The sequence below is a fragment of the Ictidomys tridecemlineatus genome, chromosome 1 (assembly GCF_052094955.1).
Source record: "Ictidomys tridecemlineatus isolate mIctTri1 chromosome 1, mIctTri1.hap1, whole genome shotgun sequence".
In the NCBI taxonomy this organism is placed as follows: domain Eukaryota; kingdom Metazoa; phylum Chordata; class Mammalia; order Rodentia; family Sciuridae; genus Ictidomys; species Ictidomys tridecemlineatus.
In genome coordinates, this window is record NC_135477.1 from 99,009,572 (window position 1) to 99,153,750 (window position 144,179).

The window sequence follows — 144,179 nt, forward strand, 5'->3', positions numbered from 1 at the left end:
GAGGAAAGTCAAAGAGCAGGACATCTATTCAATAGAATTATTGAAATGAATTTGAAGAGACATAAACTAGCATTTTTGGAGGATGTTTCTGTGGTTCTTCTACCAAACAGAATGTATGTATGTGTGTGTTTACAGATAAGATTTTACACATCGCTATCATCTAATTACCATTTACAGAGTGGTAAAATAGCTCAAAAGCAATGGTAAGTGTAGAAATCCCATGAAATCAGATAGCCTGAAAGGATGTGCTCTGAACAATGCAAGATTTTCCATTGAAGCACAGTCTTTGCCCTCCAGTCTCCATTCTTTTGATCAAGATAACCTCACAGTTTATCTCTAGCACAAAAGGAGGCTGGTCTCAGCAGGTTTGGTTTGATTCTTTACAGAAGTATAGCAAGTCTAGATTACCACACAGGCCTTTAAGAAGTTTGCAAGATAATCTAGCAGTATAATGAATAATTACAAAACTAGCTTCTTCTGCAAATTTTCATAAGGAATTTCAGATTAGAACTTTAAAGACCTCTATTATTTACTATTCCATGGAAGGAAGCCAAATTCAAGAAACTCTCCAAACCAGTTTTCATAGATAGTACCTGTTACAGTTCTGATACGAGTGTCCTCCAAAAGCTCATGGGACACAATGCTAGAAAGCTTAGATGTGAAATGATTGGGTGTAAAAGCCTTAACCTAATCAGTGCATTAATTCTCTGATAGGGATTCATTGAGTGGTAACTGTAGGTAGGTAGGATGTGGCTGGAGGAGATAGGTTGATGAAGGTATGCATTAGGGGTATATATTTTGTCCATGTAAGGGGGAGAGAGCGCTCTTGCATGCACACTTGCATTCTCTCTCTCTCTCTCTCTCTCTCTCTCTCTCTCTCTCTCTCTCTCTCTCTTCTCTCTTCCTCCCTCCCTCCTGGTGTGATGTCCTGAGCCATTTCATCCACCATGATGTTCTGACAAATCTTGGGCCCAAAGCAATGGCACTGGCCATCTATGGACTGAGAACTCTGACACTGTGAGTGACAAAAAAACTTTTCCTCCTCTAAAATCATTCTTGTCAGGTCTATGGTCACCACCACAAAAAAGCTGACTAAAGCAGTACCAATGAACTTGGGGAATCTTTCATTCTTGAGGCTTCCAAAATACCTTCATGTTACTGGTCTTACATTCCTCTAAGTCTGGGACCCTGTAAATGGGTACAGGCCAGCTTTCTTGAAAGGACTCTGAAGACACTGAATCCATAAGGAAAGTCATTCTTAGTTTCCTGAAAGTGGTTTGTAATATCTGACTAAAGCACCATTCTCAAATATTACATTACATGTAAGACTTTGTTTGTATCATGAATTTTTTCAACTATATCATGACCAAAAGGAGGAAAGATTCTTACTTAAACAATGGAAATAACTATAGTACCATGAAAAGTAAAAGACTCAATTGAAGTTTCTGAAGGTTGAGGTCAGGTGTGGTCAATAAGAATCAGATATTGGGCTGGGGATGTGGCTCAAGCGGTAGCGCGCTCGCCTGGCATGCGTGTGGCCCGGGTTCGATCCTCAGCACCACATACCAACAAAGATGTTGTGTCTGCCGAGAACTAAAAATAAATATTAAAAAAAAATTCTCTCTCTCTCTCACTCTCTCTTAAAAAAAAAAAATCAGATATTTTTAAATATTTTGTTTCTATTACAACAAGCAGTTTATTAAATTGCTGTGGGCTGTTAACAGCTTAAGAAAAAGAAAAGACTTCTTTATAAATGTAGGAAATAGAACATTAAGATAGCATCAATATTTTGTACCAATAATTATCATGAAATTTCCCTTATCATTACTTAAGTACTGTAGAAGTAATTTTGTTCCATTAGCTCTTGAGATAGTAATCTTAAGAAACCATCTGTTTGGCAACTAGAAGATTTTGGAATCTTGACTTGAAACACTGGTAAGCTCTGAAAGTTGCTTAAGCAATCCCATCAGAAGTTTATGCTCAAGGGTCTGTTCTTTGAAGTAACAGTGGTTTGAAGTAGCTGCTGTACTACCTTTCCATTGGGCTCTGAGATGATCCTTATTTCTTTTTCTTTTCTTTATATCAGGGATTGAATCAGGGGTGTTTTACCATTGAGCCACATCCCCAGGCCTTCCTATTTTTTATTTTTAGACAGGGTCTCCCTAAGTTGCATGGGACCTCACTTAATTGCTAAGGCTGGTCTGAAACTTGCAATCCTCCTGCCTCACCCTCCCAAATTGCTGGGATTATAAGTGTATACCACACCTGGCTTGATTCTTTTTTGTTAAAGACAAACTCTGATATGCAGTTAATTGTACCTCCAGGTTAGGAAAGTATCAGAGTAAAACAAAACCTTCCATGGATGACAGAGGCTTTAAATGGTTGTGGCTAATCTATTACTGAAAAATTTCCAACATAAAGTGTCTGATAGAAGCTCCTAATATTAGTGAAACTGATAATGAAATTTGGTTGTTTCTTTACTATGCAAAACAAAACAATAAAGTCAGTTTTTAAAGAGGCACAAATGTATTTAGGGACAGTGATTAATATTATTTTCAAAAAAGTTAGTGAATGTTATCTTTAATCCAAAATATGTAGATAAACATTCTTTTATAAAGGACAGAATCTTGAGACATATATAATCATCCTGAAGAATGATATACAAAGTATGTAAAAAAATATACCAAGAATATTAAGAAATTTAGTTTGTCTGGTATTGATCATGGACATCTGTATTTATATAAAACTCCATAATAAGTGCTAGTTTCAGATAATATTGTGGCAAGCGAACATTTTTTTAAATAACTAAAATTATGACTAATGATAATATAGTATGACCTGATATTATTAAGGAGAACACTCCCAGGCTTCTAGAAAATACAGATGTCAAAAGAATATATTTTAGTCATTTACAATAGTGTTTTACCTGAAGCTAACACTTACAATGGAAAACCAAAACATTGACAACTCTAGGAAATTCCCATGAAGCACATAAAAATTTAACCTAAGGAAAGTTGAATGTCTTCTCATTTGACAACTTTTCCCTTGTAACTCACTGACAGTAAAATCAAATGACCCTGAAGTTTACTGTGTTAACTTAGCTGTCCTTTGCTGTGGGAATGCCAATCTCTTTCTCTCTCGCTTTTCAGAGAAAAGTTGAATGGGTCTCCTTCATGATGCTCTCCCATCATGAGGTGGGTGGCCTATGCCACCACAGGCCCAAAGCTACAGGATCAACTGGTCATGGACTAAAATTTCCAAAACTGTGAGCCAAAATAAGCCTATCCTCTTCATAAGCTGATATGTTGGCTATTTCAGTAACAGAAAGTTAACTAACACAGGATACTCAGCTTTATCCTCCTACATAATAATCCTCTAGTCAGGGGCAGACCCCAGTTTTGTGGGGCCTAAAGATTATACAATTTGGAGGTTTTGAGAGACAGAATTTGAAAATAATGTATTTATACAAATTAAACAAAACATTTGAACTCATATTTTAGGCTCCTTCCAGGATTTTGGAAGGGGTCCTTGCAAGGGCAAGATCCTAAAAATATAGATTGCTTTACTTCATGATAAATCTAAATCAAAGTGCTAGGAATATAGCTCAGTTGGTAGAGTGCTTGCTTCACATGCACAAGATCCTGGGTTCCATCCTTAGCATCACACACACACACAGAGTCTAAATCAAATTCCCTGAGGTAGGGAAGAGGAAATTGCACACCAGTGAAGAGTTAGGAAGGAATCTGGAAGTCTAAATCAAACACAGAATTTGAATTAAATAAAACCCTTTACCCTCACCCCTAGAGTTGTCTAGTATCTCTTAAGTCTTTTAAGGGGGGTTGCCACTGTAAGATCACTTTCCCGGCCTAGTTTTAAGCTTTTTTGGGTTAGCCAAATCAGTTTTCGTTCACCCACCAGCTTTTAAGAATTCAAAATGTTGTCGCTGTTGTCTCCTTTACCATTCTTGCTTCTCTGAATTTATGCCATTAAAAAAAAAAAAAGGCTTTTCTGTCATTTGATTAAGAGTTTCACAAAAGAATAGAGGAAAAGGTGTGTATATTCAACCCCCCCCCTTTTTTTTTTTAACATTGGGCATTGAACTCAGGGGCTAACACACACTAGGTAAGCACTTTACTCCAGCAAGCTACACCCCCAGCCTTGTTGATCTTTGATACAGGGTCTCACTAAATTGCCCAGGCTAGTCTCAAACATGCAATCCTCCTGCCTCATCCTCCCCAGTAGCTGGGATTAAAAGCATGTGTCATCATGCCCAGCTCAGACTACCATTCTTATCACAAAGACCAAATATACCAAATATACTCCATTTACTCCCCCAAACCGGCTGGAGCAGTTCATAATGCCAGTAGTACAAAGTGAAATATCCACTTACCCTTACCAATATTCTGTATTGCCAAAACTTTCAAATCTAGTTAAATAATTTCATTATTTTAATTTATATTTCCCCAATTAATAGTGAAGTTCTGAATCATTTTATGTTTGCCCATTGTGTCTCCTCTTGTAAAATAATCTGTTCATATAATTTATCCATTTTTTTATAAGCAGGGAAGGAGATAAGAACATGCCACTTTGGCATGTAGATTACTTTGAGGTGAAGGTAATTGAAAAAAAAAGTAAATGCAGGAAGGCCTCTCTGATCTTTCCTTTTTGTTCCTAAAAGCACACATTTTCCAAGGAAAGAGGTGCCCTCCATCCCCATACCAGGAGAACATTCTTGTCACTGATATAAGGAGTCAATACTAAGTCAAATCTGTACAAACCTGCCATGATGGTTAATCTTGGTTGTCAACTTGTCTGAATTGACAGATGTCTGAAAAATTGATAAAGCAGTGTCTATGAGGGTGTTTCTGGAGATAAATGGCATGTGGGTTAGTGAACTAAGTGGAAGAAGACCCGCCCTGAATGTGGGCACCACAGGTTAATAGTCAGGGGACTTGAATGGACTGAAAATCAGAAGAAAATCAAAGATACATGCATTTGCAAACTTGATTCTTCTTGAGCTGGTGAAAGTTTTTTGGTGCTGCCACCATTGAAGGATACCACACTCCAGATTCTTAAGGCCTTTGAATACAGACTAGCACAAGTGACTCTCCAAGGAACTCCTAGTACTTCAGTCTTGGATTGGGACTGCATCATTGGTCCCTCTTGTTTTGAAGCTTCCAGCCTCTTGGACGAGGCAGTTACTGGCTAGTACCAGCTTTTTCCTTTTCTCCAACTCGCAGATGGCCACTATGAAACTTTGCAGCTTCTAATCATGTAAACCTCTTACATAATCAAATAAATTCCTCCTATAATTTTTATATAAATACTATTGGGTGATTTTCCTCTAAAAAACTTCATATGCCTACTAAACAACCCTTCTCTTCTCTTGTGTTTTCCCATGTATTTTCTATTCATTTTCCCACAATATACTTCCCATAGCTAAAATTCCCCTTTTTTTGTCTTATCACACCTTCACAATGTATTACTCTTTGATAAATGGTATATAAGCTCTCAGGCTTATTCTACTTCTGTGAGTTAATTTCTTATAAAAGAAAGCATCTGTATACATGGAAAAATGTTAACATCAAATAAAATTTGTATAATATTCTCTTATTAATCTTTCTTTTGTCAGTTTAATTCTCAGGTCCAGCCACAGAACCTAAGAGGGTAGAGTAAAGGTCTTAACTCCCTTAGAGCAGTTTACCTTTTTCTTACTGATTTGCAGGCATGCTTTATATTTGCTCTTTTCCTCCCTGTTATTCAAGTTGTAAATATTTTCTTCTAATTTCTCTTTCTCTCTTAACATTCCATGTGGCATCTAAATTCTAAAGCATTTTAAATGTTGTAATTGTTTTTGTTTCTATATAAAGCAGATATTTCCCACCCTACAGGATACATAATTTGAGTTTTTTTAATACATATGTAATTCTGTTTTTCACATTTAGAACTTTCATCTATCAGGAATTTATGTTTATGATGGTAAGAGCCTTTTTTTTACATCAACAATGGTAGTATTTACTATATAGTTAATCTTTTATCCATTGATTTGAAATGCCTTATTTAATTAAGAAATAAAGGTTTATATAAGTACTTTTCTGTTTCCAGGTTGTCTATTCATTCCCAGACTTTGACTCTTCATTCATCAAGAAATTTTCAAAATTGCATTTCATATAAGAAATGAAATAGCAATTTGTTAATGTCATAAAAATACCAATTGTAGATTGAAATAAATGTTCACTTTAATATTTATCACACAAATGTTTACTTACATTTATCTGAAAATTATAAGAGGACAATTTGTGCAGTACATTCATATTACTATCCATGTAAGAACAATACATATAATTATTTATTCAACTACATCAGGATAACACATGTGGTTTTCATTTAAGATTCTCATAGAGACATAATATAAGAAAAATGAATATCCTAAGATTATTAACAATATAAATAAAAATTATTTCTAAATGTCTTACATTTAACAACTTTGAATCATACTTACATTCTAATATTTCCCCAAATCATAAATTACAATAAGGGTCACTGTCAGGGTGAAAATATCTTATTTTAAAAGCTTTTTTTTAAATACGTTATTATGCTTCAATATCATCTGATTTATTCTTGGCACATGTGGCATCTTGGAAAAGTAAAAATATACTGCCAATTTTATGTGTTGTGCAGGTATAAAAGAAAGAACACAGTTCAGGGGTAGACAGACCTGTGTTCAATTACCAGCTTTGTCCTGTTGTGTGAAGCTGGTCAATTACCTCTTGGTGCTAGAACCAGGATTACATTAAATAATGCATATTTTAAATGGATAGCATGGATAATCAATGAATGATATCCTTTCCCTAATGTATTTCCATTTTATTCACACTGTAGCAACAGCAAAATACCACAGTCTTATGTTGTATTACAGTTTGAAATTTTTTTAAAAAAATTGGGAACTTAAAAAATAATATTAATGTGTTCTGAAAAATAACACTTTTAGTAAATAAGGAAATCCTTTGGGAAAAGTAAATATTTTCTAATAAAACTCAATGCCTACTGTACTCTGATTTTTTAAAAAATTCCTAAAATAAGATAAAAATGGTCAATGGTTAAGGACTTTTGGTTTTCTTTTGTGCTACTGATATAAAAATAATGGCTATATTTAAGGCTTATTAAGTGATTGTAGTTGCCCTGAACCAAATCTATATTCTTCGTGTTGTACTGTCAGTTGAAACAGACCTACTGCTTTGAACGACCATCAGAGAATTCTCATGATATTCTATATTTGAACCAATCTTGGTCTCTATCTGACTCTCTGGTTCATTTGGTGGCATTTGACAGTTCAGCTCATCTGCATTAAGGATGACTCTTATACACAATCACAAATCTCTTTTTCTAATGTTAAATACATGGTGCTTGGGAGAAATGGGATTCCTGAAAAGGAAATTTATATTGTCACAAGCATAGACTATTCTATATAGCAATGCTTATATCCCTATTCTTGTATCTTTTTATTTCCTACCCTAACCACCTGACAAATCTTCCTTCCAAATCTGACTCAAAAACCCTAACAGGAAATTTTCCTAACTAAACTTCACATTCCTCCCTTTATAAAGTCCCTTATGTTTATATGCAATTTATATAAACATAAATTTGTATATATTATTATTCATGTTTCATGTGCCTTCAATTTCCAGCTATAATGTCTCTGACTTTTGAAGATTCCACAGTGCTGTGAATGTATGTACATGACTCTGTTTATTTGTGTGTGTGTGTGTATGTGTGTGTGTGTGTGTGTGAATAAAAAGCTAAAAATTCTGGGTGTCTGCAGGGTAGAAAAAGTTACATAATTTGACAGAAAAAAAAACCTTCCTAATATTAAAAAGATCTGATTTCCAAAGCATCTTCAGCTTGGTTTTAGACATGTCAATAATAAAATAAAAATTTAGTGGAAAAAATGTTTAAAAAACCTTTAATACTCCAAAAGGCTTTTTAATAAATGATTATTAAGAGCACCAAATCAAAACATTTTACTGAATAGTGGTTTAACCTTTCCTATAACTTAGGAATGTAGACTTATTTTCATTGAAGACAAACAATACTGAACAGGAATAGGTGTTGTGAATCAGGATAAAAAAGGCCATTCATTCTAGATCAATATCTAATGGACATTTTGCAATTAATTTGAAAATCCTTCTGTGGTACAGACACATTATGTTAGGTAAAAGAATAGTTTATATCAAGATGTAATAGATCTCTGTAGTTGTTTTGATACTGTAAAATATGACAATACTGAAGTTGCTATTTAAGAAGAAAATTTTTGTTTATAATAGCTGTTAGTAATAAAATAGGATATAATAAAAATTATTCTCAATATGTGTATTTTCAAATTTTCCTGACAGTGTCCTTTTAAGAAATCTGACAATTTGTTATTAGATTACACACATTTGATTTTCACTTTTATGACTGAAAATATTACTTGCATAATAACAGACAACAATAAATAGTAGCTTTTTTACTGAAGTACTCTGCAATTGATATTTAAAGCTTTGCAATAAAACAAAATTCATTATAATTTTTCATAAGTTAAATTATATAGCATATAATGTATGCTACAATTACAAACAGAATAAATAAAATGAAAGAGGCTTAAATAATTCTAGACAATAACCATGGGATGTTTTGGCTGTCATTCTAAATGATTAGATTTTACATGTTTATATTGAATTCTAATGCATTTTGAACCCCAAAACCTTTATCTTAAAATAATATACTAAAAAAATCAAGTTTACCATGTAAACACAAGGCTTTAGATGCCTTTTTTCATGGTCACCTAGGAAATAAAATAAGAAAAATGGGCAAGGAAAGTTCTTTCTGGTGTTACAAAATGCCTCTTCATGTCCTTTTATATACTTACGGCATTTTTAGAGCACAAATTATGATACCTTTGGAAAATTATAAGCTTATTTAAGTGATAACTTACTTGGAAGAAAAAAAATTAAACTAAAACTTTCCTCTTTTTGGCTTATTCATTTTTAATCTTTTTCCCCCTCTAATATACAACAGTGGTATAAAAGCACTTTTGAAATGCACACTATTAACCATTTTAAACAGCACAAAATGAATTGGATTAATGTATATAGTTAATCAAAATAGATTATAGGCATAGATACTAGGGTGAGGTCCTTGAATTGGTTACACGCAGGGCTAAACTTGCAAGAGATCTCAGGGCAAAAGTAGATACTTTGTGACATATACCAGCTTTTGAAATATAGTTAGAAGCCAATCGAAAAAGCCTTTCAGCACCAAAGGTATTGAAATGCCCAGGGAGCACTTTCTCAACCAGACCTCTGTCCACTAATTCTATTAGACGTTCACAAGTTCCAACATAGTCACTTATCCTGCTGTATGGGAGCCAGTCAATCAGTGATCCATCATATACAACATCGCCACTGAAGAGAATCTTTCGGTCTTTGTCATGTAAGCAAATACTGCCTCTGGAGTGACCTGGCATGTGCATAACAGTGAGTTGTCTGTCACCAAGGTTGATCACATCCCCTACAAATGGAAACAGAATTTACAGATAAATATATTTGTACACTTGACTTCAAACATTTACAAAACACAAATACTTCAAGTGGTTTTAGGAAAATTGGGAAGGATAACACTCATTCTACTTTTGTTCCATACAAACTATATTTCTGAATGATGATTTAAAAATAAATGGTTAACATTTAATTACTGTTCGCTAGACCAGTATTTCCCCAAGTGAGTAATGTAGAACACTGCTTCTTGGAGTCATTATGATAAAGAAGATGATTCTGTGGTCAAATAATTTTGGAACTGTTGCTTCTAAGAAAATTAACCATCTCTCTTTTTTTTGTAAGGCTTTTAGAGTTTTTAATATACCAATGAATATTGTAGAAATACATAAGGTAAGTATAGGTGTACAATTTCTCAGACTTATTTGTTCATGAAACTTTTACATTTCAGAACAGCCCACAGTACCACTATTCTGTTGGCACAATTCATAAATGTTGTTCTAGTGATTTGTATTGTCCTTGTTGGTTTAACCTATGGGCATTAGGGCTAGAAGAATTGGTACATATGATGATGCCTTGGCTAATGCTATTGCTGTAATAAATTACCCTTTGTTTTTGACCCAGAAACCTCACGTCCTCTTTCAGAATCCATTAAACCATGGCAGGCTAACTTGCAAGTAGGATAAAATTTTAGACTCACTACAGTTATTCAGAGTGGGGAACAAATGGAGCTATATGGATACAAAATTGCTATTTCACTGGAATTAAACCAATACTTGTTAAGGTGTATAAACAAGTCAGGATGGTGCCTGGCAAATGTTAGAGTCTGTAAACAAGTCTAGATGGCGCCTGGCATTTTGCCAGAGGGAGTGGTTTGTGAAATAACGCCAAGTGTGAGATTCCTTATTGCTTGACTGCTGTATCTAGTTTATGTTAATTAAGATAATCTGTGTGGAATGTATATATACCCCTCTGGTCCTACAATAAACTGCTCCCACTCCTGCTGTATCAATCTACACAAGTTGTTCGTGTAAACCGCCCCCCCCCCCAGGTTATTTTGCCCAGCCAGCCGGGCTGTGGCAAATACTCACTTGAAGTAAATCATGATAAGGTAAAATGTTCATATTGTAATCTCTAGTGAAAACACTACAGAAAGAAAATTTCAAAAATATAGCTAAGAAGTCAGTAGAGGAATTAGATAGTGTAATAATCAGGATTGGTTAACAATAAAAGGAAACCATAAAGAAGAGATTAAGGGCTGGGGCTGTTGCTCAGTGGTAGAGTGCTTGCCTAGCATGTGTGAGGCCCTAGGTTCAATCTCAGCACCACATAAAAATAAATGAATTAAATACAGCTATTTAAATAAAAAAGAAGAGATTTTTTTTTAAAAAATGAGACATAACAAATAAAACAGACCTAAAACCCAGCTGTATCAATAATTTCATTAAGCATGAATGGGATAAACACTCTATAATTATGGTCAGAAATCATCAGATTGGGTTAAAAAGAAAGAGAAATATACAATTAACAAAAGAGGAACTAGAAAGCCAAAGACATAATCAGTTGAACAAGCTACACCACATGCATATTAATTCAAGTGGCTATATTAGTATAAGACAAAATAGATTTTTTAATCTTTATTTATTTATTTATATGTGGTGCTGAGGATCGGACCCAGGGCTTTGCACATGCTAGGTGAGTGCTCCACTGCTGAGCCACAACCCCAGCCCTGATAAAATACATTTTTAACATAAGAAATGCTACGGAGAACAAGTATATTTTTAAGAGGATATAAATCAGGTAAATACATTTTAAAAGAATAAATGTATATGCACATAAAACATAGAACAAAAATGCATGAAGGAAAATCTGACAGAACTGAAATAAGAATAAATGATTCAATAATCATACTTGGAGAGTTCAAAATTCCTCTCCCTGAGTAAAACATATAAAAAAAATAAATAGAAAATAGATAAGGATACAAAAGACCCAAACAACTCCCTTCAATTAACTTCACCTAATTGACATATATAAAATACTTCACTTCAACATAGTGAAGCACACACTATTTTCAATTGTACATGGAATAGTCACAAGGACATCAATGAAGTTTTGAAAAATTTAAAAGGAATAAACCATTTGAAGTTATGTTCTCTGACACATATAATTAAAATTATGAAAACTAGAAATAATGAACCTAATTTATATTTTTTTTTGTTTTTTGCAGTATTAGAAATTAAACTTAGATCTTAGTACATGCTAAAAGAACTCTAAACTGTAACACAAGCCCTTTTTATTTTTTATTTTGAAACAGGGTCTTGCTAAGTTGCCCAGGTTGGTCTGGAACTTGTGATCTCCTGCCTCAGTCTCCTAGGTAGCTGGGATCACATGTGTGCACCATGATACCCAGCCTATAATATATTTTGGATATAAAAAAGGTCATAATTAAAATAGAAATACCAAAGAATATGTGAAATATCCACATAAATTAAATATAATAATTCTACCAAATTTATGAAATAAAAAATTAGAAAATTAGAAAAAAATATGGATTGAACTAGGTAAAAATAAAACATTAAAATGTATGGAATATAGCTAAGCAGTATTTAGAAAAAAATTGCTTTAGATGCTTATCTTATAAGCAATAAATGCTTAAAATCAATAACCAAAGTAACTATCTTAGACATGAAAAGAAAGGCAAATCAGACATGAAGTATTAAGTAACAAATAATAAAGAGTGCAGCAAAAATAAATGAAATAGGAAACATATCACTACAGAAAAAAATAATGAAACCAATAATTTCATTCTATTCAAAGGGAGAGATATACTGTCACTATTACATTCAATATCATTAAGATGGTAGTTTAACCCATTTTTCCCATTGCTCAATAGTGTTTAAAATTCTGAGCCAATATGATAGCTACAAACCACAGGCAACTAATAGCTAGTAAAACAAAGAAATTAATTTTTTATTTTAAAATCTAAAATTTGTATTTAGATAGTCATATGGGCTTATAGCTACTATAATGCTCAGTACAGATTTAATACAATATCAACCAAAACATTCACATATTTGTTTGAACAGATTGAAAATCTGACTATAAATTTACATAAGATGCAAACAACTTACAATAACCAATACAATTATTATGAAATAGAAAAATAAAGTTGAAAGACTTCTAGGACCTAATTTCAAGATGTTCAATACACTACAGTAAGTAATATGTCAATAGCTAAATGACAGACTTTATTCTCACATACTCAGGCAAGAATGCAGATTCCAGAAGTAGACACCCAAAATAGGGTCAATAGAATTTTGACAAAGTTGAAGGCAATTCAACCCAAGGTAATGCAGTGGGTAAGAGGACAGTCTTCACTAAACTAAATTAGAATATTTTGGATATCTGTGAGCAAACAAGAGTGAACTTCTCAACTTTCCACCTCATGATATCACAAAAATTAACTCAAAAGAGTTAATTTGAGAGTTCATAGGAAAAGAAGGAAGACAAAAATTTTAGGAAAGGAAGACAAAAATTTTTGCAATCTTAGACTTATGGATATAGCCAACTAACGTGAATCATAAGCAAAAAATCACTAATTAGCCTTCATCTAAGTTATAAACTTCCTATTTAAATATTGCCATTAATAAAATGAAAAAGTAAGCCCATATACTGAGATAAAATTATATGTATATTTAATATATTTTACATATTATACACATATCAGTAGTATTGGGGATTTATGCCTCAATAATAAAAAACTCAATTCTCATCAGAATAGCTAAATACAAAAGAACTAACAAAGTCAAGCATTGGCAAGGATATGGAAAATTAGAACTTCCATAGGCTGTACCTAGGCATGTAAAATGGTATAAATACTTTGGAAAACAGTTTGGCACATTCTTAAAAAATTAACTTACATTTATCACATACAACTCAGGAATTCTATTTCTAGGTGTGTACCAAGGGAAATGAAAACATGTGTCCCACAGACAGATTTATACACAAACTCTCATGGCAACATCATTTATAATAGCCCAAAATTAGAAAAATTCAAATTTCATTCAACAGGTGCATAAATAAGTGAAGTTTTGTATCCTTACAGTAATAGAAAGAAATGAATTATGAATACATACAACAACATGGATGAATCTCTGAAACATCATGCAAAAAGCAAAGAGGAAAACACAAAGACTATGTATTACATAAGTGTATTTACTGAGAATTTTCAGAAAATCAAAACTATAGTGACACAAAATGATCATTAGGCCAGAGGTGAGAGCAGTTTCTGGTTTGATAGATCCAGGATAGTTTGGAAAGAAGCAAGAGGAAATTTTTTAAGGTGATGAAAGCATTTTCAAATGTGATTGTTCTTATGACTGTAAATGTACACATTTCCTAAAACTCATCAAACTATACACTAAAAATGGGAGCACTGGTGGTGGACTAAAATATTATTTATTATTATATATAATATATTATTTATATTTATTATATATAATGTTATTTGTATAATGTATTATAATTTGAATAATTATTATATAATTTATATGATTTATATTTACTTGTATATAATATATTATTAATTATTATATAATATTATTTATTAAACATTATTATTATTTGATTTTGAAGTTCCATTTGTAAAAAGTAAAGCTTTTAAAAAGGATATAATAAGTGGAAACAATTCAATTGCTCACCAACTGGTGAATGGGTAAATAAGATATTGCATACTCATAAACAAAAACATTACTTGGTAATAAAAGAAATGAAGTACTGATTCCTACTCTAATGTGGATAAACCCTGAAATCATTTAACCAAATGAAAGAAAGCAGGCACAAATGTCCACCCATTGTATGGTTCCATTTATATGAAATTTCCAGAACAGACAAGTCTGGTTTGGGGTTGGGGCTTAGAGATTTATTTGGGGGGGGGTAGAGAGATTCATGGGGGGCAGGCATGGGAGACAGTGGTGGCCAAATGGTATGGTGCTAATTCTGGGGGTAAGGAAAATGTTCTAAAATTGATTATGGTGACAGATGCATAACTCTGTCACTATATTTAAAGCCACTGAACTGTGTTAAATATGTGAATTGTACACAAATTATATCTAAATAAAGCTATTAAAAAGAGATAAAATAGAATTGATTGCAAAAAAATCAAGAATTCACTTTCTTCAAATTCATTTTCTAAATATGTTGAGTACTTCTGGCTTCTGCTTTGCAAGCCCATGGATTCATATTCTTTCTTCTATGAATTCCAGAGCAAAGGAATTCCTTGTTATTTGAATATCATTAGTATTAAAAAAAAAAAGAAAAGCTAAGCAAAAATAGGAACTAAAATTTTATAGTAAAAGTAGGAAAGTGGTTGAAATTTCATTTTTAAAAGTTACTAAATTTAATCTTAACAGTAAAGAGCCATTTTGGTAGTTCGCTAATCAATCTTGCCTAGCGTTCCAAGTAATATTAAATTTAATAATAATCTTGTAGTGATTTTTCTTTTCTTTCTTTTTTTTTGGTCATATAGAGGATCTTTTGGGCAAAATCATTCTAGCCTTCATTAACTTTCCAAAGGGTTTTTCTAAACACTTTAGATTTCTAATTATTTGATTTTGAAGTGACATTTGTGCCATTGTCTATATCACCTTGCCTTTCTTCTATTTTGAACTGATCTAGCTCTACAACAGTGCTTCTCAAAGCATTGTCTGAAGACCAGTAAGTCCAGCAGCCATAGTAGAGGTAGTAGTTTTCCATGTATTTTTCCTTCTTGTTCTTCTTTTCTTTTAAATGCATGATATAGTTTGAAAAGCAATTAAACCTCGATTTCTAGGATTTGACTGTGATGTCTGTTGGACATACACATTCTTAGCCCCAGTCCAGAGTTCTTAAATCAGTCTCCTAGAGAAGAGTCTCTGGAATCTGAATGCTGAACAAGAAACTTCCTTCATTATCAGGAAGCTGGGGAGCAATGAACTATACCAGTTGTTACCAAATGTTAAATGTGTGGCCAAATCATCGGTAGGAATTGTTAAACCACGAGCACTGGGTACTGGCCCCAGTTTCTGGTTTGATAGATGAAGAATCTGCACAAGTTATCAGATAGCAGCACTGAGGCTGTTCAGTTCATAACCGCACTTTGAGAACTACTAGTTAGCCAGCATTGCCTATTCATTGGTGACAACACCTGAAGAAGGATCAAGTGGAAGCAGTGTATCACCATAATTATACTATACAATTCTATGCGATGTAACTCCATAAAATAATCTCTCTCAAATTGTGCTATGCAGACCCACTTCATCAGCATCACCTGGGATTTATGTTAACAATAAGGTTTCCTTTGTCTCACACCAGTCCTATTGTATCTGAAGTTTATGGCATTAAGGTTGAGAAATTGCTGTTTTAAAATAAGCTCCTCAAATGGTTGTTTTGCAAACCGAATTCAAGGAACATGGCCATATCTAAAGACTTTTTGAAGAGATGATTCCAAAGTTATAGCCACAGGAATAAAGACTCTGAAATAAGTTTGGTTCTGATTATACTTACAAGGCAAGAGAGCAAGAAGCAAGGACCCCCATGTCTATCTGGGGTAGCTGAAATCTATTTCAGAATGCAAAAAAAAAAAAAAAAAAGCCTCATTTGCTGCTGCTTCTTCATCGTCTTCTCAGGTCCCAGTATCACTTTATGATGGTGATTTCATGGTGTTCTCTCTCAAGAGCTAGAGTGGCCTAGAAAATGTATCACATGTGTAACATGCACACTCCTTCCAACCCTCACTCTGATGCAGCTGTCCAGATCCCAGTCATATTACACATCTCTTGATGTCTCAAGTGACCATTCACATCATGGCATGTCATCCTTTGTCTTTTTTAATTTTACTTAAAAAATGTGTAAATATTTGAAATAAAATATTTAGGTCTTAAAATGTAAGAACATTTTTCCCCATTCTCTATTGACAATTTTGCTTTCAAAAGCAAACAATTTTAACAATTTAAGTCATTTCAACCAACTATTCCAGATATACTTATTACCAAATAATTATCCTCCATTTCTTGGCTTATCAATTACATATGCTGTACTAATTTCATGTATGTATTATGTTATGTTACCTCTTGATTTTCATTATGATATTGAAGGATTTTTAGTTTTTTATTCCTCATATTCAATATACCATATCATCTTTACATGTGTATGCATTTCTCACCTTCTCACCACACTCGGATGCACAAGAATTATAATTTGACTGCTCCAATATGGAGCTCTCTTTGCCTGGGGTACTGTCTTTGTCAGAGTATAATCCACTGTACCACCTTGATACTTTCTTGTGACAATCCTTTGTATTCAATTTACTGTTTACTCTACTAGATGTCTTCCTCTTTCTTGTTTTTCTCCCTTATTTTGAAGGGGCTTATCCTGGTGGCTTCAATATGTGGGAAATAATATTTTGAAAACTTGATTGATAATGGGAAAGATAAGAAAGTTCTAGGATGATAATCATTGTTCTTCAGATTTGTAGGCATTTTTTTTTCTTTTCTAGCTCCAAAGCCATTCTAATCTGAATAAATAATCCTTGTGTTTACATTTCTGGAAGCTCATAGAATCTTGTTTGATTCCAATATTCTGCAATATTATAGTAATGTGCTTTGGCTTGGATGTGTTTTTATTCATGGTACTGGAAATTCACATCTTTTAACTATGAAATATATTCTTGGATTACCTCTTTCTTTCCTATTTATTCTCCCTCACTTAATTTACTTTATCTCTACTTATACTATCCCAATATTGAATTTTCCAAACTGGACCTCTACTTATTTAGTCTTTTTCTCACCTCGTTTACATTTTGCCTAACTGCTCTTCTGTATGTTTTCAACTTTGTCTTCTGTATCTTCTACAAAGTAATTTCTGATGTATTAAATTTTAACTGCTCTTCTGTATGTTTTCAACTTTGTCTTCTGTATCTTCTACAAAGTAATTTCTGATGTATTAAATTTTAAGAGCTCTTTGTGGATGTTGTTCTGTTGTTTATAATAGTCGCTTGGATATCTGGTATGAACTAGCTCATCTTATCTCCCTAATGATACTGATAACAGTCCCCCACACGTTGCTTTATGCTGTTTGTTTTAATATTTGATCTCATGTTACAGAATTTTCTCAGATTTTTCATAATGCTTGTTGCCTATTTAAGAACAGGGAATAAAAATGCTGCTTGAAGCACAATAATGAGGGCTAGTGAACTATGCTTCATAGCAGAGAGAGCAGGTCAGAGATTACTTAAGAATTCCTCTTCATGGGCATCTTCCTCTAGGGGTCAAATTCTGAGATAAGATTTTCCTAATTTCCTACCCTGCAGGTAAAGGCCTGGTTCTTGGACTTCTGGGCATCCAGTAGAAAAACACACACTCTCTCTCTCTCTCTCTCTCTCTCTCTCTCTCTCTCTCACACACACACACACACACACACACACACACACACACACACACACTTTCTTATACCTTTTGTTTTTCACACTGAGTCCCTGAACTCAATAGAACTCAGCATCTATCAATCAAGAAAGTTCTCTATTTTACCATTCCCAGAGAATAGACTAACTGGATAAAGGTGGGGCATACACATAAGAAGGAAGGATTACAGAGTTTTAACAACTTAAAATTCTTACAACCAATTTTACCTTAGGATTCCCTTTGCCCCCACTGAGGTAACAACAACTGCTAATTTTTGAGCCTTTTAAGGCTTCTTTTGTGCAGACTGAATTGACTCTTGATTTTCCATTGCTGGCATGGTAAAAAAAAAACAAAAAACAATAAACTACTCAGTCACCACATCTACTTTCTAGCATCTAAAATAGTTCTCTTAGCCTATGTAGATTTATGCTTGAATCCAAAAATCATAATGTCTTACTAGCAGTACTAGTACAGCATTGGAAGGGAGCCAAATTAGATGTACCTTTCTGGAATCTGTATGTTGTATTTTTTATCTTCCCAAATAATTTTAGTTTACCTGAAACCACTCCTCTGAGATAATATCTGGTGACTCTGGGAAAATTGTCTAAACACATTCAGTGGAAACAAAAATGCCAGAACTTGAATCACATGAATATTGAAAAAAAAAATAGGCAACATGATGTCTGCCCATTCAAGATCTAGCACTATCTTCTCACAGGAAAATATCATTTCATTATTAATAAGGCAAGCTGTTTTTTCATCAAAGATAATGCACTGGATGACATGGCTGTTCTCTCCTTGTCCTCCTGTCCCTCATTTATAAGTCTGCTTTGGGGTTAGAGATTCAGTGCACAGATTTATGCTTCTCCATAAAAGGTGATCATCAATTCACTAAATGAAATGTAATAAATTATTTCAGCCACTTTGTGTTCTAACCAAAGTAATGAAGACTATATGCTGTTGAGTATGTACTGTGTATGTGTGTGTGCATCTGTACATGGTTTTTTAATATAAGTATTTTATATCTCCTTCTAGGTATCTGGATTATGTTAATAGCAAGTTAACAGGCCTCATCCTCTAGAAGAGACAGGAAATTAATATTCCTGAGAAGTGAGGAAATTAGATAGTACTTGAGAGGATGAAGCATCCTGCTCTTAATGAAAAACAACTTTTGATAACACAGTACCACCACCTTCAGAGTGTTTGTAAATATTAAGCTTTCTTTTCACACCTTCAAAGCTTTAAAGCACCACACAAGTGGCTAGAAGGCCCTTTGCAGCTCCAAAAATGGCAGGATTCTACCATCAATTGGGATTCAGGAAACCTGGGTTCCCATACAAGTTCCTTCCCCAAATGTCAAGGAGACCTCGGGAATGGTGTTCAGGTCTGTGTAGATCCTCTCTTCATCTATAAAACAATAATCCCTACTATTCTTTTGCCCTTGAGAGTCTGAATATCCATCAACTGCTTGGAAATGCTACCTCTAAAAGTATCAATTCTATCAAAGAAATATAATGATTAAAAGTATATTTAATATAAATACTTTTTTCATCTAAAATTGTCAGATAATGTAAGACTCTCACCTAACAGGTTTTGTTTTTTAAATACTCAGATTTAAAACATTAAGGAGACTTTTGGGAGGAGGATGAGACATAGACTTTTACAATTTTTTTAAATATCACAATGATCAAGATATCATCTGTAAGAAAAACTGATTTTTGTAAAACATTTTATTATCTGCTATATTGCTTGGTCTTATAGTTAGCTTCACTGTAGTGCAAAACTGGATATTCTTCATAAAGGCATGTTTCAATAGACTAAATTGACAATTAAAATGATTAGAAAGGAAAAAAGGGACTTTCACATTCTGCTTAGAATTACATAATTCTTGGTATGATTTATGGTATGTTCTTCATGCTTTGACCTATTGTGCCTTGGTTCAAATCATAGCTTTTATCACCATCTCGTTAGGCAAGACATTTAATCGAGGATTGGTTACCTCTTTTCAAATACGTAGTGAGGCTAAAATTCTTCTAAATAGAAGAGAAATATACCAAATATGCTGTTGTGGCTCATTAGCTCAATTATTTAAGTTCCTGTGTGGAAAGAGTAGGGCCCCTATCTTGTTTTATTCCATGAATTTCTCTCTGAAACCGCATCGTCTTTCATAACCAAAGATGACCAAGGCCATCTATTTATTAGTCCACATACTTCACCCCACAGGAAACAAAGCTTGTTAATCTTTCTCAGGCATCGCTTTCAAGCAGACCAGATATCTGACATTACATAAGCTAGACATATTCTATTTTATGTCTACTATCAAGCTTTTTCTCTAGTGAGGCAACATCAAGAAAAGAAACCAATCTGAAAGACAAAAATGAATGCGCAGATTGGAATCACTGCTCTGATGGTTTTCTAAGCCTACAGGTGGGAACTGTTCATACCAGGTGGTGACTGAACAAATTAAGTCAGCAGTTCTCAAAACACAAGTACTCTTCGTGAGGCGTCATTCCTTAAAAGTCTACTTGCTATAAAATCCTGGAAATGTCAGACGGGTTCTCAGGGGGAAAGAAAGGGAAATCCCTGGTCACCAGTCTCTGTAGTGTTACTACTGCAACAGACACAGGAAACTGACTAGGGGGTGGTGCCAGCTTTCAGTCGAGTACTCAGAATCACTACACTGTACCAGAGCTACTGTCTACTGACAGAGAAGGCTGCGATGGCCTCGGCACTGATGTAGTGGGCTTTTACCCTGGGAAGGGTAAGACAGAAGGGATGCTTCTGCGATGTACCCAAACAATCCCACTATGGCCACGTAATTTTGCAATACGCAGTACTCGGACAGTCTCTCCCCAATCCCCTCCCTTAACGCGAGCGCGTGCCCGTGGGGGCCTATTACCATCCTGCAGAATGAGGGTGGGCTGCACCGCCTGCACTCGGAACTGCCTGGCCCTCCAGCCGGGGCTGGGCGCCCGCACCACCTCGCTGTCGGAGAGCCAGGTCACGGTCTCAAAGTTGTCCCCGCGAGCGAGGGCCTCGGCCTCAGCATGGTGCACGGCCACCTGGTCGAACTGGTAAAGACCGCCGGAGTGGTCGAAGTGCACGTGGGTGGCCACAGCCAGAAGCGGCCGAGGCGCCGCATCCTCTTTGGCCCCGCAGTCCTGCAAGAGGCCGGAGGAATACAGGTACTCCGGGAGGCTGCGCAACCCCAGGCCGGTATCGATCACTACGTCCTGCTCGGAGCCACGCACCAGCCAGATATTGGCGCGGTTGCCGGACTCATAGAAGCGTTCTTGAATCCAGAAGATGCCATCGCCCAGAGATTTGTGGGCGTACCACTCGAGCGCCGACATGCTGGGCAGGGGTGCGGCTAGGCAGGGTGGGTGTAGGAGTGTGTGCCTCCTACAGGCTGTCCAGACACTGGGCGCTGCGGCTGTTTGAAGCCCTCTGCCCGCAGCCAAGGAGGAGGCGCAGAGCGAGGGGGCGGGGATGCGGGTGGCGCAGGGTGGGGGTGGGAAGGCAGGAGGACAAGCACAGACGCTGTTGGGAGAGTCTGCTCCAGCACCCTCCTGTTTGGTCCGCAGAGGGCAGAGGCTGCGCGCCCGCGCCCAGATGCGGGAATTATCGAAGCTCCAGCAGTCGCAGCAGCGGAAAACGTTAACGCAGGGGTCACTGCAGCGAACTGGACACCCAGAAGGCGACACTTTCTCCACCCTAGGGGTCTGACTGCACAGTCTTTGAGCAATGCGTGGGAAGTGCCGGGCTTGGCTCTCCGCTCCCTTACACCCCCGCCCACAGGTTGGCTGTGCTGCGCACTCGCAGCCGGCGCGGAAAGAGTCGGGCCAAGCCTGTTGGGTGTTGACTACGGCGCCTGCCAAGGGCTAAAAAGCTCTTTCCTAAGGGGCGGGGCCTATCTGGAATGGGCGGAGCTAGCTGTAGGCTCAGAACGCGCTCTGGGGCCGCGTGGAGAGCGGTGTGCGCTTCTCCAAGGTGGAACCTGCGGCACTCGAACGCTGGCGTCCGCTGCTCGCACCCCTTCCTTGCCGGCCGGCACTTTGGCGCACAGTTTTGCCCAAACCTCGAGAATAAGTGATCAGGTAACAGAGGAAGCTATCCAGGACTTGGGAAGGGAGGTAGAGAGTAGAGGGGAGTTAAAGAGGCACATGGAGAAGGTGGCAGGGGTTGGGGAGTGGGTCAGGGGCAAAAATTAATTAAAGCGCCTCTGGAATGAGGCGTTGGAAGATAGCTTTACCTTTTTTTCTCCTGGTCTTTTCATTCTTTTAAAGTCGTCCCTTCTAGATCTTACATAGATTTCTCATCCTGGAACTGTTCGCAGTGAGTTACAAGGGAATTTATGCTCTCACTGATAGGAGGAGACTGTTGCAGAACCGGTGCTTTATTTAGGCACTGGTCATTGCTGCATATTGCAGCTAAGGACAGATACTCGTTTATCTATTTTCTTAATTGTTGGCAACTTCTCTGTATCATGGGAAGGAAGGTTGTTAATATGATTTTTCTTTTAAAAAAATGAAATTCTATATACCATTCCATTTCGGAGAGGTTCGTTGTCCACTCTTGGAAGAGAGTAAAGAAAGTTGGTAGAAAAGCTCAATTAAGGAAAGGTGTAGTACCTTCTGAGGACGGGAAAAGTGGATAATGACTGGGTGTGGCCTCCTCAGCCACACAAATCAGCTCCTCTTACTAACTTCTGGTCCAGGTCCCTCCACCTTCCCCCCCCCCCACCCCTGCTGTTGAAACATCTACTTAGTCTGCAGAAATTCTCTTGAGAACTTGACTAACCTCCTTGCTTACACGGGAAAAAGTAATAAGAGACCCATGAGAGGCATTATAAAACATAATTATACAAACATTTATTGGGGCAACTAATAATAAGCCTGGGTGGAAAGAAAGGTGTACTGTCCTTCCCTACATTCCCAAAGTCTTTGGTGGGGGATGTGGCCTGAGTATTTTGCTAATCTAGGTAGAGGTTATCCAGTTACTCAGCTGGTGACTGAGCACAAGTCCCTGAGCTAGATGATGTGTGAACAGAATTTTGTGAAAAGATCATGATCTGGATTCTCAAGAATTTGAGGGAAAATATTATTTGTACATAAACCCTTGCAATGTAAGGCAGTATGTGATATGTATCACAGAAGAAGTAAAAATGAGGTGCTGTAAAGAAACAGAAGAAGGGACTGTTGAGGAGTGGGATTTGTGATGTCAGGGCCTTTTCAACAGAGAAATACAGTGCTCTCTGTAGTGAGGTATTCTTCCTCTAGACTGGAAGGGACCACTAGAGGTGAAATGGAACAAAATCTGTACTAGGATATGAGCTCAGCAGTAAGTCTATGCATAGTTATTTGACTTTTGCCAGACTCTGCTTAGCCATGGGCATAAAAAGGTGAATAAGTCTCTAAGGAGGCCTTCACATTTACAATCCCTCTGTATCCACTTCAGCCTAGATATTCTTTCATACTTCTGTGCATGGGCTCTTTCCCTCACTTTTGTCAGGTTTTTGTTCAAATATTAATGAATACGACAGAAGTTCTTCAGCTACCCTTTCCACAGTAGCATCCATGTTTCCTGCTTTACTTTTCTTCACCTACTTAGCACTTCCTGACATTTTCTAGGATTTTTTTTTTGCCATTTCCCATACTGGGCTATGAGCTCCATGAGAGCAAATATTTTATTGTGTTCACTACTATATTCCTAATACACAGAAGATGACTTGACACAGAGAATGTGCAATAAAGACATGGTGAATAGATATTGAGACTCTCCCTGGGAAGACAGACTAGGATCAACAATTACAACATGATTATAAAAAGGACGAAACAAGGAGGGTAGTACTTGGGAAGCCCAGTGAAAAGAGGGATAGGGTAGAGGAAATGGTCACAAGGTGTCATTTGCATGGTATCCTAAAAGATGCTAGGGCTTGTTGAGGTGGATGTGGTAGGAAAGGCACTCTAGGCAGAACACTGCATGCAAAAGCTGGCATAGCTAGTGTATGATGCATGTGGTAAGAGGCAGAAAGTTAGACTTCAAAGCTCTATTGATTAAGGAGAATGACATGACAATATTTGTATTCTAGAAAGATAACTGGAGAGTACATTGAAAGGGGGTGTCTGGCCATGGGAAGTTTATTTGTTATATTTTAGAGGTCTAGATGAGAGATGCTGAGGGCCTACAGTAAAGCAGAGGTGACAGAAAGGGAACAAAGAAGAGAGAATACACAGCAAGTAATCATCTACTATTAGATGAGATCAAAGGTGATAGGGCCAGAGCAGGAATGACCATCAGCCTCCTGACTGGAACAGTTTAGGAGGCATTCATGGGAAAGATACTGAGACCTAACTTTCACTGCTCTAGCGTCCATCTATTTGTATATTTATTCAACTATAACTACTATGTAAAGGAACTGTGTGGAAAATAGTGCATTTTAGTCACAGCCATAACTCATAAGATTTTAGAGATGGAACAATTTCAGAGATAACTCATTCTATGCCAAGAGGTGGTTTTTATAGTGACTAGAATGGAGTTTTATATTCAGCTCTTGGTTATTTGAACTGTACCCATTTTCAAACCTTTCAGAACAAATTCTGAGCAGGAATTTTCAGGAGCTATCCTGAAATGAAAGAATGCTGCTGATTTCACATTTTAAAATTGAGTCTGTTTTGCAGTTACTAATTCACTTCATTGATGAAAGACACTTCTGGGATTAAAAAGGTTTTCAACAAGCTTAGACATGTGCTTCAGGCAGCATAATATAGATTAAGGGGCAATGAAAAGGTTTCCTGAGGCTTTAACTTATTCCTGCCTTTGATAGAAATTAATTTTGTTTCCTTAGATTATCAGATAACCTTTTAGGACCTTACTTTCCTTGTCTACAAAATGGAAGTTTTAATCTGCCATCCTTTTTAATTTAGTTTACACATTGTAATATTCTAGGTTGCTTGAAAACCAGTGCCTAAACTCTGCCTTTAAGAGGTTCCGCTTTTATTGTTCTGGAGTGAAGCCCATGGCTGTTGTGTTTTGTTCTGTGAACTTTGAAGTTCAGGAAAATTTTAAACGGCTTGATAGTAAGCTGATTGAATTGTACTTCCATGGGAAGATTTTCTCATCAAATTATATAACATAAATAAATAGATTGGGAAGGCTTCACATTAATTGAGGAGAAATGTTGTATATAAATCATTATACTAAACAGTGAGGGATATAAAATCTCCACTCTTAATATAGTTGAAGAAACCAACAACAAAAAAACATGAACATTTCTCCTTTGGAAAAGGCCCATTTAGTATTCCCCCGCCCCAGAATTGAGGAGTCTATCAATATATATCACTTCAATTTTTAAAAACCCATTCATTTTAAAAGAAGATCTTGCTCAGATCAAGGTGAGATGAAATGACTTGTGGATGTTGAGGACCCAGTGTTTTCACCTTACGCTGGGTGTTAAGGTGAAAAGGGATGCATCCAGACAGGGAGGAAGGAGAGGCAGATTGCAGTGAAGAGACTGAGAGTCTAGATAGAATTACAGATTAGAGAGTCAGAAGGATAGATTGCAACCATCTTTAAAAAAATCCCTAAATACTTAGGGGCTTTGAATTTAATTCACTGGCCAAGAGGGAAGATGAAATGAGTAGCATAATCAAAGCTGTGCTATAGGATAAATAATGTGGATGAGTCAATTAAAAGAAACAGGTATACTACAAAGTTTGCAGTTAATCAGAAATGGGATGGGAAAGGGCTGAGCTGGATTATGGTAGAGAAATTACAAACAAAGAGACATTTTGAAGGAAACAAATAGGTGGTTGATGTATGGCTTACTTGCACTGTGCGTGGAATTCTCCATATTGGTTGAGTAATACCTCAAATTGGGCTACTTGAAGTAGAAGGGTTGAATAATGAGGAAATAGAGAAAGATGTTATAAACCCCTTCATTCAGCAAATTTGGCAGGATGAAAAAAAGGAACAAAGCAGTGGATGAAGCAATATAAAGGATTTTGAAGAGTTATCCTTAGGCCTTACCTGTGGAGCATTTCTTCCATGATTCAGTACCAGTATCCAGCGACTGCTACTCAAATCTGCAAGGGAAGAAAATGAATTAAACACCTGCAAGACTAGAAGCACTGACTCATGATGACCAAACTAAAAAGTTGTATTTGTAGCCAGAATGCGGTGTAATTACTAAGGGTGTCTCAAGAGCTAGGATTGGGTTTTCTGCCAATGGTAGAACATTGACTAATGATACCAATTTATACACCCAAATTTATACACTCAACTTATATACCCAAAGCTTGCTTGATAAAAGCAATGATAACTGATATACTTTATTTTTAGAGTGATTTTCCAAATTGTTTCCCAGGACCTCACTTCTGAAGATACCAGTTTACTAAATTTGAAAACCTGAGGATCCCCTAGCCTTCTGTATGTCCTCCAGTTAAATTCTCATGTTCTCAAATCCTCCAATTAATTCTCATGTTCAGACAAGTTTGGTAACCTTTACCTAGAATTGTTCTTAATCTTTAATTAATGGCAGATTCTGGACTGGAACGCAGCCCAGTGGTCTTGACCATGCCTGTTAGGTGACTACAGCTGTTTTTTATGGTGAAAGTGTGAACCCTCTGTTCACCAGTTTTGTATTTAAAAGACCTGATTTCTGCAGGCTCAGCATATGCTTTAGTGACTCAGCAATTGAAACAAGGCTATTTGGATATTTTTTCTCTTTAATGTGAACAGTTGGAATGACCTTGTTTATTAATATGAGTTTGCTGTATGAACTTTGTTTCAAGGTAACTAAATAGTGGATAAGGGAAATTAATCCTTGGTAGAATTATAACTAATAAAACAAGAAGAATAAGAAAAAGTTTATATCACCATATTGCTATTCATACTGGAGTAGTGGATCTAGGATCTAGTAGTGGATCTAGGGGCTGCTGAATTCATTAGGTGAAAATAGATGGCCACCTTATAGTACATGAAACACATCAATAGCATCTGACCCACTAACCACCTTAGTCATAACCAAAAAAGACTTCATGTGCAGCTTGGTGCAATGCAGTAGGAAAACTAAATGTCTCTTTTAAGTGTTCTTAAGGAAGAAAAAAAGACTCTGAGTAAGCATCTAGTCTACTGTTTATTGGAAATCCTGTGAATAGAGGAGTACATTAAGCCATATCTCTAGTATGCAATCTTTCAAATCTAGAATAAGGGAAGTTGTTGCTATTCGCAAATTGTAGTCTATAAACCAGCAACATTGATACCTCTGTGAGATTTTGGTTAAAATGCAAATTATCAGGGCAACTGAACGAGAATCCGCATTTTAACAAGACTCCTAAATAATTTGCTTGTATCAAGTTTGAGAAGCATCATACATGACAGTGACTTCATTTCTTCCATAAATAAATGGTAAGGATAAAAAGGGACAGAAACGGGCTTAGCGTAGATCTCTTGCCTAGCACATGCGAGGCTCTGGGTTCGATCCTCAGCACCACATAAAAGTAAATAAATAAAATAAAGTTATTGTGTCCAACTACAACTAAAAAATATTTCTTTTTTAAAAAAGGGACAGGAACTCTTAACTGTTGATAGGAAATTTAAAAGATGTGTTCATCAATTGTCATAGTGGATGTTTTGTATCTTGACTTATAATAACTATAAAAACATTTATTTGATAATAGGAAATTGAAATACTGATTGTATATAAGAGGATAATAAGGAATTATTATAAAATTTTACATGATATTATTTTAAAAGCCTTTACCTCAGAGAAGATGCATAATGAAGAGTTTTTAAAAATTTGATTCATGGGAATGGAAGAGTATGAAAATTAGTCATTATTAATTGTTGAAGTTGAATGATATGGTATATTAGTCATCTTTTTGTCATGGTGACTGAATACCTAAAAAAAAAAAAACAACAACTTTAAAGAAGGAAAATTTTATTTTGGCCCATGGTTTCATAGGTTTCAGTCCAGTGGCAACAAGTGATACCATTGATTCTGAGACTGTGGTAAGGCAGAGCATCCTAGCAGGAGGATGTGGTAGAGCATAGCTGCTTACCTTATGGAAGCTAAGAAGCAGGAAGAGAGAAGAAGAGCCTGGGGACAAGATATAGTTCCCAAGGGCACATCCCTAAGGACTCACTCCTTTCAACTAGATCCCACCTCCTACAGTCTCCACCATCTCCCAATAATCCATTCAGCTATAAATTCTTCAATGGATTATCCTTTGATGAGGTTAGAGCCTTTATAATCCAACCACTTCTCAAAAGCCTTATCTCTGAATATTGGATACCTTCAATACATGAGCCTTTGGGGGACATTTCAGATCCAAATTATAACAGGTAGGTACTTGGGAGTTTATTGCACTCTTTTTCCTACTTACATGTGTATTCATAGTATGGTAAAATTAAGTAAAAAGACATGGAGTTGTACTTTACAATGAGAATAGCAAAGATAAAATCATCTTTTAATATTCAAGCAATTATGAAGGAAAACTCTCAAATATGGAGGCATTAAGGATGAGTTTAGAAAATATACAATGGAAAATTATATCTGAAAATGTTCTCACTATCACATCCATCATATCAAACCAAATGCCATCCTACTTGAGTAATTCTCAGAAAAGAAGAAACAAGATTTCGTCAGAGAAGGATATTAAATATATGTCTTGATTTTGAGTAGTTGGACCCTTAAATATATGAGGATATTAAAAGTGCAGCTCATTGTGTTTATCAGCTTTTTCACTTCTGTGACCAGAAAGACCTGACAAGAACAATTAGAGGAGGCAAAGTTTATTTGGGGGCTCTTGGTATCAGAGGTCCAAGTTAATAGATGGCCGATTCCCTTCCCTGTGACTCAAGGAGAGGCAGCACATCATGGCGCAAGGGCGTGGCAGAGGAAAGTGGCTCAGGACATCACATCAGGAAGCAGAAAGGGATAGAGGAAGTTCTTACCATGGACAAACTATAAAACTCAAAGGCATGCCCCCTACCCCACCCAGGGACCCACCTTTGCCAGCCATATCCTACATGCCTACAGTTAACACTTAGTCTCTATTGAGGAATCAATGCACTGATTAGGTTAAGCCTTTTATAACCCTGTCATCTCTAAAGTTTCTGGCATTGTCTCACACATGAGCTTTTGGGGGACACCTCATATCTAAGGCTTAACACCTTGGTATTGCTGTTCCCTTGCAAATGTGTTAAAAAGTCAGGCATCACATTCTGAATTCTGTTAGATTTATAACAGTTATTTCACTTTTAGGCTCATTTCTTTAAATCTAGATAATCTGTATGATTTCAATTTCAAAGATGGAACCTATAAAGTAAGTGATCCTACAGGTATATTTTAACTTTGCTACTACTTAGTAGCTAAGACTTCCACCAGAGAAGTTTTCACATAGCAGTTTTCCTATGTATTAGAATTGCCTAGAAAAGTTTTGAAGCTATTCTTGCCCCAAGAGGTCATGATTTGATTGTTTCAGTTCAGTGATTCATGAACTTTAGTATGCATAAGAACTACCTAGAGAGTTTTTATTTGGGGGGGGGGGTACTGAGAATTGAACTCAGGGCACTCAACCACTGAGCCACATCACAAGCCCTATTTTGTATTTTATTTAGAGACAGGATCTCACCGAGTTGTTTAGCACCTCACTTTTGCTGAGGCTGGCTTTGAACTCAGGATCCTCTTGCCTCAGCCTCCAGAGCTGCTGGGATTACATGTGCACATCCCCATGCCCACTACTTAGAGGGTTTTTAAAAACACAGATGCAAACTTAAAACACCAAGTGTTTGTAACTTCTGATTTGCTGGGATTTTCATTCTAGCTTTGGCTTAACTCTCATGGTTTCATGCATTGCCCTCCCAGGAGCTACACTCAATGAGTCTGACCCTGGGACACATTGCCTGTCCTTATAGGCCTTCCTTTGAAATCTCGATTCAAGCCTCCATTATTCTTTCATTCCTTCATGCCTACAACACCAGCATCACATGGACAACACCAGGTATGCCACTAGCTCAAGCAGTAGTGGACTCCTTGGATCATAGCAGCAGTAGCCTCTGGGTGCCACGGCAACTGATAATGATGAAACTAGTTCTGGGAAAACAACTTTTTAGGTAGTCCTATGAGAGCATCCTGCCATCACTTCTCAAAACAAAGTCTTTCAAACAAGTTTTCACTTTTACCTACTCGAGCCTGGGATGAGTGGGACTTGCTGATTCCCAAGATGCCATCAAGGCCACTTTCCTGTTGTCTCCAGGCCAAGTACTTGATTTCTCTTCAGTGGCACTAATGTCTTCAGCAACCATAACTTCCTTGAACCAAATTTTACATGGGCTTTTCTAGCTAAAATGCAAGTTTTTCCAAATGTTTCTTCTCTGCTTTCTGCTTGTGATTACCACAGTAAACCTGGCTAAAAGTAGCCAGCAATACAAATGCTACTCTCTGAATTGAAATTTCTCCACCAGATAAACTAATTCATCACCTTTAAACCCAGCCTCACATAAAACCTCAGGATATGAAAAAAAATGTTGATATGTTCTTTATCAGAATGTACATGAATGGCCTCTAATCCAGTTCCCAGAAGAGTCCTTATTCCCCTCTGGAACCCCACGAGCCCATTCTTTATTGTCTCCATTCACATCAGTATTCTGGTCTTCTGAGCCCACACCAGCATCATCATTAAACTTGGCTTATAACACCGTAAGGCTTCTTTAGCCTGCATCTCTAAACATTTCCAAAATCCTCTCACTAACTATCTCTACAGATTTCTGAACCACATGGTCAGGATCGTCACAGCAATGATTAACCCCAGTTCTTGGTATCGATTTTGTTATTAGCTTTTCCTCACTGTGGCCCCAGACACCTGACAAGAACAATTTAGATGAGGAAAGATTAATCTTGGCTCATGATTTTGGAGGTTTCAATCCGTGATCGTCTGGAAGGCTCCATTACTTGAGACCTGAGTTGAGACAGAACATTATGGCAGAAGGGAATGGTGGAGGAAAGCTGCTCAGGTCATGGTAGCCACAAAGCAGAGAGTAGGTGGGCAGAGACAAGGATCCCAAGGCCATGCCCCCAGTACCCTACTTCCGCTAATCATGCCCCACTTGCCTATAGTTTCCATTCTCTTCAAGTGTCCATTCAACTCTCAGTGGATTAATCCATTGATGGGGTCAGAGCCAATCTCTTTCCCAAAGCCTCACTGGACATTGCTGCATTGGGGACCAAGCCTTTGATGCATGAGATTTGGGGGGACATTCCAGATCCATACCATAGAAATAGTCTTCAAGTGGATAGGATAAAAACAAGACAACCTTTCCTCATCAGCCCAAACTTTTCTTGTCTCCACTTTTTACATGTATCTGAGAATCTGTTGCCAAACCACAGAGACAGAATTGCATTGATGGGTTGTGCAGACCCAGGGTATGCACAGGACATTCAGGACTTGGGTGCTGGAATTGAGGCCATCATCATCTCACCTGAAAACTGTAACTGGACATGAAGGGTTCAGCCATCAGTTTTGCATATTTGTTTTTCTACAGATTTGCTAATTTTTTTTTTTAATCAGCCATACTATATAGGGGTGGAGTTCTGCTGCATTTTGCTTTAAAATGTTGGTTTGTTTCTTTCTTTTTTTTTTTCTTTTTTTTTGGTATGATCTGGTAAATCTTAACCATTAATTGTGTCTTTTAGCTTGCCATTCTTGTAGCATAACTAGTTCTGATGGCTGGGAATAAAGGAAGAGGTCGTGCTGCCTATACCTTTAATATTGAGGCTGTTGGATTTAGCAGAGGTGAAAAGTTACCTGATGTAGTGTTGAAACCACCTCCACTATTTCCTGTAAGTACCTTATAGCTGAATTCTCAATGTGTAATTTTTCATGTTTCAGAGAAAATTAAAATTCTGTTAGGGTTTGACTATATAATAGCATTAAGATATCCTCAAGTATAAGAAAGTAAAATAGTGTATTTTACTTACCTTTAATTTAGCTATTCATTTGTTCTTCCCTAAACCTTTTCTAATTTTCCAATTGCTTTTTGTTGTAGATGGACAAGATACCTTTATTTTATTTATTTATTTTTATGTGGTGCTGAGGATTGAACCCAGTGCCCATGCATGCTAGGCAAGTGCTCTACCGCTCAGCTACAACCCCAGTCCCCAGTTGCTTTGTTAAATCTTTTTTGTTTTTGTTTTCTGATACTGGGGATTGAACCCAAGGTACTTTGCCACCGAGTTAAAACCTTTTTTTTTCCCCCTTCACATTATTATTTTGAGACAGAATCTCACTAAGTTGCTAAGGGTCTTCCTAAGTTGTTGGCTGGCTTTGAACTTGTGATTTTCCTGCTTTAATCTCCCTAGTCACTGGGATTACAGACACACATCATCATGCCCAGTTTATGTTGCTTTTTTAAAATAATGAAAACAAGGGGCTGGGGATGCAGCTCAAGCGGTAGTGCGCTCACCTGGCATGTGTGGGGCGCTGGGTTCCATCCTCGGGACCACATAAAATAAAATAAAGATGTTGTGTCCACCGAAAACTAAAAAATAAATATTAAAAAATCCTCTCGCTAAAAATAAATAAATAAATAAATAAATAAATAAATGAATAAATAAAATAGTGAAAACAAAACTGTATATTTGTTTCTATCAATATGCTAAGTACTGTGTGAACCAAGAAAGAATTATTTTCTAATTTTTGTATCTTCTATTTTTATTATTGATGTAGTCTAATTATCAAAATAATATTTTAAAATGTCAGGTTAGGTTTTACAATGGTTTCCATTCTATGATGCTTTCATCTAATAATTTTCTTCATTTCTTGTATTTATAGAATGTAATTTTGCTCCTTAGTATACCATTTGTCCTTTTCTTCCCACTGAAATTTTCTTTTTGATGGTTGTGTTCGTTATTTTCCTGTTTTACTAAAGTCATTTTGAGTTTTGCTAGTTTCTCTAAATATGTATGTTAGTGTTCCTTTTAAATTTAGTGCTTATGTTGCAAGCTTAACTGGCTTCGTGTCTAGTGTTTTAACTTTATATCTAGCTTAAGATATAAGTTCACATTTCCAGATGTGCATGTGCTGTGGTTTAAAAGGTAGAATTCATAATTAACCACATGCCTTTTGCTTCATGAATCTTTTCCAATTTCTAGTGGAAAAATCCTTTATTAGAGGATTTATATGCTCACATAAGGAGTCTCTGCTTTTTGCTCTTGATATTTTGTCTTTTTGATAGTGAATATAGCCTAAATTCATTAGACAAATATCTTAGGAATATCTCAGGTATAGGCATAATGTCCCTTTAACAGGGGTTTCTTTTAAAACAAGCTCTTCTTAGCTGGGTATGATAGTGCATGCCTATTATCCCAGAGACTCAAGTCTCAGGCAGGAGAAACATAATAAATAAGTTTTCAAGGTTGGCCTGGGAAACACAGGGAGACCCTGTCTCAAAAAAAAAAAAAAAAATTAAAAGGAATGGAAATGTAGCTAATTGGTAGAGCATCTAGGGTCAATCCCCAGTACCTCAATCAGTCAAACAAACAAACAAGCTCTGTTCCATGTGTGAAGAGATTACTTCTAAATACAAGGAATGTTAGTACTTGATGGTGTTTTATACTCAGAGTAAACTTAAAATTCCTTGATGTTGGTTCAAAGGCTCTGCCTGTCTGGCTTTTCTCATATCTTTCCAACCCCCTCCTACCACTCTTTCTCATTCTGTTATCTCTTCTGGCCTTCTTGTTCTCTGATGTCTTTGTCCCTGCTGGTTCCCTGTATGGAATATCTGTTCTCCAATCTTTGCATGAATGGCTTGCTGATCTTATCCATATCTCTACTCTAATGTGACTTCTCCAAGAGGCCATGCATGCTTCCTCGTGTAGATCAACCATCTCTAACCTTCATGCACTCTTGTTATCTTTCCTCTAACTTCCTTCATGTATTTGTCATTTATCACTAACTGAAACTGTATCTCACCTCATTGTATTACTTGCTTATTGTGTGTTTCTTCCCTGGAATATAAATTCCATTTGGGCAGGGACTTTCACTACTTCCTCATTGTATCACCTATTTTCTAACCATGTCTGGTTTATATAGGTATTCATGAAATAGTTGTAGAATGAATGAATGAATGCATTCCAAATCAAACATATGTACTGTATCCTTATTCTTTGAAATAAAAAAAAATGTCTTTTCCATGTATGCTGGGAACTCACTTTTCAATGAATCTATATGTCTAATTATATATACCTATACATATATGTGCATGTGTGTCTATGTGTACGTGGAATATTTAAAAATCAAAATGTGTCTTCAAAGTCCTCTTTTGCCATTTACTCATTATATGGGCTTCAAAAGTATTTATTTCATCATTTTTTCATTGTACAAAAGGAAATACTTGTAATACTTTGAGAGAATGAGTGTTGAATTTTTGTATTATTATTATTTTTTTTTTTGGTAGTAGGGATAGAACTGATGGGTGCTTTACCATTGAGCTATGTCCCCACCCCTTTTTCTTTTTTATATTAAGACAGGGTCTCATTAAGTTGGCGAAGGGCCTTGCTAAATTGCCGAGGCTGGATTTGAACTTGAAATCATCCTGCCTCAGCCTCCCAAGTCACTGGAATTACAGGCATGCACCACCATACTCGACTGAATGTTGAATATTGAGATTATCCTGTTTATAATAACTACTTGTTAAATGATAATTGCTATTATTTATGTATGTATTCTTATGCTATTGCTTCCGACAATTACATCATCAATAGTTGAGATTAATAGAAACTAGAGCAGTTTCTCCCATATGGGTGCCTTGATTTTTAAGCTATGGAATCACTTTGTTTGATAGACAATATAACAAAATGATTTTCAGTGTAATTTTTAGGGTCAATTAAAAAAAATTATGCTCCTTTCATACCTCTAAAATAAGAATAAAGTAGGAATGGCTAAAAGATAAATAGATTATGGAAGCTCAACATCTTTTAATTGCAAAAGTTATTGCCTATAAAACACATACCTGTAAAATTAAATAAAATTGACATTCTCTAGAATGTAGATGAAAGAGATGTTAAATATTTAACTTACTAAAAACACCTTTGTTTCCTAATTAAAACAGGATACAGATTATAAACCAGTGCCACTGAAAACAGGAGAAGGGGAAGATTATATGCTGGCCTTGAAACAGGAATTGAGAGAAACAATGAAAAGAATGCCTTATTTTATTGAAACACCTGAAGAAAAACAAGGTGCGTATGAGTCTGTTTCATGTTGTGATTTAATGACTGGATAAACAATGTCTAAGTATAAAATATGTGATCATTTAATGCAAGTTTATTTGATTTGCTTGGAGATTAACAACCTCCTTTAAAAAATGTATGGTTGATTTGAAAGAAAAGATATTTTGTACATTTTTTTATTTTATTTATTTATTTTTTGATACTGGGTATTCAACCCAGGAGAGTTTAATTACTGAGCCACATCCCCAGCCCTTTTTATATTTTATTTTGACACAGGGTCTCACTGAATTACCTTAGGGCTTCACTAAGTTGCTGAGGCTGACTTTGAACTTTCGATCCTCCTGTGTCAGTGTCACTAGTATTACAGGCATGCGCACCACTACCTGGCTTGATATTTTAAAATACTTCTTATAATAGAAGTTATATATGTTCAGTGAAAATTATGAAAACTAAAAAACTTTTAAAAGGTGAAAATTACCCAGGGCCTATGTATATAGAACAACTATTAATATTTTATTGTATGTTCTATATTTTTTCTTTATAAAATTGTGTTACATACTTTCCTTCTGCTTTTTACCCAGTAACATTAGCATTTTCACATATCCTTTTTATTCTCAAAAAACTCAGGGTACAAGATTTTTTTTTCTTTTTGCTGTACTGGGGATTAAACTCAGGAACACTTTATCCCTGAGCTACACTCCTATCTCTTTATTATTTTGAGATATGGTACCTCTCAGTTGCTGAGACTGGCCTCAAACTTGTGATCCTTCTGCCTCAGCCTCCCAAGTAGCTGGGATCACAGGTGTGCACCACTGCACCTAGTGGAAAGTACAAGTTTTAGTAACTATTTGTTATTACATTGTGTAGATATAGCATTATTAATTGTAAATAATTCACTGTTGTTAGATATAAGGTTACTTACAGTTTTTTGCTCAGGTATATAATGCTATGATTACTATTGTTTTATGCATATCTCTAATTATTTAATATTTAGGTTAAAAATCGAAAATATGTATACATTACTAATGCTAAGGGCAGAGAGGAAAAGGCTCAACAGTTTCAGAATGGAGGTGGGAAGTAGTTTTAGAGAACATGAACCCACTCCTGAGTAGTTATTTAGCACAGTAGAACTATATTGATTTTCAGTTTCTGCCCTTACTTATCAAAATTAGAGAAATCAATACATCTTGAGTTCTTAAAACAACATCATTAAACCATGAGACACTCTTGTGATATCATCTCATTCCATTAGTATTGAAAATGCATTACATTTTTCTCTCTCTGAAAGACAGAATTGGCTAAGAGTCAAAAAGGAAGTCTTATGGTGATATGTGATCATAATAAGCAATGTTAGGCAAGATCACTTAATTTTCAAAACATATTGCTTGAAGTTACTTAATGGTTTGATAAGAAATATTTTTCCTCAAAACTACTTAACTTTTTTCTTTTATGATTATATTGCATGCTTTTGTCTCTGTTTAAAAATGAAATTAAAGCTCTCATTTTTTAGATTTAATAAAGATTAAATGAACTAAATAAATATTCTTACTAGAAAAAATGATAGGTCAGGGTATAATTTAGTTCTCTTGAAATTAGTCTTTTCTCTAGATTATGGGACAGATTTGCTTAATTTAATGTTGCCATTTAAGCACATGTCTCATTTAAAAAGGTATCAAATTCATTCAAGCATTTATGTGATTCTTTTAAACAGGGTTTAATTAAGAACATAATATAGTGTAGGAGTAGCTGGCTTGTAACCCTGGATCAAGGGGTACTTTTTTGTTGTTAACTATACAATAAAATATAAATCTATGTAGAATCATTTGCTTTCGTTTCTTTTAGGAGAAAACTTTTATAGAATTTTTAAATTGATACAAGTAAATTCTCCTTGAAATCCTCATGTTTACCTGTCATTCTTGATGTAATGTGTTTGAAAAATACTGATTCAAGGCCTAGGGGCCAGGGTTATATTTCAGTGGTATAGTGCTTGCCTAGCATGTGAGAGGCACTAGGTTTGTTTGTCAGCACTGCATATAAATAAGTAAAATAAAGGTTCATTGATAACTAAAAAAAATATTGATTGAAAATAAAGGTTTTTTAAATAAAATATAGACATTCATATATATGCTTTTACAATATACTTACTCATATGTATGTATCTAGGTTTATATATGTATATACACAGCAGTCCCCTCCTTACTGGTGTTGGGTATTTTTTAAGACCCCCAGTGGATGCCTAAAACCACAGAGAGTACCTAAACCTATATACAAACACTGGTACTATAATTGATAATGGATATGGCTACTAAGCGATTAATGGACAGGTAGCATATGGAGTATGGCTATCCTAGACAAAGCGGTGATTCATGTCCTAAGTGGGATGGAACTAGACTGCATGAGATTTCATCATGCTACTGAGCAAGGTATGCTTTAAAACATGATTTGTTTATTTCTGGAATTTTCCATTTAATATTTTCAGATCAGTTTGACGAAACCAATAACAGAAACCACAGGAGGCAAAACTATGTATGGTGGTGGTGGGGGGATTGCTGTATAAAAAACATATATAAAATACATACTATGGAATAAAAACGATTGTCCAGACAGAACAGAAGTACCCAATTCTCCAAGGGAACCATTTTCCAGATGAAGTGTTATATGATGGTACCTCCACCAGTCTTCCCCCTTTTATTTACCACCTGGGGGCATTAGGAAAGAGAGATTTATAGACTAATGTCGAGAACTAAGTCACTAGAGACTAGTACAAACAATTAGGGTGGGAAATTGCAAGACTTTCTGATAATTATTGGCTGATGGATCAGGGAATTGAGATCTTTCAAAGAACAGAGGGCATAGGCATAAAATAATAGTTCATATTGTGATATCTTTAAAAGTTATAGTATTTTCAGGGGAAATTATATAAATGAATAGTGTTTTCTTTGTGATAAAATTTATTATTTTTTATAATGGAAAAACACCAATCAATATTATTTTAATGAGTTTTAGTCACAAGAGTATAGAGATCATCTAGTCCAGTGCTTCTCAGCTCAGGTTCCTGAACTACATGGTCTGCAGACAAAGAGACAGGATCATGACTATAGTGATGGTTCTTTAAGCCATTTTAAGAACTTCAAAAGCTTAATTGAATTTTACGCTTACCTGCAGTAAGGCCACAAGGTCAATCATTGAATAAATAGGGTTTTGTTTATTTGTCAATGTATACCATCAGGGTCCATGAAAACCAGTTTAAATTTTTAAATTTCTTTTTTGAGTAATTGCTACTATTTGTGCTGATTGATATTCATAACTTTTATTCTTTCATAAAGGTTTTCCAAACAAAGAGAAATTTACCAAATAAATAAATAAATGAATAAAAAAGAAAAGAGAACTCATTTTATCTTTGACCCTATCAGCTCATTGAACCCTTTTACAAATTAAAAATAGACTGTGAACTCTGTGTGATCTTATTTTCCCCATATCTTGAAACAGATTGCTATTTCATCATCACAGTAATAATTCCATTGTCATTCATCAAGTATTCCACATTATGTTGGCGATTTAAAATTTTTAAAAATGGAATTCTGATGAAGTTACACAGAAGGATGGTGCAGTGTTGAAATAAATCATCATTATTATGCTGTCCTTCAGTTGTCCTATTGTCTGAAGTATTACATCATTGTTTTTTTTTCTTTTTCCTCTCTTCTTTTGCAGTGCTAGGTGTCAAACTCAGCATGCTAGTTTGACACTACTGAACTATTCTCAGAACTTTGTATTTTTTAATTATTGTGAGACAAGGTCTCACTAATTTGCCTAGGCTGACCTTGATCTTGAGATCCTCCTGCATCAGCCCACCCGAGTAGCTAGGATTATGGGAATATACCACTGTGCCCTTCTGTCACATCAGTTTTTAAGAAGATATAAAAGAAGTCTGTAGAGATCCCCATCTTTGCAGTTGTTTTGTCCTCTTTTAGTTTTGAATACAATTGAGAATTCAGAATTTTTCATTTTCTCTTCATAATGGCAAGAAGAAAACTGACAGAGGAAGATATTTCACAATTCTTAGATGAATCAGAAGTTGAATGCAAAGAGATATATGCCAGCTCTCTGGGCACTAATAATGATGGAGAAATTGATTATGTAACTAAAATCTCAGACGGTGAGTCTTCAGATGACTATATCTTAGATGAATTTTCTCAAATTCAAGAATCAATGAGTAAACAATACATCTTTAAGAATTAAAAATATGTTATCTGAAAAGGATCTCATCCCATAATATTTTATAATATGAATCTGAAACATCCTGTTTGCTAAAATATCTTGTGACATATTCTTTTCTTTTATGATATTTGCACATAAAATTTATTCAATGTTGTTTGTAACCAGACAAATGCTGAAGTCAAAGGCAAAACCAAAAATGATTAAGAAAAAATAGATTATGTAGAAATGAAACAGTTTATTGGGTTGATCATATTAATGATTTCAATGTTTTTTTTTTTTTTTTTTTTTTTTGGTACCAGGGATTGAACCCAGAGGCCCTTAACCACTGAGCCATATCCCTAACTCTTTTTTGTATCTATTTAGAGACAGGGTCTCCCTGAGTTTCTTAATTCTTCCATAAGTTGCTGAGACTGGCTTTGAACTCGCTTCAGCCTCCTGATTCTCTGGGAATACCGGCAGGTGCCATCACATCCGGTGGTGATTATAAGTTTAATAATGAGAATGTTTTTCAAATATGGAGCAAAGATGACTGAGCCATCCCTCTTCATTGGAAGTATGAGCTCTTGAAGTTTTTTAAAGTATTGCATTTGATTATGAAAGTATTAGAAAAATAATTGAAAGTTCAGGTATGCTAAGGCAGAATGTATTACAAATACATTTGTTCCCAGGCACAGTGGCTCACACCTGTAATCCCAGCGGCTTGGGAAGCTGAGGCAGGTGGACCATGAATTCAAAGCCAACCTCAGCAAAAGCAAGGCTCTAAGCAACTCAGTGAGACTCTGCCTCTAAATAAAATGTAAAACAGGGCTGGGGATGTGGCTCAGTGGCCAAGTGCTCTGAATTCAATCCCTGGTACCTCCCCACCCCCGCAAAAAAAAAAAAAAAAAAGCGAGAGAGAGAGAGAGAGAGAGAGAGAGAGAGAGAGAGAGAGAGAGAGAGAGAGAAAAGAAATACATTTGTAATCTGGAATCATTTAGATGATGCAAATGTCAGGAGAAAACCATGAGTAATGATAAGTTTAAACTCATTAAAGATATATTTGAGGACTGGGGTTGTGGATTAGTGGTAGAGCATGTGTAAGGCACTGAGTTCTAGCCTTAGCACCACTTAAAAAAAATAAATGAAATAAAGGTATTGTTCATCTACAACTAAAAAAATTTTTTTTAAAAGATATATTTGAGGGGCAGGATTGTGGTTCAGTGGCAGAGTGCTTGCCTCGCAAGTATGAGGCACTGGGTTTGATCCTCAGCACCACATAAAAATAAATAAGGCAAAATAAAGGCATTGTGTCCATCTACAACTAAAAAATATATTTTTAAACAAAGATATTTGAGATCTACAATCAGTATATTACAAAATATATACATTGTAGGTTTTTGTATAAACAGCTGATACAATCAATCAACTGTATTCAAAGAAAGTTGTCCATTTGGAGTAAATTTACCTACAAAACCAGTAAAACATAAAATATAAATTTGGATTTATTTTACTTAATTTCTTAGTAAAACTTCCAGTAAAAAAATAATATCTTTATTGAAATATAATTCACACAGGGAAAATTTACTTTTCAAAGTATTCAATGTAATCATTTTTGGTGTAGACAAAAAGTTATATGCAACCAACACCACTATCTAATGTTTAGAACCTTTTTAATCTATCATCCTGAAAAGAAACCCGATGCCCATTAGTAGACATTCTCCATTCTCCCCTACCTTCAGACTATAGCTACCACTAATCTGCTTTCTGTCTTTAGGAATGTGTCTGTTCTAGACAGATCATACAAATAGAATGATATATTATGTGTCCTTTTGTGACTGGCTTCTTTCCCATAGAATAATATCTTCAAGGTTCACCATAGTAGAGTATGTATTGGTGTTTCCCTCCTTCTTTTTTTTTTTTTTTTGGTACTGGGAATTGAACCAGGCGCTTAATCACTGAGCCACATCCACAACCCCTTTTACTTTTTTATTTTGAGACAGGGTCTCACTAAGTTGCTTAGGGCATTGTTAAGTTGTTGAGGCTTGCCTCGAACTTGTGATCCTCCTGCCTCAGCCTCCCAATTCACTGGAATTGCACCGGCCCCTTCCTTTTCATGGCTAAATACTATCCCATGAATGGCTATACCACATTTTGCTTATCCATTACCACTGGATGGGCAGTTGGGTCAGTGACTCTTTGGGGCTATATACTGCTGTGAGCATTCATGTACATATTTTGCGAGGGTATTTGTTTTTATTTCTGTTGGGTATATATTTAGGATCAAATGATAACTATATTTAGCATTTTGAGGAACTGTCAAACTTTTTTCTAAAGTGGCTATACCATTTTACGTTTCCATCAACAGAAATTCTTCAATTTCTTCACCACCTTGTCCTCATGTTGTCTTTTTTATAGCCATCCTTCTAGCCATCTTTGTGGACATAAAGTGTATCTCATTGTGCTTTTGATATTAATTTTCCAGCTGACATGTTAAGCAGAATGTCATGTGTTCTTTGTTCTGTAATACATTTTCTTTGGGGAAATTTATGCATATTTTTTGACCCTTAAATTGGGTTCCAATAGTTGGTTTTCATAATTTCTTTAATTTTCTGTAAATTTGGAAGTAACTTAAAAATATTGAAAAAATGTTAAAGAAAAAACCTCCATTGGACCCAAGTGATGAATGGCTAAAACAATTTTTCTTAAGATACTATTTAAATTTTTTCAACATATAGAATCTGTTTTGCAGAAAATTCTAAAAAAGAAATAATTGTAATGCATAACCCCCTCATTTCTGTTGACCTCTTTTTATGAGTGAGAACTTTGAGGGCAGGATTAAACATTTAATCTGAAGTAAGTTAAGTACCTAAAGAAGCCTGCTCTGTCTGGTTGTCTCTGTTTGTTCTTAGTTATCTTTCTCTTAATACAAGGTACAATTAACAAGTAGTTTGTTAATTGTACATAATTGTACTACTTGGGAGCATTTTCTAGAAGAAATTTAGATCCTTGATTTAGTCCTTGATTTTTAAATTTCCATTCTTTCGAGCTATTGTATGATGGTGTAGGAAACTCCCAAAGATAAAATAAGAGATGTTATCAGATGTTTGCAACTATTTTAGAAGAATGGCTTAAGTTTTTGATATTTCTAATGGATTTTTTTTTTGTTCTTCTTTTTTCCCCTAGATATTGAAAGGTATAGTAAAAGATATATGAAGGTATACAAAGAAGAGTGGAAACCAGGTATTATAAAACAGATGATCTTAAAATACTTTTTTGAGGATAAGTTTTCTATTTCACCATAGGAAAACAGTCTGATTCATTTTCTGTAACTCATTTGTAATGTAAATCTTTTGGAAACCAAGAGGAAAAGATTTTGATACCATAACAATACATTCTTATAAAAATAGGACTTGCTAAAGCCTTTTGGGTTTTCTAGATTCAGAAGCCACAGTCACAATTTTAATTTGCAAAGAACACTTACTTCTTTGCTCTTGAATGATTTTAAAGCTTTTGAGGACAGAGTAAAAAACTAGTTTTAAGGATATTTTAAATCGAGCCCATGGATCTTCCTTTCCTTCAGGCAGACATAGGCTAGTTTTAGTTGCTAGCATGCCTTTTCATTAGAACCATAACTAAAAGAGTTTTGTTTTCAACATGTAAAATTTTACCTTGGGTTGAATGGGCTGTGGGGGAGGTCTCAACCAGCCCTTTCATTTGTGAATAAAAAGCAGTTGCTATAGAAATGAAATGATCCATCAGGGTCATTTTCCAATACATTAGAACTCAGTTTTCTTCATTTAAATTCACTTACCTTTTATCTTTGTTCATAGTTTTATAGAAATTCCCTTATGTAAATTTCTAAGTGGTACTAATAGCATTATCATTTTCATGGATTTTAGTGCTCTTTTCAAGTTAATCAACCAAGAAGATTGGGGCCCCTTGGAAATACTCATAGATCCCTCTCATTTCTTCTGTTTCATTAATAATCATCTCTCAAATGATTCTTTACATACTTATGATCTTCTATGAGTAGTTTATAAAAACAGATTAAAAGCAAAATTTATTAATTCATGTAAAATGACTTGAGACTTAACTTTTGTACAAATGCACAATTTATTTATTAACAGAGTATTATTAAATCTGCTTTTATATTGCTTCAATTTTCTGCTTATCTCTATACTTAAAAATTAAAAGTAGGGGCTGGAAGTATAATTCAGTGGTAGGATGCTTGCCTAGCATATGTGAGCCCTGGGTTCAATCACTGGTAGTTCTCTCCCCCTAGATCCCTCAAAATTCAAAGAAAATGAAGAAGTAATTTAAGCAAAAAAAAAAAAAAAAAACATTTATTGGAGGGAATTTATCTTTCAACATCTATTTATATTTTTAAGTTTTCAGATAATTGTTAGAATTGTTTATTTCATTTCACATGTATTGGTATTGTGGTCACAAGTCCTAACTTTTGAAAAAACAAAGATACATAAGAAATATCTATCAGCCAGAGAAAACTAACAAACTACGAAGTAGTCATATAATAAATAATATTTAACAAAAAAAGTTGTAATTCTAACATCCCCAAAGAATTATTCTAAGATTTTGTACCCACCAAATTTCATTGCACTATTTCAAAGTTATTTCAATGCATTTTTTTCTTTATAGGAGAAAATTTATCGTTGTCTGTTATATTCCTTATATTTTAGTTTAAATCTATACAGTTTGATACTAAGAAATTTTATTGTCATTAAATGGGCAACTGGCATATCTTTAAATATATCCAATACCACTGATTCCTAGAGGAAATGGAGATTTTTATATTTCTTCTTTTGTACACCAGATTGGAGAAGACTCCCAAGAGAGATGATGCCCAGGAAAAAATGCAAAAAAGGTACATTTAGTAGCAATAGTAATGCAGGTAGAAGGTTGTTGCTTAATTATGTTAACAGTATTATCAACCTGAAGTTATGTTCAGTGTTCTGAATGTTTTTTCTTAAAATATGCCTAGCATTTTGATTGTTATGTCAAAGCTTTGTTTTTGTAACTATTATGGGTTTTTGGGGGGTTGTTTAGTTGTTGTCCTTTTTTCAATTTTGGAAATTTTGTGTGCTAGGAGAATCTTTTCAATTATATAGACTTTTTCATTTGTCTATCTACAAAATTTTTGATGATTATACTGGCTACAGTAAAATATTATACAACTGGGAAACTGGTAAAATAGAATTATATTGTATATACAAATACCAAAGTGTATGTTTGCATTTTGTTTTTCTTTAGTAATTCCATTCAGTAAATAATTGAGTATTTGCTATTGCCAGACACTATGTTCAGAGGAATAAAACACAGAGCATTGTGGCACTGTCTATGCCTTTCTAGAGTTGCCAGTTAAATGTAGAAAAAAACATTAAATGACTGCCTTCATTGGGAGGTGTGGGAATGGTTCTTCTAGGAAAAGTGGAGTTGATATTGAATGATGAGTAGGCGTTTACTAACATGAGGTGTTTGGAGGGACATGGACAAAGATCAGGTTGTGAGAGAAAATCATGAATTTGGTTCAGAGATGTTTTTTCTGGTTTCTTTGAGATAAACAGAAATATTTGACCATGTTGTGGGAAACAGGGGTGTGGACCTAGAATGGAGGTGGTAGTCATCAGCAGAGAGATGATAGTTGAAGTTGTGAGAAGGGATGAAATCATCTAGGATGCAATTCGATAATTAAGAGGAAAGAGGGCCTGAGCTTGGAGTAATGCCAACATTTAATGGACTGGTAGAGGAAATTGAATCAGCAGAGCGAAAAAGTAGAAAGAGAGGGAGAGGTGAAACCAGAGCCACAGGAGGAAGAACCTATAATTGGGAAGGATATTTCAGAAAGTGGTCAGCAGTGTTCATGGAGGTTAAACAATGCTACAGACAGGTCAGGTAAGACAAAGATTGAAAAACATCAGTTTATCTTTTTATATCAGTCATGGGTATCCTCAGGGAGAACTTTTTAAATGACTTGGATAGGTCTGTATTGGAATAGGTTAAGCAGTAAGTGGGACCTTAGGAATGGAAACCTCTAGTGTAGATGAGTCTTTAGAGAATTTTGGCATCAAGAAAAAGGGAGTAGCCAGAGAAGTTAAGAACGGTGCACTTAGCAACTAAGAGAAGAGGAAATACCCATTGCTTTTTTAAGAGCTTTTTGAGGTATCATTGACATATAGTAAAGTGTACAGTTTGAAGGATATAATTTGTTTTTATGTATACATATGTGTAAAAACATAAATATCTATCTATCTATATAAATTGGAAGTATTTCTATCTTATTTTAAAGTCTTATTACATAAAATATTTAGCTTGAATACAAAAAGTATGGAGATATCAGAGTTATCTACTTACATGTGCATGAAAGATTCTGGCGATGTCTTCATGGATCATAAATCAGTAGTAGACTTTCAAGAGCTGAAAAAAATGTGTCCATTTTAGAATTAATGTTTTCAAATATTTCTCAAGGACTGCTCATCCTTGGAGCTTTATGTATACATTAATCTTGTAAAATCTTCCAGTGTAGCAGAATTCCATTTATTAAAAATCAAAACAATAACAAAACTTTCTTTTTCCCATTCTGTTATAATATTTTTATGCACATGGTGTAATTTTTTTGGTTTCTTCTTCATAGGCTTGTATTCTCCCTTTTGATGGCCTTCACTGATTTAGAGAAAGTAAACAGTACCAAAAGAGTCGTAGGAGAAAAAAGGTTTTCTTGAAGAATCAGTTACTGACAGGTGTTGAAAGAAAGAGAAACAAACAAAATTTCAAATATATGCATACATTTGGCTATATTTGGCAGCAAAATAGTCTTTGATACTTTTCCCCCAATTATTCATATAGGATTAGGCATTATATAAAACCCAAATAATATGTAGCAAAAATGCTGAGTGGACTCAATTCTTTAATTGACTTCTTTTTCTTAAATATAGATTGGTGTGATTCTTTTTTTTTTTAATTGTTTTTTATTTATTTATTTTTATGCCGTGCTAAGGATTGAACCCAGCTTTACACTTGCTAGGAAAGTGCTCTGCCCCAGTTCTTGTAACTGACTTTTAGTAAACAAATCAGTAATTTATATAAGAATATTTACCTGACCATTTGTATAGTATCCATTTAACAGACTTATATATTATGAAATTAAATAATTTGATAAGTATTCCTTAGAGCAAAAGACTTCATGATATGGGTAAATCACATTCTTAGCTAATAGGTTTTTGTCATTGATATTACAATATTTATTCAGATCTCATTCATATGCAATACTCTGTGTGCCACAGTTCATATTAAAGAGCATTTGCCCTTAAGGAGGGCAGAGAAAGATAAAGATCATTACATCTGTCACTTTTGTTTGAGCAAACCTCACTAATACATGTTTGGGAGCTCTGAGCTCAATAACTCCTAAAGGGGTAATTTGGTATAACACAGTAAATTGTAATTCCGTCAGTTATAGGTCATTCACCACAATCTAAAAATTTCTTCTTCTGTAGGTTAAGTGTTAATATTTAATAAAATTACATCTTTCTAAGCCATGCTTTCTTCTGTTAACAAGTAATTTCTAGATATTTAGTTTGATCTTGGAAAAGAGATGTAATACTTTTGATGATAATGGTACAATTTTTAGCCTATCATAATGCTTTGGTAGCTGGCAGAATTTATGTGTGAAATAATTCTATTTTCTATGCAGTTTCAGAATAGCCTTAAAGGCAATATTTTTATATGGGTAAAACAAATTATATATCCCAAATTAGAATGTTTAGTTTATATGTTTTGAGTTTTGAGATTTATATGATGGATGTGTTCAGTTTAACCCTTTTACTCTTCCCTCCAAATGTAGTTCTTTATTGTACCAAATAAAACCTCTTTCTTGTCTCTTTTACCATTAGCAAGTGCATATTTATCCAACACTTCTTTTTTATTTTTCAAACCTAGTAACATTGCTTTGGTTAAAATGAAATGCTAATGACTGAACAGAAAGCTGATGCAGATAAAATTTTGGGAGCATTTCCTGGTAATAAAGTGCTTCCACCTGAGGTAACGTTTTAGCAACGTTGTTGTCCCTAATGGTACTAATTGCAAGTTCAAATTTTCAGTACTTAGTAAAAATATATCTGGCTACAGTCTTAAAATATATCTTATGAGGTGATTATCATTTGTTTTGATTGGACATTGGAGAGGTGTGATGATTTATTTTGTTTACTCTTTGAGAAAATAAATTCAGTCTAAAATTATGTGACTGCTTCATGTGACATACTACTATACTATTCAGCATATGAAAAGGCACAAAAATATAATGATGGTTGCTGTTATAGAAAAATATGTTAACTGGTGGTTTTATTTCAGCAGACCCAAAATCCAAAAAGGCAAAAGATACAGACAAAGGTACTTCACTCGCTAATACTGCAGATGTTTTGAAAAAAATTGAGGTAGGGTTTTCTTCTTACTATAAAAATAAACTGAAAATATGTAAAAATGATTCCTTCTCACTTTAACCTTTCAGCCTTCTCTTACTTTTTAATAAATGGATTTGGCAGAAGCTAACCTCCACAAAAGCCAATGAGAAGGTTTGAACTTTGTTACCTGGGACGTTTGGAAACCTCCCCATTCCCCCCTTCCCACTTCTCCCTCCCCCCTATCCTTCTTGACCACTTACCTGGCAAAGTACCTCAACCTCTACCACAGGCTTTCTTTTCTACCATATCCCTATTTTCCCCTTGCATTTGAATTATTTGTGGAGAGGAGAGAAACATGAAAAGGTTGCCTAAAATATAGTTCTTTAAAAAAAAAAAATCTCGTTTTTCCTCCTGTTAGTATATATGCACTTTTTAAAATGTTTTTCCCCCTCATGTCTTATAATATATATAGCAGGTTCTATTGAGGAAAAAATTGTATCTTACGGAATTAATTTTTTATCTTTTTCTTCTCTCTTTACCTCCCAGCCCCACTTACTTTTTTCCATGTCCCTGCCCCCAATATGGGGGAATTAATCCAGGTATGCAATACTATTAAGTTATATCCCCAGCCCTTTTTAAATTTTATTTTCAAACAGTCTCATTAATCTGGCCTCAAACTTGTGATCCTTCTGCTTCAAGTTAACAGTAAAGATACTATTTTAAAAAATAAACAGATAAAATAAATCAGAACGTTAATAGACTGAAAATTTGCCCTCCCATCCCTCTCCCAGTCATTTATTTCCCTCACTGTTGACTATCAATGTTTCTTGTATAGCCTTCCAGAATATTTTTATGTATAACAAAAACAGAATCTCCCTTTTTAAAGACAAAAGACAGTATATCCCAGTCTTCTGCATCTTCATTTTATCACTTAACAAAATATCTTGGAGGTGGTTCCATATCAGTCTGTATAGAGTTGCCTCATTCTTTTTATTATTATTATTATTATTAGTTGTTGATCAAAACTTGCCTCATTCTTTTGGTGACTATACTATAAGAATGTGCCCTAATTAATTCAATTAATGCTGGACATTATGTTTTTTTGTAGTGTTTCACTATTATCAATAATGATGCAATAAGTTCATGTTGAGTATGTCATTTCACATGAGTAGATTTCTAGTAATGGATTTGTTGGGCCAATTGTTTTTTCTACATATAAAATGATTAATTATTGCCATATTGCTCTCCCTGGAGTTTATACTAAATTACTCACAATACCAATGTGTGTGTTTACTGTGCATTGATGATGATAATAGCAGTAAGTTACTGAGAACTTACTATGTGCCAGGCTCTTTGACAAGCTCTTTACATGCAGTATTACCTTAAGAGTTTGAAACACCAAAAGAGAGGTGGGTATTATTATTCCTTACTTACAGAGGAGGAAGTCAAAGGTGTAAACACAATTACTTGCCAGATCAAGCTGACACATTTACTTGGTGGCAGAAACTCATTTTTTTGCTATTTTATTTTTTGGCCCATACTTGAGCCTGAGATAACATGTCTGGAAAATAAAGCCAGAGGATTGATAAAGGAATAGTAATAACTGTCAGGCTTAACTGTGGTGGAATGATAGATGAGATTGCAGGACATCTAGCTTGTACTGATTGAACACAGTTCTGGCTGCTCTTAAAGCCTCCTGGAAAAAGTTGCTGCAATGACTGTAAGAAGCTATAGGGAAGATTAATCTGCACCTCTGGGTGTGGTTTCTCTTCAGAACAAACTATTTTCTTATTCTTTACATTTAATACCATTTCCAGAAAACAGTGTTAAAATTAGAGTTTTAGATCTAGATATCCCAGTGAGTTAGCAACTTTAATATTACGAGAGCTATTTCTATTTGATTCTGTGATTGTTCATTTGTTCAGCAAAAGGAGGTTCAAACTGATAGAATACCCTTATATGGGGAGGTAGCAACATACAGTCAGATCTCATGAATAATCAGCCATCAATAAACTGGCATACAAGTTTCTTATTTCTGCATGACATAGAGGGGAGGTTCTATGTGGTGCCTGTATAGTATTTAGGATAAAAGAACAGTTCTCCATATGTAAATGAACTGTCTTTGAAATGATTTTACATTATATTATTATTTTTTATTCTTAAATATTTAATGTAATAAGCTTAGGTAGTTAAATAACATAGAAGAGAAAATGGAAGCTACCAATCAGAAGGGCTCACACCGGTACCTTAGCCCAGAAGGAGGAAGTATTGAGATAAATTGTGTGGCTCTGGAATCACTTTTTAACAGAATGTCATAGAACTCTTCTGTTTGTTAATCTACTTAAGTACTTTATGGGTTTGGTTTGGGTCTGTGGGGTAGAAAGATGAAGTTATTTATTTAAAGATATTTGAGATGACAGTAGTAAAAATGTAGACTTCCTTATCCCTATGTCACACTGAATGTTCTGTATTTAAAAAATATTTTCCATAAACTGGTTAAATAACTACTAATTATAAAACAATAATTAATAGTTTTTTTCAGAAACAGTAAATACCTTGCACAGAGTTAAATGATTATAGCACAATTTCCATTTTAACTACACAAACTTATGCATTTCAGGCCTTTTTTATTTATGACCTGATTAAAATAGAAAAGACAAAATGCCATTTATTAATTAGTATTAACACAGTATCATATATATATATATATATATATATATATATATATATACATATGTGTGTGTGTGTGTGTGTGTGTTTTACAGATGTTTTAAAAGATCTATTTTATCTGCAAGTATTTTGTTTACTTGTAATTTTTCCGAGAACATTGCCAGTTGGAAAAATCACACACATTACAAGGTAGTAATAACTCACAAGGCAACATAAAAGACGGTATCAAAATAAATCATCTCATGTCTATTACCTTAGTCTTATTTGTTCTTCCTGAGAGGAGTGTGTATACACAGGAAAAGGAGATCTTGCTAAGAAATTGAATCTACATGATGTCCTCTCATTGCCTTTGATTTCTTTAACTTCAACTTGGATATAATTAAAAGGATTTTAAAAATAAATATTTAAGAACCAACAAATAAATAGCTAAGTTGTAACCATCTCAGATATAACAGGTTTTCTGTTCATATATAATCTACAAAGCACATATATTGTGAAACAGATGGTGCATTTGTTGATGGATAAGTGTTCTAATTACTACTTACGAATAATCACAAATTGGTGCTGGAGTTGTGGCATGGTGATAGAATGCTTGCCTGGCATGTGTGAGACCCTGGGTTTGATTCTCAGGACCACATATAAGTAAATTAATTAAATAAAGATCCATTGACAACTAAAAAAATGTTAAACGAAAAAGAATAACAAATTAGCCAAAATAAAGCCTTCATTATTAGTATTAATATGAAATTATTGTTATACCTACCTTCTAGAAGACTTTTGAATTTCTAACATATTTGCAAAGTGAGCAATAGTACAATTTAGGAGAGTGACAGTAATAACAACAGGTCTTTTTTATCTAATGAAGAAAATCATTGGTAGTCATAATAGAAATGCAAAGGTGCAATTTTAAAGTAAAGTTTATATGCCATGAGAAGGTAGCATAATGATTTTTACCAAGTGGATAAGTGTAGCCATCAGGCAATCAAAACTTTCATAATTTGGATTCTCTCCTTTGTTTCCTCTTTTAGAGTTGCGTTGAGTGTGATCTAAATTTTAATTTCCAGATATATTATAAAATCCTGCAAATGTGAAGTAAACAATGAAGAACAAGACAGAGATAGACAGGGATAGTCTGTGATTAGGATACTTTCTCCCAGAATGACACTGTGGTTTTCAGCAGTCTCACTTATAAACAAAAACATGGACAATTTGAAATATTACCATTACATTCTTTTTTTTCTCCTTTTATGTTAAAAGGGAAACAAAATAACATTCTGAAAGTTTTTCTCTATAAACTAAATCATGTCAAATGTTTTAGAAGGAGGTAGGATAGAAATCATAAAAATAAAGCATTGTGCATCAGAGCTGACAAACACAGCATTACCTAAGATCCAGCTATTAAGTTACAAAATCAAAGAAATACTCATGTAATTATAGGACAGTGAGTGCTTCCTTTCTTGAGTCAACTTATGGTTTCTAACTCATGGTGTGGAGGTAAAATGGGATTAGAGGAAAGTATGTTCTCTTTAGGCTGGGCTGGGAGGTCAAAGTTTAGTGCTTCCATATAAATTAATGAAAGTCACTTATACAGGAATTGGAAAAGAGAGGTGATGGTGAAAAATCAGATGAGGAAAATGAAGAAAAAGAAGGAAGCAAAGAGAAAAGTAAAGAAGGTGATGATGATGACGACGACAATGAGGATGCTGCAGAGGAGGAGTATGATGAAGAAGAGCAAGAGGAGGTAAAGGTCTATTGGGGGAGAGTAACAGTTACCAACCATAAAGATTGTCTAATAAGTAATCAGATGTATGGTTTATAATTAAAATCAATAACCAGCTTGATAGGAACCAGAAGTATATTCTTGTCACTGGCATCAATTCCTTGGTATCAAGAGGATTATTATAGCACTGAAATGATAATCATGCCAAACTGAAAGATAAAGTAACTTCCTACACAAGTTTGTAAGTGGAATTCCATAAATTAAGGCAATTTATCAGATTAAGTGCAATTAACAAATCTTATCAAAACTTTAGTCAGCCACTTAAGGTAGTAGAGAGTTTAGTCATACAGGTCTGGAAGGGAGTCCTTACAGTGGTACCATGACAGCATGGACATTATTAGAGAATATTGATGGTTTAGTTTCAGGTGTCTGGCTTAATCAGGACTCCATGTTTTGGATTTGGTATTTCCAATTTTAGAAACATGGTGCATTTCAAAAGCTGGAGTTAGTTAATCAAGTTTATTGGTCATAGCCTCTTTGCAGCTGTGTCAACACTTCATACAACAAGCCTAGGCTAAGAGTTTCTTCTCTGTTCTGCTGAACTTCATCTTCAGTCCATTTCAATGTGTTTTTGTTTTTGTTTTTTGGTACCAGGGATTGAACTCAAGGGTGCTTAACTATTGAGCCACATCCCCAGCCCTTTTAATCTTTTTTATTTTGAGACAGGGTTTCGTTAAGTTGCTTAGGGCCTTGCTAAGTTACTGAGGCTGGTTTTGAACTTCTGATCCTCCTGCCTCAACCTCCCAAGTTGCTGGGATTACAGATATATGCAACTTGTGCCCAGCCATTCCATTTCACCTTCTTTTTAACATATTCTGAATCTTGTCTTCACCTGAAACAGCTCCAAATGTGAAGACTTTCTGTTTTAATTATTTTGCATTACATTTTGCATTTTTTGAAATTTCTATTGATATAAATGGAGAGATGGAATTTATTTTTCCAGTGGCTAACTGGCTGCTAAGCCCATTTGTTAAATGATTTGTTTTCCTCATTGATTTAAAACTCTGCCTCTGTCCATTATTAGATTGCCATATTTACTATAGATGTGTGTCTGAACTCTTTTTCCATTGATCTACTTCTGGAACAAGTTGGCCTGTCTTTCCTGCTTCCCTTTTTTGTCAGAATTTTCCTGAGTGTTCTCTTTATTCTTGCAGATAAATTTTAAGTTTAAACATTTAAAATTAAACATGTCTTATTTGTACCCAGCTCTCTTTCCAGATCACTCTTCTCATTGCACTCTGATTGAGACTGCTGATACAACTGATCCTTAGTCTCCTATTATTGGTTCTGTTTTAATTTCCTTCTCTAAGGGGCTTAGATCCTTGCTTACCTTTCATTCTCTCGCCATTACTCTGACTTATGTTTGGTCTCCCAGCACACTATCTAGACAAAAGCAGTCTTTGATCTTTAATGCTCTTTGCTTCTTCTTCCCTTCAAACCTATGTAGTGAGCATTTCTGAGGAATCACAGATACTAATGCCACTAAATAAAATAGTAACCCCACTTTGTCAGCTAACATATTTTCTGTTTCTCTTGTTAAATTACCACTGTATAATTGTTTCAGATAATCTTTGTTCTTCTCACTTCTTTACCACTTTTTCTTGCACTCTTGGCAGGAAATAGTTACTGCATATAGAAAATAGAGCCATTAGAGGAAATTCCCTTAATTTCATATTCTCTGTCTTCAAATTCAGTGTCTTACCTCTTCCTTTGCTTTTTTTTTTATCAGTGGAAGAAATTCCCTTCATCCTATTTGGTGCTAATCATTCTGCCCTTTTTTTTTCAAACCATAAGCCTCAGGTTATTTTCCTTTCCATATTTTCAATATTTTTTTTTTACATATTTATCTCTCAGTATAAAATGCTTCCCACATTGTCCTTCCAACTCTCATGCTGTCACAAAGCTGCTTCAGCTGTCATCATTTGCTCACCTCTCTCCCCCTATTGAGAAATTTTTAATCTGATTTTTACCTCCATGTTATTCAATTTATTGTTGTGAACTCTACCACAGACAAAATTTAGTCCTTATTTCACATGGCTTTTCTGAAACATTCAACACTTGGAAAAATTATGACAACTCTTTTTATTCTAATATTTTATTTGTTCTTTTTAGTTATATTTAAAGTAGAATGTATTTTGACATCTTACACATTATTCATGGAGTATAATTTCCCATTCTTGTGGTTGTTCATGATGTGGAACTATACTGGTTGTGTATTCATATGTGAACACAGGACAGTTATGTCCAGTTCATTCTACTGTCTCTCCTGTTACCATCTTCCTTCTCTTCCCTTCATTCCCCTTTGTCTAATCTAACAAACTTCTACCCACCACACACACCTATTTATGTGTGTTAGCATCCACATATCAGAGAGAACATTCCACCTTTAGTTTTTTGGGATTGGCTTATTTCATTTAGAATGATGGTCTTCAGTTCCATCTATTTACTGGCAAATGCCATAATTTCATTCTTCCTTATGGCTGAGTAATATTACATTGGATATACCTACACCACATTTTCTTTATCCATTCATCTGTTGAAGGGCACCTAGATTGGTTCCATAGCTTAGCTACTGTGAAGTGAGCTGCCATAAACATTGATGTAGCTTCAGGTCCTTTGGATGTGTGCCAAGGAGTGGGATAACTGGGTCAAATTGTGGTTCCATTTTAAGTTTCCCGAGGAATCTCTATACTGCTTTCCAAAGTGGTTGCACCAATTTGCATTCCTATTGGCAATATATGAGTGAACCCACATCCTTGCCAACATTTATAGTTTCTTGTATTCTTGATAATTGCCAGTCTGACTGGAGTGAGATGAAATCTCAGTGTAGTTTTAATTTGCATTTTTCTAATTGCTAGAGATGTTGAACATTTTTTCATATATTTGTTAACTGATCATATCTCCTCTTCTGTGAAATTTCTGTTCAGTTCCTTTGCCCATTTATTGATTGGGTTATTATAACAACTCCTTTAAGACATTATTTCTTTTATTTTAATTAAACAATTAAGAAGACTGTGGGCATCTACTGTACACCAGGCATTGTTCTAAGTGCCAAGGGAAAAATGGTTGATGCCCTTTCTTTTTGATATATAATGCTTCTCATTTTTATGTTTCTTATATTTTTTTGTGGTATCTTGAGTTCTTCCTACTAGTCTCTGAATTGTAGTAGTGTGATTATACTGGTATTGTAGAAAGCTCAGTTATTTGGACTAGAAGGAGCAAAGTGTAGATCCTAATTCAAACATGTTGCTGTCAATCAGGTCTCCTCAGCCGGCAATAATTTTGTCCTTTAAGTGATATTAGTTAGTGGGCATGGTGGTGCATGCCTGCATGCCTGTAATTCCAGCAACTCAGAAGACTGAGGCAGGAAGGATTGCAAGTTGAAAGCCAGCCTCTGCAATGTACCGAGGCCCTAAGCAACTCAGTGAGATCCTGTCTCTAAATAAAATATTAAGAAAAGGACTGGGAATATTGATCAGTGGTTAAGTGCCCCTGGGATCAACCCCCAGTACAAAAAACAAACAAAACAAGACAAAACCAACATTAGTTAAAGTCAGGAGACAGTTTTGATTGTCAAAACTAGCACATGAGTGCTACTAGATTCTAGTGGGTAGTGGCAGTGTTCTGGACAACAGTGATTTTTGGAAAAGTCCACTTGAGTTGACTGTGGATCACATCTGGATTGAAATTAAGATCTCCTTTTACAGTGGATTTAAACTGTATTGTGCAGTATTTTGCTAAAACCCAGTGCAGAGTTCTTCTTGAGTCCCAGTATTCATTGTTTTTGTAAGTGGGTACATATAACTCCATTTTATTAAAAAATTAAAAGCGAAAAGCTTCTTCAAACTAATAGAGAAACGGGGTATTTTGAGTGAGAAATTGAAAAGAGAACTCCATTAAAGCCTTTCTAGATGTAAAGTTATCCTTTTTGCTCTTTTTAGCTACTAATTATTTAGTAGAAAATTTGTGGCATTAATTTACTCAATGAATTGTCAATTTCATGAGCATTTTGTTTTGAAGGATAAAATGGAACAAATTATCTGTATAATACCTATATATTAAATCAAGAAAATATAGACTTTGTTCTTTAATTTTAATTTTTTTTTGTAGTTGTAGATGGACTGAATGCCTTTATTTATTTTTATGTGGTGCTAAAGATCAAACCCAGTGCCTCACACATGCTAGGCAAGCACTGTGCCTCTGAGCTACAGCCCCAGCAAAAACTTTGTTCTTATTCAAGGTTTTTAATATTGTAATTCAAGAAAAAAACAAGGATCAAATGAGCCATCAGTTTCAACAGATTCTGCTACTTTATTCGTATATCGTATGATTTCTCAAAATTACCTCATTCAAACCACTGAACATAGTTGAAGGAAGTGCTTATGTCTAATAACCAAGTAATATACACTTTAGGGTACTAGAGTTGCCCTTCCTTACTCATTTCTACTTTTCTGTATAAGTTGTCTTGCTTACATTTCCACACATGCATATGTGCTAAGGTTATATATAGAATTATGACTATTTATATGGTGGTCTCATTTGAACTCTCACCCTTGCCACATCCCTTCCCAGTACAAGGCTCTGGGCTTCAGCTAGGTTTCTAGACATTTCTGAATCTTGGCACCAGAGAATCCAGGCCAACTTTCTGGACTGGAAAAATCCTAATAAGCTGGACATAGACACTTATGTAGGTAAGTCAAAGTAAGGAGATGCCTGTCCAGGCATTTGGTAGATACATGGTATTTTAAGTTCACTAAACGATGTATCATCCCACTAGGGAAAACTGCTTTAGATATATCTACTGTGATGAATTGGCCAAACCTTCATGTGTCTAAAGTAGTTGGTGCCTGAGAATACTAGGAAGTGGTGTCTTGAGAAAGAAAGTAGCACAGGCAGACATGTATGAAAACTAATGTGTCTTTTAGAGATTTTTGAAAACCAAAGACTCTTCTTGTAAGCCTGTTTTATTTTATTACCTAAATTTGGTATTTATAAACTTAAAGGAACAGTCTTCATTGTATTCTTTAATAATAATTTTACTACTTTTTAATTTTAGTTTTACTAAGAAATATATCATTTCACTTAGGAAAATGACTACATTAATTCATATTTTGAAGATGGAGATGATTTTGGTGCAGAAAGTGACGACAACATGGATGAAGCAACCTATTAGCCATAAAATTTCTCAAAAAAATTAATGATTATATAGCTTCTAAGCAGTTGGACATACTTATGTTTTGTTGGACAAATATTTGTTACTGAAATAGTCATAATTGCTTTTATACATTAGTTACCCTTTAAATTTATCTGACACTCTGACATTCCTCCTTAACAACTTTGCCATCCCTCTTGTGTATGTTAGTGGATTTTTGTATTATTTGGATTTGATTATGCTAAAGAGTTTTTGCATCTCTTAATCTATGTATTCATACATACTTGAACAACTTATTCTTGTTTAACTGATCTTTTTTGTAAAATTATTACTAGTTGTAATGGATTTCTATCACCTGAAGATGATTTAATATAGCACATGGAGCACTTTAAAAACAAAGAAACTTGAAAATTATCTTTTACGTGTTATGTTCTATACTATTACATTATGACTCCTTAAACCTGCCTGGGCTCTTAAAGTACAAACTTATAAGATTGGAGGTTTAATGATCAAAAACATACATGCAGGGAAAAATGTCAATCTGATCTATTTAAATTTCACATGTCAGCCAGTACAGAGAGGCTTTCATTTGGGATGAATATTATAAATACTTGAATTTGGGGCTAACTTCATACCATACAAAATATGTTAGTGATCCTCTGTAGTAAGTTTGACATGTTCAAATAGTTGGGCTTTTGAAAAATTAGACTGAAACATCTTGTTTATTACTTAAGTACATAAGTCCTGGTTATATAAATTTCATGGTAAAAAGCATGAGTGTGAATTTGGTCTAGTGTAGTGGCCTCTATTATGCTTCACAGGACTCAAAGGCTGTATAGTTGATTATAATATAGAATTAACTCAGGTCATTAATCTTTTTTGTTTTAACTTAAAAGCTAGCTCCCTGCCATTTTATATTCTGGGGAGAAAATGCCTAGAAACCTCAGCCTCCAAAAACTTAAATATGCCAAAGATTTTCAAGGAAATTCATATAATAGATTTCAAAAAAAGACTACTTCTCATTACCCACCAAAAGAAATGAAGAAAATTTATTTTTACCTATTGGGAAGATATTACTCATTACCCACTAACCTGAGAGTCAGAGCCCTAAATTTTATTTCTACTGTAATATTAAGTTCAACCATGAAACTTAAACTTGATTAATTTTCTGTGCCTTAGTTTTTCCGCTTGTAAATTACTTCCTATAAAGTGTTTAAAACCAACCAGAATTTACCATGTTTACATTCTCTTACTTTAGAGAAATAAATGATCATATCTTAAATTTGATTCTTATCTTTTAAATAGTTGAAGCTTAGAAAGTGACTGAAAAACATTTTGAGAAACAAATGTTTTCCTCATAATCAGGTTTTCCCATCTTTCATTTGTGGGGAAAATTTGTATTGTCTTGTGCAATTTTGCAACATGATTGTCTCAGGAAAAAGATCATTTTCAATCACAATACTTCCTCAAATAATTCAAGATGGGTATGAGAATCCATCTTATTAGTTTAATGCTGTACTCATAGTATGTGACTTCTCATTAAAGGAGTGTATCAAAAGATCTTAAGATTCTAAATCGAAATATGAATAAGTCTTCTTTAGAGCTGCAATCTATTAGAAAAGAAACCTCATATGAAGTTTTTAGTAATAATGGCAAAGTTGTCATTTGGGAATAATTAACATAGGTGTTTTATTCTCACTTCCTTTGGTGTACCACAGCCAAATACCATTTTGTTTATAGAAATCTTATTTCTATATTTGTTTACTTCCTTTATTATAAATGTGCAGATCAAAGCTTGAACCAAGCAAATACACTGAAGGTAAAGGTATTTCTTTTCCTAGCTTTATATTTGTCTTTATAGTCCTAAAGATAGTTAGGCCAGCACCTTTGGACAGGGATTTACTCTTGAGAGGGTCCTGGCCATCTCTCATTTAAACTTATTTCCCCACTTTGGAACAACTTTTTACAATTTTAAAGTATGCTAAACGTGAGATCAGACAGGGTCTGAATATTGCTTTACCAGCACAAATCATCTTTTTCTTTTCTTTTTCTGGTTGAAGATCTGAGACTGTGAAGTTATTCCACAGAAAGGCAAGAGATTGCTTAATATATACATGTGTGTGTGTGTGTGTGTGTGTGTGTATGTATACATACATACACACACACACACACACAAACACATAAACACAAAATACTTATTGGTGATGTGTCTTTAAAATTATTATAACAAGCAAACCCAGTTGCTGTAATGTTTATTTTTCTGTATTTAACATTAAATTCTTAAAAAATAAAATTGTCTCCTTTTGTTTAATATTTTTAGTTTCAACCTTTATTAATAGGTAAGAAAAAGTATTTTGTAAATACAGGTTTTACAGAGTAACTATGTATTTACTGAGCAGGGTTACCTCTGTGAAATATCTTTGAATAAAGCATCACAAACAACAAATGAAAACTCTAGGTATGTGATTGATTAGGAAAAAGTTGTGACGACAAACCAAGAGATTTGGCAGACAGTATAATATTAGTGTCATCACTGGTTTGCTAAATGACCAGATAATGCTAAGAAATTCAGACAATTCTTCTTAGCCTTTCCTCCCTTACCACCTTCAAATCAGTAGCTTTACTTTAATGTAGCCAAAGTTTCTGGACTTTGTAAAAATCTCCTTTTAACAACAACAACAAAAAAAATCTAAACACAATTTTAAGACCAATATGCTTTTAAAAATGGGAAAATCAAGGAGAAACATGGAAAAAAACCCAGTTTCCTCCATTAATAAATGTTCTAAAGAACATTCTCAATTAGGCTTCTTCTAATTTTTTAAAATTAGTATTTTTGAAGGAGAAATATTTTTGTCTTACCATTAAAATTTACAGATAAATAGAGCATTTTATATGACTTCATAAGCAAGTTGTAGATCATGCCTGAGCAAGTCTTCCAGGAGGAAAACCCTCTAAACACCCTTCCTCTAAAATTTCTTCTTTTTTTTTTTTTTTTTACATTTATGACCTATAAATAATCCAGAAGATTTTGTTTAAGCACGGCAAGTAAAAATCTTAACTCATAAACCGTTGGCAACTTTATCAATCTTAGAGTGTCTCTAGAATGTCAGTTTGAAAGTAGAGAAGAAAAGTTTGATTTAGTCAATTAAATTCACCAGCCTGAATTTTAGATTGAATAATAAAATAGAAACTTTATTACATATTACATCTTTTAAAATATGAAAAACAAGGGGCAAAAAGTTTTAAAAACTAGTTTTACAGATGTACACTTAACATAATGTTCTATTATTACATTGTGCAATTGTATAAAATACATTATACAAAAGATTTATAAATTTTGCATACATAAAATGAATTAAATAAAGCAAATATGTCTATGGTCTAACAGTGCAATATGCACATACTTAGAAGAAAAATACTGATTTCCTGAGCAGCATTGTTGTAATTCAAACTAAGAATGATTCCCATCATAATGCACCATTTAAATAGACTGAACTCCACCTTTACCCTTTAACACTTTGACTGGACCTTTACTTCATTTTCTAAAACTAACTATATCCTTCATATTCCCAAATAGGTAATGTTGGAAGTAGACTTACTAAGTAGTGGTTGTTTAAAGAACTTTGTAGGTCACTGACCAAGCAAGTAAAAGTCCAGAAAAGAAAGTAAATCAAAAAGTTCTTTGGGGAAGATAATTTGAAATTACATGTTTCTTTCTAATTCTTAACAGGGCCAGGAGACCATAACCCATCTTTTTTCCTAGGTGTGGACAGCAAAAATATTTAACCTAAATGGCTACCCATTAGTTCAAAACAACCTTTAAGCCATGTCTATCCAAAATTAAAAACAAAAACCAAAAAACCTGCCCTAAAAATAATGTATTTTTTCTTTACTTGCAACTCCCAATTTTTAAGTAAGCCAAATACTATGATTCACAGTTTTGTTACATTTGCATACACATATACAAATGTAAGGCCTTAAACTCAGACAAGGGTTTCAACACAATTAAAATCCAATATCAAACAATTATGCTTATCTAATTATATAACGTAATTTGCATTTACAACAAATTGAATGTATATTAGTACTTTTTAAAAGCTAAAATTTTAAATCTGAATTCTTAAGGAATTTTTCTTTTAAAAACAAAGATTAAACTCTTTAATTCTATATATATAACCTATATACATAGAATTATATGTAATTCAAATGTACAGAAAAGGGAAACTGCCTGATTGTGTTTTATAAGGATATGATGTATTTCTTTCAAAAAGGATACTGAGAAAGACAGAAATGAATTTTAGCCAACTTCAGTATTTTCTTACTTTAAAAATAAGTAATCAGACCCCTTTGTCACAAATTCAAAGTAAAGCTAACAAAAATGAACCAGTGACTCTAACCTTATCAATTTGATGTAAATATATCTTTAAAGGATGTCAAGACTGTTCTAACTGAAATAATCTGCATTTACTATCGTAAAACTTGATTTTTCAGCAGGCTTAAATGGTATATAAACTAGCCAAATTAGCAATGAGCATAAATTGAAAGATCATACTCCTCGTTTCCAGATACCCAAGGCACATTAAAACAACTGAGAATTATTTTACTGAAAAAAATCAATTCACAACTTTCCTATTGAACACTCTGGTCATTTTCTAAAGTCCTCTGATACATACAAAGATTTTAAAATGTTTGGCTTCTTTGTCCTTGTTATGATGCTTTCTCCTGAAAGTATATAAATCCCAATTACCATAAATATTTATACCATTTCATACCAAGATTAGAGTTTCTGATGTAAGATATTGAAATATCAGAAAATATACCCAGAAAATGAGATGGTATTATATATCTTAAGGTATATACTTTATTATACACAAAACAGGCAATCCAGACTCCACATCTCATATCTATTGAGTCATTAAACAACATTTTTAAAACACACACTTTAAAAAATGATAGGATCAGTATGCAAACGTTTCTTTTATTTAGTCAGACTGGCTGATCCACAGTATATCTTATAAAAATGGTACTATCAAGTCCTTTCAACCATCCACTTATTGGCCTCTTTTCCTCAATGTGATGCTACAATTCAGGGGGGAAAAAAGTCTAGGTTGGATATTTTCCCTTTGAAAAACAGGTTAAATACAGCAACTATCTCCTATTTAATGCAAAAGGCCTCTTGTTTTTTATTTCTGCTTGATGAACAGCTATCTACAATAGACCTCAAAGGTAATAGAGATGTGTTTTGATAAATTAACTTGTGCTGCAAAGTGAAGGTAGAGATGAGCTTGGTTAATTACCTATACTGAATCCAACTGGACCATCTGAAACAATGTTTAAAATCTAAAACTTATATTAACTTACATAAAGTAATATTCTAAGGCAGTAAATGTAATTAAGGCCTGTTACTATATGTAACAGCAATGATTTATCACAGTATGTAAGGAGTTATTTCCTAAATAATGCTAATCTATACATGTATATAACACTTTTCATCAAAGAAGTACAAAAAATGTTTTCAAATATCAGAGGCAAATATTTTAAAAATAGAAGTAGAGGTGAGGTTAAAGGGTCTGTCTTAGGCATTCTTTAAAAGACAAGATTACATTTGGGTCCTGACCTAATCCAGTGTTCTAGTGATCAAAGAGCAACTTCCCAACCATAACACATTATTTTGGGGTCTTAAAAATATTTAATCTATTTCTCAACCTCTATTGTAGAAGTTATACATTATGTTTCCATTTGTTTCTACCTGTGTTTTCATAGCACATGTCCTAAATGTTTTTAAAGTTTCAAGATGAATGTTAAACACCCACTATCATGAATAATTTCAGAATCAAATTTTTTGCAACTAAATATTTTGGTGGTTCACAAATTTTCTTCAGTTGCAAACATCTGAAACTATCATTATTCTGATTCAAAAATTTAACATGAATAATCTTAAAGGAGAATTACTTTAACAATATTTAAACATAAATAGTCTTAAGTAAGAAAAATGATATATCTTCCAATTTGAGAACTTCCTAAGCACAAATTTAAATTCATTTCTGCTTTAAGTATTCATATAACATATTCATGGATTGACTATTTTTAACATCAACAACTAGCAATTTCAGGGATTTTATACATAATCCACTTGTAAATGGCTCAAAAACTTTTAGAAAGGTAAAAAACATAAGCATCGTCAATCACCCTAAACTCTGCCTCTGAAGTGGATACTGGATATAACCGAGTCACCTCATTCCAGATACACTTGATCCCTATTATTTTGATTATGAGCTAATTGCTATGTTTTGTGTTGAGCAGCAGGTGGCTGAGAATCTTCTCTATATAGTTTATGATCATCTTGTTGACCAACATGTATTCCTCTAGTTGGAGGAATTCCATTTTCCATTTCTCTATGCTGTGATGGGGCTGTGATTCCTGAATGGAAATGTGAAGAGTCCACTGTTGAATGGTGACTAACATCCACTTTAGCTAAAATTTCATAATAGAGCAAATAAAATACTGGTGTTATTATACCTACTATCAACATTATCACTACTGCGGTCCACCAGCCTATTCCCCAGTCTGCTCCATAATAGGGATCCTTGCGTTGGGTGTTTTTGTTATCAGGTTCAAAACGGATTTGTTGTGCTGTTAAGGCAGACACTACCTCATTAAGGTTCTCTTTCTTGGTGTCTGTACACTTTACTATTTGTTCTATGTCTCGATCTACTTCTTTTAAAAAACTGCCAGCTGATTCACTAGAAGAAAGACAATCATTAGCTGGCAAAACTTCCTGTTGTTCTGGAGCATATTGAACAGATGAAGGACGTGAAGCCTGTCTTCCTTTTGGAGGATAAAGTGTTTCAGCCAATGAACTAAACTTTTTAACTGGAATTTTGACAGACCTAAGGGCAAAAAAGTCTTGATCACTGATGAGATTATTAACTCTCTTGATATCTGCTACCTGTAAAAAAGAAAAATTAAACATTCAACTGAATTATAAATCACACCAGAGGTAACAATTGTCACTGATCTCATTTCTTTGAGGGGGAAAAGATTTGAGCTCAATTATTAGTAATATTAAGTTACCACACCCAGAGAGATTTTAATTTTACTTGTAGATGAGAATCTAAACTGCTTTTGATCTACCAGGCTTAGGAAATCTCCAACTGCTTTTTATAATCACCCACATACTAGTAACACTAATTAATATAATTTAATTCTAGTTGTTTTACTTTGTATATCATGCTCAAATATCACTGTACTGTTGTGTCTTTAAGCAATTTGCAAAGGAAGCATTACAGATACTTATGTTCTTTATTACAATTTGGCAATTGGAATGTAAGCAAATGTTAACTTACCCAAGTGCCATCATTTATCAAAACTAAGAAGCCATCAACTCTAAGATGTACCATTATTTTGTGTTATCTTTAAGGCAGGAAAAAAACACCAAATGTAATGATGAGTCATCATTCAAATTTCAAAGATGTTAAAAGTGTGAAAAAAATCTTTAAGAATATAGTAATTCATCCCTCTCATTTGTCTTCTAAGGCCATTTTTTCCCTGAACTCCTCAGTGTAAATGCATACATTTGTCACATGCAATATCAGTCACAGATGATTTTTCTCCACATATTAAATAACCTCCAACTGTCCATATATCCTATGCCATTGTGATGAGGGGGAAGACAGGAGCATTTCTCAGATTACCAATAAGTATGCTAGGCTCTCTCACCACATCTAAGTTAATATTCCCATTTATTGTTCCTATCAATGTTTTAATCTAAGCTAATCATGTATTATCCAACTGATATCAGAGAGGTAATGTTGAGTCTAGGATGGAACTTAGATTGTGGTTTGGTCAACTGCATGTATGATGACACCATTCAATATGTAGTATTGATATGTAGTACTGTGTTTGGTGAGAACAGGATTTTAGACACCTTGGCTTTGAGGTACTTGAGATATACTAGTGGAAGATATTGAAGACATATGTCTGAAAACTCAGAAGAATGATTTATATCCCTGAGGAATTTGAGAGAGGTGTCAATAAATCCACAAAGGAGATTTAGAAGAGTAGCGAGGAAGGCAATATACAATGGTGGTTAAAAGATAGGTATCTAGGGCTGGGGTTGTGGCTCAACGGTAGAGGGTTCGATCCTCGGCACTATGTAAAAATAAAGGCATCGTGTTGTGTCCATCTACACCTAAAAAATATTTTTTTTTTTAAAAAAAAGGTATGTATCTAGGTTTGAAGCCTGATTCACACTTTCTAGTTGTGTGTTGAGGCAACTTGTTTAACCATTTTGCATTCAAATTCCCATACCTATAAAATGTCAGTGGTTCTACAACCTACCTCACAGATGGGCTGGGGTTGTAGCTCAGTGGTAGAGTGCTTGCCTGTTATGTGTGAGACACTGGGTTCAATCCTCAGCACCACATAAAAAAAATAAAGGTTTTGTGTTCATCTACAACTAAAAATCTAAAAAATAAATAAATAAAACATATGCGGAACACTTTGAGCACTAATATAAATGCTATGAATGTTAGTTATTATTAGATATTAGTAGTAGGAAAATCTGAAACCAGCCAAGTCAGGCATGTCAAGTGAAGAGCTTTTAGGAGGAAGTGGTGAACAGACTCAAATGTAGATTAGTGATCAAGTACTATGAAGAATGAAAGAGGTCATCATGTTGGAAAAATTCTCTTGGAGTGTGTATGTGTAGGTATAGGGGTACAGGACTGAAGAATAGCTAAGAGATAAGATGGCAAATATAAAGGGTGCTTTGTCATCATATAATATTTTGGGGCAGTTTTGTTTTACAGTAAATGAAGATTAATTGATAAACCCCCCAAAGGTTGACCCCATTTTCTTTAAATGCTCTTTTGTTTATATTTTATTATAGTAATGGCTCAATACTCTTTCTAAACAAGGCTTCAAAGATTTAGCGTCTACCTCTCTGAATGTACCTATAATGTTTTCTGTTTTGCTAAAATTCCTTGATTGCATTTAGGATTTCAACCTTGAATTTTTTATTCTTCTCAACACCGTTTTATAATAGGCATATTTCAAATAATTCTTAAGAACATTTATAAGCGAAATAAAGCACTACTTACTGTATTTTAAAACGATTATTATAAATCCTTTTCTAAGGTTACTATTTTTCTATTAAAAGAGCCACCCAGGGGCTGGGGTTATAGCTCAGCATAGAGAATTTGCTTTGCACATGTGAGGCATTGGGTTCGATCCTCAGCACCATATAAAAAATAAATAAATAAATAAATAAATAAAGATACTGTGTCCATCTTTAAAAAAAAAAAGTCACCCAAAAGGAAGCACTGCTTATCTCTGATAATCTTCAATTGAATTATTCCAACAATCTCTTTTCTGGATCCTTTCCAATTCCTTCTGCCACCATTTTGCTTCACTTCTATTAAAACTATAATAATGATGTTCTTTTACAATATAGACTAAACTATTCCCCCGTTATCTCAAAGTTCTTCATCCCAATCAGCCTGTGCCACTCATTTCTGAAACACCTATTAAAATTCTTTCTATTGTTCACCTTATTTCCTTCTTGGAATCGCTACACCATTGTTATAAGCCTGAAACACTTTCCCCTTTTCACCTCATTTTAAATATGACCTATTGTTAATTGCTCAAATGGCATTTCAAATTTCCCTCCTATGAAAATTTACTAGACTAACTGAAAGAAAGCTAATGCTTTCTCTAAAAAGCTACTGGACCATACTCTTCTCTTGGACCTCCACCTTGTTTTTGGCTTGTCTTCTGACAAGACACATTCAGTCATTTATTTCCATTGGTCTATTTCTCTATAAAACATGTATACAACATTTTCTTGCACTAAAAAATTAAATTTTATATTTTCCAATAATGACAGGAATTGTGTCGCTATACATGAACAAGTTAGGGAACAAAAACTACCACTCAGTTCTTATAAATTTTAAATAAAAATCTATAATGTATTTGTTTTGAATTTTTATTATTGAATAATTATAATTACTTTATTCAGAAAAAATAATATCTACAACCTCATGATCATAGGAAAATTTTTAAGCATTCAATTTCAACTTTTACATATATATACACACATATACACACACATTCATATATTAAAAATCTATAAATGTTTATTCCTACTGCAATACTGGGAATCAGTAAAAGTATAAAAATGTTTTACATTAAGAAAAATTCTGTGAAAAGATGAAAATATTAATAAAAAAGAAAAAAATAAAATAATTTCACACTACTAAAAAACAGCTCTCATGTGTGTATGTATATATGTATATGTGTGTGTGTGTGTGTGTGTGTGTGTGTATATACATATCTTTTTTAAATAAAGATTTCAGATAGCAAATCCTGATAATATTTAGAATTCCATGGAAACATTTAAGAAGTATTCTAATTACAGTATTTTTTAACATCAATATTGACAACACTTGGAATTACATTCTTTTGAAACTACTTTAAGTTATTAGGTGGAATTAAAACATTTACTTAAAAATATGCAAGGAGGTACATATTAGATACATTTCAGATTCTATTCCATTGGGAGTATGACAACAAAAAATTAGAAAAATCAATGTTCTAACCAGTTTCTTTATCAATGTACTAACATAAAAACATGTTATGCTAAAGGCCCCAACTGGAGATAACACAGATTTAAAATGGGTTCAAATAGAATTTATCTATTGAAATTAAGAATGTCTTTCATTTTATTAGGAACCTATCCCCAAAAGGTACTGTCTTTTAAAGAATGATGATAGTGCACAATGTAAAACACCAAGAAAATTCTCACTATTCATGAGTAGAAGATATCTTACTAATACTATGAACATTATATAAGTATTCAAATAATGAGTTAGAACTAAGACTATGAGGGATTATCATGAGGGATATCCATCAAATACTAAGAAATGAAAACACAAGTTGTAAAGTAATATGCATAATATTACCAATCTTTTTTTTTTGAGAGAGAGAGAGAGAGAGAGAGAGAGAGAGAATTTCAATATTTATTTTTCAGTTTTCAGCAGACACAACATCTTTTGTTTGTATGTGGTGCTGAGGATCGAACCCGGGCCGCATGCATGCCAGGTGAGCGCGCTACCGCTTGAGACACATCCCTAGCCCAATATTACCAATCTTGAAAACAGAAATAATCAACCTTCAAATACACACACACACACACACACACACACACACACACTCTCACACACAGTATTTCAAGCATAAAAGTACAGAAAGAAACAATACTAGTTATATCCATCCACAGACATGATACAGGATTCTGTACAAAAAAGACCAAAAAAAAAAAAAAAAAAACAGCAAAATAGGGGTGAAGAAACAAAAGGACACAGAATTTATTTCAAGTAGGTTAGAGTAATGAACAAATAAGTTTATTCTGAACTGCATTATGTGAAATTAAATTAAAACTTACCGTACAACAGTACTGAAGGGCTATTGCATTTAAAGTATCCCCTTCCTGGATATCTTTTGTTAGTACAATAATGTCATCAAGCCTATCTCTTGATGTACTTCTTCGGACTTTCTCTTTTCCTCTGGATCGAAGCTCATACACTTCAGCTTCATCTTCCAACATATCAGTGTCTGTACAATTTCCAAAAGCATGTACTTGACCACTTGACTGAACTCCTGTGAGAGGAAAACTACGATTCTGATGCCTCCCTGCCATACTGCCAAAATCTGGAAGGGGGGGAAAAAAACCAGAAAACTTTGGAATATAGCTGATCAATTTGATGTATTTATATTAGCCTTAACATTTCACTTTTTAAAAAATTTCTTAAATAATGGTTTTAGTTATTAAAAAACTTAAAACTCGAGTTTTATAATTGTTGAAGTACAACAAACATATTTGGTAGTGGAGACAACAATCCAATGGACCATTTATCACAAAACATATAGGGGTAATTATATTTTAACAAGGCAAATGCTACAGTTGTTTTTTCTTTTTGGTCAAAAAAAATTAAGTTACTCTTCTTCTGACTATGGGAAGAAAATTAGGAAAATTATTTTCATATACGTCTTAAAAATTTGTGGCTAAATTTACAACTATAGTTCTGAAGGAATCAAAGTATGTTTATACACACATATACAAACTGTGACAAATTCAAAACTTTCTGGCTTGTGTATTTTAAGTTCACATGAGACTGAAATATATTTACACTTATCACTCTCTGGAAGATGTTAACTTCAGAATTTATATTTAGTACAGCATTTGCCTTCTATATAGACCATGAATTTGCTCTTTGACCAGGGATTTTCTTCCCCTGAAAACTCTTCACCCAATTTAATTTAGAGTACTCATCAAATTGAATTTATGGTACATAAAGACTGAAAAGATTTTTTTAAGTGTATTTTTTTAGTTGTAGATAGACACAATACCTATATTTATTCATTTTTAGGTGGTGCTAAGGATCAAACCCAGTGCCTCACACATTCTAGGTGAGCGCTCTGCCACTGAACCACAACCCCAGCCCTAGACTGAACAGATTTTAGCTGTGATTTTTATTTGTAATTTAGAAAAAGCACTCTATGACTATGACTGAGAATTGATATAAATTAAAAACATCTACCAATTAATATTTTTTGTTTACTTGCATACTCACTCCCAACACACATTCATCAAGTTGAGCTATTCTCATTCAAAATAAACACAAGAACCTAAAAAACTAATTCCACATTATTTTGGCTTTGTTTTACTTATTCAAATAAGAAAGGTTAGACTGCTTTCAGATATTGTTTTGAAAGGTAGAGAGAGGCAGTTGAGAGGAATTTAGGAGATAAATACTTCAAGCTTTAATGTGGCTCAGATTCGAAAGGAGAAGTTAAAGATCACGCCAAGATTATTGATTTGCAGAAGTGAATAAACTGCGGTGCCATTCCCTAAGCTATAGAGAGCTGGAAGAGCTAGGAGTGAGGGCATGACTATATTCAATATCTCTGACAGTGAGCTATATAGTTAGAGGAAAGGCCTAGGTTATCATTTTATGACTAATCTGCACATAAGTAATACTGAAATAGATGAGATCACCTACAGAATTCAGAGTATGAAAAGAAGGCCCAGTATTGAACCTTAAAGAAACCCAACATTCAGATGAGGGTGTGGGGGAAAAGGCACACTCATACATTGCTGGTGGGACTGCAAATTGGTGCAACCAATCTGGAAATCAGTATGGAGATTCCTTAAAAACCTTGGAATGGAACCACCATTTGACCCAACTATCCCACTCCTAGGTCTATACCTAAAGGACTTAAAATAAGCATTCTATAGTAATGCAGCCACACACATCAATGTTCACAGCAGCTAACTTCACAATAGCTAAACTGTGCAAGCAACCTAGATGTCCTTCAATAGATGAATGGATAAAGAAACTGTAGTATATATACACAATGGCCTTAAAAAGAGAATACAATTATGGCATTTGTGGTAAATGGATTGAGTTGGAGAATATCATGCTAAGTGAAGTAACTCAATCCCTAACAAAGGCCAAAGATTCTCTCTTATAAATGGATGCTGATCCATAACAGGGAGGAGGGAGGCATGGGAAAGATGGAGGAACTTTGATTGGGCAAAGAGGAGGGAGGGTTGGGAGGGTGTATGGGGGCAGGAAAGATGGTGGAATAAGATGGACATCATTACCCTAGGTACATGTATGACTGCACATATGTTGTAATGCTACATCATAAGAAAGAAATGAAAAGTTGTGCTGCCATTGTGTACAATGAATTAAAATGCATTCTGCTGTCATATATACTTAATTAAAATAAATTAATTAATTGAAAAAAAGAAGAAAAATAAATTAGTGGGTCCCTTGGAACTTCAAGGAGCCTAATAATGAGACTATAACACAAAAATTCATTAATATACAAATGGTGGGTAGAGAAGTAGTTTTTTGTTTGTTTGTTTTTGTAATAACTCTGGCTCCTTACCCTGTAAAAAAGAAGCTCAAGATTTAGTACCTTGGTGAAGTTCTGCCATAAAAGATGAGAAAAGAATGTCCAGAGGAAAAGGAAATGTAATGCCATGGAAGCCAAGGAGGACAAATGATGTTTAGACAAAGGATTGTTATGTTTTGAACACTATGAATGAGTACCAAGAAGGAAAGGAAAAAAAAAATCAGAAAAACACAACTCCAAAAGTCTGAATTTGTAAAATGATGACAATAGATTACATTCTCTAAGTAGGCACATCCTTATGTTTTGAAGCTATTTCATACTTGAATCCAATCCTTAAAATTTGGTTTCCAACCCATTGTAATGCTTTAAAAAATTAAGGTTTTCTATTCAAATCATATAGTAACCACAGCTATGTATTAAATAGATTGTTTCAATTGTTCTCAGAGGTTCTACCTTATTTATTACCAAGAACTAGGATCTCTAACTTGACAGCCACCAAACTAAGGCACATTTCACATCTCAGAAGTTTTGAAGTCATGATTACACATATTCCTACAAAGATAAAAACTTTATTTCCATTTATGTAACCAAGTCTTTTCTATCTTGTATTTTTAATCAAGGGTATATGTGTGAGTCCTGTGGATTCATAGGCAAATTTTATACATGTGCATTTTTTGGGGAGAATACTGTTTCATATTCTCAAAAGGCATCCATGATCAAAAGAGTTGAGTACCGCTTAATAAACCACAATTTATACATGAGGCTATAATGACCTGATTATTGTGTCCCTTTAGACTTTTTCTCCCTAAAATCTTATTTTTAAAACTTCATAGCTTAGTACAACTAACTGAAAGTCACTAAGCAATACCTACTAGACACTTTGGATATTTATATCAACAATATCTCTCCATAGTATATTGCTTTATTTAAAAGACTAGAACTGCATGGATTCTCTTTCTACTCTCCTTTGCAACAAAATGCAGGCAGAGAATATAACACAAACTGGGTATTCGTGTTTGAATTACCAAAGAATTGCTTGTGCCTCTAAAGGAAGTAAAAAGACTTTGCCCAGGAAGATAATTACCTGAACAAACTACTTAGAGGCTATAAAGTACAAAGTATCCAAGTCTTCTGGCTCGATTCTTTGCCCCTCTCAAAATTCTATTAGGGCAGGAAAAAGGCATGAAATACATCTTAGGAAATCTGGAACAAGCCTTCATGCTACACAGATTACAAGAGGCCAGGGGAAAAAAAATAATTACCAGTGGATACAGTGTTAAAAGCTTTCATCGGTTGGGTCTACAACTGCAAATGGTTTCCCAAACACCGTCATACTATATATAAAAACTGCTGCTGGTGTTTCGCTTTGACTTTCCTAAGAGGGAAGCGATAAAAGAAACACCATACGCTAGTTCAGCACTGGAACAGAATCACAGGGTTGTGTCCACCAGGGGAAAATTTGTTTTTAAAGACTTAATTTCCCTCCCTCTCCACTGCACACTTTTTTTTTTCCTTTCCCTGTCATCCCTAACAAAGACTAAAAGGCAGATTTTTCTGTCACAACGTCACACTTGGATGATGTGGACGAGATGCCATCAGCTAATAACGCCAACGCAAAGTTGCGGGGGAAATACTATGTTTGGGTGGGAAAAGCGCTGCCCCGGAAGTCGGGCAGATAGAAGCCCTTCCTCGGAGCCTCGGTTTCCTCGATAGTTTGACAGGCACTGCGGCGGAACTGGCATCAAAGATGTTCCCTGCCTCTGGTATGTCCTCCGAGCGAAACGGGGTCCGAGCCTCAGGCCACCGCCCTACCACACCTGCGGCCGAGCTCCGCGAAGACTTCACGGAGGACTCAGCTGAAGTCCAACACCACTGCCAAACCCAGGACCCCCCCACACACACTTCGCCGCCATATTTACCTGTCCCGTTAGCAAGGGGGACACAGTGAGGAGCCGGATGCCAGGTCCGCCGCCACCGCTCCTGTCCCGGGCAAGTTCATGACCGAGCCTAGGTATCTGGCAGTTCAGGTCCCCTAACACTGCCGCCACCGCCGTAGCTGCCGCCAACGTCTCCGCCTTCCCGACCGTGCGCCGCCGCCACGTCCGCAAACCTGCGATGCGTCATCGCGTCAAGTGGGCGGAGGTGGGAAGGGGCGGGGGAGGAAGCGTAGGACTGGGGAGCAACCGCGAGCCCAGAACCCTAGGCGTCCAACCACAGGCCCACGCCCAGCACGCAGGCGCCTGCCAGCCTAGGGCCCCGGGAGGGGCTCTGTTTCCAGCCCTGCCCCGCCTCTCCATTTAGGCCCCGCCTCCTCTTCCCTAGTGGAATAGTTTAGTCCTTCCAAGTTCGCGCATCAGCTCTAGACGCCCCACGATCTGCTGCCTGCGCCTTTGTGCACCGTCCACACAGCGCTGCCCAAGACTGTCCCCAAGGAGAGTAGTGCTGAGAATCTGTCTGGGAGCTACTGTACATTTCTTCTTACCCTGTATCTGGAGTTTTCTTTAGGGGAAGAACACTGCAAATGCCAGTGTTGACAGTCTTGTTTTAGAAAATTGCACAATGCTTATACCTCTCTTCATGCTAAAATCTGCAGAAGAGGCAAAATACTGGCAAACTGGGGTTAGAGCGTCCTTCGTGGCTATAGGTGAGGAAAGTGAGCCACCTAGAGCCAGGCCACAGGAAGTGTTTGCCCTGTGGCCTCTTTCTCAGGCTCTATGAGACAAGCGTGTCAACAACTTGTAACCTAACTTATTTCAGTTTAAAAATTAACTGGAAGTCATTGGTAGTTAATGTTGGATTCTGTGCAATATTATTCATTAAGTAAGAAATTCGTGTCTTCATATATGATATTTCTCATAAACTTACTAAACGAGAATAAACATGTTTAAATTTATGTAAATGAATGTAAAACCATTCTAGAGTCTCATGTTTCCCAGTGTTGACACTACAGAGGGTGCACTTTGACTACCATGCTAACTCATTACAATATCCATTTTAGAAAGAAATAGCCACTATGCTGGCTACATTCCTTTTCAGAACGTCTGAATACCTCCTGAAGCCGTTGAAACTTTGTTCTAAATTATTTTCAAACGAAATGTTTTTGGTTTTCTAGGATGTGTTTCAGCAAAGGTTAGGAATTCTGTATTGCAGTATTAGCCTTTATTTTGAGATGATAGGCACTACGCTCCACAATACTACAAAAAGCTTCAGAAGAAGACTTTAAAAAAAAAGTTTGTTGAAGCTGTTCTGTGTGCTGTTGCCCTCGTGACACCCTGTCTGTAACCATTTATCACTGAGACATTTTCTCATCAGTAGACAAAGGACATATTCCCCACTTGATGTGTAGGGCTTCAGCTGCTCAGCCCTCATGAATGTAAATGGGAATACAACCTTCTTTCTACATATAGGTTACTTTTCTTATTTTAATGTCAATAGGCAGTGGAATCCTTGAGAGACCCAGATAGAATTTCAAGCACTTCTACAGGACTGCTACCTGTATCCGTTGTTTAAATACTTTCTCAATATTAACTGCATGCTCTAAATCGTAATTTGTATTTGAAAAAAAATGCAATAATTGAACTTTTTACAAAAAAGCTGTGATAGAACTATATTTTATTATTCTAATATACAAAGGAAGCAGTTAGCCATGAATTTTGGCCAAGTTCCAAAACACTGGTCTGTAAGAACAAATACTTTGTCTTTGAGAAAAATGATGTCCCCAGTGCTCAGCAAAGTCAAAAGGAATTTTGGTTTTTTTGAGATCTCATCTGCCACAGCTTCCATTAAAAAGCCATAGATAGAAGAATGTGTAGTTTATAGGAATGTGTGTTTTTGTTACCAACATTCAGGGTTTGTGAGTTGCTCTAGAGTAAAAATTGTATGGTAAAGAGAGTGTAAATTGATGCAACCTGTTAGGAGTGTCATTTGGCAATATTTCTCAGAATTAGAAATGCAATTGACTGGACTCTTTGTTAAGTAACTACCTTACATTCATTTAGCTACATTTGGTTAAGATTTAACAGATATCTTCAAGAATGTTGACTATAAAGGAGAATATTCTAAATGTTTAGCAGTAATGGACTAGATACTTCTGGTACATTTTTTTAAAATGTATATTATACTTTAGATCAAAAGAATGAATTAATCTATATTAATTTTTATTAATATTCTGATTTATTTGTTTCCCTAAGAAATTTTTGTTGTAGAAAAAATACATACAAGAGCTTTTGATCTAGGCTTTATAGATATAGTGTTTAGAAAGACAAAGTCCCCTTGTCGTGGAGTTTGCATAACTCTAAGCACATAAAAAAAATCTTCAAAATACATTTTAATGATAAAGTAAAGCATCATATAGGAAATATGATGTTTTCCTTTTGGAATAAAGTTTTACATGTACACCTCTCCACACCCCCATTTATTTATGCAGGAGGTTGAATTAAATTTTCTTTCTGGAAAGTTACTCAATAAATTTTTGACAGTCTGAAAAGGACTAGATGTGGCAGAAAAGTGGGCATTTTTAATCATTTTTATCATATATTTTTATTATTTTTATCATATATTTTTATCATTATTAAAATTACTAAAAGTGAACATATCTCATTTTTAAAGAACTAGACTTGTTTTTTTTCTATAGTTATCCTGGATTGGATTGAACCATGCATCTCTTAATCATTCTTAAGTCTGTACTTAATATTAAATGATGAAGGCCTGGTGGAAGGATTCATTTTAATTTCCTTAGAAATAAAAAAAAAATGAAGAAGTAACAAAACTTGAATTCTTTTTACATTTTTTCTTGATTCCTGCTCTCTGATATTTTTCAGCCCTGCTCCTTCACTTTCTGCTCTTTCCTATAACCCCTTATCAGCTTCTTATTCTTTTTTTTTAATATTTATTTTTTGGTTTTCGGTGGACGCAACATCTTTATTTTATTTTTGTGTGGTGCTGAGGATCGAACCCAGTGTGCATGCCAGGTGAGCGCGTTACCACTTGAGCCACATCCCCAGCCCAGCCTTTTATTCTTAAGTCTACTTTCAAGAGGCAAAATTGCAAAATACTGTTGTATTCTAAGGAAATACCTAATCTCTTAAATGAATTTTAAATTGAGTTATGGGGTAGTCTTTAAAAAAAATTCCTCATCTCTGATTTTCAAATAATATGTATGTAGAGAAAATTATTGTGTATCTTCTCTAGAAGTCTTAGGGAAAAAACTCTGCATGGTTTAGATACCTATTTAGCTGAAATATCTATTAGATGACCTGCCTATTTGTCTTTCACCCTGTGATTTTTAAACATGGTGATTAGTATAGTCACATCTTGGCCATAATGTGGATAAAAGAAGAGTCAAATATACCTTAGAAGTTAGAGTTGCACATCAATAAAAGAGGATAAATTCATGGCATTTGCAGGTAAATAGATGGAATTAGAGAAGATAATGCTAAGTGAAGTTAGCCAATCCCAAAAAACCAAATGCCAAATGTTTTGTTTGATATAAGGAAGCTGATTCAGAGTGGGATAGGGAGGGGGAGCATGGGAGGAATAGACGAACTCTAGATAGGGCAGAGGGGTGGGAGGGGAAGGGAAGGGACATGGGGTAATTAATGATGGTTGAATGTGATGATCATTATTATCCAAAGTACAGGTATAAGAACACGAATTGGTGTAAGTATACTATGTATACAACCAGAGATATGAAAAATTGAGCTCTATGTATGTAATATAGCTATATATATATATAGATAGATAGCTATATTACATACATAGATATATATATATATATATATGTATATATATATAGCTATATTAAGCCATTCAAGAATATTAAATATGACTTGAAATCCACTAGACAGGCACTATCCACTATCTCCATCTATGCAGGCTTCATTAGCTATAAATAAATACTATTCTTAAATTCTGCAGTTAGGAAATTGGTGCATGTAGAAATATTTATATACCTTCAATTAAGCAGACTATAAGTGGAAATGCTTTGTTTTGCATGGTCTTTACAATAAGTATGTAGACAAATAAGTGCAGGTGAATGTCCCCAGGGTCTACAGCCTACTTTTGTGTGTGCCTACTCCCCCAAAAACCTGAGATGGTCAGACAAATTCAATTAAGTCTATGGCACTGAAAGAAAACATGAGCTATGTGCCAGTCTGTAGAATTGGGTGAGGGTTAGGGTTAGGGTGGACATTGTTAGTCTCTAGGTCTCTAGTAGTGTACTCAAAGAATCAGAAAACTTAGAGACTGGAAGCATATAGGGAGAATTGGAGAAGCAACAGCATCTTCTTTCTAGTAGAGATCTTCCCAGATTGAGAGTGCTTCTGTGGCAATCCTCAGCTTAACCAACAGTATCTGAAAAACCAAGCAAGAACTTTACAAAGTTTCTGTGCTCAAAATAAAAATCATAAAATACTGAGTCATACATTCCTAAAGGAAGGTAGTGATTTTCTGACAAAATATAGAACAAAATAACATTGTTTGGCTGACAATATTGAGCAGATACAATATTACAGGGCCCTTCTTTAAGCACTGAGGATATACACAAACAGGCCCAAAGCCTCTCCCTATGGAGCTTATATTCTTGGAAGAATAGACAGATTAAACAAAATAAATAAATGAAGCATTAGTATGTTAGATATTGATAAATGGATGGAGGAAGAAAATTAAGTGAGGAAGAAGTATAGAGTGTTTTGGGTCTGGGGAGTTTGCATTTTTCATAGTGTGGGTAAGGGAAGGCCTGATTGGAGAGATGATAGATGAAGTCTTCAGAGAGCCAGATTGGACGGGACTTTATAAGTCACTGCAATTTGGTTTTGGTTTTCATAAGGAGGATTGGGATAACAATAACTCAGGAAAAGAGAGGTTTGATTGAAACAAAGAATACCACCAAATGTTGCAGTGATTTGTATTAAAAACACTTGATTTAAAAATACTTTTTCAGGGCTGGGGTTGTGGCTCAGTGGTAGAGCGCTCACCTAGCACATGAGAGGCCCTGGATTGGATCCTCAGCATTCCTTTTTAACAGATTGTTCATTGATCAGTATTCACGTACACAGAAATATAAATGAATAAAATAAAGGTATTGAATCCAACTACAACTAAGAAATAAATATTTAAAAATAAATAAAAATGAAAATGCTTTTTTCAAGCCCCTAATTCCATGAGGCTCTTAAATTTTTTTAAAAAAGAAAAAAAATACTTTTCACTAGTTCTTTCTTGTACACGTTGATTGAGACTCTGTACTTGGGATCTCTTTTTCCCCATTAATTCTAAAAAAGCCAGATTATATCTGTTAACAATGCTTGAATCTAAGTAGTTTCCCTTCTTGCTTTTTCTCATGTTTTCTTTCATTTACAGTTAAGGTTGAGCTGAAATTTTTCCCTTTTCCCCAAGCTTTAATCCCAACAGGCTTCTAAATCCCTTCAGAATTATGTAAAGCAATGAATGCCTGCTGACTTCAAAGAAGTGTTTCATACTTGGATTTACTTGGTGGCATACATGGCAAGAGCAGTGAAACCTTCTGTCCTTTCCATGAAGAATAGTGTATTTGGCAATAATGAATGCTGATCAATGAACAATCTGTTAAGAAGGAATGTACAGAAACTTATTTCTTTGATTTCTTGCTTCGAAAAGGACTTATTATCCTTGGAGTGTTTTAAAATTCTAAACCAATCTGTTATTTTTTAGGAGAATCAATTTGTATTAATTTAAACTTGATTGACTTGCTTTTTATTACTCTGTCCCTAAGATCATATTACAGATTTGCTTAGATAGCTTAACATAATATAAATGAATATTTGGTTTATGAAGATTTCTAAATCCCATTGTTTTAATCATTTCTTTGAAAGGTAAATATTTTACTACACTAATCCTCTAAAGAAAATTCCTTTGGTGGTTTTTTTTTTTGGCTATGTGAAAGATAATTTATACAGGCTTTATAATTAATGCTTATGCAAAACAAAACATTAGCTTGAGACAGGATGATTTTTGGTCTAAAAATATTATGGTTACTTGTAAGGCAAACCAATACATAATCTGTTCTAGTAAACAGATATTCTAGCACTTGTCCTTTATTTGGTTTTAGCAACTGGTTGGGACAGAGTTTGGAAGTAAATAAATGTTGAAAATTGCATGACATGGTGATTATGCTGAGTTTATAGTAAATTCTTTCATTCTGCTCTGTGTTACCTTCTATAAATCATTTTTACCTTTTTCTCAATTCCAAATTCAGAAAAACTAGAAGACTACTGTTACATGTTGTATAAGTATAATCAGAATACCAGATGTATGGGCCAAGGTTCTAGAAAGTATCAACAATGAGATTATGAGAATGGTAACATCTACCTCTTCCAATCTTGTGAAGTTAAGGCAATTGATAAAACTAACTTTTTTAATATTTATTTTTTAGTTGTAGTTGGACACAATACCTTTATTTTATTTATTTATTTTTATGTGGTACTGAAGAGCGAACTCAGGGCCTCATACGCGCCAGGCAAGCTCTCTACCCCTGAGCCACAACCTCAGCCCAATAAAACTAACATTTTAATAGGTATACCAACTTTTGTCCAAGTGTGGTCTGTGAACTGCTTCGTATCCCCAATTCTTAGGCAGGGTCACCAAACTATATTTTTGGTTATTGCATTCTTGCATTTTATATACTCATTAAAACACAAATATTCTAAAATGTTTGCTTCAAAATGTTTCTTAATTAAGCGCTGGGGATATGGCTCAGTTGGTAAAGTGCTTACCTCTCATGCACAAGGCCTTGGTTCAATCCCTAGCACCACAAAAAAAAAAAAATGTTTTTGACTAAGCAATTAAAAAGTATTCATTGCATTAAATCCCAACTGTTGTAGCCTTTCATTATTCCTTCTGATGAAATTTGAAATATGCATAACATCCCCCTGCTTCACACTGAAGTACAGGGGTCACCAGGAAGAAAAGCTCTGGTGCCCTTGCTTGATTTGGGAACTGAATAAACCTTTTTTTTTTTTTTTTTTTACCAGAGAGCACTACTTTGAATAGAAAGTGAGTGAAAGAAAAACTATAGTTACTCACAACTGAATATTTGGTGAATATTTTCTTGAAAATGAGGAAATAATGCCAGTTACTTCAAGGAAAATAAGACAGTACTTTTGACCACTGATAAAGCTCAAGTTCTCATTCAAAAATTGAATCTTAGAAAGCTTGTGTTGCCTCTGTGAGGTTAGCAGCCTCCTAAACTAAAAGAATATTGTGATGAGATTGATGTCGATATTAACAATGTGATTTTTCAAATATTTATTAAGGAAATTTGTCAACTTGGAAAATATGCATAACTCAGGGAGCCAATATTTTCCAAATAAATAATATATGCACAGATAAAAGATCCAATCAAAGTATTAGGTCAAGGTATTTTAATATGAATGAGTAAAAAAATATCCTATTGGTATGGTTTCAGATGCTACATTGCAAATAACCTTTTAGAAACTATCATTTATTGAGTTTTGTTCTAGTGTCAAAGAATATCCATGATTAGCTGGACATTAAAATCCCTTTCTCTATTCCAACTACATATTTGTATGGGGACAGATTTTTTTCATATACTTTAGCCAGAATAATGTAGACTAAACACAGAGCAAATGTTAAGACTGTACCTGTTATCAAAGCTAATACATGATTTTAGGACGGTTGCATACAAGGTCAAAAACAACAAAAGAATCACTGGTATTTCTATACACTAACAATGAAGAATTTGAAAAGAAAATTAAGAAAACAATTAAATTTTTAATAGCCTCAAGAGAAATAAAATATTTAGGAATATATTAGTCAGGAAGGTGCAAGACTTAACCACTGAAAACTACAAAACAGTGCTGAAGGAATTCAAGAATATCTAAATTAGTGGGAAAACATTATGTATTGATGGATTGGAAAACTTAAAATCATTGAGATTACAATATTCTCTGAAGCTATCTATGGATTCAATACAATCCCTGTCAAAATCCCAATGGTCTTTATTGAATTGAAAAAGCTGAACCTAACGTTTGTATCAAATGATAAGGGATGCTGAATTGCCAAAACAATCTCAAAAAGAAGAGGAGGAGGAGGAGGAGGAGGAGGAGGAGGAGGAGGAGGAGGAGGAGGAGGAGGAGGAGGAGGAGGAGGAGGAAAGTTGGAGAACTCACACATTCCAAATGCAAAACCTAATACAAAGCTTCAGTGATCAAAATAATGTGGTAGGGGCATAAGGATAGACAGATAAACCAATGTTATAGAATTAAAAGTTCAAAATTAAACCCACATACCCATGTTCAATTTATTTTTGATCAAGGTGCTAAGACATTCTAAGGGAAAAGAATAATCTCTTAAACAAATGGTGATGGGACAGCTGAATCTCCAAGTACAAAAGAATGAAGATGGACTTCTACTCAGAGTATATGCAAAATTTAATCAAAGATTTAAATATAGGAAGTAATGAAAACTCATAAAGGAAACATAGGCACAGATTTGCTTTCATGATTTTGAATTAGCACTTTTTTTAGGTAAGACTTAAAAGCATGAAACAAAAGAAAAACAGATCTGGACTTCATCAATACTATAGCTTTTTGGCATCAAGGACAGTATCAAGGGAATGAAAGATATCCGATCAAAAGAAAAAAACATATTTGTAAATCATAATCTGTTCCAGAAATGAAAAGAAGTCTTCAAACTCAACAACAAAAAGATGACTTAATTAAATAATGAACCCATGGCCCATTTGTGTATCTTCTGAAAATATACAAATATCCAATAAGTATATAAAAAGATGTTCAACATCACGAATCATCAGGAAAATGTGCTCTACTACTGAACTGTATCCCCAGCAATTTTTTTTTTGTTTTTTACATTTTGTTTTGAGACAGAGTCTTGTAAGTTTCTTATGGTCTCACTAAGTTGCTGAGGCTTGCCTCAAACCTGTGATTCTCCTGACTCAGATTCTGGAGTTTCTGGGATTACAGATGTATGCCACTGCGCCAGGTGATTATCATTTTTTTAAGTGGAAAATAAATGTTGACAGAGATGTAAAAACAAAAAAATCGGAACCCTAATACATTGGTGATAAGAATGTTAAATGGTGAAGTTTCTATGAAAAAGTTTGACAATTCTTCAAAAATTGAAAAAAAGAATTACCACATTACCCAGAACTTCTACCCCTAGATATAAGCCCAAGAGAATTGAAAACAGGTATTCAAACAGAAACTCCTACAAGTTCACTGCAGCAATATTCACAATAGCCAAAAGGTAGAAATAACTAAAGTGTCCATCAGTAGATGAGTGGCTAAACAAAATGTGAAATACATACATAAACTGAAGGAATGAAATCCTGCTATATGATACAAAATAACATGGGTGAACCTTGAAAAGATTATGCTAAATAAAAGAAGCCAGACACAAAAGGGCACATATTGTATGATTCCATTTATTGTAAATACAGAATAGACAGATCCAGAGACAGAAAGCAGATTAGTTGCTGCCAAGAGCTAGAATAAGGGAGGAATAGGAAGCCTCTGCTTAATGGTTACAGATTTTTCTATTATTGGGAAGCTGGATATGTTCTGGAACTAGACAGTGATGATGGTTCCACAATACTATGAATGTACGAAATACCACTGAACTGGTACATTTTATAATGGCAAAACTGCACAATTTTGTGTTAGGAGTGCTTTGCCACAATTAAAAAAAAATGAATCTAGCTATTTTCAATTAAGCCAGACATCAAAGAGATTTATAAAATTATCATGCCACTGATCTCACTAAATTTTTGTTTTGGAAAATATATTTTTTAAAAAACATAATACTTACATTAACATGAAATGAATTTGGTTTTAATTGCATTAATTAATAAATACATACTTTAAGTTGCTCTTAGATTTATTTGTTCATTTAGTGCTACTAAGGATTGAATCAAGGGGTTCTCTATCAGTGAGCTACAATCCCAGTCACTTTTAGTTTTTCATTTTGATATAAGATCTTGCTAAGTAACTGAGGCTGGCCTCAAAGTTGTGATCCTACTGTCTCTGCCTCCCAATCACTGGGATTATAGGTACGAGCCACCATCCCCAGCTGAGATTTAATTTTTATTATTGTAAATGTTGGTAGCTATTACTCATCTAATCAAAACCTTAGGTCTTCAATTTTTAAGAGGGCAAAGCCATCTTGACTAAAAAATATGAGAACCATTAAGATCAACTAGAAGGCAATCTAAGATGAGTTATTGTATTTAAGTTTCAAAAGACTTTCTAATATAAGGCAGTTGTAAATTTACATTTGATCTTAACTGAAAGATCAAGGAGTGATCAGTTGTGAATCTACACATTAGAGATTAAAGCATAACTAGAAAATATTTTTTTTCTCTTCTTTCTAGCTACCAAAATGTAAATTAGAAGATTGGAAACTGTATTATTAGTTGGAAACATGGTCTGAAGGGAGGAATGGAGTTGAAGGAAGGAAGGCAGAGGATGAAAAGCAGCAGAGTGGGCACTATCTCTACAGCTAGAATGAAGGCAGCCATGGAGAATACAGTTCCATCAGGTGAACGAAGAGAGGGTTAGGAGCCCAACAGAATCATCCACTAAAGTCACGCAGGTGGGTTTGAGAATGGTGACAGGTTAACTACCAGTGGGTGCTGGCCTAGCAAATTCATGAGTTAATACATTAATTCAATTTGATGTGTTATAATAATTTAATATGATGTTTTCAGCCATCTAGAACTATATGTTAATAATACATAGTTCATTATAATAATATAGTGATTGTTTATTATGTGTCACATGTTATTCTGAGAGATTTAGTATGTATATGGCCCTGCTTTTACTTCTTAATGCAACATTTTGAGGGATGATATAAGATTAAAAATATCATGACACTTCTCCCCTAAATATTTCAGCATGTGTCCTAATAACAAAGATATTCTAAATTACTCAAGAAATGTAATTTTTTTAATATTTAAATATTCAAGATTTTCCAAATTGTGTCCTTTATCTGGGTTTCTCTTTGTCCTTATTTATTTTAAAATGAGGTCTAGGTTTTAATTAAGGATCATGAAGTGCATTTAATTGCCAGGTTTCCTTAGTTTCTTACAATCCAAAAAATGTTCCCCAAGTTCTCTTCTCCCCATTTTGAGTTTTTTGGTTTGACCCGACTTTTTATAGTCTTTAAAAATCTAGGCTATTCTGTTTTGTGAACTGTACCTCAGTTTGGATTGATTTGATTGTTTCCTCATGATTAGATTCAGGTAAAATATTTTTTGGCAATAATCCTACACTGGCAATGTTGGGCATTTCTCAGTGCATCGTATAAGAAGGAACCAATGTACATTTGCCTCATCATTTATAACTGGGCATTCCCTAAGTACTCTGTGCATTTAGATTCTAAAACAATTTTATGCCATAGCTATTGCTTTTACTTCCCAGAGACTTAAGTGCTTTGTACATAAAGACACTGAGAGATTAAGTATCTTGCCCAAGGTCACATAGCTGGAAAATAATAGATCAGAGTTCTGAACTGAGATGCTTGTTCCCTAATCTGCAAGATTAGCTACGAACTGCATTGTGAAGAAATCAGTAGCTGATTTTGTGATTCTTAGCTCACCACCTACCTCCAGGGTATATCAGTGGGGGCCAGGAGATGATTTTAAGCTTGTAGTGAGAATTCCTTTGGAGAGAGCTGAGGTCATGCTATTCATTCCATCTTTACCAGCCCCAGGCAGAAGTAGTGGAGAGTCAGAAAATCACTTGGAGAACTTGACAAGAAGTTTGAGAAACAGAGGAACTGGCACCCAACATCTTGGAAAAGTCAAATGGTGAGTTTGACTCAGCTTTGCAGGTATAGTGATGCAAGGGAAAGTGATGGTAGTTTAGGGACAGCTATAGACACTACAAAAGGCTCTAGATTCTAAAATTACACAGGACCTATTGTAAAGGATAAATTGACCTCCAGGGGTCCATGATGGCTTCCAAAGGTAAATGCTAGAGAGTAAATTGCAAACAAATGGCCTGCCCAGGGAGACCTTCCTCATGTCAGGTATCCCCACAGATGGGAATCTGCAAAGAACTCATTTGGGAAAGAACCTTCATTTACCTCTCTCTTTTCCTATTTGCCAACCCTGAAGGATTCAGAAAGGAACAGAGTGAAAGCATGAAAGTGAGAAGTATAAGATGTGACAGAAATTGAGAAAAAGAGTAACTAGGCCTTCTTTCCCATTGAAGGCTTTACAAAGCATGTCAGGCTCAAGCATGCAAGGACTTCACTCTCAAAGCTTACAGGGGAGATTAAGATTTGTTGTGTGATATTTGAGAAATGAGATCATTTTTTAATATTTGAAAATGAGTGTGAGGCATGATATCTATTCAAGATTTCATGCAAGTACAGAAAAGAATGCAAACACTCCAGGTTTAATAGTGGTGAGAAAGAACAGAACTAAGTTAATGCAACAAAAATTGGCCACTTAGGTATTGAACTCCTTTCCAATATTTCCTCCGCAGGTTAGTTTGGGAAAGAAGTGCTTTCTCAATAACTGCCAGACTGCTTCCAACCTCAGTAACTGCCAGCCTGCCTCTAATTTAGGGGGAATTGTTTAAGGGTTATTCTTCTCCTGGGAAACTGTCCAGAATTGTGTGCTGTGTTGCTTTTACGTGAATTGCAAATAGAAGTCTTCCAATTATTGGGTGGAGTAGATTATCACTGACAACATGAAATTTTTTCAGTATTGCCACCCCAAATTCTGCCCTTAAAATGAAAGCCAACTACAGTTTTTATGAGCACAGGCCAAAGATTCATTTGGATATATTGATTCTTCTCTGGCTGCTGAGCCCTGGAATGTGGATAATGCCCGTCTACCCCTCATCCCACCCCCAGGGCTATATCTTTGAACTCATTTGTAGAGCAACACTCAGAGGCAGTTATTTTTCCCTTTCAACTCAGTCCTATTCAGCAACACTCACTTCCCACTCTTTCTTCTCTCCTTTCAACCCAATTGCTTTTTTTTTTTCTTTTGGTATACTTGGGATTGAACCCAGGGCCTGTACATAGTAGGCAAGCCCTCTACCACTGAATTACATTCCAGCTCTTTTTGTTATTTTGAGACATGATCTTGCTGAATTATGAGGCTGGCTTTGAACTTGAAATTCTCCTTCCTCAGTCTCCCAAGTGGCCAGGATAATTACAGGCATGCACCACCACTCCCCCTTTAACACTCTTCTTAAGATAAGCCAGCTTTAAGTCTTTTAATTTTGCATACTAGGCTTTGTCCCTATATGCAAGAGAAGATGATGTGGTTGTTTTGTTTTTTTTTTTTTTTTTGTTTGGGTACCAGGGATTGAACCCAGGATTGCCACACCCCCAGCACACACACACCTTCCTTTTTAAAAAATATTTTTTAGTTGTAGATGGACAAAATACCTTTATTTTATTTATTTATTTTTATGTGGTGCTGAGGATTGAACCCAGGGCCCCAAATGTGTTAGGTAAGCACTCTGCCACTGAGTTACAACCCCAGCCTCCCAGCCCTTTTTATGTTTTATTTTGAGACACGATCTCCATAAGTCCTTGGGGCCTGGCTAAATTGCTGAGGCTGGCCTTGAACTTGCAATCTTCTTGTCTCAATCTCCTGAGTCCCTGGGATCAGCAGGCATGTGCCACCGCCCCCAGACAGGTGTAGTGTTCCTGATGAGAATTAGCATGATTATCCACTGGTAGGATTTCCTTTGCTCTAGACTTGCATGACTATAAAGTTGACTCAGTTCTGCTTCAGCAGCCCCTAGGACTCATCATCAGACCTTCCATGTGTTCTTTCTCTGGACACCTCAAGGTATAGGGAGGAAGCTTGGCACTATTTATAGAAGGGACATACAAGTAGAGTTAATCTGCTTCTTAAATGCATGAGAGTATTCCATCATTGTCACAAATAAAGAGGGGCTTCCCTAAGTGCCTCATGGTCCTGACATGTGTAAGACATTTTATTAAATGTCTCTAAAAATATTTCTTAGTAAAGGGGGGGAAAGAACATTGATTCATGTGGTTATGGAATCATTCCATTTAAAATAGCTTAAACACTTAAATAAGGTGAAATAAAATTAATTAAAATTAAGCAAATGTGATTCTATTAAGTTATGATGACAAAGAACAGAATAGACTGCCATATGAAATTAGGAAGAAAATTGTTTGAGGTGGAACCATATGAAATTGGTATTATTCAACCATTTTACCTATAATTTGGCCACTTTAATGTAAGAAAATATCAGTTTCATATTGTTCAGTCTGATACTGATGTTTTAAAGACATTGGGATTTTAAAGCATTTCCTTGCTGTACATGTTTTCCTACTTTAATGATAATATGTTAGTCAAAGTTTTTCTTTTACATTATTTTCAATTACTTCACCCTGCCAGCAGAGTGCATTGGTTACTTGGTGATATCAGTGAAAAAAATCTTTTTTTAAAAAAAATGAAGGAACATATATACATCTGGTTCTGATTTGCCTTTCCTGCTCTCCACTTGCATAATTCAACTTGATGGTGCATAATTCTTGTTCCTTTTATTCCGTTCCATATGGTGGCAGAACAACCACCAAAAGATGAATACTTTCATTACCTTTCATATCAAAGCTGCAGCTTTCACATTCTGTTCCATTGATACTGCATTTTGGCAGTGGATAAAGGGACACAGCTAAAGTCTGCTCATAATTGGTTTTATTTGGGAAAGATTTTCTTTTGAACTAGTGGCCACCCGTGATTTTATAATTATCAGAAATTAACTAGCTCAGCATTTCTTGTAGGAAATATTCATAATTCAGTTCTTTGCTTTTAGAAGAAAAGAAAAGGAAGAAAAGAAAAAGAATAAAGAGAATTAGGGAACTCCATTTTGTTCGTGAGTGTTCCCTGTGGGATTGCTCTAATGCAGTGCTAAAGTTGTATTTGCCTGCATAGTTCTCTTTCAAGCACAATCTTAACAATGATTTTTGCTCTCTCAGGACCTTACAAAGAAGAAAACTTTTAGGATTTTCTATTTTCTGAAAAATGAGACAATTCCAGTGTAAGTTTTCTGATATGATCTGACTTACCTAAAAGTGGTAGACAAAGCATTAAAGCTTTCTGCAGGGTGCACTTTATGCATTTCAATATGATTTTAAAGGTAGAGCACTTCAACCTGAAGTGTAAAACTTCTAGCAATGATGTCTGCATTAAGTGGACAAGACACCAACATGTAAGATAGAAACTTTGCAAAGCCCTTCGTGGTGCCTAACCCATACCATCAGTCAAGCCTCTCTTGGGACTGGGTTTGATTGTCCCCTGTGGGAATAGACAGTGAGAGCTTTGTTTGCAGTGGCTTTGTTTGCTTGCAGCCACTAGTAAAATAAACATTACCTCAAACAGAAGAAATCTTTGGTAGAGCATGGGGGTCCTGAGATGGCTTTCCTTGTAAGCATAGATGACTTGTCAGGTTATCCTATACAGACTTGCCCCATTTAGGATAATTGGTTTAGTGTCCAGTGAGATCCACTGAAGAGGGACCTAGAAAGTGTGATGTTGGCTAGAAGATTCCTCTCCCCTGGAAAGAGATCCAAAGGAGAAATACTGAAGAGAAACTTGTCCTCTTTCACTTTAGTTTGGTCCTATAAGTTCAAGAGCTTCAAAGACACTTCAAGATCTTCAAGATCTATAGTTATGAAGATTTGTCATAACTTTATCTTTGGATGGTATTGATGAGATCTGTACTGAATTTTGCCTAGTTATAACTGAAAATATATGCAATGAGTTCTTGGACTGAGAATTCACTCACTTCGAGACCTGATATACCAGAAAGTTACATGGTTATATAAAAGGACTTTAAGAAAATTCAGTAGTTTAAATTAGGAACTTTTATAATTTTGTATTTGTTGAATGGGGAAAGTACTGTTAATGTAAATGATTAACAGAAGTATTTGGCATATGACCTGCTTATTCTGGTTCTTATTAATTATGCTTCAGGATGTAATATATAAATATGGAAGTTAAAAATTTTTCATCAAGGATTTATAGATAATTATATCAAACATTCACATTGTACTCCATATCCCCTCCTCCACCCATCCCAGGAAATTAACTTTGATTCAGTATTTGATAAATTTACTACAGGCAACAGAATGTTTTTGAAAAATTTAAATTATCTTTTACTATATCGTAAAGATTGTAAATGCAAGCCTGTAACAATATAATTGTTCGTGGAGTAGAAACCTTATAGTCTATCCTTATAAATAAAGTGTAGACAGAAATCATAACCTTAGCCCAACTAGAAACTTGATGTTAGGCATGAAGGACTTGTTTGCCTCATCTCCTCTCAAACCTCAAGTAATGAATCTGAAAAGCTTCAATATTGATTCAACAAAATGAATGGCTGAGTCATTTCAGAGGCACTCTGACAAGTGGACAAATGCTGCCATGGTGACATCCTGATATGCAGCCTGGTTAGTGAGCCTTGCTGGTTTCCTCCCTCTGTCATTAAAGCAGAATGACAAACCATGGGAAGTGCCACACACACACCCTGCCTAAACCAGAGGCAACTGAGGGCGGGGGAAGGAGATTTAATTAGTTGTTCTTAAAGGTTTAAAAATTCCATATACAGTTGTGTCTGATTTATAGGGAAATTCCTTTTCAAATATGAGAAAAACTGTTCAGACATATGCTTCTTGCCAAGAAATAGAAGCTATTGTTGGTTTTTAAAGTCTGCAGACAGTATTCTCTGTAAATGTTTTGTAAAAAGACTTCTTGAGGACAAGATGTTTTTAGCGTGGAAGGGTGAAAATTTAAAATATTTTCCACGAAACATAAAATTGTACTTAACTCATCCTTTGCTAACTAATGTAAGACAATACTACATATGATCAGTAATAAAAAATAAAATATAGTACATAATCAGATACTACCACTGTATATAATTAGATTTATAAGAAGATGAAACTGTTAGGAAACAATAGGAACACATGACTCTTACTTGACCTTAATATTCATTTGATGGAACTATTTATCAACAACCTGTATGTTATTTTCTTTATAAGTTATCTTGTATAAATATATCCATATATATTAAAATCAGAATGAAAAGAAGTTATTGTAAGAATTTTAATGTGAAAATATTTTAAAGTTGGTGACATGAGTTTGTTAAATTTGGTTGTGCATGATTAGTAACATAATGCTTTCAAGATTGGATTAATTCAGAAGACAAATGTTCTTAATGCATCTAAATACATCTAGAGTAGAAAACCTTGTTTTTATTTTATTTCATTGTCTGATTGTTTGTCAGTTATTGAAATCTTATTATGTTGCAAAGTTCATTAAGTCATTCAAACCACACACAACCCTGTGCAGTAGGAATTATCTCCATTTTGCAGTTAAGGAAACAAACAAACAAACAAAGGTTTATTTAAGTTTAAGTAACCTGTATACACTCTATCTCTTGACATCATCTGGACCTAATCATGTGAAATGCTTTTATTTTTGCTCCTCTGTGCCTTTAGAAATAGAAGCTGTACTACTGACTCATCTTACAGTCTCAGACATCATGTTCTGTACACTCTTCTTGAGGAAGAATATTTTTAACTCAGGAAGATGAAGATTTAAAATATTTGTAGTAAAGCACAAAGATCACATACTTCAGCATGGACTTCTTACATAACACTTCTAGAAAAATGACTACTAAGAGTAATTAAGTAAAAAAGGTGAAACATAATTTCACATGAAAAAAACATGTTGTTATTTGCTTTTGTCATCATAGTTCTTGTTTAAGATGCACCTCGCCTTCTATTGTCTTTGACAGTCTGAGTTGACTGCTGACATGACAAAAAGTCTTAAAAAGAACTTTCTTTGTACACTTTCTCTATGTAGGGAGGGACCAAATAGTTTACAGAGGAAGTTCTGAAAGGGCACATTGAGATTTCAAAATATTTATGACGTATATGATAAATTGTTTACCTCTAGATAACCCAGAAATAGTCTAGATAAGATGCAAAACTTTGTCAAGACAAGAGACTATGAGAACATCACTAGTAGGAGGTCTTTAGCACTTTCCCTTTGGCATACCCTAAGCTTTCTGAAGCAGTGTTCAGTCACCCCAGTGCTTAGTCAAGACCAACCAGGGCTGACAGGCTCCTCCCTGTGAAGGCATGCATTCATTTCCAGCCATAGCTGAGCTGGAATCCTTTCTGCCATTCTCTTCCCTCACACAAGTGTACACGTGTGAGCCTTTTGCGGGCCTTTGCTGCCAGTTTTGTTTGATTTTTGTTTGCACAAGTTTGATCATGGCATCTTGGTATAGGGCAGAGAAGATGTTAAAAAAATGCCTCTCAGCAGCCATCTTGAAAACTTTTCAGTCCTTCCAGACTTAGCATTTTAAGTTAGTTTTTGACATACACCTTTTACTTCTCTAAGGAACGACTCCCCTAAATTTTCCAAGACTTTCCCGAACTTTTCAACCCTCTCATGTAATACATGTCTTCTTATGCTGTCCTTGGGGGACAACTGCAGGAGGCATCACTCACATAGGTTTTTAGTATAAATGACATTGCCAAGAGTCACAGGACTTCTGTAACCCTGAAAGGATTGGCATAGACAAGACCACCCAAATCATAAGTCTGCCAAACCACCAGGAAGCTGAGTGCCTTTTCATTAACTTCATATGACTTTCATTTGATATCCAGAGTCAGACTTTAATACTTTAAAATAGCATTTCCAAAAATGTATTTTGAATATTAATAAGAATAGAACAGGAAGAAAGTTTCTGTGATCAAATAAAGTTGTAAAATAATGAGTGAAACTAATTTAAACTGGTTCATTTATATAGTACTCAGATCTTTGACTCTTGTATTGTGCTTAGTGATTATGTAAGAATGCTTCCCACATTTATGGTTGGATTACCAAGTCTTTTGTCCTTTGCAAGCTTGGGACGTTGAAATCCATAGTAACATTTTTAGAAATGCTGAGGTGTTTGCTAAGGGATTTTAATTCTGTGGATTTAATTATGAATCAGTATTATTGTTTGCTGTCTCTTCCTTTTGTACCCTATATCAAAACATTCTTTTTTTGCTGGGTAGCAAATCTTTTGCATAGATTGCATAATTTTAATGTAGTTTAAAACACCAGTCTTAAATCATATATAAAACTTTATCCTCCTTACAAGTGGATAGATCAATCTGAAGTGTGTATTAATGTGTGTGTGTGAGAGAGAGAATTATGGTTGAATATATCCTTTTTTGCCTATTCAAAGCCAAACTATTCTGTGTACTGAGAGGTGAGAGGGAGAATAGAGAAGGTCAAACATCCCTTGGTTTAATTGCTACAGGTATTTCATTCCTCTTTATGGTTGTGGTTGTTTCTCTGGATAACATAGTCTAGCTAAAATCTGTGCAAGGGGCATATTGACATTTTCAAAGACACATGTGCAAGTTTTGTTGGGCTCTGTCAGCCCACCACATGGCATGATCCCTTGAAGTGGACTGTTCCTTACCTGTTCCCTTAAGTTATTTCCAGGAAGTACACAACATTTTGTTCAAGGGATCTCCCCAAAGCACAGGTAGTTTGCTTCATCAGGTATTGGCAAGATTTTGCTTATGAGTGGCTTCCATAGTACTGGAGATTTACACCATCCTACAGGTAAGTACGTAAGGCTGCTCCCTTGCTTTCCTTCTCTTTCCCCTGCCATATTCTTTTCCCAATTATCTTTTCTCTTAGTGGTAGGGTCAGGGCAGCTCAGTAAATTATTGGCTTTTGACAGGAATGAGCCACCAATCCTCCTTCTACAACATGGTCTCCAATCTCTTCTTCAATTCTTTTGGAAAAGAAAGAAAGGATGCAAACTCCACCTACCCCCAGCTGCTTATAGCTGCTTCTTCACTTTGCCTCTTTCCCTTAGAGTGAGAATGGAGGTAGGTAATTACGTTATTTTCCTTCCTTCTACCTCTAGACTGTAGATTCACTTTGACTCCAGTGGTTGGCACCTGGCTTTAGAAGTTGTGCACTTGTTGTCTCTGTGGTCTCAGCTTAGGCCTGTCTAATTACCAGTTGTAGATGAGCAGAACATTACCAATTCAATACATCATTTTATAATATCATACAAAAAGAATGTCCATAGCAAGTTGATAGGGGTATCATATGTTGATATTTTTTATACTGATTTTAGAATGAGGAACTTGAAGCAAATTTGTTAAAGGTTAGAATTTTAGGTTAAAGCAAGCAAGAAGTTAGCCAGAATTCAGAAGTGTAGCAGTTGTAAAGGTCTAGTGTGGTGGTGCACACCTTATAATCCAAGCAACTCAGGAGACTGAGGCAGGAGGATCTTAAATTGAACATCAGCCTCAGTAATTTAGTGAAGCTCTGTCTCAAAAACAAACAAGCCAAAAAAAAAAAAAAAAAAAAAGACTGGGTCTGTTAGTGTATAGTGCCCCTGAGTTCAATTTCCAGAATTTCAAACAAGACAAAACAAAACACTAGGCAGTGGGCTGGGTTTGTGGCCCAGTGGTAAAGCACTTGCTTACCATGTGTGAGGCACTGGGTTTGATTTTCAGCATCTTATATAAATAAATGAATAAAATAAAGGTCCATCAACAATTAAAAAAAATTTTTTTAAATGCTAGGCAGAAAAAAAAGAAATAGCATTTTATAAAAACAAGGGTCTAGAATAAGAAATAGTTCAGGTTTATTGCAAAGAGTCAAGAATAGAAAACATATATAGTGCATAAAAGGACTTTTGAGAACAGGACAGCAAATTCTGCTACAGAACGCTTCTTGAGGGGTGGGATCATATTCTTATTCATCTTCATATCTCTGAGGCATTACATATCAATGGTATTCCATAAATATGTGTTGGGATAGGGCATCAATGTCAAAAAAAAGAACTTGACATATAGTTCTTGTTTCTGCATAGAGCAATGATCAATAAACCATGGCCCTTGGGACCCTTTCTGGCTGCCACCGGTTTTTGTGAATACATTTTATTGGAACTTATGCTCATCTCTTTACATATGGTCTTTGGGTACATTCACATTACAATGTGAATTGTACATTAGAAGAGTTGTGATAGAAACTATATGGTGTCTTAGCCTGAAATATTTACTGTGTGGCCCTTTACACAACAATTTTTTTCTGATCCTTGGCATAGAGGTTTAAAACTGTTTTTATTTATGTTTCCTAGTGACTCAGTCAAAGCCTGACTAAACTAGGTCCTAGAAGTAGGGGTAACTGAAAGCATCTGGCTATTCCATCAGAAGGATAACAGCAAGTCCTAAGAGCCCAAGCAGGGTGGCTGTGAGAGTCTGGATTGAGCCAAGAGGAAGGTCATCTTGAGTCTAATAAGTAGTATCTTCCTTCACTCTCCTGAAGCATGATTGTTTGCATCTGTCTGACAGCACTGGTCACTTTGTCCTTCAGGTTTATGTCTTCATTCTCCTGCTTGAGGTGGACTACATGAGCAGAGACCATATTCATATCTGAGTGTCTAGAGCTTCTCAATAAACAGGTATGCATTTAAAATATGCATTGCAGCTAGCAGGATTATGGTACTACGGGAAGAAGATAAACAAGTTGTGGCAGCTCATAGGCAATAGGCTTTTAAATATTGTTAAGCAAGAGATGAGCTAACTGAAAATTCATTTAGAGCAGAATGTTCAAGTTAAGTGGTAGTACCAAGAGATGACTGTGCTAAACGCTGTTCAGGGACTCACTCGGATTTCTGAGGCTTTTTATTTTCAAAACAACCAAGAATACTTGTCTTTTTCTGACCAAAGAGCACATTCTCAGGGTTAAAGTATTCTTAGTTGTTAAATGGATTCTCTGATTCCCTTGGATTAGGACATTATTTTCTTTGTCTCATAGATTTTTATTTTGGGTTTGACAAAGGGGTCTCCTTCCCACTTTTTGGTCCAATTACATCAATAATTTGACAAATGTTTGATAGACTATATGTGTATGAGGTGCTCTCAGAAGCTCCTGTTAATGCAGAAATATTGAAAGGTGAAATGTTTAAATTATGAAAATTGTGACCTAATCAGTCCATTCTAGTTTGAATGGTTAAGCTGGATGGTAACTATACACAGGTGGGGCTTGGTTGAAGGAGGTGGGTTACTGGGAGCATGTCCTAGAAGTGTGCATCTTCCCTTTTTCTTTCTGTTTCTTGACCCTTCCATACGCCCGCCCGTGCTCGTGAAGTTTCAGAAGGAAACAAAGACTCTGTTGGGAATTGGACTAGAGGCCACTTGTGTTATATTCTGGCAAAGAACTTGGCTATATTTTGTCCACATCCTCAGACTTATGTGAGGCTAAATTTAAAAACTATGGACTAATTATTCTAGTGGAGGAAATTTTAAGACAGCACAGGATTCAGTCAGTGGCATGGATGTTGTTGGCAGCTTTTAGTCAGGTTTTCTGTGAAAATTGGGAGCAGAAAACAGAGCTAAAAGATTTTAAATACACGAAGTTTGGCTGAAAATTGCACATAAAGTTTGGGAGGCTAGGCAAAATGTAGCAAGATCTCTGAGAGGGTGATGCTTGAAATTGTGAAGGGAAGCTAAAGCTGAAATGGAGATCCCAGGAATTTAGCGAAGCCAGTAACATGGACTGTCTGCCCAGAAAAGCTGCTTGCTGTGGAGAGAGCAAGACTAAAAGAGAGCCCATATGCACTGCACCTGGCAAAGCCAAAGGGGCAGGGCTGCCCAAACCCTTTGAAGAGCACATCTAACAGCCAATTCTTTATGTGGAGTGAAGGGCAGAGTTACAGGACCTGTTTGCCCTGCTAGGTTTAGATCTTGTTTTGGTTCTATTCCTTCTTTCCATGCCCCTATTCCTACCTTTTGGAATGGAAATGCTTACTCTGTGCCACTTTATGCTGGACATGTGTAACTTGCTTTTGAATTTTACAGGGACTCATAGCCAAGAGTTTGCCTTTAGTCTCAGAGGAGACTTTAGACATTTGGGCAATGCTTTAACTACTAAGATGATGGATTCTTAAAGAAGAACTAAATGAATATCACATTGTGAGATGGACATGAGTTTTGGGGAGCCGGGGGCAGAATGTTAAGGTTTGAATATGAAGTGTCCCCCCAAATCTCCTGTTAATGTAGGAATATTCAGAAGTAAAATGATTAGATTCTGAGAGCTGTAACATAATCAGTTTATCCTAGGCTGAATGCACTTACTGCATAGTGACTGCGTGCAAGTGGGTAGTGGCTGAAGGAAGTGGGTCACTGGGGACATGTGCTGGAAGAGTGTGGCCTCTTCCTCCCTTGCTCTTTCTAAGCTTCCTTACTGCCAGCAGGAAAGCATCTTCCCTCCGCCATGCAATTCCACCATGATGTGCTGCCCCACCTTGGACCCAGAGCAAGGGAGTCAATGGTCTGTGGACAGAGACCTCTGATACTTTTCCTTTAAGTTGTTCTTGTCAAGCATTTGGGTCACAGTGTTGTAAAAGCTAACTAAGACAACCTGTTATGGTGTCCCTGGCTCTTTGATAACATGGATTTAAGGTTAGTTTGTTTTTCTATTGTGTAGTTCTAAGATGATAAACATTAAAATTTATTGAAAACATTTTTACATATTGGTATGCAAATGAGGAGGTTGGTGTGGCCAGTTGAATTATTCTTAGATAGAGATGATTCTGAGCTTCTCAATAAAGAGAAAGGACTCCAGGTTTGTGGCAAGAGCTTGGCCATACTATTTTATTTTCCTGTCTTGGGGCTAGGGCCCAAATAGAAGACTTCAGCAGACAGATTTGGATACTCTTTTTTTCTTCTTTTTCTTTTTGCTTTTCTTGGTGCTTTATAGTTGCAGATAATAGTTGGGTTCATTTTTATATAATCACACAAACATAGAATTTAATTTGCTCTGTTTCAGTCCTTGGTTCCCCCCCATGCCCTTTCCTCTTCCCTTTCTCCCTTTTTATTCTACTGGTCTACTTACACTCATTTATATATTTTTAGTTGATGTTTTATAGATATACATAAAGATGGAATTCACTATAGTATATTTATACATGTACACAGTATAATTCTGTCAAATTCATTCTGTGTTTCCTCTCCTTTCCTGCCCTTCCTTCCTCACCCCCAATCTAGATTTGGGCACTTTTGAAGTAATATCTTATAGTACTTTGGGGGTGGCCAAAAAAGAAAATAAATATTACCTAAGTTTGGTTTTACTACTTTGGTGAATTCTTTTTTGCATGTCTAAGCTTCTACTTAAAACCTCAAGGATGAGAAATTTCTTTTTCAAGGGACTAAAAAGATTTTTTTGAGAAGATTTATAAGGTATATTTAACATGTAAGACTTACTAAATTTAAGTAGGAAGGAAGAATTGTATGACATCATTACTTTTCCTATTAGATTAAGAAAGCTCATTACTCTTTGCTGTGATAAACAATTATTGATTTGATGACAATTACTATAGGGAAAATACATTCTACTGATGCTATATTTAGGCAGTATTGGGAATTGGGCTAACTTTGTTTTTCAGAATATTTTACAGAACATTCAGCTTCCCTTTCCATACCCATCTTTCTCAGTGGTAGCTGCAAAGGTGTTCCATCTCCAGGCGCTCAGTTATCCTCTTTCTTTCCTTCTGTTTTCCCTATCAAAGCATAATTTGAAGAACAAAAGTCCCTCTAAATTGTAATTAATGGTTGAGGTTTAAAAAAATATCTGGATGAAAGGAGCCAGTCATATGAAGTCATATCATCAATGTGCCAAGCAGAGGGAAAGACTTGTGCAGAGGCTCTGAGTTAGGAATGCTTTGCTGTACTTGATGGTCAGTATGATGAGAATACTGTGAAATAGGGGGAGAGTGCTACAAGATGAAGCTGGAGATGAAAGAGGGACAGAATCATATAGTATACATTGGTCCATATAATGATTTGAATTTAAGTGCAATGGACATTAATTGAATAAGTTCAGCATATGATAGCATCTACTTTACTTTGTCAAATATTAGCACTAAAAATACCAGCTATACTGTTTTCTGTGATTTCATTTCTTAAGGCAGAGATCATCAGCTTTTTGGAGATCCATGTACTCTTTTTCTGTTACAGCATCTACTATAGTTTGGACCTTGAATTCCTTAAAGGCCCATGTGTTAAAGCCTTGGTCTCCAGGTGGTGCTCTTGAGAGGTGGTGGACCGTTAATGAGATGGGGCTAGTGGGAAGCCCTTAGTTATTGTGAGCATGCCATAAGAGGATTGTGGGACCCCAACCTCTTCCTCTCTTTTGCTCCTTAGCTCATGAAAAAGCAGTTTGTTGTTCCTTTACGTGCTATTACCATGGTGTGCTATTTAGTCACAGGCCCAAAACAGTGGGGCCAACAGATCCTGGATTAGAACCTCCACAACTGCAAGCCAAAATAAACTCTTTCTCTTTATAAGTTGATTTTATAAGATAATCAGCTTATCTGGGGATTTCATTATAGTGACAGAAAGATCATTAACAACATATCTAGCACTCTCTGGGCTAGCATTTTTAGCTTGGTATATTCTTTCTTTTGATTGATTAAACTTTCACCCCAGAAAGAGTGCAAATTCAATAAATTCAGCATTGTTTTAGAGATTGAAGTTCCCTTCCCCCCACAATGCCTTTCAGGTTCTTCTGCTTCTTAAACACTCAGTAGCAGTTGTTAATGAGTCACTTAATTCCCTGAAGTAGATTAGAGGGGTTTACAATGCCTAGGAAGATGTCATAAACAGAGTGACTTAGGCAGGCTAGGTTCAGTTGTGAAGAATGTGTTTATTGATGAAACTTAGTGAAACAAGAACTAAGATGAAATATTTGTTGGTAAACAGGGTCTTAATAAGTTAAAGTAACATTTAGCCACAAATAAGGTCCTTTTATATGTTAATAAAACAAGTAAAATGTGGGATGGAATATGCATTTTGGTAAGAAGTTTTAAATAATCAGTAAGAAAATATTTTTCTAATGTTATTGTTTTGTTTCACATTATGACTAGGATAACTAACTGATTCACTGTTTTAACTTTGGGTTGTCTTGATGTTTCATTTCCTATACTACTGAATTTAGTAAGCATGCCTGCGGTGTCTACTCTGTTAATTTGCTCAACTCCAACAAGTACATTTTGTACAACAAACAGGCTGTTCTCACTACCTTTAGTAGAGCCACGAAGTGCAGTATTTCCATTCTCAGGCAGTTTCTGTACAAACTGTTTTGCCTGAATAATCTTTACTTTTCATATCCAGCTATTTGTTGAGTGTTGCAGCTTTGGGGTGAGGCATTCAGTAACAACCTGTAATAATAATACTGAATTAGTACCCCAGAAAGCAGTTTGTAACTCATAGTATCTAGTTATTCCTATTCCAATTAATTAGTAAGGGTATTTATGAGCACTGCGTTTAGAACTAGGAGGAGACCTAGGACCCTAATTCTACCTCTGCCTTTTACTAATCCACTCCATCTGCTCTTATTTTCATCCCCCCAGTCCCAATAAAAAGTGGTGAGGTAGTGTTGGACAGCTAATTTTTAACCCACCTCTAGGTCTGAGACTTTCATGAGTCCAACAATGCTGCATTTGCTTTGAAAATCTCTGGTGCAGTGGGTAGAGCCAGAGAAGTAAAAAATTGTGCTTCAGTTGTGTACAATGAATTGAAGGACTTTCAGCTGTCATATATAACTGATTAGAATAAATAAGTAAGTAAATAAATAAATAACTTCAAAAAAAATCTGGTGCAGATGGGGGATTGCTGGATGCTCTGGTCTATTGGGGGCTTTGGGAGGTTTTACCTCCAAGCTATGTTTCCAGTTCTTTTTATTTTGCAACAGGTCTCCCTGAATTGCTGAGGCTGGCCTGGAACTTGTGATCCTCCTGCCTCAGCCTTAGAGCTGCCATTTGCCCAGATGGGACTTTTATTTTCAAGGGGGGTTGGGGGTCAGGGATGGGGACACAACATTATCTGAGAATTTACCACGTACTAAGTGTTCAGTGAGGAGTTGGTCTTCACATGCAATCTCATTAATTCAATCCTTTTAACAGCCATAAGGTAGGAATTAATACTATTTTATATATGAAGGGACAGATAGCTCATTCCAGATGTTGACTTCGGTCCCTGTTTTTATAAGTGTATTTTGGGGTAGAGCTTTTACTTCTGATATTTCATCAATATGTGATCAGATTCTCATGGGGTGAACACCTTAGGGAGTACTTCAATCAATGCTGAAAAAATTATACTTTTAAGAACGGTACAAGATTCAGTAAACAGATTTTCTCTTCCGAAAGAAAAGTAGGAATTGCTTACAATGGAGTATAAGGTTGGAGTGCCCCACAGTCTCTTTGAAGGATTTTGTGCCCAAGGGAGCAACTAGAAAGTTTAGCCTAAGGGGACAATTAGAAGGCGCCTAACACGTACTAATGCTGGGATGTGCTGGCAGAGGCAGGACTCTAGCTCCAGCTCCCAGGCAGGTCAGCTTAGGCGCCTAACTGCTGGAAGAATCCATTAGGGATGGCCAACGCAGGGTGTTCCCAACGCCGTAACGCGGACTTGGTTGCCTGCTGTGCAGAGGAAAGCGTGTTACTGTGGACAGCCACCCCCACTCCATTGGTCAGGTGAGCGGAGCCCCGGGAACCGCGAGTCCTATTGGAGAAGAGAGAGGATGGAGGGGAGCAGAAGTGGGAGGAGGATGGAGCCCTCCTTCTGACCTCGTAGTGGGGAAAAGAATCAGCCGCCAGAGGAGGCGAGGGAACCCGAGCGAGAAGCAGAGAGGGTGTGAGAAGGAAGGACTGGCAGGGCGCGCGCAGATGTTGGTGTCCTCAGGGCAAGGTAGGCTATGACTGGGGGTTGTGCTCTTAGCATCCCAGTGCCCCAGGGAGGCGCCACAGCTTCCTCGGTGCCTCGGGGTCGCTGCTGCGGCACCTGTTGCTGGAGGTGGGAGGCGAAGGCGGTGTAGAGGGCGGGCCAGGACTGGGGCGCCGGGAGGCTGGGCGAGCGCGCAGAGCTGCGGACTGCGGGTTAACGGGACTGAGCTGAGGGTGTGCATCCCGCCCGCTCAAGGCTGAGGCTTTGCAGTGAGCCTTATATTTCTGTCCACCTGCCCCTTTCAGAGCTTCCTAATCTCAAAGAAGGTGAAAAGTGAATGAGCAGAGTGAAAAGTTTCTTTTCTTCTCTTTCTGCCTGTTTGATTTTCCAACTCTAGCTTTAAAGTCTGCATGGAAAATAACCGGTCAAGAACGGAGCGCCATAGGTAATAATTGATAACCAGAAGGTTGAGATAGTCTTGTTAATGTTCCAAAATAACCACTGCGTTGGAGAATATCAGTGAAATATATTGATTTCAGGGAATTTGGAATTCACCTGGAATTGTAGAAATATGCTTGTACATTTTGAATATCTTCAACTATCTTGAAATTTATTTATTTTAAAACTACAATTAAGAAATTATAACAGCACTCATTAGGGGAAAACTGATTTTAAGGTTCAGTAAAAACTTTAATGAAAGTTTTATTAAAAGAAACTCTTCACAACTCACAAAATCCATATCATTTAAAAATGTATATAATGTGTTTATAAGTATAAAGCTCAAAACATACCTTAACTAATATGGCATTATTAAAAGATTCTTGCTAAAATTAGGATTACCTTAAATTACTGAAGTGCTTTTTCCTTTCTTTGTGTGTCATGTTATCAAAAGACTAGATCAAACAAAGACATTAAAGAAAAAAATGTTCCAGTTAGGACACAAATGAACACCAGCAATTTATTTTTGGATAATTTCCTAGGCTAAGTGGCAATTTCTTAATTTTTTTTTATTTGAGATAAAATTAGGGTATAGGGAGTTTCCAGATGCACTCTGAAATGTGTTATAGTAAAATAAACTAAATATATGTGATTAATTATATCTTGGCTCTGCTTTAACTTACAGTGACTTTGTACATTCAACATCTATCTGGGCCTTAGTATGTTTATTTCTAAAAATAAAAGGATTGGGCTGGCTGGGTGATTGCAAAAACTTATTTCAGCTAAAAACAAACATGTTGCTCAAGATTGTAACTATAAAAAGAAGTAATCAAAATACATCCACTAAACCTAAAGTATGATAGAATATTCTTATTTCCATGATGTTTGAAAATAGGTCACCCCTTTTGAATGCTTTGTAACTAAGGAATTCTTAGAAACCCTTTCATATTGGTTATTGTGGTTAGCACATCACCACCATAAATTTACTAGTATCATCCTAAAGTACAGATAAAGATACTGAGATGTGGAAAGTTTAATATTCTTGTCCTAAATCCCTAGGCAGATCAAAGTTCTTTCTTAGTGCTCTTAGTACCTACTCTATACTGAATGTGAGCAATAAAAACTGAAACTGCCTATAAACTGAAGTAATCTAATTATATGAGTCTAGAATGAGGCAAAGGTAAATTATGTAACAACACTGAGTTTTTATATCCTCAGATATAGAACTTATGTGTTAAATATACAATATTTTAATAATACTTATAGCTTCATGCTGTATATATATTTATTTATTAAATTGAATGACAATTATATTCAATATCAGATAATGATAATATGAGCTATATTTGGAACACAAATACTTTTCTAGTCATAAAAATGACTAGTAGAAATAATGTGGGAAAGATGAAGCTTATATTAAAACTAGTGTATGCCAGCTGTCTTTCTACTTGGAGGTGCCCAGGCTCAAGACAATGAATGATGCTATATTTATGGGAGAAGGGTATTCAGAGCAGAGTTAGCTGTGACTAAAGTCTTTGTTCATATTCCCATGATGAATGGTAATGGTATGCTGCATTTATTAAGTGTACACTATACTTAGGAATTGTACTAAGTCCTTAAAAAGAGTAACTTTATATTCAACAATGAATTAAATAGTATCCTGATTTACAGATGAAGAAACTAAGGCAGAAAGATCTATGCCCTTGGAGGACCCACAAAGATAATACTTTGTGTATTAGGTTAAGTGTGTGATACTTCACTGCTCAGAAATTCATAGGCCATGAATACAATATGAATTCTGAAAGCACTGGGACAAATCCTGGAGCCAGACTAGACCAAACCCTTTATTTTGTATTTGAGGAAACTGAGGCCTAGGAAAATTGAGACTCACTTAAGTTCACTTATTCTGGTTTCCCATTTATGACTTGAGTTATGTGTACGTTCTCATTAACTAAATATTTTAACTGATAAATTTGGTTATTCATTGTTTGATTCATTGCCACTTCATCAAATGCCACCTCATGCCCTTTCTTAGATTGATGCCCTTTTTTTCATTGAAAATTTCAGGGTTGCACCACTTAGAATACAAAATCCTTGAGGACAGTGACTGTATTATATATTTCTCAGTATCTGTAGGATTTAGCTAAGTGGTTAATCTATTGAATAAGTGGCCGTTGTATCTACTTGCCCCTGATTCAACTCATTATTTTATGCCCCATGTACAAATTCTACACAGTGGAGGCACTGTGAAATCATCATTTTTTTTTTTTTTTTTGGCAAACAGGGGGCAACTAAACAATTTGCAGATGATCCAAAGTGTATTGTGCTGCTTAGATGATTGTTTTGTGTGCTTAGGAAACTTTGTGTGTTGCCATGGAGAGATTTGGATGAGTGCTTCCCTGATTTTGTGGGAAAAAATCACATAGTTAAGCTTCACACGCATTTTCTCCATCTCTCTCTCTCTCTCTCTCTCTCTCTCTCTCTCTCTCTCTCTCTCTGTCTGTCTTTCTCTCTCTGATTTTTGACTTGTAAAGAACATTGTTTTTCAAAGTCATGTGGAATGTTCAAACAGTATAGGAATTAGGAAAAATCACAGAAACCCCTCTGTTTTGGAGAACATCTAGCCAGGGAGATAGCTCTCTTTCCTTAATTCCTGACAATTTAAAGCTTTCTTTCTTTCTTTCTTTCTTTCTTTCTTTCTTTCTTTCTTTCTTTCTTTCTTTCTTTCTTTCTTTCTTTCTCTCTCTCTCTCTCTCTCTCTCTCTCTCTCTCTCTCTCTCTCTCTTTCTTTCTTTCTGGTCCTAATATTCTGTCACTCTCAGGCTTGGATTTTAAAGAAGGGAAGATGAACACATTACTAATAACCCATATTCTTTCTACTCCATGCAGACAGGAGTGGTATTGAATGGTGATTCCCCAGGTCCTCTCATGCCTACTTTATTCCCTTCATGAGGCTGGACCAGGAGAGTACAGGAGGCATCTTTATTTATATGGATGGTTCCCCAGTAAGTCAGGCCACATAGGAAGCCACAGCACCCCAGCACTGTTGTAGATGAAGTGGCAGGGGAGGATGAAGGTGGAGCTGGGACACACACGGCTGTGATAGTACAAAGGCTGTGTTTTCTCATTCCACTGTGACACACTATACACTTTAAAATGTACCAGACCAAGTCCCTCCCCCAGCTGCTGGGCAGGTGGTCATGGGGCCCTTTTCTGGTGCAGTCAGGCATAAGTCTGACTATACCTCAGAATGCAGACAGGGTTTTCTCTCTCATTTATTTAGTATTCTAGAAACCTAGAATGAAGCCCCTTCATATAAAGGGGAAACATTGTTGGAGTAATTGTCCATAAATGAGTTTTGAAGTAATTCTCATAAAATGATTAGGCATAAAGGGAGATTGGGAGTCTCTTTGAGACAGGCAGTGACAGCTCTTTCCATGTGTGTGAATATAATTACATTGATAATATATGTTTTAAAGATAATGTTATTTAGTTACTTTAATTTTGTAAATTTATTTGTTATTCAAAAACTCCCTTTCCTTAGGCACATTTTCTCTTCTCTTGGTGTTTATATGGTATATATTTGAGCATAGTGTTCTTTTGCACTTTATTAGGGGCTTAACATGGCTTTAATCCAACCATCTGTTCCCAACTTGGCACATCAGCATATCCGAGGTGCTGGTAGGGACTAAATAAATTTCCCACATTTTAAAGGTTAGGGAAAGAGCTACCTTTATGAATAGGTTTCACATGATTCTCAGCAAGACAATGGTGCAGAAGTGGAGTAAAAATGCATTTCATTCTCTGAAGCACAAGGTCCCCTGTCTGTCTTTAGTTGTGCTGAAAGGCAATTAGCATTTCAACTAGCCAATTTGGTTACATGCAAGGAAGTACTTGGGTTTATAATTTGCTGCTTTCTGTCTGAGGCTGTTGAGTGCTAGCTCTTACATAATCCTCTCCAAGTAGCCTTCTCTCCAGCATAGTTATTGTTGCTGGTCTTAAATAACTAATCAACAGAGAGTTTTCCTTGTCTTCAGCTGTAGGGTGCCATAGGACAAGGAAAAATGAAATGCCAAGCTAATAAAGGAATGATTGTAATTATAAATAGTCATTATTGAAATGTGGCACAGGTTGAAAGATATAAAGTAGCTTCAAATAAAATGCAGCCCCTGAAAGGCATTGTGTGGCACCCTTAATAGTTTATTTCTGCATGCAATATGCACAGTAAACAGAGGGTGTATATATACTGCCATTAATTGAGCTAAGATGATTCAAAATTAACAATGAAGAGGCAATTCTTAATTACTTACATTGACTTTATTTGCTATGCAAGAGGGAACGCTGTAGGGAACTATGCATCAAATAAAAATTTTTAAGTGTTATAACAAGTGAAACAATGCTCTGAGACATTTTATGGAAGTAATTCAAGGTTTTGTATTTGTGTGCTAATGGAAAATAGAATTTTGTTACCTTCATTGGTCATGAATTTTGATAATTAGGTAATATTAACATGCTTCCTGTATATCCTCATATGTCTCTGCAGGAACTACTACTATAAGTTATGACAATCCTTTTGTTAGAATAATTGGAATGATATTAGCTTTTAATCCATGTCATGGAGCAGTATTTCAATTTAGTTCATCTTTTAATGCAGCACTGTTTTTGCATAGCTGTACTTATATAATTATTTGAAAGTAAAATAACACATTTTTATTATTCAAGTGATGTTGGACTGAATGAAGGCATTATTGAAGTGTTTTCAATACAAGCCTGTCAGATGATTGATACGATTTTGATAATGTGAAAGAATTGCATTGTCTTCTGTATTTTTCATCTGTGATATAAAAAGAAAGTCCTAAGTGCAGCTACATTATAGTCATTAGTTTATTATTTAGCTAAATTCAATGATGCTGATAAGCAGGAATGAAATGAAGATAGCTCAGGGATTCTATGCTAACTAGTCAGCCAAGGTTGGAAGGTGTTCTGGAAAAAGAGGGACTTGTGCTGGAAAAAGAGGAACTTTATCTGGAATGGTAGAGAGAGAAAGTAGAGAGAGGTCTAGAGAAGGGCCTCGGAAGTGGCTTAGACCAAAGATAGAGAGGCAAGAATGATTCAGGTATCTTGTTTTCTTTCTGACTGAAGTGTTGAATGAAGAGAAAAAGAGTTGGAAGTGCAATTTCTCTTTTAAAAATTGAAATATAGCTCACAGCATGTGGCCTTTTGTGTCTATCTTCTTTTACTTAGTAAAATGATTTTAAGATTCACCCATGTTGTACCATGTATCAGTACTTCAATTTTTATTGCAAAACAATATTCAGTTGTATGAGAATTCCTTTCATTTTTCCATTTATCAGTTAATGGATATTTTGGTTATATTTACTTTTTGATAATCATGAATAATGCTGTTATGAACATATATGTACAAGTTTTTGTCTATCCATGTTTTCACTTTTCATGGTTATCTATCAAGGAGTGGAATTGCTGGCTTGCATGGTCTTCCTGTATTTCACTTTTTGATGAATTGCTAGTGGTTTTCCACAGTGTGTGCCATTTTACATTCTGACTAGCAATGTTTCAGCGTTCCAGGTTTTCATATCCATACAAATGCTTGTGGTCTGCCTTTTTGATTCTACCCATTTTAGTCGGTGTGAAGTGGGATCTCTCACTGTGGTTTTGATTTCCTTTTCCCTAATTAATAGTGATACTAAGCATTTTTTTCCCTTGGGGCTCATTTGCTATCTGTATATTTTCTTTGGAGAAATGTCTTTTCTAGTCCTTTGCCCATTTTAAAGTAGGGTTATTTGACTTTTTATTGAGTTGTGGGAGTTCTTTATCTATTCTTGATATTAATCACTTTCAGATATATCATTTGCAAATATTTTCTTTCATTGTACAGGTATGTTATACTTTTTTAACCTTCTAATACTTAGAAAGAAAAAATAGAAATTATGATAAATCAATGTATCTAATTTTCTCTGGGTTGCTTGTGCTTTTGATATCATGCCTAATAAACATTGCCAAATCCAAGCTCATTTAGATTTGTAGCTGCACTTTACATTTTATTGTCTTATCCCTCACATTTAATGCCGAGTTATTATGTGTTAATTTTTTTATGGGTTGAATAAGGAGATCCAGCTTCCTTTATTGCATGTGTATATCCAGTTGAAGAGATTACTTTCCTCATTGATGACTTTTACCATCATCAAAAATCAATTGACCCTTATTCCTAGAATCTCAATTCTTTGTCATTGATCTATTTGTCTATCTTTCTGCCAGTGTTTCATAGTCTTGCTTACTGCAGTTTTGTAGTAACTCGTGAAATCAGGAAGAATGAGTCCTCCAACTTTATGGAAAGGTTTTTTTTTGGGGGGGGGGGCCTCTCTTAGATCCCTTGTATTTCCATAAGCATTTAAAAACAGTTGGTCAGTTTCTGACAGGAATTGCATTACAGTTTTTTATGGTAAAATTTGGAAAGTATTGGCATCTTAGAACTATTAAATCTTTCAATCCATGAGCACAAGATACCTTTACACTTAGGTTAATTTCTTTTAATGATATTTTGCAGTTTTTAAGTGCACAATTCTCACACATCTTTGGTTGAATTTCCTATAAGTATTTTTATTCATGTCATCTGCAAATAGAGATAGATATGTCCTTTCCAACCTGGATATGTCTCTTTTTCTCTCTCTCTCTCCCTTTTTCTTTTTCTCACCATTTTTTTCTGTCTATAGTTTCTAGAACCATGTTTACTAGCAATGATAGCAGTGGAAATCCTTATCTTATTCCTGATCTCATGGGGAGAGACTTTTGGTTTTCAAACCAATTGTTGTTAGCTGTGGATACAATTTCTCTATCAGGTTGAGGAATTACCCTTTTATTCCTAGTTTGTGAGTGTTCTTTTCATGAAAAGGTGTTTGATTCCTTTTTTCAGCATCTATATGAGATGTGCATTTTTTCATATAAATATGGTACATTGCATTAATTGATTTTTGTATGTTGAATCAACATTGTATTCTTAGGATAGATCTAACCTAGTCATGTTGTATAATTTGTTTATATGTTTATATGGATTTGGTTTGTTACTATTTTTTTTTGAGAATTTCTGCATAAACATTCATAAGTCTTAGTTTCTTTTATGTTCTTGTAATATGTTGTTATCAGGGTAATACTAACCTCATAAAATTATTTGGGAGTATTCTTTCTTTCTTTCTAAATTTTCAAGAAATTGATGTTAATTCAACCTTAAATGGTAGAATTCACCAATGAAGTCATTAGATCTGGTCCTAGGTTTTTCATCCTAGAGAAGGGCAATAGCTGGGTCAAATGGTGGTTCCATTCCCAGCTTTCCCAGGAATCTCCATACTGCTTTCCAAATTGGCCTCACCAGTTTGCAGTCCCACCAGTTTGCAGTCCCACCAGCAATGTACAAGAGTACCCTTTTCCCTACATCCTCGCCAGCACTTGTTGTTGTTTGACTTCATAATGGCTGCCAATCTTACTGGAGTGAGATGGTATCTTAGGGTGGTTTTGATTTGCATTTCTCTGACTGCTAGAGATGGTGAGCATTTTTTCATGTACTTGTTGATTGATTGTATGTCCTCCTCTGAGAAGTGTCTGTTCAGGTCCTTGGCCCATTTGTTGATTTTGGGTTATTTGTTATCTTATTGTCTAATTTTTTGAGTTCTTTATCTTTTATTTATATGTGATGCTGAGGATCAAACCTAGTGCCTCACACATAATAGGCAAATATTCTACTACCATGCTACAACCCCAGCCCCAGGATCACTTTTATATGATGATTTGTTTCTTCTTTGCTGCTTTCAAGATTTTTTGTCTCTTGCTTTAGACCACTTGATTATCATCTTGCTTTAGACCATTTGATTAGTATGTGTCTAGATCAGGATCTCTTTGAATTTATCTTACTTGGAATTTGTTCAGCTTTTCAGATATGTAGATTTTTTTCATCAAATTTGGGAAACCTTCACTTATTATTTCTTCACATATTCCTTCAAGTAATCCTCTCTCTTTCCTTCTGGCCTCCTTTATGCATATATTAGTATTTTATGGTGTCGCAGGTGACCCTGAGGCTTTGTTCACTTTTCTTCCTTCTATTATCTTTTGAGCTTCAGACTAGTTTTACTTATCTTACTGATTCCTTCTGCCTACTTAAATCAACTCTTGAGACTTTGTAATTAATTAATACAATTAATATAAATTATTAAATACAATTATTGCACTGCCAGAATTTTTTTTTTAGTTGTAGTTGTACACAATACCTATACTTTATTTATTTATTTTTATGTGGTGCTGAGGATCGAATCCAGCGTCCCGCACATGCTAGGCAAGTGCTCTACTGCTGTGCCACAACCCTAGCTCCCAGAATTTGTTTTTGTCTAATAATTTTAGTCTTTTTATGATAATCTCCATTTGGGGAGAAATTATTTTTATACTTTGTTTAAAAATTATTATTATTTTTTTAGTTTTATACACATAATTTCCCTTGGTTCTTTGAAAATATTTAAAACAACTAACATAAACTCCTTGTCTGGTAAGTCAAGAACATCTGGGATGTTCCCCAGGGACAGTTTCTCTTTGTCATTGTTAAGCCCCTGTATATTGGCTGTACTTTTCTTGTTTCTTTGTGTATCTTGTAATTTTTGTTGTTGTTGAAAATTGGTCCTTTTAAGTAATGTAATCTGTTGCTTTAGGAATGAGATTTTCTTTCCCATTGCTTGCTGTTACTGCTTTTGTTGTTTGTTTAGTGAAGTTTCTGAAGTAATTTTTAAATTATGTATTTTTCTTATGAATGACCACTGTAATCTCTGCTTGGTTAGCTTAGGGGTAAACTAATGATTGAACAAAGGTTTTCTTAAATCTAGGGAACCAGTGTCTCCCAGATTTTGCCAAGGAGCTTCATGTGCATATGGGAACACGCATTTAGCCAGGAAGTGGGAGGCAAGGCAGTTTATCCTGAACTCATGACTCCATCCTGCTATAATAGGCAAGCTTAGCTCAAAAGTTAATCAAGACCCTTGTTATGGTTTGGATATGAGATGTCCCAGTGAAGCTTGTGTGTGATACAATGCAAGAATGTTTAGAGGTGAAATGATTGGGTTATGAGAGCCTTAAACCAATCAGTGAATTAATCCCCTAGTAGGGATTAATTTAGTGGTAACTGAAGACAGAGAAAGTGTGGCTGGAGGAGATGGGTACCTGGGAGTGTGCCTTTGAAGCATATATTTTATATATGACCAGTGGAGTGTGTGTCTGTCTCCCCCTCACCCCACCCCCACCTCTCAGCTTCTTGGTGTGATGTCTTGAGCTGCTTTCCTCCATTACACCTTTCTGCCATGGTATTCTGCTTCACTTTGAGCCCCGAGGAATGGAGCTGAACCCAGAGAAATGGAGCTGTCTCTGAAACCATGAACCCTTAAAATAGTTCTTGTCAGGTCTTTTGGTCACAGTAGGGACTAAAACAACTTTCTTGCTCTCTTCTCCAAACACAAACCAAACTCCCAAAGGAGTTTTGCAGAAGCCTTTTTCACCACACTTAAAGTGATGTAGATATACAGGAGATGGACAAGGGATATGCAAAACACTTCCACAGTTCATGTAAATTTCTCCTCAGAAAATCCTCTTATATTTTACCTTTTTGAATTTTTTATATACCTGATATAGATGAGAGAATTTTTATATCCTCAGTGAGGGAATTCAAGTCAATAGAAAAACTTGGTTTGTTGTTAGAGTCCAAAGTAGTCCTCTGTCTTACAATAATACTTTTATTAACTTTAAGACGAATTCACTTATCTTAAATATCTTATTATAAGTAATTGACATAAAGAAATCTGTGTGAGATTTTTTTATTGGGCATATTACATTGAAAATACATATATGTTTTTGGTACTGGAGATTTAACCAAAGACATTTTACTCTGAGACACATCCCCAATCCTTTTTTATTTTTTAATTTTGAGACAGGGTCTCACTAAGTTGCTAAGGGCCTTGCTGTGTTGCTGAGTCTGGTCTTGGACTTGTGATCCTTCTGCCTCTGCCTCCTGAATCACTGGGATTATGGGCATGAACCATCATGCTCAGCTGAAAAATATTTTTAAACCGTTAGTCAGAAATTCACATTTTTTGAACATTTGTTCCCTAAACCATAAACAATTTGAAATAATCTTTGAATATGAATGCAAAGCAATTCAACCCTTATATGGCAATTTTATATCATATTTAAGTACTTGCTTTATATAAAGTCAGGAAACTTTGGAAATTGTTCATGTGTTAAGTTACTAAGTGCACTAGCATTTATAACTCAGTAATATGCCTACTAGTCAAGAGCTATTATTATTGAGAATATTATGTGATTAATAAATTTCCTTGAAACTGTTTTAGTGAATTTTACTTCATCCCTATTCTATTTCTCACTATTATTTTGGGGTTGACATTTAATTTATTCATTGCTTATTGGAATATTCTAACATGGGTTTGTAAAACATGTTGAGCTATGACTTAACCTTTCACATTTTATTATAGTTACTGACATCAAAATTTATTCTGATTTTTATAATAATTTATAATGATGTTTTAAAATCCTTATGATTTCCTGGCAGCATCCATTTAGAAATTCTGTTCCTAATCATCTAGCTCCCAAACACCTTTCCCCTCCTTCCTGAGGCTCACTTTTTTTTTTTTTTAGATACTGGGAATTGAATCCAAGGGTTCTTTACTGCTGAGCTATAACCTCATCTCTATTTTTTATTTTGAGGAAGGATTTTGCTAAGTATCTTAGGACCTCAATAAGTTGAACTGGTGATTTTTTTTTTTTTGTAGTTGTAGATGAACAGCATGCCTTTATTTATTTATTTATTTTTGATTATTTATATATGATGCTGAGGACTGAACCCAGTGCCTCAGACATGCTAGGCAAGTGCTCTGCCCCTCAGCTACAGCCCCATCCCTGAACAGGTGATCTTGCTGGTGATCAGGCCCACTTCTTTCAGCAAAGAAGATGAATGTATCCTACCATGGATAGAATTAGGGCCTTATACTTGCCTTTTTTTCATTGTTTTGCTCTATTAAAATTTCAAAATATCCACAAATAGCATTTATACTTTCAGTTAATTACAAATAACAATCACTGTGAGTTTGAAATTGAATAGGCCTTAATATACAGTAAAGTATTCAGTATAAGGATTTTACTATTCATTATGCTGGAAATAATAGATTGTTCTACCAATAAGAGACTGAGTTTGATTATGGAGAAAAGAGAATAAAATGTGCACTTTCATTTAATTATATTTTTAACATGATAAATGGCATAGATATGGTGACTTTCCAAATTATCTTCCCTGTATGACAATTACAAGATTCCTTTGTTAATGAAAGAATTTAGACTAGTGAAGAGCATGCATCTGGATCCTGATAACATGAATTGTACTTGACTTTGCATTTCCAAGGTCTGATCTTGGCAAATTTATTTAATCTCAGGTACCTCATCTGAAAATGGGTACAATAATAGCACCTTTATTGTACTTCAGATGGTCACTTTGAGGATTAAATGAGTTGACATATGTAAAGCAGTTGGAGTTGTATGTAGCCCTGAACCAGTTAGCTGCAGTTAGCCCATACTGTCACACATAAGTACGAATTGTTGATTAGGGTGCCAAAAGATCACTTTCTTGTTTAGCTTCTTTTTCCTCTTCTAGATTCCTGGAGAGGATTTAAATTTATTTTGACATCGCTAGAGCTCAAGCTTTAGCTTCTTCACAGTTTTGTATCTAGTTTTGTATTCCTTTACTTGGATAGGAGCCCTACATTATATATATTTCAGTTGTAAACAACCACTATAAAGCTTCAAGGCTTAAAATAATCATTTATTTTGTTAATGAATCTGCAGTTTGGGTAGGGTTTGGTGGGGATAGCTTGTCTGTATTCGGTGTCTACAAGCTGGATCCTCTTCCACCGATGTGCTACTTAATGATGTATAAACAAGTTGATGGGGCTGGGGATGTGGCTCAAGCGGTAGCACGCTCGCCTGGCATGCGTGCGGCCCGGGTTCGATCCTCAGGACCACATACAAACAAAGATGTTGTGTCTGCCGAGAACTGAAAGATGAATATTAAAAAAAAAATTCTCTCTCTCTCTCTCTCTCTCTCTCTCTCTCTCTCCCTCTCCTCTTTCTTTAAAAAAAAAAAAAACAAGTTGATGGTGGCTATCAACTCCTTGGCCACTTCTATTGGTCAAGTGGCCATAGAACATAAATTTAAGAATAGGGAACATGTTCTCTCTTGTAATGGGAAAGTGTCAAAAATTAGTGGGATTTTTTTCTTTTCTTTCTTGTTTTTTATTTTTTTAGACAAATACTTGCTGTGTTGTCTAGGCTGGCTTTGAACTTCTGAACTCAAGCCATCCTCCTACCTCAGTCTCCCAGGTAGCTAGGACTACAGGAACAGATCATATACTGGATCATATTTTAAAGCCACTAAACTGCTGGTATTAATAAAAATCGTAACAAAGTAGCTATCATGGACTATATTGGACAGGTGTAGTAATCTGGCAATGGGGGTATGGTTTTTGGGTTATTTTAGAAAGGGAGAAAAGTATTTAAATTTCCTAAAGGCATATATTCATTGATGCATTTTTCAAGTTAAAATTTTGATTTGAGGTGTGTATATCTATCATATCTATCTCTCTATATATACACACATATATGTATTATCTGATTATATATATCATATAATTATATATATCATATAAATGTCTACTTATATCAAAAATGAAAAAAGTGAGTTGTGAGAAATTATTAAGAAATAGAATTTCAAAGAAGATAATGAATAGAAAATCAGTTACATTACTAGAATTCTCTCGCATTAGTATATAAAAAATTAAGAGGAATAAAGTATGAAAATTTTCAGAGGGGAAATTAACATTGATAGAACTATGAAAGTTTTATGCATATCCCCTGTCCCTCTTACCCCCACCCCATGTGCATCTCTTTAAGTGTAGTGCAAAAGGCTTCAACAAAACTCCTTGGAATGTTGATTTGTGTTTGGAGATGATAGCAAGAGAGTCTTGATTAATTTTTGAGAGGGCTAAGTTTGCCTGTTGTAGCAGGATAGAAAAAAGAGTCCAGGATGAATTACTGTATTTTCCATAGCAGGGGAAAAGGAAGTGAACCCATGAAACCCATGATAGGGATGTTTGGCTTATGATATTTTAAAGGGATTTTGCCCAAAGATAGATAGCCTGTCAAGTCAAGGGGAGCCTGGTAGTAATTTCCTGTGGGTATGTTGCCAGGGTCACAAGCTGAGAGGTAACTTGGAACATCAGACATACCCTGCAGGTTGCATCTTGAAGTTAGTGGAACTTAACAGTGAAACCCTGTGAAGGCTTCAGAAATTTAAAGAGAATGACTTAGCTAGGTCACAGAGAGCAAGCCATCTCATAGCAGTCCAATCATTATACAAAGTACATGTATGAAGACTTGAATTGGGTATCAACATACTTTATATACAAACAGAGACATGAAAAATCATGGTATATATGTGTATTAAGAATTGTAATGCAAAAAAATCAAAGTTCATATATAAAGGCATAAATTGGCGTGAAATACTTTATATACAGAGATACGAAAATTGTGCTCTATATGTGTAATAAGAATTATAATGCATTCCACTGCTGTCGTGTATTTAAAAAATCAATAAAATATAAAAATAAATAAACAAATATAAAAATAAATAAACAAAATATAAAAACAAATAAATAGTTTATAAGTTCTCTCCATTAAAAAAAAAAAGTAAGAACCTTTCTAACCCTTTTCTTTGCTTCTCCTCAATCCTGACCTTACCCATCATCCACCTTTCTATGCCTTTATTGGCGATGGAATACAGTTGACCTGCTGAGGGAAAAAGAGAAGAGGACTCAACATTTTCTCCAACTATATGCCTCCAACCCACAGAAGTTTCTAGTGGGAGCAGGAAAAGTTAATGTTAAAATTCTGGTTAGAACTCTCATTATGTGGAGTTTGCCATGATTTTTTTTTTTAATTTTGAAATCCCTCAAAAATATACAAAAGTACAGAGAATAGTAAAATGATCTTCTTTACTCTCATAGTCCAGAATTGCCAACTCTCAAGATTTTTCCATACTGTTTTATGTGTCTCAAACATTACAGAATATAGCTATGAAATATATGAATACTTTTTTTTTTTTACAATGCAATCAATACTTAGAATGTTGCCAATAATTCTGTGGTACATTCAGTAATGAGTCCAAATTCAAATTTACTTCATTGTTTTAAAAACGTGTATTTATAGTTGGCTTCCTCTAATTAAAATATAAATATAAGTTATAGATCTTCTATTCTGACATGACATTCTTTTCAAGTCTTTTGGGATCCCTTTTCCCAACCTACCATTGATTTGTTGGAGAATTTTGGCAATTTGTCCTGTAGAATTTTCACACTCTAAATTTGTTTTCTTTCTCCTTTTGCATTAATTAATATGATTCTTTATCCCATTTTCCCTTCTTCACTTCCTTCCTTCCTCCCTTATTTTTTATTGTTATTTTTTTAGAGATGGGTTACATTATGTTACCCAGACTGTTCAATCTCCTAAGTAGCCAGGATTATAGGTGTGTACCACTAAGTCTGGCTTTATCCTCAGTTTTCCTTGTAAACTAGAAGTTAGCCTCAATTAGAGTCAGATTTTGCTTTTTTGAGCAAGAAGGATACACAGGTGGTGCTATGGGCTTTGTGCTGGTGCAGATCTGGAGGCACATCATGTGTGCTCTGTTACTTTACTGACCCTAGTATTTAGTAATGGGTTCAGGTGGTGACAGCCTAATCCCTCCACTGTTGAGTTTTCCATCAACTTTTAATCTAGTTGTTTCACCTAAGAAACAATTTTTTATTTGGTGTTACTCATGTTATTTTATTTGGTGTTACTGATAGGTGCCATTCTTTCATCCAGTCTTGCCATGTGCTGGAATTTTTCTGTAATGAAGAACTTTTTTCTTAACAGCTAAGCTATTTAGTTACCCTGAAAAGAAGTTTACCTAGGATAAACAGAATAAATGTTTAATTCTGTCCTTTTAAGTATTAATTTCAAAGAAGGAATTGGTGCACTAGTTACCTGCAGTGGTGGCATTCAAATTATTTTTTTAAATTATACTTATGATCATATGGGTTTATATATTCAGTGTATTTCTAAAAATTGTAGTCATTATCCTTTAGATACTCAAAAATTTTAGCAAGGAGGCAATGGGACCCCTTTCATCTTTCTGTGGTGTCCTCTTGATGTGGCCCCATTTAACCTTCCTTGCCAGTTTGTTTTGCATGTTTCCTTCCACAGACACCAGTTATTTCTCTAATTAGCTGTGGTTCCTTTTATTGAAGAATGGTGTTTAGAGACAAAAATCTGAGCACTAGAGGTGCTAATGTATCTGAGTTGTCATTATATCTAAGTCATAGAAAATGGAAAAAACCAGGAAATACGGTGATTTTTACAAAGAAAACAAATCAGGAAGTGATGCTAATATTTCATATTCAAGTTTAATCTTTCAGAGATTTTACATAATTAAAAAATTATTGTCATTTTATTTCCATATGTAATTGTTATTTGCTTCTTATCTTATAGCATGTTTTTCAAAATATATGCCATATATAGAATGTGATTTCAAAGTATGTATTCTAAAATATAAAAATTTATACAATGTAAAAATACTAATAATACCACTAAAAATACTGAATGAACTATAAGCTTTCTTTGCAGCTATATTTGCCTTCAGAATTTATTTTTCTAAATATATACAGTCAAATATTATCTTAAGCTACTAGAAACAATTCATTTGTCTGTGATTATATCATTATTTGATTCACAATTGCCTTGTTTTTTTTGTTTGTTTGACAATACATACATAGGGTTGTAAAAGAATCACTGACTACCTAAATTCAAATCTATTAAAAATTGTTATCTATAGGAAGAAGGAAGCAATAGGTGAATGGAAATGAGAATTCTTTGGATATACCTTGTTATATAGGTTTAATCTTGGTTTCATGTAAATGTGCTATATATTCAGAAAATAAAAAAATAGATTATAAAAAAATTACACCTGGAGATATCACATAGTGTTTTGGAGGTCTCAACATGGAATTTAGGGATAAGTCAGGCTGGGATTGTGAATTTGGGGGAAGGTATTTAAAGCGGTGGAGTGAACGAGACCCAGTGAGAGTGACTGTGGATGGAGAGACCTGGGAACAGGGATCTTGTATCATATGGAGGTCAGAAGAAGGCCAGGATCCAGAGAAGGAGGCTGGGGTACCTACTGCATGAGAAGGAATACCAGAGGACTGTGGCATCAGCAAGTGACATGAAAAAGGGACTCCAAGAACAAGGAAGTTACCTCCTGCCCTGACAGTCATGTTTGCATTGCTATCCTTCCATATCCTAAGCCGTAAGTCAATATTTCAAGTCACAGGAGCTGGCAGAAGTTAGGGAAGCAGGAAAGATTTAGAATTGGGAGAGGATGACTTTGATAATGGGAAAGTGAGTTCTAGTTAGAAGAGAAATTCAAGTAAGTCATGTAAAACCTCCTTAGCCTACCTTCTTATAACCTCATAACTCCAAGTTGATTTCATTTAATGTAAATGAACTCTGGATTTAAAAGATCAAATGAAAATTTCACATTGGAAGAATAAAGAATCAAAAAAGTATTTTTTTCATGAATTGTAAGAAACACAAAGAAAAACATGATAGATATCCTTTTTTTTAAAGTCCAATTATTGAGTGTGAGTTTTAGAAGTGAAGAAATGATAGAAAGTGAGGGTAGAATGGGGATATAAATTCAGTGTGTTTTGTATGCTGAACTCATTGATGAAAATCAAAATAATAAAAATAGTAAAATAGGTAAATCTGAGGGAGTCATTACATTGTTAGAAAAAGACTCCCCATATTTCAGTTTATGACAGTGGATGTCCCATGTCAAGAGATGAAAGGTATCATAGTGCACACACTCAATGAATTCTAGGAAAGGCTGCCTTTGCTCTTGCAAGTTTTCTTCCAAGGTTAAGTTTTAGTTACATAGATCTCACACGAGGCTCTGAAATACATATGTGAGGAGAATTGTGGCTTCTCTCCTTAAGTGATGCATTGCAGCTGAGGGGAAAACGGAGCATGGGAGAAATGAAGAGAATAGTTTGGGAAGAGTTAAAGAAAAGATTGAAATTTGTTTTAAGTCTGTGTTCTTGTTTAGCTTAAATGATATTTCTGCCTTTTTATTTTATTAAAAAACAGGTGAGTATGAAACATTTCACAAAGTTCTCTGTTTTGCTTGTAGGTTTGAGAATACATTTATTTAAGTGCAAGATTGTAGTTTGTAGGTTGTAATTATCTCTGGGGGTTAACACCCACAATTCAAGTGTTAGAGAAGGGGTATTAAATGATTGGTTGTAAGGTTTAGATTTAGAGTACTAATTCCTAGTTTTTTTTTTTTTTTTTTTTGCTTTTCAAGAGCAGTATAATCAAGCTAAAAAATATCCAATGCAGAAACTAGGGAAGAGATAAGAGAGCACAAAGAAACACCTAAGTCACTTGAAAGTCCTTCATCCAAAGTTGACCACTGGTCTTCCAGTACTTTATTATGTACACACTGTCTTGTATACATAAATGTATTTGTGTGTTTATTTATTTAATGTAAAATATTTTATTTTGAATTACATTGAATCATGAAAGTTAAGTTTTAAATTAAATATATTCTGTTTGCTGCTATGGTGATGCATGCCTGTAATCTCAGGGACTTGAGAGGCTGAGACAGGAGGATTGCAAATTTGAGGCCAGCCTTAGAAATTTAGTGAGACCCTGAGCAACTCAGCAAGACCTTGTCTTAAAATAGAAGGACTGAGGATGTAACTCAGTGGTAAACTTAGGTAAAGTACCCCTAAGTTAAATCTCCAGTGCAATAAGAACAACAATAAAAAAATCTATAGCTGTATCTGTATCTATCAATCTATACATATATGATCTTTGATGTTTCATCCTATGACTTTCCTCATTATTTTAAATAATTATGTAAAAAATTAAAGTGACACATTGCATTTTATTTGGGGAATTAATGTATAAAAGAAAACATGATATAGTTATCTTTTGTTATATAATATACCACCCCAAGACTTAGTGGCTTAAATTAATTTATGGTGATCTCTCTTACTTCTGGGATAGAAGGGCTTAGGTAGGCTCTTCTTAGTTGGGATCCATAGAGTTATAGCCAGGTTGTGGCTGAGGCTTAAGAGTCATCTGACTGCTTAGTTACTCACATCTCATTATCAGTGTTGTAAGGTCATGGCTGCACATGATATGGGGAGATGGCTGGAGGATGTCCAGGTATATATTTTTCCATATAGCCTCTCCCTATTGCAGGCTTAGTTTCCTGGAAGTGTGGCAGTCTCGAGTAAGCAAATTGTCACTGACTTCCATTGGAACAAGCATTCCACAACAACATGGCAGAAGCTTCAAAATCTTTTCTGACTTTGCTGGTGGAACTGCAAACTGGTGCGGCCAATTTGGAAAGCAGTATGGAGATTCCTGGGAAAGCTGGGAATGGAACCACCATTTTACCCAGCTACTTCCCTTCTCGGACTATTCCCTGAAGACCTTAAAAGAGCGTACTACAGGGATACTGCCACATCGATGTTCATAGCAGCACAATTCACAATAGCTAGACTGTGGAACCAACCTAGATGCCCTTCAATAGATGAATGGATAAAAAAATGTGGCATTTATACACCATGGAGTATTACGCAGCACTAAAAAATAACAAAATCATGGAATTTGCAGGGAAATGGATGGCACTAGAGCAGATTATGCTTAGTGAAGCTAGCCAATCCCTAAAAAACAAATACCGAATGTCTTCTTTGATATAATGAGAGCAACTAAGAACAGAGCAGGGAGGAAGAGCAGGAAGAAAAGATTAACATTAAACAGAGCCATGAGGTGGGAGGGAAAGGGAGAGAAAAGGGAAATTGCATGGAAATGGAGGGAGACCCTCATTGTTATACAAAATTATATATAAGAGGTTGTGAGGGGAATGGGAAAATAAACAAGGAGAGAAATGAATTACAGTAGATAGGGTAGAGAGAGAAGATGGGAGGGGAGAGGAGGGAGGATAGTAGAGGATAGGAAAGGTAGCAGAATACAACAGTTACTAATAGGGCATTATGTAAAAATGTGGATGTGTAACCAATGTGATTCTGCAATCTGTATTTGGGGTAAAAATGGGAGTTCATAACCCACTTGAATCTAATGTATGAAATATGATATGACAAGAGCTTTGTAATGTTTTGAACAACCAATAAAAAAAAGAAAAAAAAATTCCTGGCAGACAGGAAACACAGGAAGTATGTTTTGAATATTGTTGAATGAAGAACAAATATTAGATACAGCCACAGCATAACAATACTGTCCACTAAGGACTAAGCTTTGAAAAAGATTTGACACTAAGCACTGTAACTGGAAAGAGTCTTTAAAGACCCTCTGGCTCAAAGATAGCACTAAAGAAGTGATTGGCAGTGAAGCAACCTTCCTGCAGAGAGTCAAACTAGCCCATACTAAGAGCAGAGTCCAGTGAGGCAGGAAGCCATAGCCCAAAGCAGCAAGCCTGGCCTGATGGAGGAGAATCAACTTTGGACAGGGCACCAGGTATAAAGACTTAGTTGCAGCATAGAACAGTGTGTTCTGGGAGACATAAGACCTTTTTGAGGAATGCATAAGCCCCTGAAATTCTGGAGCATGCAAGTAGGGGAGCTCCAGGAAGTAAAATGGATTTCTTGCCAGCATGGTGCATGGCATCTGGAGGATTTAATTTAATTTAAAGAAACAATGAAGTGGTGATCCAATTGCACCAGGGGGTGTTGTGGGCTAGTTCATACTTGTTACGTACTAAGGATTCCTAGGAATGAGTTAATCATTAATTAATCATTTTTTGTCGTATGACAGCCACAAGAACATTCTAGTCAAATCGAACCAGATCACATTGTCCAGGTTAAATCCAGGCTCAGTCCTTACCATTTGTGTTTAGCTTGGCAAGTAGATTTAGCACCTCTAAATCTCAGTTGTACTCCTAAACATGTTCTCTTATCAGAAAATGTGGAATTAAATCATCGACCTGAGAAAGGAGTCATGAGGTCACATGAAACAATGTATATAATACTCTTAGCACAGCTTATAGTGCTTAATTGTGTGCATTATTGTTATTAACTCACGCAATTTCCATTCATATAACTTCTACTAGGATATTTCCAGAAGTAGAACTTTAGACTGAAAGTATTTTTAATAATTAAAACAGGAATTCATTTTAAATGTTCCTGATTGGTTGACTTTTTTCCGTTACCCCAGCCTTAGGACTAATACTAAAACCAGAGTTTAAGCTGCCTTTAAAATTACACTTAATAGAAAATAAATACTATATCCTTTAATAGTAAGAAAAGAGGAGAAACACTTAATTTTGGAATATGTGTAGGAAGCAGATCATGACCTCAAAAATCCCCAAAGAGTGGAAGTTTAAGGTAAGAAAAGAAAGTGTTGTATAAGTTAGAGTGAACGCTTTAAGAAAAGCCAGGTATATTGACCAAGCATGTTTGTAGAAGCCAAAAAAGAGTAAACCCAATATATTATCAGGCAATTGCTTTTCTGTGAAGATGAATTTAAATCAAATGTGATAAATACCTGACTTAAAATAAAAAAATCAGAAGATATTATAGAAATGTTTTATACAGGTCAGATTCATCTCAGTTGCTTTTTATTTTTCTTAAAAAATTTGTTCTTTTTAGTTATACATGACAAGAGAATATTTTGACATATCATACATACGTGGAGCTTAACTTCCCATTCTTGTGGTTGCACATGATGTAGAGTTACACTGGTTGTATTTGTATATGAACTTAGAAAAGTTATGTGTAATTCATTCTGTTTTTCCTATTCCCATTTCCCCTCCCTTCCTTTCATTCCCCTTTGTTTAATCCAACGAACTTCTATTCAGACCCTCCATGTGTTTTAGCATCCACATATCAGAGAGAACATTCCACCTTTGATTTTATGGGATTGGCTTATTTCACTTAGCAGTTCCATTCATTTACTGGCAAATGGCATAATGTTATTCTTTATGACTGAATAATATTTCATTGTGTATACATACTGCCCTTTTTTTAATCCATTTATCTGTTGAAGGGCACCTAGGTTGGTTCCACAGCTTAGCTATTGTGAATTGAGCTACTATAAACATTGATGTGACCACATCACAATAGTATGCTGATTTTAGGTCCTTATGGTACATGTTGAGGAGTGGGATAACTGGGGGTCAAATGGTTCCATTCAAAGTTTCCTGAGGAATCTCCATATTGCTTTCCAGACTGTTTGCACCAATTTGCAGTACCATCAACAATGTATGAGTATTTGTGGTCTCTTATTAATAAACTCCTAGGCATTCCTTGAACTGAAAAATTTTCTACTTTGACATAAAATTTTTTATGTCTGATAGATGTTATTCACACTTTGATCAGTAAAAAACTTGTCTGGAATGAGTTTATTCTGGAGTCAGTGCTATTTCTGGAGGGGGTTTGGCAATCTTTTGTAGATTCATTTTAGTATATGGAAGATATGTACCTGTTTGATGTTACTTTTATAATCTTACAAAGCATTATAGAAATTCATAAAAAACAGATCTTAGGTTTTTTCATTGTACTTTTTACTTATAAACTACTATGAAATTGAGAAGCCAGAGAAGTCTAATCTCAGATTTTTCTACAGAGTTACAAGTATATTGTCAAAACATTGTAGCATACTAGATTCGTTTCTCACAAGTTCAATGTCTGTGAGGCAGATGGAGAAATAAATTAATACCTAAGATCACTGGCCTCAAACTTCCTGAGATGGAGAAATGTGTGATACAGATTTAGATTTTATAAGTTTCAAAGTCATTGAGGAATGTAGAAGTTGGGGAAAGAGTAGAATATGTTCAGATACAGTCATTTCGAATTAAGACTCTTATTTTAATAGCATTTTGTATAGTCTTTGAGGCCTGCGGGTATTTTAAAAATTAGTAAGTCACAGGATTTTATTTTTAAAAAGTGTCTTGTTTAAATTAGAAAATGGCTACTTGCAGGGAATGAAAGTAGGGGAAGATTATGGGAAATGGAATGGGCCTAATTTTGTTATATTCATATATGAATATGTCACAATGAATCCCATGATTATGTACAATTATAAGGCACGAAAAAAAAATTAAATAAACAAAAAAGTAGCTACTGGCAATGACAATATGTAATGTGTCACTTAAGCACCTTATAAATGGTAAAGAGAATTACTTGTCTGGACCACAGTGAGCTTCTAGTGCTTTACATAAGTAATTGAACAACATTTATTTAGCCAGTGTGGCCACTTTGAAGAAGTTACTTTATCGTAACAAAGTGTGGGCAAGACCAAAGTATCAAAGTGTTTTTTTCATGTTATAGTTATGCTTGTACAATTCTCTTCTGTGTTAATAAATGAAAGTGGTGACTGGAAGACAATATGTTGTGAACAAAATTAAAGACTATGTTTTATTACAACGAATAGAAGACTATAATAAAATAAAAAATTCTTTTTTTCCTTCTTGGAGATTAGGGAAAATCCCATTCTGCTAAATAATATCTATGTCAAACTGGAACTAATATGTGAAGCAGCACACTTTCAAAGCTAGGATATCATCACATCAGCTGCTAAGTTTATTGGAATTGAGATGCAGCTGCAGCTGTCCTTGGAGTACAATCACATTTATGATTGTTACAGCTATAATAAACTGAACTGATAGAGAATTGATGAAGATTAAAGAAGAAATCAATGCATTAGAAAAACAGAAAAGTTGTGGACTTGGTAAGTAAATCCAAGGTCAAAATATCCAGATGAAGTCAGTAGGCATACAGATGAGGAAATAGACTCCTGAAGTCCAGGGGCTCCCCAGTTGGCCACATGGTAAGCTCAGGGCATGCTAAATCAGTGGGGGCTGCTGCATTTTCTGTAGCATGACACTGCCACTCACCAGCTAGCCCATTAGTCTAAATGTTGGAGAACAGTGTAAACTCTTATTGGCTGGAAAGTGGCTCATCAATGATATTGCCAGAGACTTTACCATTGTTTCAAGAAATTGACCTAGGAAATAGTAGAAATCAATGGTCAGTTGGGCCTTGCTGGAAGCTTGAACAATAAATAGGGTATACAGCATCAGTACAACTTAGGACATGATAACCAAAGATTTGTTAGCAGAAGAAGTCATGAGCTTAGACACATAGGACTTCAGAGAATTGAAAGAACAAAATCTGAAATTGCCAGTTAACCTTTTGACAACACGTCTTCAGAAACTGAACGCTGCAGTGGTTCTGTATTTCATTTATTCCCTTGGACTTCCATGTATATCCCTGGCATTTTCTGAGTCCACCACCAAGTTACTTCGATTTGCAGTGCAACATCAAATAATGTTTCAATGTCTGGTATCATTTTTAACAATGAATCGGGGGGTGGAAGTGAGCTTTACTGAGTTAAAGTAAAACAGATTCTTTAAAAAAAAAGGAGGGGGAGGAGAGATGCTGCCCATAGTAACTTCCTTCCAGGAGTATGGTGTAGTTAGTGGGAAACACTATCTCAGCCAGCTGATCAAGCTCAACATCAATGTCCTGTGGATAATATATAGTTTTGCTATGACACACTAAGTGAGAATGTCACTGGCCTACTTGGACTTATCCCAAAACCACCACCCCAGTCTAATCATGAGAAAGTCATCAGACAAATCCCAGCTGTGCCAGAAAAAACTATTATTCCTTAAAACTACCAAGATCATAAAAATAAAAATAAAAATAAAAAAAAAACAACTCTAAGATATAATCATGTTAGGAGCTCAGCAAAAATGAGATGGTTAAAATATTTGTAGTGTTTAAGCTTGAAGATGGTACTGGGCTTTGGTGGGGGGTGGGTGGGAGGGTTGGCTATAATTCCTATCTCAGAATACCTTCTGGGCCTTTGGTCTTTTTCTTTTCTATTCCTGCCCCCACTACTTTTTTAAGCCTGAAGGATGCACAACTTATTACAGATAGAATACCACTTGTTCTCACTCTGAAAAGTACTGTTCTCTCTCTCTGTAGTGTTGAGTGCAGCCAGGATGTGGGCCTTTCCAGTGTTTCCAAGCTTTTCTTTCACCTGTGGGTCTCATGCCTATTAAGCTGAGTGGGAGTACCTGACATACTGAGTTCAGTTGTGGAGCTCATCCAGGAACAGCAGGAGCTCCACCATTTTGTTTTTTTTCAAACGGTGTTTCAATTCATTCCCCATCTGACTTGAGGTCCATTGTGAGTTTTCATTGCTCTTTTCAAACTTTCCCAGGTTCCTGTTGCTCCTCATTTATCTCAAACATTATCTTATTGTAATGTTGCTCCTGTGGGGGTGGGGTGGGGCCAGAAGGAGGATGGGTCCTCACACAGGGCAGTCTAGGATACCAATGATGTTTCCTGACCATGTGGAAATTGAAGGTCAGGAGCCTGGAACCTTGAACCACCTCTGTACCTCTTGACTACCCTAGGACTGCAGCCCTTCTTTTTACTTTGTTTTCCCAGTTGAGGCAACTTGATGCCCAGAGAAGGGAGAGGCCCAGGTATACTCATACAGCTAGGAAGGTGGCAGAGATCAGATTAGAGCTCATGATTGATGCTGGGTCCAGTGCTAGCTTTCATTTTGGAGATGACTGAGAGCTGAACACCTGCAGTGTCCAGCTAGAAATATCAAGGCATCTACAGTAGGATGCTCACCTAGGCATTGCCAAGGATATTTCCTGTTATCCTATAAAATCAAATTCCTGGAGCACTGCTGGGAGGTAGTACTCAAGGTTGTGTGCTCATGCACACATGCACATCTCCTTTTCGACCTTTGAATGACATGAGTGTGAAAAATATTTTACCGTCCTCTTTGACTCTAGTCTGAGAGGGCATTGTGAGGGTTCTAGGGAAAAAAAAAATCATCTGAACAACAGCTGCTTCTTGCCTAATTCCTGCCAATTGATGCCACGGAGAATTGTGGACCTGGATTTGCCAGTTCTGGTAATTTTGCAAAACAATTTAAAATGTGAATCTTTCTCAATTTTAAATCTTGGCAAAAGTGATTTTTTTTTTTGGTATTATTTTTATGAACACGGTATGGACTACAACACAAGTCTCTGACTTCTGGATTGAAACCACTGGACTTACAAATGAAGTCCTACTTTTGCTCTCCTCTTTGCCTACCACGAATGCAAATCATCCATTTAGAAAACACAGGCACCTAAATTCTTCAGTAAAAGCAAAACATGACCAATAACTAGGTACAAAGGAAAAAGTTACAGAAAGTGTCTTATACCTGGCCCTGACCCCTGTTAATTTGAATCTTAGGGGGTAAATTATTATTATTTTTTTAATTTGGCTAGAATTAATTAGATCTATTTTCTGTGAAATATTAATTTTAAGAAAATTGTTTTATTGATTTTTTTTGAATTTTGTCTTTGAGGTATTATCTGAATTATAAAATTATTTTTTTGTGAAGAGTTATAGGTTGGCAAAAATCTATTCTTTTTTATTTTTAAAGTTTAGGTTCTTAAGACATCTACTCATAATTCAATAAATTGTTGATTTTGAAGATGGAGAGGTGCTATCTAATGGTGGCTCAAGAAAGCTAAGCATTTGATCCTTAGTTTTCTAAGGAACAAAAAGACAAGTATGTCTTAACTGTGCCTTGATAGAGATGCTGTTACAGACTCAAATTTATCAGCTATGAGGACATATCTTGACTGGTTTAGGGTTTGAAGTTTCCCTTAAAAGATTTAGAATTGTGAGAATTTCATTTCATACTTTTCAAAAGTGGGATGGAGAAATCTTATCATTAACTGGATTCCCACGTAGCTCTAAGATTGAGACTTCTATATGAGTATCTTCCTGTTTCCTTGCTGGGCATGTGTGATCTAAGCATGAGCAGCTTGAATGGCTTTTGTGGTCAGTTTCTGGACTTGTGCAGATGGGAGCCAATAGTCTCATGGAAATGCCAAGCGTAACCATTTTGGAAAGATAGAAATCAAATTCAAGATACTTGAGTTAAAAATCTTTATGTCTCACATCAAGTATTTACATATCCTGTTTGTATTAGGCAAAAGGTTACTTTTAGTCCTAACTGCACTGTTGTTCACACAAATGAAACCAAAGTCTTATGTGTGTCATATTGTTTATTTTGAAAAAATACTACTATCCAAAAATGCATTTTGCAAAACTTTACAAACATAATTATTGTACAAATATAAAATGATAGCATGTCAACGATTTTATTTAACTCATTACTTAATGAGGGAAATAAAAAGGTGTTAATAATGGTTCAAATGAGAAACAAGGAATTTACAAATAAATGAATAAGGGAATATTAAGATTTCTGGGTTAGATAAAAAAAACTGGTTAATGTCCTATCATTAACCTTTGGATTATCTATTTCACTAAATAAAATTGTGCCTTTACTGGATAAAATTTTCTAAAATTTTACATGTACTTTTCCTAAGTCCTTTGGAGTCTTTTATCAGTAGTAAAAAACTGCTGATTCAGCAGAAAACATTTCTCTAAATGTTAGGTGGGTCTATGCAGTTGAAAGTAACTGACAAAGAATTAATATTATTAAAATGGTCACATTATCAAAAGTGTTACACAGACTCAGTGCAATCCTCATCTAAATACCAATGACATTCTTTGCAGAACTAGAAAAAAAAAGAGTTGTAAAATTCATTTAGAAATATAAAAGACCCAGAATAGCCAAAGCAATCTTGAATAAGAAGAGTGGTGCTGGAGGCATCACAATACCTAATTTTGAATTACACTACAGAGCTACATTAAGAAAAAAGCATGGTATTGACACCAAAGTAGACACCAAGATCGGTGGAACAAAAGATACAGAGACAAACCTACTTAGATACAGTTTTCTGATAGTCAACAAAGGTGCTCAAAAAACGTTGGGGAAAAGATAGCCTAAATGGTCCTGGGAAAACTGGATCTCCTTGTGGAGGAGAATGAAACTTAATCACTATCTCTCACCTTGTGCAAAAGTCAAATCAAAGTGGGTCAAAGACCGTCGGGATTAGACCAGAATATCTGCAACTACTAGAAGAAAATGTAGGCTCAGTACTTCAACATATTGGCATAGGCACCAAATTTAACAAGAATCCTAAAACACAATAAATAAATGGATAACTGGAATGGTATCAAAGTTAAAAACTTCTGCACAGTGAAGAAAACAAGCACGGAGAGAGCCTACAGCATGGAAGAAGAGCGTTGCCAGCTGTTCTTCAGATAGGGGATTGATATCCAGAATACATAAAGAACTCAAAGAACTTAAAACCCAAACAAACAAATAAACAAAAACCAACCCAGTTAATAATTGGGCAAAAGAACTCTGCAGGTACTTCCTAAAAGGAGAAATACAAATAGCCAACAAATATATGAAAAAAATGTTCAACCTCTCTAGCAATTAGAGAAATGCAAATATAAATTACGCTGAGATTTCATCTCACTCCAGTCAGAATGGTAATCAAGAATACAAATGTAACAAATATTGGGTTAGAATGTAGGAAAAAAGGTACACTCATTCATTGTTGGTGGGACTGAAAATTAGTACAACCATTCTGGAAAGCAGTATGTAGATTGCTCAAAAAACTAGGAATGGAACTACCAAATGACTCAGCTATCCCATTCCTTGGTATAGATTCAAAGAATTTAAAATCAGCCTACTATATGGATATAGCCACATCAATATTTATAGTAGCATAGTTACACAATAGTCAAATTATGGAACCAGCCAGGATGCCTGTCAAGAAAGAAATGAATAAATAAAATGTGCTTTATATACACAATGGAGTTTTACTCAACCATAAAGAAAAATGAATGAGGGCATTTTCTGGTAAATGGATGGAACTGGAGACTGTCACACTAACTGAAATAAACCAGACCCAGAAATGCAAGGTTTGAATGTTTTCTCTCATATGCAGAAACTGAGTAAAATGAGGGAGAAAAAGAAGGAGGGGGGACCAGAATTCCTTGAAAATAAAGGTCAGATCTGTGAAGGGGATTAACGGTGAGGGAGGAGGAAAAGGGAGGAACAGTGTAATGAATGTGACCAAACTATCCTATGTACATAGGTGAACATACCACAGTGAATTTCACCTTTATGAATATCTATAGTGCCTTATTAAAAACAAACAAACAAACTTTAAATAAATAGAACAAAATCAGTAAATGGAACAGAGGGAGAGAGAAGGGGAGGAAAAGGGGAAGTGCTGGGGCCTGAATTAGGGTAAATTATATTCCTTAGTTATATAATTGTAACAAAATGATATTATGTATATTATTCTGATATTATGTATAACTATAATGCACTAATAAAAAAGAGATTATACCTGAGGTAGACTCTTACTGAAAAAAAAAAAACCAACTAACTTCCACACACATTTTTGCCTTATATCCAAGTATTGGATGTTCATTCTTAAATTAATCATTACATGAGCCTCATGTCTGTACCCACAAGCTTTGGGAGCCACCAGTGGTGGCAGAAATGTGGGCAAGGGCTTGAGACATTCAAGTCCAGCATGGCCTGACAAGTGAGTAGAGAGTGGTTATTTACTGAGTGCAATGAAATTGCCTTTAAAGGTTCTCTTATAAAATACTTTTTATTATGGAAAATTTCAAATGTACGCAAAAGTTGAAGAAATCATGTTGTGAACACAAAGGAAATCATCCAATGTGGGATTCAATCTTAGGTCCTTTGACTCCTGATTAAGTGCTCCTTTATTATTATTCCTCTTATGATTAATGTATGGGAGTTACGTGAAAGAATAAAAAAGTAGTTAAAAATATGAAGGTGATGAGAATAAACTGTAAGAAGCACTTGATGAGAAGCTCTAAAGCATTTTATAGAATCATAGCAGCCAGGATTTAAGGAGATCTTGAATATGTAAATTGAGAAATATAGTAACTGTAGAAGCACATCTTTTTAAAAAATTTTTTTTAGTTGTAGTTGGACTCAGTACCTTTATTTTATTTACTTGTTTTCATGTGGTACTGAGGCTCAAACCCAGTGCCTCACATTTGCGAGGCAAATGCTCTGCCACTGAGCCACATTCACAGCCCTAGAAGCACATCTTTAATACTGTATCTACCTACACCACTTAAAACTTTATGGAAATAGACTTTAAAATTATATAAAATCACAAGGATAAGTGGAAGAGGAGAGGAAACAATAGCTATGCAGTTTTAGAGCCAGGAAGCAGATGGATGAATAGTAATTGGCTTTGCTTACCCAAAACAGCTTAACTGTACGCCTGCTGTAGGTCTAAACAGCCAGACGTGCCCGAAGAATGCACAGGAAAGTACAGACAGTGGGAGCCCCAGACGCCTCTGTAACTTTTGATGGTAGACGGGCAACTTGATGGGAAGAAAATTGCTCCAAAAGAGCTAAGAATCATCTCCTACTCTGCCTTGTGTGACTGCTGTCTTACCCCTATCCTTTCAGATCTGTCCTGCATTCTCTCTGCAAACCTAAAGCTTGATCTTTTTGCCAATGATGTGAGGCATGTTTGAGGGTAAGGCTCCTTGAGGAAAATGGGAGTAAGAGACCAGATGTTGACTGAATGCTGAGACCTTAGTCCTTCTCCTGTTGGGTCCCAGAAGTCTTGGTCTTTATATCTGTTCAATGGAAACTGTCCCTTTATTGATGAATCTCTAATGATGACAGTGTATAATTGAGAGAGTAAACATGCTACCAACAAGAATATCTACAGAGAAGCCAGGTATCCCCTTATTCATCAACATCTTGGAAAGGTGTACTTATTCCTGTCTCGGTATGTGAAAGAAAACAAAGTCTGTCCCAGGAATTTTTTATAAATAAATATATTTTTTCAGAAATACATATATATTTGTGGGTGTATACACATTAGTGTCATTTATATATGTACATATACATGTATATGTATTCACATTAGTATCAAGTATCTCTTGAAAGCTACAAATGAAGTTCACAAAAGTAGTAGACTATGGGTAGGACAAGCATATGGCTGGTGGGGCCACTGTGAGGGAGACTTATTTTTCACCATTTATTTTTTTGTTTTTTTTTAAAAAAATATTGTGCCACGAACATACACAAGTTATTTAAAGGTAAATAGAACAATGCATTCCTTAAAGATTAAACATAAATAAATAAAAATAAAGGTAATTGTGTTAGCTATATTCTGAGAGACTATTATTTTTTTCATATGATAATGTTTTCACTCACACATTATCGCAGCATATTCACAATAGGCAAAATGATCAACCTAGGTATCTATTTATGAATGAGTGGTTACAGAAAATGTTGTATATCTACATGGTAGAATATTATTCAGCCATATAAAATAATGCAGTCATGTCATTTGTAGCAACATGGATAGAACTAAACAATGTTTTTATATTAAGTGACATAAGTCAGGTGCAGAAAGACAAATATTGCCTTTTCTCACTTACCTTTAGAAGATAAAAGTTGATATTAAAAAAAGTAGAGAATAGAATAGTGGTTATCAGAGCTTGGGAAGGGTGTTGGGGAGATACAGTGGAGAGAAGGTGGTAAATAAATATAGGGATGTAGTTGGTTAGCAAGAATAATTTCTAATGCTTTGTAGTACATTGGGATAGCTACAGTTGACAACAATTAATTGAAACCTTTAAAACACACACACACACACACACACACACACAGAAGTGACAAATGTTTGAAGTGATAGATATGACAGTTAACCTGATCTGATCATTACAATTGTATAGATGTATTGAATTGTCCCAGTGTGTTCCATAAATATGTACACTTATTATGTTGTCAGAAACAAAATATATTAAAAAAATTTCTTCTATTTTTATCATTTGTTGTTAAAGTTTCAAATTTAAATTCTATTTTGGTATGAAAAAAGGAAAAGTTCGGTTTTTGTAGTACTTACCAAATACAAACAACACAGATTAAAAATTCTTAGATGCTAAATAATTGATGATACGAATGATGAAACTTCTCCTGTTCCATGGGAGTAATTCTATAGTTTTAGAATGCCCCTTAGTAAATGTAATAGAATTCAGGTAATTCTAAACTTGAAAACCTTGCTCTATTAGGATCATATTTTCGGTATTAATTACCTGGTGGTCACACCGTGGGAAGATGCTTGATGCAGCATTGACGTTAAAAGCTGAAGCTGAGAAGCCAAAACATCCCTTGGATTCTGCACAATGCTGTTTGTCTTTTGGGGGATCTTCTCCCATCACTCATAGATATTGTACAGTTGCTTATTCTGAAACTTACAAAAGAGAGCTAACTTTCAAACTGAGAAAAGTTTTTCTTTAAGTTGATTATTGTAAAATCATCCAACTTTGTTTTTCTTTACATTGTCATCTTTTGGGTCTTGAACCTTTATCTATCTATCTATCTATCTATCTAATCTATCTATCTATTTATTTACTTATTTTTAACAGTGTTAATTTTTCATCTCTGCTTCTTTAAAGTTATTGAGCCCTGAAATTGGAGACAATTGCCATGTTTTCAAAACATGCTATACTTGTTTATTTCCTAAGGTACTCAGTCCTATGAAGTTAGATAGAGAACAATGCTAGCCTTGATAAACAAGATTTAGAATTCTTTGGTTACAACACATTGCTGTTGAGTGATGATGTTTTATGATATTAAATGTATTATGCTAGTAATTTAAGTAAGGAACGAAGTAGAGAAAAAGAAAAAAATTTCAAAGGAAAGAAAGGGGCATCTGGAGAATAGCAGTAGAAAGGAATTAATATCTGATTGATTGAAAGAAACATGATATTGGGCTTCCTTAGTGACAATCAGAATATTAACTTTTTCAGGAACTGAGTCAATATGGTGTACTCGTGTCTTGCAATGTTCTATTCTGAAAACATTCTTTGTTTATCTAAATGTTCTAAATTTTTTAACTAGCCATTCCCAGTTTTGAGGTGGAGGGGAGAATACGTACTTTGAGTACAAATGGTAGTGAAAATTGCATGAGCAGAGCAAAGGTGCACAGGACTAATGCTGCTGCATGCTAGAGTGGACGGGGGGGACCTTCCATGTGGCACATCTTAACACTAGTTCACAACGTCACAGGTTGGAGATTGACATTGAAGGAGACAGAAAGTCCAACCCAAACCCATAGAACAAAAGTGTGATTCATTGTCTCAGTAACTGGAAAATCAAGAGTAAAAGTGGATTCAGAAACTTAAGCTTGGTTCTCCTTTCCACCTCTCGATTCATTCTTCACCTATTGGTTTCATTTCCAGTTCGTGGGAGAAACTGACTCCAATCATCACAATCTCAAACCCTTGAGGTACAGATAATCTACATCCCTGTGTTTAAGCAAAAGTCTTAGAATTCTGTCTTCTTGACTTTATTACCCCCATCTGAATCATTTACATATCCCTTTGAGGTTTTTGGAGGCAAGGACTATATCTTAAGTATTCTTGTGTCCTCAGCAATTAGCACAGTGTGCTAAAACATACAGTAGGCACTCAATATACAGTCCTTATGCTAAGCTGTAAATTGCTCTCTGAAAATAATCAGTTTACATTTTAAGAGCTACTCTAATGCATTCCAGGTTTCAATTCTGAAATTTTCTTTGCTTACAGAATTAGGTGACTTGTTGGTAGAGTGAATATGATTATTAGAACTAAAGAACCTGTGGACTCTGCACCTGTGTGTTATCAAGACAATCAAAACTTTATAGTATAATTCAGAAAATAGGAAGGAAGAAAGTAACCTAACTCTCAAGTTATCTGTTTAACACAGTAAGAGATCTATGAAGGGATGAGACATTGATTTGCAGGAACAGTTTTAACTTCCTCTGAATCATACCCAACAAGAGTGGGAGGTGTGAGAACATAGATGGTAGTTAGAAATGAGAGGGTTTGAGGACTGAAGTAGCATGCCAGTAGAGAGAAGAGGAAGAATGTCATTGATGCTGAAGTTATTCTTTCACGATTGTGACAGCATGAATTACGCACATTATGACCTTCAAACATATGTTTGAAATTCATTTTATAGAAAAATTTAAAATAAGTGGTCTGATGTGGCATGTAAAATTTTTTTATTAAATCTAATAAGAGAAAAAGTGACCTGTGATGTTAGTAATATTATTAATGGTGCAAATTACTTATGCCTAATCTTCTGAGTTTAATAAAACATAAAGGAAGTTCTAAACACTAAATTTTTTAGTATGACAGAGGAAAATGTACTTAGTTACTCTAAAAAAGAACTGTTCAGCTTTTGTGTAATTACCCCTGTCTTCTAATGGAAACGTCATTTTCAAAGCTTTTTTTCATCTTTTAATTTCTGTTGAATGCCAACTTTGCCCCAACAACCTTTCTTGCAGTGTGAATAGATGAAAGCCAAGGAGTTGCAATTATCAATGATGTCACACCGTTTGAGTCATTTCCAATCATGCTTGTTTGTTCATTTTGCACAGTTTCAAGCTTATTGATGTGAACCAATTTAAAATGAATTTAACTGACCTAAACACAAGATCTTAAAGCTCTAATTGCCTGGGAAATTGTAAGAATGCAGCTTTTGAGTTCACTGGTCCTGACAATAAAAGATGCTGTTAAATATTTAAAATAGCCAAGAGAATAGTAGTATCATTTAAATACATGTAACATTTACCAGAATAATAAGGTGCACACTTTTAGAAGTCTCATAATTATGAATTTTGTGGCAGTTTGGATATTTTGCATTTTAGTTTGAAGTATTTAAATGCTTGGGGAAATGTAGTATGAATAATCTATCAGATTATTTAAGATGGAGATGTGTGATTTCTAGGATTAAAATGTAAGAGGTAGTGTAGTTGGGTCTCTGGGTAAAAGAGTCTAGCAGTGGACTCTAGGATTCAAATCCTGCCTAGCCACTTAGCTTAACTGAATGACAAGACATGGTAACTAACCTGTCTGTGCCTTAATTTTCTTTTCTTTCTTTCTTTTTTTTTTTTTGTACTGGGATTGAACTGAAGGGTGCTTAACCACTGAGCCACATCCCCAGCAGCCCTTTTTATATTTTATTTAGAGACAGTGTCTTGCTAAGTTGCTTAGGGCCTAACTAAATTGCTAATGCTGGCTTTGAATTCACAATCTCCTGGCCTTAGCCTCCCTAGCTGCTGGGACTACAAGACTTAGTTTTCACACTATACAATGGTATTAATGATACTGTAACCTTCACAGAGATATGAAGGGATTAAATGCATTAATGTGTGTATAAATACCCAAACAGCACTATGTAAGTATTTGTTGTCATTATTACTCTCTATAGGTCATTGCAATGTTTCTTTAGGGTGTATGGAATCAAAAAATACAATTTCAGAATAAGTAGAGAAACACATGAGGAACTTTGTAGTAGGTTCACATCTCTACTATTGAAGAATTATTAGACTAGGGCCTTTCATATGTCCACTTGAAGACATATTCTTCATACTATCCCTTATATTAGTTATGACAGACAGTGTTTTTCCAAGTATATCCCAAGGATTAGTTGCATCAGAATGAATCGGATGTTATTATAAACAAACCCAAAGGACTTAAAATCAGCATACTATAGTGATGCAGCCACATCAATGTTTCCAGCAGCTCAATTCACAATGGCTAATCTATGGAGCCAACCTAGGTGCCCTTCAACAGATGAATGGATAAAGAAAGTGTTGTATATATAAACAATGAAATAGAACCTAGCCATAATGAAGAATGAAATTATGGCATTTGCTGGTAAATGGATGCATCTGGAGACTATCATGTTAAGTGAAATAAGCCAATTTCCAAAAACCAAAAGCTAAATGTTCTCTCAAATATATGGATGCTAACTTGTAAAAAGAGGGGCGAGAATATAAGTGCTTTGGATCAGACAAAGGAGAATGAAGGGAAGGGAGTAGGATGGGAATAGGGAAGACACTAAAATGAATTGGACTTTACTTTCCTAAGTTCATATATGAATACATGACCAATGTAACTCCACATCATATACAATCACAAGAATGGGAAGTTATAATCCATTTGTGTATAATATGTCTAAATGCATTCTACTGTCATGTATAACTAGAAAGAACAAATAAAAAATTAAAAAAAAAAGACTAAATGGCCTCAAACTAGAACAACTGGATCAGAATTTCTGATAATAGGAATTGGGATTTTCAAAAATGTCTAGTTGATTCTTATGCATAACAAATTTTGATCACAATTCTCAGTTGTTTGTGATTCCCTGTTCTTCTGCTATAATTTCATGTAAACCTCAGATGTCTTCTTAATTCTATCAAGTTCTATTATACCTCCTATGCCAGGCTTTGAGAATTTTCTTTCAAAATCACAGTAGACTAAAGTCAATCTTTCTCTTTTACACCCAAGGCCTATCCTTTCCATCATTCTAAGACATTTATTTCCTATACCTGTCATAAGTGGGATATGAAATCATTCTGGCTTTGGAATCAAGATTTTCCCTCCTTGACTTTGGTTTAGCTCAGAGCTGCTCCTACCTATAACAAACATGGGAAAGCATTTCTCACTTACGCTTTGCTTTTTTCCCTTCCTTTTCTCCTATTTTTTCCTCTATTTTCTTTCCACTAAGGTTCCTGGATTAGAAATCAGGAAAGAATGGTGAAGTCAACTGTTGAAAAAGATCTGTTTTAGTTCTTTAACCTAATGACAGGTTTGCTTGGAGAGAAGGAACAACTGTAAAAACATGTCCCAGTCCCCCAGAATCTCTGTCCCTGTTGGCCTATGTCCTTTTCTTGGACTCCATATGCACTCTGAATCTCTGTCTATGGAGGTTGCCACTGGGAGCCTGTGAGACATCACTAAGCCATCATACCCTGCATCCCTTGAATATATTTCACTGAGCAAATTGCATCTAAACCCTAGAATATATCAAGAATTTGTGTATTTGGTGATTCCTAAATAAAAAGCCATGTGTGGCCAGATAGAAATACCACATGTGTGAGCATTTTATTACCTCTTGGGCATGATAAAGATCAATGGGAGGCATTTTGGCTCATAGCATACATAAAGCAACGCTCCTTTAAAATGCATGGACTCGTTATGTTCGAGTGACTGATCACATAGATCCATTGGAATCTTAATGATCCGTGAGATAAATTGCTCACATTTTAGAGGTACATCTACATTACAAAACAGCATTTCTTTCAATAGGCCACTGCGGTGTTGTGCTTTTGAAAACAGAGCTGAAAGTAGGAACAATATTGATGACTCATAAATGCATATATTGTAGTAAGAGGAAAGCAATAGGAGTTATGGAAAAGAAGGAAATAGACACTTTACCAAATTTGCTTATTTAAAGCAATGTGGATTTTTCTAAGAAGTAGTATTGACATTTTAATTAATAAAATGGAATTTAAGTCTTGGAAATTTAGGTCTTCTTTGAAGGATTAACAGTTCCTAGCAATGACTAAATTAAAAAGAATTCAAGATAAATTAACAAACAAGTAGACATCAACCAAGAAATCATTTTATATATAGGTAAAACTTCAGCTTCAACTGTGTTAGTGTTGGCTGGTATTTTCCAGTTTTATCTGAAGAAAGATGGACTTTAATTAATTTTCTGCCCCTGCTTAGGTTTTTCTGAGACTAAATTGTGCCAATAAGTTTTGTAAGAAATTAAAGTAAATAAAGTTTACCTTATAAATACCATAATGGCATAGAAAAAAAATTGATTACAAATAGTAAAAGGAGAACCGTAAGAAGAGAGTGAAATTTTTAACTTACTCCAGCATCAAAAGTTCAAGTTGGATGGCTTAATGTTTGATGTATTTATATCTTAGTTGTCGATGAACTCTTCATTATATGTTTTTATCTATAGATACAAAATATAATGATAATATATTAGCTATGTTATGTGACTAATCTTTTTTCTTTATTCCTATAGGGATGCCCTCTGCATCTTCATTAGTAAACCTTCTTTCAGCTTTATTCATCTCTTTTGTATTTGGAGAAACAGAAATAAGGTTTGCTGGGCAAACAGAATTTGTTGTTAATGAAACAAGTACTACAGTTATTCGTCTTGTCATTGAAAGGATAGGAGAGCCAGCAAATGTTACTGCAATTGTATCGGTGAGAAATTATTATAGTTCTATTCTTATTGAAATAGATATGAAATCTCTAGTTGTAATGAAATAATTTTTTTCTGTGAGTTTTTTTTTTTGGAGGGAGGGTTATGCTTTTTTAATTTAGAGCTTTATACTTATACAGAGTAGTTGGGTTCATCCTGACAAACTTGCACATGCATGAAATTTAATTTCAGTTTGTGATTCCTCACTTTTCCTTTCCTTTTTCTCCCCCATCTTCCCTCCCCTTACTATGAGATTTTGAGTACTAGTCTATTTATGATAAATGATTTGCAGATAATACTATTCTACTCATGTCTCTTATAGGCTCATAGAGTGCTCCAGTGTAGCCATGTGCATTTGACAATAGCATTTTCAAGATAAAGACGGATGATTTTAAAGTGTTTGTGTCTTTATTTTAAAACAAGAGCATTTTATTTTGTATAATTTGAATCCTAGCATCCTTGCTTAGACATATTGTCTATTGCAGGATGGCTTAGAGAAAATACATGAAACATGTAAATGAGAATGGTTACAATTAAAAAACACCAAATTCTGTCAGAGATTTCTTCTTGAGGGGGTAACTAAGTTTATTAGTTTAAATAAAGTTTATTAGAATTTGTTAAAGTCTTGATCTGCCTCTGCACAGTTCAATTTTTGGATGGATTGTGTATGTCATGTGTATATGTGTTTAATCAAAAAGTAATGTCATAGAACCATTAAGGGTATTGGTATATAAAAGGCACAAAGTACTAGAAAATTTTGTTTGCAAAGGCAAATTTTTAAACAGTAGGTTAAACTGTCATATTATGAAACATTGCAAAAACAGAAGAAGAAAAACTACTGATGAAATCTACTCAATGTTGTAATTTTGTACATTGCTTTTAGTTTTCACTTATACATGACATATATGTATATACTTACTGAGTTTATTCTTAGTTCAAGTACACATGATATTTGATAATCTTTTAAATATAATCTTGATAGTAACCTAATAATTATCAGGTTGTTCCTTTATTTTCACTTTTCTTTTCTTTTAACCTCACAGGGAGCTTTCCCGTCATTGCTCCCAATCTTTCTTCCTTTTTCTTTTTTTTTAATAGTTGTCGATGGACAGCATGCCTTTATTTTATTTATTTATTTTATGTGGTGCTGAGGATTGAGCCCAGTGCCTCACATATACTAGGCAAACACTCTACCACTGTGCCCCAGCCCCAGCCCTATTTTCACTTTTCTTGACAGTGTCATTGCATTCTGATCATTCCTTAATTGTTTTTCATTGAGGTTGCTTCTAGGTTTCCCTGATATGAATATTTCTCCATATTGTGAATTATTAACTGATTTTCATAGGTTGGATAACTGTATTTTTTTGCCACTGGCTCTTGATAACACTGATACCATGTCATTTTTCTCTAGTAAGATTTGAGCACAAGTTTTACAATATCCCTTGACAACTATTTTGATTTATCAAGTATTTAAAACTTACTTTATTTTTATAAATTAGAACTAGAAATTGACTACAATTTTTCTATACACGTTCTTCATTTTTATTTTTATGAGGTCATATTTTTTTCTCATTTTATTTCCTCTTTGATGAAAGAAATCTCATTGGGTTTGGTAATGAATTGCTCTTTTATAATTTTGTAATTATTATTCCCCTAGAATCTTATTAGTAATGCTGATTTTATAGAATTTAAGATCTTAAAAATTTAAGGAAAATTTGTAGGGACCAAGAAATTTCAGATTGGATCTTTATTGGAGCTGCTGTGGATAATATAAATTCAACTCCAGGCTGCAAGTTTTGAAAACAACAGTTTCTTTGAAACTGATTGGGAAAAGAACTGAATTCCCTGCAGTTTTTGGCAGTCCACTTCCATCTCTTTGTGAATTTTACGTACAATTCCACTTCTTATTAGGTTTGGTATAGCCCACTTCAGGTCAATCTAGAGGCAGAGAAAAAAAAATTCACAGCATTACTTTCCTATGTAATTGTTAATTTTCTATGTAGTTATTTCTTTTTCTTCCACAACACAAAGAAATTTTTTTTAAAATATAGAATCGTTTATTATTATTATCTTTTTTCTGAAGATTTTTTACTAGTTTTTAAATATTTATGTTTCATAGTTTTGTTCTTCCTACTATAAATGTCAGCACCATTTGATTTATGCTTTGTCTCTTGACAAAGCATCAGTTTTGCTTGTCCTAACTGTTAAGTATGAATGACTTATGTTTTGCATTTCATAGCTGTATGGAGAAGACACTGGTGATTTTTTTGACACATATGCTGCAGCTTTTATACCTGCGGGGGAAACAAATAGAACAGTGTACATAGCAGTATGTGATGATGATTTACCGGAGCCTGATGAAACTTTTATTTTTCACTTAACATTGCAGGTAAGTCATTCTTTCCCTTTTAACCTTAAGCTCATAAAAATCTTGCAACACTTAAAAATCTATTTATCTAGAGGTAAGATGACCAGGTGGTAGAGGTTCTCATAGAAGCCAGGACCACAGTGTCTCTGGCAATCCCTTATTTTGGTTACTCCTCAGACAAAATGTTTAGAAGATCCTCCAGCTAGTGTCTGGATCCATTCAGCTTATTGAGGCATTGCCTTGACAGATGCTCCAGCAACCTCATTTTCCCTTTTACCCTTTTCTTTTTTTCCTCCCCAACTATCAGATGAATAAAGAATGAGCATGACTTGTGAGTTCAAAAGAGAAGAATACAAAAAGCAAGCATGGAAGTCCTTTTGCCTTAGAATAAATTCAGAGTACCCTGGGGGGGGGACTTGAATAGCTTAAGATTTAATTGAAATTTATGACTTGATCTGTTGGGTTGAGGCAGTGACTGCTAACTTCAATCAGTCTAGTTAATTTTTTTCTGAGAATTTTTAAAGAATAATTTTAGAGTTATTAGTCTATTAGTTAGTTATTAGTTTTAGAGTCATTGTTTCAGAGTTGTGAAAATGACACTTGAAATAGGTGTGTTTTGCTTTTGTGAGTCATTCTTTCTTTCGTATTCTTTTATGTTGCCATTGAATATCAATAGAAATGTTTCAGAAAACTCTAGTTTTATAAGAAAAAATGCTTCAATATTTTATCTTTATTTTTAAATTATTTTTTATTATTTGGTACTGAAGATTGAATTCAGAGGTTCTTAACCACTGAACCACATCCCTAGCTTTTTTTATTTTGAGACAAGTTCTTACTAGGTTGCTTTGTGCCTTGCTAAGATGATCGGGCTGGCTTTGAATTTGCAGTCCTCCTGACTCAGCCTCCTGAGCTGCTGGGATTACAGGCATGAGCCACCTTTTACCTTATTTTGGCTTTATGATTTATATAACAATTAATTCTTAAGTTTCAGCCCCTTATATAGTGTAAGAAAACAAATCATGTTTAAATAGAATTTCATATTGCGTAGTTAATTCCACTATATTAGTGAATGGCTTTATAGTAATTTATAACAATTTGTAATATAACATTACTAGGCAGTGATTACTTTAATTAGACTATTGTTAATAGTGATTAATAGTTTTTAAAAAGTTTTTGAAAATGATCTCATTTGGGACCTTTTTACCAGGTTGTCTTTATTCAAATATGTTTTCTTAATTTACTTATTAAAAGTATATTTGTATTTTTATTCATATTCTACATAATTAATTAGAGACAAATTCTACTGAATGATTTAATTTATTATTCTACTCTTGGACGTTTATTTTAGAAACCTTTATCGAATGTGAAGCTTGGGTGGCCAAGAACTGTTACTGTGACAATATTATCAAATGACAATGCATTTGGAATTATTTCATTCAATATGGTATGTTATAATTTGATGATTCTAATGGTTGCTAGGTAGTAGTTTTTCATGATATTAGATAACATCATCCTATCCTTTGATATTTGAATAAAACTCAGCATTACCTCTGTCTCTATCCCACATTCTGTAGACCTTGCATTTGTTCTACCTGAGATATTTGTGAACTGAGAAGGTTTCTAGCATCATGCTCACCACTTATAATGTCTTTCTGCATATCTTTCTACTTGTCTCATTTGTTACCTCTGTTGGCTGCTCTCTAACTCGTATGTATACCCAGGTACCTTTTGCTCCAATTCCACTTAAAGAAAGCATTGTCGACTGAAAGAATACTGATAAAACCCTCAGCAACCTTAAAACTGAATAGTAGACATTACAGATCTTCAAAATTCTATAGTCAATTCCTGCCCCAAAAATTTCCTGTTAATTCATGATGTAGACTAAAGATCCATCTCATTTCCCTCAGTTTTTCTCTGCAGTGTATTTTCTTCCCCCAATACCAAATTCCTGAGTTTATGGACAATCCCATGTTCAGAGGGTTTTATTTTTAGAAACAAGCACAAAAGACAGGTCTGTCCTTGAGACAATTTTTTTCTAGCACTTCAAATAAAACGGGATTTTATCTCCAGTACAATTGTATTTAGCTGCTAAGTTTTAGGCTCCAACAACCTTCCTGAGAGTGTTTTTGAGTTCTGTTGCTTAGCATCATTAATAAAATAAGATTAAAATACGATCCCAGACTCTTATTCATTTTCCAATCTAGATCACTACTACAAATGGTAGCATTATGTCCTTTTCTTAGTTTCTTATCTTTGAAACAGGTGGGTTATATAGATAAATATGATCTTTAGAGTTGCCTTATCTTCATTAGAAAAAATATTAGAGTAACCTAATTTAGTAGATATTTGGTAACTTGCATTAATAACATTCATTGAATTACTCATTTTAGTTTGAATTAAAGGAAATTATTATGGAGCAGGCTTCGTTAATTGCTTAATTTCTCTCTATTGCTTTCTCTCCAGGACATTCCCTCCAAGTAATCACCCCAATCTCATACTAATTAGTTTAAATGTTGTTTCCATTCCCCCCCCTTCCTTTCCTTTCTTTTTTTTTTTTTTTGCATTATATCCATTAGTTTCTACAAATCGATCCTAATCTCTGAGATTGGTTCCAGGTCTTTGACTGGTGGGGTCTCAGTGCTGCCAGGCAGCTTCTGACAGGCTCCAACTGAGTCCCATGCTCTTCAAATTAAACAAAGTAACTTTTAAGCTCAGCATAGGAGCTCGATAGGCTGACTTCAGTTTCCAGCCTTGATGATGATTATATTGATAATAAACATGATACAGATGATGGTGACAATAGCCAACATTTATTGATCCCTTAGCATGTGTCAGGAACAAGGATAAGTGCTTAAAATACATTATCTCAGTGAAATCTCATCACAACCGTTTGGCACAGGTATTCCTAGCCCCTTTAATGAATAGGGATATGGAAACTTGGTGCCACTGTGAGAAGTGGCCACTGCTGCCATATCAAGCGTGGGTTCTTGGTGCATCCTCCTTCCTCCTCATCTTCCTTGAGTTTCAGCCAACCAAGCTGACATCTTTCAACATTCGAAGTTCTTACACTTTCTGTTCTTGTAGT

General features: G+C 35.0%; 4 protein-coding genes across 12 annotated transcripts in view; 2 read left to right on the top strand and 2 right to left on the bottom strand.

The window, feature by feature from the left end:
• Positions 1–6,221: 6,221 nt before the first annotated feature.
• Mblac2 (metallo-beta-lactamase domain containing 2) lies at positions 6,222–21,838 on the bottom strand. Its single transcript, XM_005315679.5, has 2 exons — positions 20,871–21,838; positions 6,222–9,549 (listed from the first exon to the last, which is right to left on the bottom strand). Exons 1-2 carry the CDS (start codon positions 21,322–21,324, stop codon positions 9,164–9,166), a joined length of 840 nt encoding a protein of 279 aa, XP_005315736.1. The 5' UTR covers positions 21,325–21,838; the 3' UTR covers positions 6,222–9,163.
• Positions 21,839–21,871: 33 nt separating this feature from the next.
• Polr3g (RNA polymerase III subunit G) lies at positions 21,872–57,940 on the top strand. 2 transcript variants are annotated; one of them, XM_005315680.4, is made up of 8 exons: positions 21,872–22,068; positions 31,668–31,814; positions 35,084–35,213; positions 42,585–42,641; positions 44,233–44,283; positions 47,763–47,845; positions 52,074–52,223; positions 57,349–57,940. In XM_005315680.4, the coding sequence occupies exons 2-8, from the start codon at positions 31,698–31,700 to the stop codon at positions 57,433–57,435; spliced, it is 675 nt and encodes a 224-aa protein (XP_005315737.1). In that variant the 5' UTR covers positions 21,872–22,068; positions 31,668–31,697; the 3' UTR covers positions 57,436–57,940. The 2 variants fall into 2 exon arrangements, with proteins under 2 accessions (XP_005315737.1, XP_040127942.1); XM_040272008.2 differs by having other exon boundaries at positions 21,874–22,068; positions 47,766–47,845.
• A 4,312-nt stretch (positions 57,941–62,252) lies between these two features.
• Lysmd3 (LysM domain containing 3) lies at positions 62,253–73,561 on the bottom strand. The gene is made up of 3 exons (XM_005315681.5): positions 73,257–73,561; positions 68,858–69,123; positions 62,253–64,363 (listed from the first exon to the last, which is right to left on the bottom strand). The coding sequence occupies exons 2-3, from the start codon at positions 69,110–69,112 to the stop codon at positions 63,698–63,700; spliced, it is 921 nt and encodes a 306-aa protein (XP_005315738.1). The 5' UTR covers positions 69,113–69,123; positions 73,257–73,561; the 3' UTR covers positions 62,253–63,697.
• A 27,311-nt stretch (positions 73,562–100,872) lies between these two features.
• Positions 100,873–144,179, top strand: part of Adgrv1 (adhesion G protein-coupled receptor V1) — a 545,344-nt gene continuing 502,037 nt past the window's right edge. For 7 of the 8 annotated variants that reach the window (XM_078044879.1, XM_078044892.1, XM_078044896.1 and 4 more), the window contains exons 1-4: positions 100,873–101,124; positions 138,544–138,728; positions 140,966–141,115; positions 142,443–142,538. In XM_078044879.1, the coding sequence (XP_077901005.1) occupies positions 101,103–101,124; positions 138,544–138,728; positions 140,966–141,115; positions 142,443–142,538 (453 nt within the window). In that variant the 5' untranslated portion in view covers positions 100,873–101,102. Of the gene's footprint in view, positions 101,125–101,443; positions 101,546–138,543; positions 138,729–140,965; positions 141,116–142,442; positions 142,539–144,179 lie in introns of those variants that run through there. The other variant, XM_078044882.1, reaches the window with a different exon arrangement.

What these genes read in the sequence shown, in the direction of transcription:
- Mblac2 (XM_005315679.5), bottom strand. Translation starts at nt 21,324, where the DNA reads ATGTCGGCGCTCGAGTGGTACGCCCACAAATCTCTGGGCGATGGCATC. An exon ending in CACCCTCATTCTGCAGGATG is followed by an intron (nt 9,550 to 20,870) that starts GTAATAGGCCCC and finishes TTCCATTTGTAG; the next exon opens with GGGATGTGATCAACCTTGGT.
- Polr3g (XM_005315680.4), top strand. Translation starts at nt 31,698, where the DNA reads ATGGCTGGGAATAAAGGAAGAGGTCGTGCTGCCTATACCTTTAATATT. An exon ending in CAAAGAAGAGTGGAAACCAG is followed by an intron (nt 42,642 to 44,232) that starts GTATTATAAAAC and finishes TTTGTACACCAG; the next exon opens with ATTGGAGAAGACTCCCAAGA. An exon ending in ATGTTTTGAAAAAAATTGAG is followed by an intron (nt 47,846 to 52,073) that starts GTAGGGTTTTCT and finishes TCACTTATACAG; the next exon opens with GAATTGGAAAAGAGAGGTGA.
- Lysmd3 (XM_005315681.5), bottom strand. Translation starts at nt 69,112, where the DNA reads ATGGCAGGGAGGCATCAGAATCGTAGTTTTCCTCTCACAGGAGTTCAG. An exon ending in CCCTTCAGTACTGTTGTACG is followed by an intron (nt 64,364 to 68,857) that starts GTAAGTTTTAAT and finishes TCTTTTTTACAG; the next exon opens with GTAGCAGATATCAAGAGAGT.